Source organism: Microcebus murinus, unplaced genomic scaffold (assembly GCF_040939455.1).
Source record: "Microcebus murinus isolate Inina unplaced genomic scaffold, M.murinus_Inina_mat1.0 scaf015_hap2_Mmur4.0, whole genome shotgun sequence".
Classification (NCBI taxonomy): Eukaryota; Metazoa; Chordata; class Mammalia; order Primates; family Cheirogaleidae; genus Microcebus; species Microcebus murinus.
In genome coordinates this window covers 250,644-386,126 of record NW_027438961.1, presented here as the reverse complement: position 1 = coordinate 386,126, position 135,483 = coordinate 250,644, and the positions used below count along the sequence as shown (strand labels likewise).

The 135,483-nt window shown below is 64.4% G+C and overlaps 37 pseudogenes; all 37 read left to right on the top strand.

Moving 5' to 3' along the window:
- Positions 1 to 2,060: 2,060 nt before the first annotated feature.
- Positions 2,061 to 2,179, top strand: LOC142867438 (uncharacterized; annotated as a pseudogene).
- A 3,524-nt stretch (positions 2,180 to 5,703) lies between these two features.
- On the top strand, positions 5,704 to 5,822 carry LOC142867437 (uncharacterized; annotated as a pseudogene).
- A 3,508-nt stretch (positions 5,823 to 9,330) lies between these two features.
- Positions 9,331 to 9,449, top strand: LOC142867436 (uncharacterized; annotated as a pseudogene).
- Positions 9,450 to 12,957: 3,508 nt separating this feature from the next.
- On the top strand, positions 12,958 to 13,076 carry LOC142867378 (uncharacterized; annotated as a pseudogene).
- A 3,510-nt stretch (positions 13,077 to 16,586) lies between these two features.
- On the top strand, positions 16,587 to 16,705 carry LOC142867435 (uncharacterized; annotated as a pseudogene).
- A 3,498-nt stretch (positions 16,706 to 20,203) lies between these two features.
- LOC142867377 (uncharacterized) lies at positions 20,204 to 20,322 on the top strand (annotated as a pseudogene).
- Positions 20,323 to 23,864: 3,542 nt separating this feature from the next.
- On the top strand, positions 23,865 to 23,983 carry LOC142867433 (uncharacterized; annotated as a pseudogene).
- A 3,534-nt stretch (positions 23,984 to 27,517) lies between these two features.
- On the top strand, positions 27,518 to 27,636 carry LOC142867432 (uncharacterized; annotated as a pseudogene).
- A 3,550-nt stretch (positions 27,637 to 31,186) lies between these two features.
- Positions 31,187 to 31,305, top strand: LOC142867376 (uncharacterized; annotated as a pseudogene).
- A 3,552-nt stretch (positions 31,306 to 34,857) lies between these two features.
- LOC142867375 (uncharacterized) lies at positions 34,858 to 34,976 on the top strand (annotated as a pseudogene).
- A 3,512-nt stretch (positions 34,977 to 38,488) lies between these two features.
- On the top strand, positions 38,489 to 38,607 carry LOC142867431 (uncharacterized; annotated as a pseudogene).
- Positions 38,608 to 42,136: 3,529 nt separating this feature from the next.
- Positions 42,137 to 42,255, top strand: LOC142867374 (uncharacterized; annotated as a pseudogene).
- Positions 42,256 to 45,807: 3,552 nt separating this feature from the next.
- On the top strand, positions 45,808 to 45,926 carry LOC142867373 (uncharacterized; annotated as a pseudogene).
- Positions 45,927 to 49,439: 3,513 nt separating this feature from the next.
- On the top strand, positions 49,440 to 49,558 carry LOC142867430 (uncharacterized; annotated as a pseudogene).
- Positions 49,559 to 53,086: 3,528 nt separating this feature from the next.
- LOC142867372 (uncharacterized) lies at positions 53,087 to 53,205 on the top strand (annotated as a pseudogene).
- Positions 53,206 to 56,757: 3,552 nt separating this feature from the next.
- On the top strand, positions 56,758 to 56,876 carry LOC142867370 (uncharacterized; annotated as a pseudogene).
- Positions 56,877 to 60,428: 3,552 nt separating this feature from the next.
- On the top strand, positions 60,429 to 60,547 carry LOC142867369 (uncharacterized; annotated as a pseudogene).
- A 3,551-nt stretch (positions 60,548 to 64,098) lies between these two features.
- Positions 64,099 to 64,217, top strand: LOC142867429 (uncharacterized; annotated as a pseudogene).
- A 3,538-nt stretch (positions 64,218 to 67,755) lies between these two features.
- Positions 67,756 to 67,874, top strand: LOC142867368 (uncharacterized; annotated as a pseudogene).
- A 3,512-nt stretch (positions 67,875 to 71,386) lies between these two features.
- LOC142867428 (uncharacterized) lies at positions 71,387 to 71,505 on the top strand (annotated as a pseudogene).
- Positions 71,506 to 75,009: 3,504 nt separating this feature from the next.
- Positions 75,010 to 75,128, top strand: LOC142867367 (uncharacterized; annotated as a pseudogene).
- Positions 75,129 to 78,680: 3,552 nt separating this feature from the next.
- LOC142867366 (uncharacterized) lies at positions 78,681 to 78,799 on the top strand (annotated as a pseudogene).
- Positions 78,800 to 82,345: 3,546 nt separating this feature from the next.
- LOC142867365 (uncharacterized) lies at positions 82,346 to 82,464 on the top strand (annotated as a pseudogene).
- Positions 82,465 to 85,974: 3,510 nt separating this feature from the next.
- On the top strand, positions 85,975 to 86,093 carry LOC142867427 (uncharacterized; annotated as a pseudogene).
- Positions 86,094 to 89,591: 3,498 nt separating this feature from the next.
- LOC142867426 (uncharacterized) lies at positions 89,592 to 89,710 on the top strand (annotated as a pseudogene).
- A 3,504-nt stretch (positions 89,711 to 93,214) lies between these two features.
- Positions 93,215 to 93,333, top strand: LOC142867364 (uncharacterized; annotated as a pseudogene).
- A 3,552-nt stretch (positions 93,334 to 96,885) lies between these two features.
- LOC142867363 (uncharacterized) lies at positions 96,886 to 97,004 on the top strand (annotated as a pseudogene).
- A 3,546-nt stretch (positions 97,005 to 100,550) lies between these two features.
- Positions 100,551 to 100,669, top strand: LOC142867362 (uncharacterized; annotated as a pseudogene).
- Positions 100,670 to 104,179: 3,510 nt separating this feature from the next.
- LOC142867425 (uncharacterized) lies at positions 104,180 to 104,298 on the top strand (annotated as a pseudogene).
- Positions 104,299 to 107,796: 3,498 nt separating this feature from the next.
- LOC142867424 (uncharacterized) lies at positions 107,797 to 107,915 on the top strand (annotated as a pseudogene).
- Positions 107,916 to 111,419: 3,504 nt separating this feature from the next.
- LOC142867361 (uncharacterized) lies at positions 111,420 to 111,538 on the top strand (annotated as a pseudogene).
- Positions 111,539 to 115,090: 3,552 nt separating this feature from the next.
- Positions 115,091 to 115,209, top strand: LOC142867359 (uncharacterized; annotated as a pseudogene).
- A 3,546-nt stretch (positions 115,210 to 118,755) lies between these two features.
- On the top strand, positions 118,756 to 118,874 carry LOC142867358 (uncharacterized; annotated as a pseudogene).
- A 3,510-nt stretch (positions 118,875 to 122,384) lies between these two features.
- LOC142867422 (uncharacterized) lies at positions 122,385 to 122,503 on the top strand (annotated as a pseudogene).
- A 3,506-nt stretch (positions 122,504 to 126,009) lies between these two features.
- Positions 126,010 to 126,128, top strand: LOC142867421 (uncharacterized; annotated as a pseudogene).
- Positions 126,129 to 129,656: 3,528 nt separating this feature from the next.
- On the top strand, positions 129,657 to 129,775 carry LOC142867420 (uncharacterized; annotated as a pseudogene).
- Positions 129,776 to 133,309: 3,534 nt separating this feature from the next.
- On the top strand, positions 133,310 to 133,428 carry LOC142867357 (uncharacterized; annotated as a pseudogene).
- Positions 133,429 to 135,483: the final 2,055 nt, after the last annotated feature.

Sequence of the window (135,483 nt, the reverse complement as noted above, 5' to 3'; positions counted from 1 at the left end):
ACCCGGCAGCAGGGCGGCCGCAGCAGTCTGGCGCAGGCATCGCTAAGTCGCCTGCCGGGGACGGGGACGTGCCCCGCTGTGCCGCGGGGGCCCAGCCTGGTGTCTTCCCTGAGGCCCTGGGGCTGCCGGGACCGCCTCCTGATGGGGACGTCCACGCAGCTCTCCACGTCGGATTCCGGGGCTCTCTGTCCTGCCTGAAGGCCCAGCTGGCCTGCGGGTCCTTAGAGTGGCAGGAACATCCTCAAACTGATATTGCGAGTCCGGGGGTTGTCTGCACTTTTGTGCTGGGCACCCCAGGGAGGCCCAGGGGCTGGCTGGACAACGCGGTCTGCTCGGGTGCTTTGGAGGAGCAACCGATGCCCTTTGGACTTTGGTAGCAGCGTCTCAGGTGTCTCTGAGCCCTGCGCCATGTCGGGGAGGAGGCGGGAGGGGCCGCGACCTGCAGTCGTGTTCCCGGGGTGGCACGGCATGTGGCTTCTTCCACAGGCTGCTTGGCCTGGGCTCCCTGCACCTGGGCCTTTGGGGGACTGGCCCTGTGCTTGCCAACGCTTCCTGCAGGGACCCGGAGCTGGGAGGTGGCATCTCCCAGCCCTGGGCCGGGCAGAGCCCCAGCGGGCCATGCCCACAACCTCTCTCAGCACGGGTCCCCCAGAAGGCTCCTTTGGGACCAGGATTCTCCTGCGGGTGACTTCTTAAAGTCTGGCCCCTGGATGGAGGGGCACCGGGAGCAGAGGAGCCGGAAGCGGAAGGGGGTGCCCATGCGAGGGGACATTTTCAGGCCAAGTACCAGCTTCAGCCTGATCCTCCTGGGAACCCCGGGGTGTACGTCACACCTCCTGGTTGTCCCGCTCTGAGACAAGGAGCCGGGCTTCGCATTCCCACAGCAGCCAGTCGTGGGCTGAGGACACCTGGGGCCTTGGGAACTCCCTGGCTTCTCTTTGGATTACCATTTGGAGCTGCTTGGGAATCGTGCCGCCACACACACCCGAGTGCAGGTGTCTTCTGCACAGACTGCGGGCCTCGCGCTTCTGAATGCCACTGGCTCGCCACCCACCCACGGGTGAACCTGGTCAGGGTGCTTTCTCTAAGGAGCCGACTCTGATCCGGGCGGGCTACCGGTGTCTCTGTTTGCTCGTTTCTTTCTTCCATGTCGGGAAAGTCTGCCTTACTGGGTGTGGAAATCTCCTATGCCTTTCCTCGCCTATTCTGTCAGCTTTAAAATTCTCTTTCAGTTGCCACCCTCACAGATGGATTAGGAAACTCTTTCCGGTGCACTCATTAGTGAAATGACCTCAAGGAAGCTCGAATCCAATATCTAATCGCCGGCTTTTAGCAAGTCCACACCCGAGGGTGGTTGGGGTCCAATCCAGCCCCGGGCCAGGCCCAGGCCCCTTGGACTGGGCCACAGGAGGACACGGAGCAGGGTCCCGGCCCCCACGGGAGCGGTGCCGGCAGTTCTCCAAGGGCTTGGGGGTTTTCCAGAGGTAGGAGATGGAGGGGACTGATTTCTTCAGCGCCCCCCAAACCACCCCGCCCCACCCCAGCCATGGGACACATCCCGAGAGACGCCCCTACACTCGCTCCCCTCCCCCATGCGCTGTGCCCCAGCCCTGGCCCTGGGGAATAGGCGGCAGCCCACCCACAGGGCGGGGGCGCAGCTGACAGGGGTTGTGCGGGAGGGCGGCCCCTGGCTGGGGTCAAAGGGTGAGCGCGCGTGCGCAGTCAGCGGCGGCGCGCTGGGGGTGGGGGCGGGTAGGTGAAGGAGGCGAGGTGAGGAGAGGAGGGGGGCTGGAAGGTCTCCACCTTGGCGGGTCCAGCCGTGGAGGCGCATCGTGTCTGTGTGTGTGTGTTTGTGTGTGTGTGTGTGTGTGTGTGTGTGTGTGTGTGTGTGTGTGTGTAGACAGCCCCCACCCCACCCCGCCCCGCCCCGTCCCTCACCTCAGTCCTCCGGAGTCCGCCCGACCGGGCCGGCCAACTGCACAGGCCCGGCGCGGGTCAGCGCTATCGCGGGGAAGCGCGGTGAGGCTGGCCTCTTGAGCGGGGCAGGGGCGCCCTCCGCGGTCTAGGGCCACACCACCCCGAACGCGCCCCATCTCGTCTGATCTCCGAAGCTAAGCAGCGTCGGGCCTGGTTAGTACTTGGATGGGAGACCGCCTGGGAATCCCGGGTGCCCTAGGCTTTTTTTTTTTTTTTTTTTTTTTTTTTTTGCCTGTTGCTCTGTCCCCTTGCCGGGAGCGCGGCGGGGCGGCGGTCCGGCGGATCACCCCCACCCTCAGCGCCCGCCGCGGTGCCTGCCGCCCCAGCCCGCACCGTGGGGCCTCCTCTTGTCCCAAGCCGGGACACCGCCGCCACGGGGCAGCATGCGTGCCATCTGGACTGTCCGGTCTCAGTCCAAAGGTCTGGTCTGTGGGAAACGACACGCTGGAGGAAACCTGGAGAGTCTGAGAGGGGAGGGAGTTCCGGAAGGATTCCAGGATGTCACTTTGAGCGAGTATGTGACCAGAACTCGTCCCGTTGCTTTTGGGGTTCTATGGGCTACACGTAGGAATCTCTGGTGGTGGCACTGGAGGTTGGGGGATCCGGAGTCACACCCAGACCTGCTCGACAGGCCTCCTTTTACTTTTCTTTTCGGATTCATGTTCTTAGAAAGTGTCTCTTATCTCTATGATTGCATTTTCTTTTCTCTCTCCTTTCTAGCAGATGATGGGAGTACAAGTATTGAGGTGACATGTGTTGCCCGTGCCCCCCTCCCCCCTGTCTCCTTATTTATTTCTCATTCTCCCCCAGCGTATTGTGGGGGTACCAATGTTCAGGTCGGGTGCATTGCTCTTTCCCCGCCTCCCCCCTCGGGTCAGAGCTTCAAGTGCGCCCATCCCCCAGTCGGTGCGCACCCACCCCCTCCCTAATGGATGTGTATGCCCACCCCCTCCCCACGCCCGCCCGACACCCACCCGATGAAGGTGATTCCTCGCTGTCCACTTAGGTGTCCATCCGTTCCTACCAATTTGCCGGTGAGCGCGCGCACGTGGTGCTCGTGTGTCCGTTCTTGGGACACCTGGCCTACTGGAACGGGTTCCAGCTCTGGCCAGGAGAACACGAGAGGCGCCCCCTCACCGCTGCTCCTCACAGCCGAATGGCACTCCGTGGTGTCCACGCGCCACATGTTACTAATGCACTCCTGGATGGATGGGCACTCGGGTCGCTTCCACATCTTTGCGATTGTGAATTGTGCCCTAACTGTCACCCTACCCCTTACCCAGCCCGTCTCCTCTGCCCCTGCCTGACGCGCTCCTCCCCCGCCAGGCCCGTCACTGTCCTCGGCCCCTGCCCCTGCCTGACCGGCCCCTTCCCGCCCCGGCCCGTCACCGTCACCGTCCTCTGCCCCTGCCTGACAGGCTCCTCTCCGCCCGGCCCACCACCTGGGCCACTGCCTGACTCGCTCCTCCCCGGCCAGGCCCGTCACTGTCCTGGGCCCCCGCCTGACCGGCTCCTTCCCGCCCGGCCTGTCACCGTCCTCGGCCCCTGCCTGACACGCTCCTCCCCGCCCGTCACCGTCCTCGGCCCCTGCCTGACCGGCTCCTCCGTCGCCTGGGCCTTCCAGGGGCTTGGTGTGGACGCTGCTTCCAGGAAGCCCTCCAGGAACCCGGCAGCAGGGCGGCCGCAGCAGTCTGGCGCAGGCATCGCTAAGTCGCCTGCCGGGGACGGGGACGTGCCCCGCTGTGCCGCGGGGGCCCAGCCTGGTGTCTTCCCTGAGGCCCTGGGGCTGCCGGGACCGCCTCCTGATGGGGACGTCCACGCAGCTCTCCACGTCGGATTCCGGGGCTCTCTGTCCTGCCTGAAGGCCCAGCTGGCCTGCGGGTCCTTAGAGTGGCAGGAACATCCTCAAACTGATATTGCGAGTCCGGGGGTTGTCTGCACTTTTGTGCTGGGCACCCCAGGGAGGCCCAGGGGCTGGCTGGACAACGCGGTCTGCTCGGGTGCTTTGGAGGAGCAACCGATGCCCTTTGGACTTTGGTAGCAGCGTCTCAGGTGTCTCTGAGCCCTGCGCCATGTCGGGGAGGAGGCGGGAGGGGCCGCGACCTGCAGTCGTGTTCCCGGGGTGGCACGGCATGTGGCTTCTTCCACAGGCTGCTTGGCCTGGGCTCCCTGCACCTGGGCCTTTGGGGGACTGGCCCTGTGCTTGCCAACGCTTCCTGCAGGGACCCGGAGCTGGGAGGTGGCATCTCCCAGCCCTGGGCCGGGCAGAGCCCCAGCGGGCCATGCCCACAACCTCTCTCAGCACGGGTCCCCCAGAAGGCTCCTTTGGGACCAGGATTCTCCTGCGGGTGACTTCTTAAAGTCTGGCCCCTGGATGGAGGGGCACCGGGAGCAGAGGAGCCGGAAGCGGAAGGGGGTGCCCATGCGAGGGGACATTTTCAGGCCAAGTACCAGCTTCAGCCTGATCCTCCTGGGAACCCCGGGGTGTACGTCACACCTCCTGGTTGTCCCGCTCTGAGACAAGGAGCCGGGCTTCGCATTCCCACAGCAGCCAGTCGTGGGCTGAGGACACCTGGGGCCTTGGGAACTCCCTGGCTTCTCTTTGGATTACCATTTGGAGCTGCTTGGGAATCGTGCCGCCACACACACCCGAGTGCAGGTGTCTTCTGCACAGACTGCGGGCCTCGCGCTTCTGAATGCCACTGGCTCGCCACCCACCCACGGGTGAACCTGGTCAGGGTGCTTTCTCTAAGGAGCCGACTCTGATCCGGGCGGGCTACCGGTGTCTCTGTTTGCTCGTTTCTTTCTTCCATGTCGGGAAAGTCTGCCTTACTGGGTGTGGAAATCTCCTATGCCTTTCCTCGCCTATTCTGTCAGCTTTAAAATTCTCTTTCAGTTGCCACCCTCACAGATGGATTAGGAAACTCTTTCCGGTGCACTCATTAGTGAAATGACCTCAAGGAAGCTCGAATCCAATATCTAATCGCCGGCTTTTAGCAAGTCCACACCCGAGGGTGGTTGGGGTCCAATCCAGCCCCGGGCCAGGCCCAGGCCCCTTGGACTGGGCCACAGGAGGACACGGAGCAGGGTCCCGGCCCCCACGGGAGCGGTGCCGGCAGTTCTCCAAGGGCTTGGGGGTTTTCCAGAGGTAGGAGATGGAGGGGACTGATTTCTTCAGCGCCCCCCAAACCACCCCGCCCCACCCCAGCCATGGGACACATCCCGAGAGACGCCCCTACACTCGCTCCCCTCCCCCATGCGCTGTGCCCCAGCCCTGGCCCTGGGTAATAGGCGGCAGCCCACCCACAGGGCGGGGGCGCAGCTGACAGGGGTTGTGCGGGAGGGCGGCCCCTGGCTGGGGTCAAAGGGTGAGCGCGCGTGCGCAGTCAGCGGCGGCGCGCTGGGGGTGGGGGCGGGTAGGTGAAGGAGGCGAGGTGAGGAGAGGAGGGGGGCTGGAAGGTCTCCACCTTGGCGGGTCCAGCCGTGGAGGCGCATCGTGTCTGTGTGTGTGTGTTTGTGTGTGTGTGTGTGTGTGTGTGTGTGTGTGTGTGTGTGTGTGTGTGTAGACAGCCCCCACCCCACCCCGCCCCGCCCCGTCCCTCACCTCAGTCCTCCGGAGTCCGCCCGACCGGGCCGGCCAACTGCACAGGCCCGGCGCGGGTCAGCGCTATCGCGGGGAAGCGCGGTGAGGCTGGCCTCTTGAGCGGGGCAGGGGCGCCCTCCGCGGTCTAGGGCCACACCACCCCGAACGCGCCCCATCTCGTCTGATCTCCGAAGCTAAGCAGCGTCGGGCCTGGTTAGTACTTGGATGGGAGACCGCCTGGGAATCCCGGGTGCCCTAGGCTTTTTTTTTTTTTTTGCCTGTTGCTCTGTCCCCTTGCCGGGAGCGCGGCGGGGCGGCGGTCCGGCGGATCACCCCCACCCTCAGCGCCCGCCGCGGTGCCTGCCGCCCCAGCCCGCACCGTGGGGCCTCCTCTTGTCCCAAGCCGGGACACCGCCGCCACGGGGCAGCATGCGTGCCATCTGGACTGTCCGGTCTCAGTCCAAAGGTCTGGTCTGTGGGAAACGACACGCTGGAGGAAACCTGGAGAGTCTGAGAGGGGAGGGAGTTCCGGAAGGATTCCAGGATGTCACTTTGAGCGAGTATGTGACCAGAACTCGTCCCGTTGCTTTTGGGGTTCTATGGGCTACACGTAGGAATCTCTGGTGGTGGCACTGGAGGTTGGGGGATCCGGAGTCACACCCAGACCTGCTCGACAGGCCTCCTTTTACTTTTCTTTTCGGATTCATGTTCTTAGAAAGTGTCTCTTATCTCTATGATTGCATTTTCTTTTCTCTCTCCTTTCTAGCAGATGATGGGAGTACAAGTATTGAGGTGACATGTGTTGCCCGTGCCCCCCTCCCCCCTGTCTCCTTATTTATTTCTCATTCTCCCCCAGCGTATTGTGGGGGTACCAATGTTCAGGTCGGGTGCATTGCTCTTTCCCCGCCTCCCCCCTCGGGTCAGAGCTTCAAGTGCGCCCATCCCCCAGTCGGTGCGCACCCACCCCCTCCCTAATGGATGTGTATGCCCACCCCCTCCCCACGCCCGCCCGACACCCACCCGATGAAGGTGATTCCTCGCTGTCCACTTAGGTGTCCATCCGTTCGTACCAATTTGCCGGTGAGCGCGCGCACGTGGTGCTCGTGTGTCCGTTCTTGGGACACCTGGCCTACTGGAACGGGTTCCAGCTCTGGCCAGGAGAACACGAGAGGCGCCCCCTCACCGCTGCTCCTCACAGCCGAATGGCACTCCGTGGTGTCCACGCGCCACATGTTACTAATGCACTCCTGGATGGATGGGCACTCGGGTCGCTTCCACATCTTTGCGATTGTGAATTGTGCCCTAACTGTCACCCTACCCCTTACCCAGCCCGTCTCCTCTGCCCCTGCCTGACGCGCTCCTCCCCCGCCAGGCCCGTCACTGTCCTCGGCCCCTGCCCCTGCCTGACCGGCCCCTTCCCGCCCCGGCCCGTCACCGTCACCGTCCTCTGCCCCTGCCTGACAGGCTCCTCTCCGCCCGGCCCACCACCTGGGCCACTGCCTGACTCGCTCCTCCCCGGCCAGGCCCGTCACTGTCCTGGGCCCCCGCCTGACCGGCTCCTTCCCGCCCGGCCTGTCACCGTCCTCGGCCCCTGCCTGACACGCTCCTCCCCGCCCGTCACCGTCCTCGGCCCCTGCCTGACCGGCTCCTCCGTCGCCTGGGCCTTCCAGGGGCTTGGTGTGGACGCTGCTTCCAGGAAGCCCTCCAGGAACCCGGCAGCAGGGCGGCCGCAGCAGTCTGGCGCAGGCATCGCTAAGTCGCCTGCCGGGGACGGGGACGTGCCCCGCTGTGCCGCGGGGGCCCAGCCTGGTGTCTTCCCTGAGGCCCTGGGGCTGCCGGGACCGCCTCCTGATGGGGACGTCCACGCAGCTCTCCACGTCGGATTCCGGGGCTCTCTGTCCTGCCTGAAGGCCCAGCTGGCCTGCGGGTCCTTAGAGTGGCAGGAACATCCTCAAACTGATATTGCGAGTCCGGGGGTTGTCTGCACTTTTGTGCTGGGCACCCCAGGGAGGCCCAGGGGCTGGCTGGACAACGCGGTCTGCTCGGGTGCTTTGGAGGAGCAACCGATGCCCTTTGGACTTTGGTAGCAGCGTCTCAGGTGTCTCTGAGCCCTGCGCCATGTCGGGGAGGAGGCGGGAGGGGCCGCGACCTGCAGTCGTGTTCCCGGGGTGGCACGGCATGTGGCTTCTTCCACAGGCTGCTTGGCCTGGGCTCCCTGCACCTGGGCCTTTGGGGGACTGGCCCTGTGCTTGCCAACGCTTCCTGCAGGGACCCGGAGCTGGGAGGTGGCATCTCCCAGCCCTGGGCCGGGCAGAGCCCCAGCGGGCCATGCCCACAACCTCTCTCAGCACGGGTCCCCCAGAAGGCTCCTTTGGGACCAGGATTCTCCTGCGGGTGACTTCTTAAAGTCTGGCCCCTGGATGGAGGGGCACCGGGAGCAGAGGAGCCGGAAGCGGAAGGGGGTGCCCATGCGAGGGGACATTTTCAGGCCAAGTACCAGCTTCAGCCTGATCCTCCTGGGAACCCCGGGGTGTACGTCACACCTCCTGGTTGTCCCGCTCTGAGACAAGGAGCCGGGCTTCGCATTCCCACAGCAGCCAGTCGTGGGCTGAGGACACCTGGGGCCTTGGGAACTCCCTGGCTTCTCTTTGGATTACCATTTGGAGCTGCTTGGGAATCGTGCCGCCACACACACCCGAGTGCAGGTGTCTTCTGCACAGACTGCGGGCCTCGCGCTTCTGAATGCCACTGGCTCGCCACCCACCCACGGGTGAACCTGGTCAGGGTGCTTTCTCTAAGGAGCCGACTCTGATCCGGGCGGGCTACCGGTGTCTCTGTTTGCTCGTTTCTTTCTTCCATGTCGGGAAAGTCTGCCTTACTGGGTGTGGAAATCTCCTATGCCTTTCCTCGCCTATTCTGTCAGCTTTAAAATTCTCTTTCAGTTGCCACCCTCACAGATGGATTAGGAAACTCTTTCCGGTGCACTCATTAGTGAAATGACCTCAAGGAAGCTCGAATCCAATATCTAATCGCCGGCTTTTAGCAAGTCCACACCCGAGGGTGGTTGGGGTCCAATCCAGCCCCGGGCCAGGCCCAGGCCCCTTGGACTGGGCCACAGGAGGACACGGAGCAGGGTCCCGGCCCCCACGGGAGCGGTGCCGGCAGTTCTCCAAGGGCTTGGGGGTTTTCCAGAGGTAGGAGATGGAGGGGACTGATTTCTTCAGCGCCCCCCAAACCACCCCGCCCCACCCCAGCCATGGGACACATCCCGAGAGACGCCCCTACACTCGCTCCCCTCCCCCATGCGCTGTGCCCCAGCCCTGGCCCTGGGGAATAGGCGGCAGCCCACCCACAGGGCGGGGGCGCAGCTGACAGGGGTTGTGCGGGAGGGCGGCCCCTGGCTGGGGTCAAAGGGTGAGCGCGCGTGCGCAGTCAGCGGCGGCGCGCTGGGGGTGGGGGCGGGTAGGTGAAGGAGGCGAGGTGAGGAGAGGAGGGGGGCTGGAAGGTCTCCACCTTGGCGGGTCCAGCCGTGGAGGCGCATCGTGTCTGTGTGTGTGTGTTTGTGTGTGTGTGTGTGTGTGTGTGTGTGTGTGTGTGTGTGTGTGTGTAGACAGCCCCCACCCCACCCCGCCCCGCCCCGTCCCTCACCTCAGTCCTCCGGAGTCCGCCCGACCGGGCCGGCCAACTGCACAGGCCCGGCGCGGGTCAGCGCTATCGCGGGGAAGCGCGGTGAGGCTGGCCTCTTGAGCGGGGCAGGGGCGCCCTCCGCGGTCTAGGGCCACACCACCCCGAACGCGCCCCATCTCGTCTGATCTCCGAAGCTAAGCAGCGTCGGGCCTGGTTAGTACTTGGATGGGAGACCGCCTGGGAATCCCGGGTGCCCTAGGCTTTTTTTTTTTTTTTGCCTGTTGCTCTGTCCCCTTGCCGGGAGCGCGGCGGGGCGGCGGTCCGGCGGATCACCCCCACCCTCAGCGCCCGCCGCGGTGCCTGCCGCCCCAGCCCGCACCGTGGGGCCTCCTCTTGTCCCAAGCCGGGACACCGCCGCCACGGGGCAGCATGCGTGCCATCTGGACTGTCCGGTCTCAGTCCAAAGGTCTGGTCTGTGGGAAACGACACGCTGGAGGAAACCTGGAGAGTCTGAGAGGGGAGGGAGTTCCGGAAGGATTCCAGGATGTCACTTTGAGCGAGTATGTGACCAGAACTCGTCCCGTTGCTTTTGGGGTTCTATGGGCTACACGTAGGAATCTCTGGTGGTGGCACTGGAGGTTGGGGGATCCGGAGTCACACCCAGACCTGCTCGACAGGCCTCCTTTTACTTTTCTTTTCGGATTCATGTTCTTAGAAAGTGTCTCTTATCTCTATGATTGCATTTTCTTTTCTCTCTCCTTTCTAGCAGATGATGGGAGTACAAGTATTGAGGTGACATGTGTTGCCCGTGCCCCCCTCCCCCCTGTCTCCTTATTTATTTCTCATTCTCTCCCAGCGTATTGTGGGGGTACCAATGTTCAGGTCGGGTGCATTGCTCTTTCCCCGCCTCCCCCCTCGGGTCAGAGCTTCAAGTGCGCCCATCCCCCAGTGGGTGCGCACCCACCCCCTCCCTAATGGATGTGTATGCCCACCCCCTCCCCACGCCCGCCCGACACCCACCCGATGAAGGTGATTCCTCGCTGTCCACTTAGGTGTCCATCCGTTCCTACCAATTTGCCGGTGAGCGCGCGCACGTGGTGCTCGTGTGTCCGTTCTTGGGACACCTGGCCTACTGGAACGGGTTCCAGCTCTGGCCAGGAGAACACGAGAGGCGCCCCCTCACCGCTGCTCCTCACAGCCGAATGGCACTCCGTGGTGTCCACGCGCCACATGTTACTAATGCACTCCTGGATGGATGGGCACTCGGGTCGCTTCCACATCTTTGCGATTGTGAATTGTGCCCTAACTGTCACCCTACCCCTTACCCAGCCCGTCTCCTCTGCCCCTGCCTGACGCGCTCCTCCCCCGCCAGGCCCGTCACTGTCCTCGGCCCCTGCCCCTGCCTGACCGGCCCCTTCCCGCCCCGGCCCGTCACCGTCACCGTCCTCTGCCCCTGCCTGACAGGCTCCTCTCCGCCCGGCCCACCACCTGGGCCACTGCCTGACTCGCTCCTCCCCGGCCAGGCCCGTCACTGTCCTGGGCCCCCGCCTGACCGGCTCCTTCCCGCCCGGCCTGTCACCGTCCTCGGCCCCTGCCTGACACGCTCCTCCCCGCCCGTCACCGTCCTCGGCCCCTGCCTGACCGGCTCCTCCGTCGCCTGGGCCTTCCAGGGGCTTGGTGTGGACGCTGCTTCCAGGAAGCCCTCCAGGAACCCGGCAGCAGGGCGGCCGCAGCAGTCTGGCGCAGGCATCGCTAAGTCGCCTGCCGGGGACGGGGACGTGCCCCGCTGTGCCGCGGGGGCCCAGCCTGGTGTCTTCCCTGAGGCCCTGGGGCTGCCGGGACCGCCTCCTGATGGGGACGTCCACGCAGCTCTCCACGTCGGATTCCGGGGCTCTCTGTCCTGCCTGAAGGCCCAGCTGGCCTGCGGGTCCTTAGAGTGGCAGGAACATCCTCAAACTGATATTGCGAGTCCGGGGGTTGTCTGCACTTTTGTGCTGGGCACCCCAGGGAGGCCCAGGGGCTGGCTGGACAACGCGGTCTGCTCGGGTGCTTTGGAGGAGCAACCGATGCCCTTTGGACTTTGGTAGCAGCGTCTCAGGTGTCTCTGAGCCCTGCGCCATGTCGGGGAGGAGGCGGGAGGGGCCGCGACCTGCAGTCGTGTTCCCGGGGTGGCACGGCATGTGGCTTCTTCCACAGGCTGCTTGGCCTGGGCTCCCTGCACCTGGGCCTTTGGGGGACTGGCCCTGTGCTTGCCAACGCTTCCTGCAGGGACCCGGAGCTGGGAGGTGGCATCTCCCAGCCCTGGGCCGGGCAGAGCCCCAGCGGGCCATGCCCACAACCTCTCTCAGCACGGGTCCCCCAGAAGGCTCCTTTGGGACCAGGATTCTCCTGCGGGTGACTTCTTAAAGTCTGGCCCCTGGATGGAGGGGCACCGGGAGCAGAGGAGCCGGAAGCGGAAGGGGGTGCCCATGCGAGGGGACATTTTCAGGCCAAGTACCAGCTTCAGCCTGATCCTCCTGGGAACCCCGGGGTGTACGTCACACCTCCTGGTTGTCCCGCTCTGAGACAAGGAGCCGGGCTTCGCATTCCCACAGCAGCCAGTCGTGGGCTGAGGACACCTGGGGCCTTGGGAACTCCCTGGCTTCTCTTTGGATTACCATTTGGAGCTGCTTGGGAATCGTGCCGCCACACACACCCGAGTGCAGGTGTCTTCTGCACAGACTGCGGGCCTCGCGCTTCTGAATGCCACTGGCTCGCCACCCACCCACGGGTGAACCTGGTCAGGGTGCTTTCTCTAAGGAGCCGACTCTGATCCGGGCGGGCTACCGGTGTCTCTGTTTGCTCGTTTCTTTCTTCCATGTCGGGAAAGTCTGCCTTACTGGGTGTGGAAATCTCCTATGCCTTTCCTCGCCTATTCTGTCAGCTTTAAAATTCTCTTTCAGTTGCCACCCTCACAGATGGATTAGGAAACTCTTTCCGGTGCACTCATTAGTGAAATGACCTCAAGGAAGCTCGAATCCAATATCTAATCGCCGGCTTTTAGCAAGTCCACACCCGAGGGTGGTTGGGGTCCAATCCAGCCCCGGGCCAGGCCCAGGCCCCTTGGACTGGGCCACAGGAGGACACGGAGCAGGGTCCCGGCCCCCACGGGAGCGGTGCCGGCAGTTCTCCAAGGGCTTGGGGGTTTTCCAGAGGTAGGAGATGGAGGGGACTGATTTCTTCAGCGCCCCCCAAACCACCCCGCCCCACCCCAGCCATGGGACACATCCCGAGAGACGCCCCTACACTCGCTCCCCTCCCCCATGCGCTGTGCCCCAGCCCTGGCCCTGGGGAATAGGCGGCAGCCCACCCACAGGGCGGGGGCGCAGCTGACAGGGGTTGTGCGGGAGGGCGGCCCCTGGCTGGGGTCAAAGGGTGAGCGCGCGTGCGCAGTCAGCGGCGGCGCGCTGGGGGTGGGGGCGGGTAGGTGAAGGAGGCGAGGTGAGGAGAGGAGGGGGGCTGGAAGGTCTCCACCTTGGCGGGTCCAGCCGTGGAGGCGCATCGTGTCTGTGTGTGTGTGTTTGTGTGTGTGTGTGTGTGTGTGTGTGTGTGTGTGTGTGTGTGTGTGTAGACAGCCCCCACCCCACCCCGCCCCGCCCCGTCCCTCACCTCAGTCCTCCGGAGTCCGCCCGACCGGGCCGGCCAACTGCACAGGCCCGGCGCGGGTCAGCGCTATCGCGGGGAAGCGCGGTGAGGCTGGCCTCTTGAGCGGGGCAGGGGCGCCCTCCGCGGTCTAGGGCCACACCACCCCGAACGCGCCCCATCTCGTCTGATCTCCGAAGCTAAGCAGCGTCGGGCCTGGTTAGTACTTGGATGGGAGACCGCCTGGGAATCCCGGGTGTCCTAGGCTTTTTTTTTTTTTTTTTTTTTTTTTTTGCCTGTTGCTCTGTCCCCTTGCCGGGAGCGCGGCGGGGCGGCGGTCCGGCGGATCACCCCCACCCTCAGCGCCCGCCGCGGTGCCTGCCGCCCCAGCCCGCACCGTGGGGCCTCCTCTTGTCCCAAGCCGGGACACCGCCGCCACGGGGCAGCATGCGTGCCATCTGGACTGTCCGGTCTCAGTCCAAAGGTCTGGTCTGTGGGAAACGACACGCTGGAGGAAACCTGGAGAGTCTGAGAGGGGAGGGAGTTCCGGAAGGATTCCAGGATGTCACTTTGAGCGAGTATGTGACCAGAACTCGTCCCGTTGCTTTTGGGGTTCTATGGGCTACACGTAGGAATCTCTGGTGGTGGCACTGGAGGTTGGGGGATCCGGAGTCACACCCAGACCTGCTCGACAGGCCTCCTTTTACTTTTCTTTTCGGATTCATGTTCTTAGAAAGTGTCTCTTATCTCTATGATTGCATTTTCTTTTCTCTCTCCTTTCTAGCAGATGATGGGAGTACAAGTATTGAGGTGACATGTGTTGCCCGTGCCCCCCTCCCCCCTGTCTCCTTATTTATTTCTCATTCTCTCCCAGCGTATTGTGGGGGTACCAATGTTCAGGTCGGGTGCATTGCTCTTTCCCCGCCTCCCCCCTCGGGTCAGAGCTTCAAGTGCGCCCATCCCCCAGTGGGTGCGCACCCACCCCCTCCCTAATGGATGTGTATGCCCACCCCCTCCCCACGCCCGCCCGACACCCACCCGATGAAGGTGATTCCTCGCTGTCCACTTAGGTGTCCATCCGTTCGTACCAATTTGCCGGTGAGCGCGCGCACGTGGTGCTCGTGTGTCCGTTCTTGGGACACCTGGCCTACTGGAACGGGTTCCAGCTCTGGCCAGGAGAACACGAGAGGCGCCCCCTCACCGCTGCTCCTCACAGCCGAATGGCACTCCGTGGTGTCCACGCGCCACATGTTACTAATGCACTCCTGGATGGATGGGCACTCGGGTCGCTTCCACATCTTTGCGATTGTGAATTGTGCCCTAACTGTCACCCTACCCCTTACCCAGCCCGTCTCCTCTGCCCCTGCCTGACGCGCTCCTCCCCCGCCAGGCCCGTCACTGTCCTCGGCCCCTGCCCCTGCCTGACCGGCCCCTTCCCGCCCCGGCCCGTCACCGTCACCGTCCTCTGCCCCTGCCTGACAGGCTCCTCTCCGCCCGGCCCACCACCTGGGCCACTGCCTGACTCGCTCCTCCCCGGCCAGGCCCGTCACTGTCCTGGGCCCCCGCCTGACCGGCTCCTTCCCGCCCGGCCTGTCACCGTCCTCGGCCCCTGCCTGACACGCTCCTCCCCGCCCGTCACCGTCCTCGGCCCCTGCCTGACCGGCTCCTCCGTCGCCTGGGCCTTCCAGGGGCTTGGTGTGGACGCTGCTTCCAGGAAGCCCTCCAGGAACCCGGCAGCAGGGCGGCCGCAGCAGTCTGGCGCAGGCATCGCTAAGTCGCCTGCCGGGGACGGGGACGTGCCCCGCTGTGCCGCGGGGGCCCAGCCTGGTGTCTTCCCTGAGGCCCTGGGGCTGCCGGGACCGCCTCCTGATGGGGACGTCCACGCAGCTCTCCACGTCGGATTCCGGGGCTCTCTGTCCTGCCTGAAGGCCCAGCTGGCCTGCGGGTCCTTAGAGTGGCAGGAACATCCTCAAACTGATATTGCGAGTCCGGGGGTTGTCTGCACTTTTGTGCTGGGCACCCCAGGGAGGCCCAGGGGCTGGCTGGACAACGCGGTCTGCTCGGGTGCTTTGGAGGAGCAACCGATGCCCTTTGGACTTTGGTAGCAGCGTCTCAGGTGTCTCTGAGCCCTGCGCCATGTCGGGGAGGAGGCGGGAGGGGCCGCGACCTGCAGTCGTGTTCCCGGGGTGGCACGGCATGTGGCTTCTTCCACAGGCTGCTTGGCCTGGGCTCCCTGCACCTGGGCCTTTGGGGGACTGGCCCTGTGCTTGCCAACGCTTCCTGCAGGGACCCGGAGCTGGGAGGTGGCATCTCCCAGCCCTGGGCCGGGCAGAGCCCCAGCGGGCCATGCCCACAACCTCTCTCAGCACGGGTCCCCCAGAAGGCTCCTTTGGGACCAGGATTCTCCTGCGGGTGACTTCTTAAAGTCTGGCCCCTGGATGGAGGGGCACCGGGAGCAGAGGAGCCGGAAGCGGAAGGGGGTGCCCATGCGAGGGGACATTTTCAGGCCAAGTACCAGCTTCAGCCTGATCCTCCTGGGAACCCCGGGGTGTACGTCACACCTCCTGGTTGTCCCGCTCTGAGACAAGGAGCCGGGCTTCGCATTCCCACAGCAGCCAGTCGTGGGCTGAGGACACCTGGGGCCTTGGGAACTCCCTGGCTTCTCTTTGGATTACCATTTGGAGCTGCTTGGGAATCGTGCCGCCACACACACCCGAGTGCAGGTGTCTTCTGCACAGACTGCGGGCCTCGCGCTTCTGAATGCCACTGGCTCGCCACCCACCCACGGGTGAACCTGGTCAGGGTGCTTTCTCTAAGGAGCCGACTCTGATCCGGGCGGGCTACCGGTGTCTCTGTTTGCTCGTTTCTTTCTTCCATGTCGGGAAAGTCTGCCTTACTGGGTGTGGAAATCTCCTATGCCTTTCCTCGCCTATTCTGTCAGCTTTAAAATTCTCTTTCAGTTGCCACCCTCACAGATGGATTAGGAAACTCTTTCCGGTGCACTCATTAGTGAAATGACCTCAAGGAAGCTCGAATCCAATATCTAATCGCCGGCTTTTAGCAAGTCCACACCCGAGGGTGGTTGGGGTCCAATCCAGCCCCGGGCCAGGCCCAGGCCCCTTGGACTGGGCCACAGGAGGACACGGAGCAGGGTCCCGGCCCCCACGGGAGCGGTGCCGGCAGTTCTCCAAGGGCTTGGGGGTTTTCCAGAAGTAGGAGATGGAGGGGACTGATTTCTTCAGCGCCCCCCAAACCACCCCGCCCCACCCCAGCCATGGGACACATCCCGAGAGACGCCCCTACACTCGCTCCCCTCCCCCATGCGCTGTGCCCCAGCCCTGGCCCTGGGGAATAGGCGGCAGCCCACCCACAGGGCGGGGGCGCAGCTGACAGGGGTTGTGCGGGAGGGCGGCCCCTGGCTGGGGTCAAAGGGTGAGCGCGCGTGCGCAGTCAGCGGCGGCGCGCTGGGGGTGGGGGCGGGTAGGTGAAGGAGGCGAGGTGAGGAGAGGAGGGGGGCTGGAAGGTCTCCACCTTGGCGGGTCCAGCCGTGGAGGCGCATCGTGTCTGTGTGTGTGTGTTTGTGTGTGTGTGTGTGTGTGTGTGTGTGTGTGTGTGTAGACAGCCCCCACCCCACCCCGCCCCGCCCCGTCCCTCACCTCAGTCCTCCGGAGTCCGCCCGACCGGGCCGGCCAACTGCACAGGCCCGGCGCGGGTCAGCGCTATCGCGGGGAAGCGCGGTGAGGCTGGCCTCTTGAGCGGGGCAGGGGCGCCCTCCGCGGTCTAGGGCCACACCACCCCGAACGCGCCCCATCTCGTCTGATCTCCGAAGCTAAGCAGCGTCGGGCCTGGTTAGTACTTGGATGGGAGACCGCCTGGGAATCCCGGGTGCCCTAGGCTTTTTTTTTTTTTTTGCCTGTTGCTCTGTCCCCTTGCCGGGAGCGCGGCGGGGCGGCGGTCCGGCGGATCACCCCCACCCTCAGCGCCCGCCGCGGTGCCTGCCGCCCCAGCCCGCACCGTGGGGCCTCCTCTTGTCCCAAGCCGGGACACCGCCGCCACGGGGCAGCATGCGTGCCATCTGGACTGTCCGGTCTCAGTCCAAAGGTCTGGTCTGTGGGAAACGACACGCTGGAGGAAACCTGGAGAGTCTGAGAGGGGAGGGAGTTCCGGAAGGATTCCAGGATGTCACTTTGAGCGAGTATGTGACCAGAACTCGTCCCGTTGCTTTTGGGGTTCTATGGGCTACACGTAGGAATCTCTGGTGGTGGCACTGGAGGTTGGGGGATCCGGAGTCACACCCAGACCTGCTCGACAGGCCTCCTTTTACTTTTCTTTTCGGATTCATGTTCTTAGAAAGTGTCTCTTATCTCTATGATTGCATTTTCTTTTCTCTCTCCTTTCTAGCAGATGATGGGAGTACAAGTATTGAGGTGACATGTGTTGCCCGTGCCCCCCTCCCCCCTGTCTCCTTATTTATTTCTCATTCTCCCCCAGCGTATTGTGGGGGTACCAATGTTCAGGTCGGGTGCATTGCTCTTTCCCCGCCTCCCCCCTCGGGTCAGAGCTTCAAGTGCGCCCATCCCCCAGTGGGTGCGCACCCACCCCCTCCCTAATGGATGTGTATGCCCACCCCCTCCCCACGCCCGCCCGACACCCACCCGATGAAGGTGATTCCTCGCTGTCCACTTAGGTGTCCATCCGTTCGTACCAATTTGCCGGTGAGCGCGCGCACGTGGTGCTCGTGTGTCCGTTCTTGGGACACCTGGCCTACTGGAACGGGTTCCAGCTCTGGCCAGGAGAACACGAGAGGCGCCCCCTCACCGCTGCTCCTCACAGCCGAATGGCACTCCGTGGTGTCCACGCGCCACATGTTACTAATGCACTCCTGGATGGATGGGCACTCGGGTCGCTTCCACATCTTTGCGATTGTGAATTGTGCCCTAACTGTCACCCTACCCCTTACCCAGCCCGTCTCCTCTGCCCCTGCCTGACGCGCTCCTCCCCCGCCAGGCCCGTCACTGTCCTCGGCCCCTGCCCCTGCCTGACCGGCCCCTTCCCGCCCCGGCCCGTCACCGTCACCGTCCTCTGCCCCTGCCTGACAGGCTCCTCTCCGCCCGGCCCACCACCTGGGCCACTGCCTGACTCGCTCCTCCCCGGCCAGGCCCGTCACTGTCCTGGGCCCCCGCCTGACCGGCTCCTTCCCGCCCGGCCTGTCACCGTCCTCGGCCCCTGCCTGACACGCTCCTCCCCGCCCGTCACCGTCCTCGGCCCCTGCCTGACCGGCTCCTCCGTCGCCTGGGCCTTCCAGGGGCTTGGTGTGGACGCTGCTTCCAGGAAGCCCTCCAGGAACCCGGCAGCAGGGCGGCCGCAGCAGTCTGGCGCAGGCATCGCTAAGTCGCCTGCCGGGGACGGGGACGTGCCCCGCTGTGCCGCGGGGGCCCAGCCTGGTGTCTTCCCTGAGGCCCTGGGGCTGCCGGGACCGCCTCCTGATGGGGACGTCCACGCAGCTCTCCACGTCGGATTCCGGGGCTCTCTGTCCTGCCTGAAGGCCCAGCTGGCCTGCGGGTCCTTAGAGTGGCAGGAACATCCTCAAACTGATATTGCGAGTCCGGGGGTTGTCTGCACTTTTGTGCTGGGCACCCCAGGGAGGCCCAGGGGCTGGCTGGACAACGCGGTCTGCTCGGGTGCTTTGGAGGAGCAACCGATGCCCTTTGGACTTTGGTAGCAGCGTCTCAGGTGTCTCTGAGCCCTGCGCCATGTCGGGGAGGAGGCGGGAGGGGCCGCGACCTGCAGTCGTGTTCCCGGGGTGGCACGGCATGTGGCTTCTTCCACAGGCTGCTTGGCCTGGGCTCCCTGCACCTGGGCCTTTGGGGGACTGGCCCTGTGCTTGCCAACGCTTCCTGCAGGGACCCGGAGCTGGGAGGTGGCATCTCCCAGCCCTGGGCCGGGCAGAGCCCCAGCGGGCCATGCCCACAACCTCTCTCAGCACGGGTCCCCCAGAAGGCTCCTTTGGGACCAGGATTCTCCTGCGGGTGACTTCTTAAAGTCTGGCCCCTGGATGGAGGGGCACCGGGAGCAGAGGAGCCGGAAGCGGAAGGGGGTGCCCATGCGAGGGGACATTTTCAGGCCAAGTACCAGCTTCAGCCTGATCCTCCTGGGAACCCCGGGGTGTACGTCACACCTCCTGGTTGTCCCGCTCTGAGACAAGGAGCCGGGCTTCGCATTCCCACAGCAGCCAGTCGTGGGCTGAGGACACCTGGGGCCTTGGGAACTCCCTGGCTTCTCTTTGGATTACCATTTGGAGCTGCTTGGGAATCGTGCCGCCACACACACCCGAGTGCAGGTGTCTTCTGCACAGACTGCGGGCCTCGCGCTTCTGAATGCCACTGGCTCGCCACCCACCCACGGGTGAACCTGGTCAGGGTGCTTTCTCTAAGGAGCCGACTCTGATCCGGGCGGGCTACCGGTGTCTCTGTTTGCTCGTTTCTTTCTTCCATGTCGGGAAAGTCTGCCTTACTGGGTGTGGAAATCTCCTATGCCTTTCCTCGCCTATTCTGTCAGCTTTAAAATTCTCTTTCAGTTGCCACCCTCACAGATGGATTAGGAAACTCTTTCCGGTGCACTCATTAGTGAAATGACCTCAAGGAAGCTGGAATCCAATATCTAATCGCCGGCTTTTAGCAAGTCCACACCCGAGGGTGGTTGGGGTCCAATCCAGCCCCGGGCCAGGCCCAGGCCCCTTGGACTGGGCCACAGGAGGACACGGAGCAGGGTCCCGGCCCCCACGGGAGCGGTGCCGGCAGTTCTCCAAGGGCTTGGGGGTTTTCCAGAGGTAGGAGATGGAGGGGACTGATTTCTTCAGCGCCCCCCAAACCACCCCGCCCCACCCCAGCCATGGGACACATCCCGAGAGACGCCCCTACACTCGCTCCCCTCCCCCATGCGCTGTGCCCCAGCCCTGGCCCTGGGGAATAGGCGGCAGCCCACCCACAGGGCGGGGGCGCAGCTGACAGGGGTTGTGCGGGAGGGCGGCCCCTGGCTGGGGTCAAAGGGTGAGCGCGCGTGCGCAGTCAGCGGCGGCGCGCTGGGGGTGGGGGCGGGTAGGTGAAGGAGGCGAGGTGAGGAGAGGAGGGGGGCTGGAAGGTCTCCACCTTGGCGGGTCCAGCCGTGGAGGCGCATCGTGTCTGTGTGTGTGTGTTTGTGTGTGTGTGTGTGTGTGTGTGTGTGTGTGTGTGTAGACAGCCCCCACCCCACCCCGCCCCGCCCCGTCCCTCACCTCAGTCCTCCGGAGTCCGCCCGACCGGGCCGGCCAACTGCACAGGCCCGGCGCGGGTCAGCGCTATCGCGGGGAAGCGCGGTGAGGCTGGCCTCTTGAGCGGGGCAGGGGCGCCCTCCGCGGTCTAGGGCCACACCACCCCGAACGCGCCCCATCTCGTCTGATCTCCGAAGCTAAGCAGCGTCGGGCCTGGTTAGTACTTGGATGGGAGACCGCCTGGGAATCCCGGGTGTCCTAGGCTTTTTTTTTTTTTTTTTTTTTTTTTTTTTGCCTGTTGCTCTGTCCCCTTGCCGGGAGCGCGGCGGGGCGGCGGTCCGGCGGATCACCCCCACCCTCAGCGCCCGCCGCGGTGCCTGCCGCCCCAGCCCGCACCGTGGGGCCTCCTCTTGTCCCAAGCCGGGACACCGCCGCCACGGGGCAGCATGCGTGCCATCTGGACTGTCCGGTCTCAGTCCAAAGGTCTGGTCTGTGGGAAACGACACGCTGGAGGAAACCTGGAGAGTCTGAGAGGGGAGGGAGTTCCGGAAGGATTCCAGGATGTCACTTTGAGCGAGTATGTGACCAGAACTCGTCCCGTTGCTTTTGGGGTTCTATGGGCTACACGTAGGAATCTCTGGTGGTGGCACTGGAGGTTGGGGGATCCGGAGTCACACCCAGACCTGCTCGACAGGCCTCCTTTTACTTTTCTTTTCGGATTCATGTTCTTAGAAAGTGTCTCTTATCTCTATGATTGCATTTTCTTTTCTCTCTCCTTTCTAGCAGATGATGGGAGTACAAGTATTGAGGTGACATGTGTTGCCCGTGCCCCCCTCCCCCCTGTCTCCTTATTTATTTCTCATTCTCTCCCAGCGTATTGTGGGGGTACCAATGTTCAGGTCGGGTGCATTGCTCTTTCCCCGCCTCCCCCCTCGGGTCAGAGCTTCAAGTGCGCCCATCCCCCAGTGGGTGCGCACCCACCCCCTCCCTAATGGATGTGTATGCCCACCCCCTCCCCACGCCCGCCCGACACCCACCCGATGAAGGTGATTCCTCGCTGTCCACTTAGGTGTCCATCCGTTCCTACCAATTTGCCGGTGAGCGCGCGCACGTGGTGCTCGTGTGTCCGTTCTTGGGACACCTGGCCTACTGGAACGGGTTCCAGCTCTGGCCAGGAGAACACGAGAGGCGCCCCCTCACCGCTGCTCCTCACAGCCGAATGGCACTCCGTGGTGTCCACGCGCCACATGTTACTAATGCACTCCTGGATGGATGGGCACTCGGGTCGCTTCCACATCTTTGCGATTGTGAATTGTGCCCTAACTGTCACCCTACCCCTTACCCAGCCCGTCTCCTCTGCCCCTGCCTGACGCGCTCCTCCCCCGCCAGGCCCGTCACTGTCCTCGGCCCCTGCCCCTGCCTGACCGGCCCCTTCCCGCCCCGGCCCGTCACCGTCACCGTCCTCTGCCCCTGCCTGACAGGCTCCTCTCCGCCCGGCCCACCACCTGGGCCACTGCCTGACTCGCTCCTCCCCGGCCAGGCCCGTCACTGTCCTGGGCCCCCGCCTGACCGGCTCCTTCCCGCCCGGCCTGTCACCGTCCTCGGCCCCTGCCTGACACGCTCCTCCCCGCCCGTCACCGTCCTCGGCCCCTGCCTGACCGGCTCCTCCGTCGCCTGGGCCTTCCAGGGGCTTGGTGTGGACGCTGCTTCCAGGAAGCCCTCCAGGAACCCGGCAGCAGGGCGGCCGCAGCAGTCTGGCGCAGGCATCGCTAAGTCGCCTGCCGGGGACGGGGACGTGCCCCGCTGTGCCGCGGGGGCCCAGCCTGGTGTCTTCCCTGAGGCCCTGGGGCTGCCGCTCCCCGCAAGGGGAGAGCCTCGGAGGTGGGGACCGCCTCCTGATGGGGACGTCCACGCAGCTCTCCACGTCGGATTCCGGGGCTCTCTGTCCTGCCTGAAGGCCCAGCTGGCCTGCGGGTCCTTAGAGTGGCAGGAACATCCTCAAACTGATATTGCGAGTCCGGGGGTTGTCTGCACTTTTGTGCTGGGCACCCCAGGGAGGCCCAGGGGCTGGCTGGACAACGCGGTCTGCTCGGGTGCTTTGGAGGAGCAACCGATGCCCTTTGGACTTTGGTAGCAGCGTCTCAGGTGTCTCTGAGCCCTGCGCCATGTCGGGGAGGAGGCGGGAGGGGCCGCGACCTGCAGTCGTGTTCCCGGGGTGGCACGGCATGTGGCTTCTTCCACAGGCTGCTTGGCCTGGGCTCCCTGCACCTGGGCCTTTGGGGGACTGGCCCTGTGCTTGCCAACGCTTCCTGCAGGGACCCGGAGCTGGGAGGTGGCATCTCCCAGCCCTGGGCCGGGCAGAGCCCCAGCGGGCCATGCCCACAACCTCTCTCAGCACGGGTCCCCCAGAAGGCTCCTTTGGGACCAGGATTCTCCTGCGGGTGACTTCTTAAAGTCTGGCCCCTGGATGGAGGGGCACCGGGAGCAGAGGAGCCGGAAGCGGAAGGGGGTGCCCATGCGAGGGGACATTTTCAGGCCAAGTACCAGCTTCAGCCTGATCCTCCTGGGAACCCCGGGGTGTACGTCACACCTCCTGGTTGTCCCGCTCTGAGACAAGGAGCCGGGCTTCGCATTCCCACAGCAGCCAGTCGTGGGCTGAGGACACCTGGGGCCTTGGGAACTCCCTGGCTTCTCTTTGGATTACCATTTGGAGCTGCTTGGGAATCGTGCCGCCACACACACCCGAGTGCAGGTGTCTTCTGCACAGACTGCGGGCCTCGCGCTTCTGAATGCCACTGGCTCGCCACCCACCCACGGGTGAACCTGGTCAGGGTGCTTTCTCTAAGGAGCCGACTCTGATCCGGGCGGGCTACCGGTGTCTCTGTTTGCTCGTTTCTTTCTTCCATTTCGGGAAAGTCTGCCTTACTGGGTGTGGAAATCTCCTATGCCTTTCCTCGCCTATTCTGTCAGCTTTAAAATTCTCTTTCAGTTGCCACCCTCACAGATGGATTAGGAAACTCTTTCCGGTGCACTCATTAGTGAAATGACCTCAAGGAAGCTCGAATCCAATATCTAATCGCCGGCTTTTAGCAAGTCCACACCCGAGGGTGGTTGGGGTCCAATCCAGCCCCGGGCCAGGCCCAGGCCCCTTGGACTGGGCCACAGGAGGACACGGAGCAGGGTCCCGGCCCCCACGGGAGCGGTGCCGGCAGTTCTCCAAGGGCTTGGGGGTTTTCCAGAGGTAGGAGATGGAGGGGACTGATTTCTTCAGCGCCCCCCAAACCACCCCGCCCCACCCCAGCCATGGGACACATCCCGAGAGACGCCCCTACACTCGCTCCCCTCCCCCATGCGCTGTGCCCCAGCCCTGGCCCTGGGGAATAGGCGGCAGCCCACCCACAGGGCGGGGGCGCAGCTGACAGGGGTTGTGCGGGAGGGCGGCCCCTGGCTGGGGTCAAAGGGTGAGCGCGCGTGCGCAGTCAGCGGCGGCGCGCTGGGGGTGGGGGCGGGTAGGTGAAGGAGGCGAGGTGAGGAGAGGAGGGGGGCTGGAAGGTCTCCACCTTGGCGGGTCCAGCCGTGGAGGCGCATCGTGTCTGTGTGTGTGTGTTTGTGTGTGTGTGTGTGTGTGTGTGTGTGTGTGTGTGTAGACAGCCCCCACCCCACCCCGCCCCGCCCCGTCCCTCACCTCAGTCCTCCGGAGTCCGCCCGACCGGGCCGGCCAACTGCACAGGCCCGGCGCGGGTCAGCGCTATCGCGGGGAAGCGCGGTGAGGCTGGCCTCTTGAGCGGGGCAGGGGCGCCCTCCGCGGTCTAGGGCCACACCACCCCGAACGCGCCCCATCTCGTCTGATCTCCGAAGCTAAGCAGCGTCGGGCCTGGTTAGTACTTGGATGGGAGACCGCCTGGGAATCCCGGGTGCCCTAGGCTTTTTTTTTTTTTTTGCCTGTTGCTCTGTCCCCTTGCCGGGAGCGCGGCGGGGCGGCGGTCCGGCGGATCACCCCCACCCTCAGCGCCCGCCGCGGTGCCTGCCGCCCCAGCCCGCACCGTGGGGCCTCCTCTTGTCCCAAGCCGGGACACCGCCGCCACGGGGCAGCATGCGTGCCATCTGGACTGTCCGGTCTCAGTCCAAAGGTCTGGTCTGTGGGAAACGACACGCTGGAGGAAACCTGGAGAGTCTGAGAGGGGAGGGAGTTCCGGAAGGATTCCAGGATGTCACTTTGAGCGAGTATGTGACCAGAACTCGTCCCGTTGCTTTTGGGGTTCTATGGGCTACACGTAGGAATCTCTGGTGGTGGCACTGGAGGTTGGGGGATCCGGAGTCACACCCAGACCTGCTCGACAGGCCTCCTTTTACTTTTCTTTTCGGATTCATGTTCTTAGAAAGTGTCTCTTATCTCTATGATTGCATTTTCTTTTCTCTCTCCTTTCTAGCAGATGATGGGAGTACAAGTATTGAGGTGACATGTGTTGCCCGTGCCCCCCTCCCCCCTGTCTCCTTATTTATTTCTCATTCTCTCCCAGCGTATTGTGGGGGTACCAATGTTCAGGTCGGGTGCATTGCTCTTTCCCCGCCTCCCCCCTCGGGTCAGAGCTTCAAGTGCGCCCATCCCCCAGTCGGTGCGCACCCACCCCCTCCCTAATGGATGTGTATGCCCACCCCCTCCCCACGCCCGCCCGACACCCACCCGATGAAGGTGATTCCTCGCTGTCCACTTAGGTGTCCATCCGTTCCTACCAATTTGCCGGTGAGCGCGCGCACGTGGTGCTCGTGTGTCCGTTCTTGGGACACCTGGCCTACTGGAACGGGTTCCAGCTCTGGCCAGGAGAACACGAGAGGCGCCCCCTCACCGCTGCTCCTCACAGCCGAATGGCACTCCGTGGTGTCCACGCGCCACATGTTACTAATGCACTCCTGGATGGATGGGCACTCGGGTCGCTTCCACATCTTTGCGATTGTGAATTGTGCCCTAACTGTCACCCTACCCCTTACCCAGCCCGTCTCCTCTGCCCCTGCCTGACGCGCTCCTCCCCCGCCAGGCCCGTCACTGTCCTCGGCCCCTGCCCCTGCCTGACCGGCCCCTTCCCGCCCCGGCCCGTCACCGTCACCGTCCTCTGCCCCTGCCTGACAGGCTCCTCTCCGCCCGGCCCACCACCTGGGCCACTGCCTGACTCGCTCCTCCCCGGCCAGGCCCGTCACTGTCCTGGGCCCCCGCCTGACCGGCTCCTTCCCGCCCGGCCTGTCACCGTCCTCGGCCCCTGCCTGACACGCTCCTCCCCGCCCGTCACCGTCCTCGGCCCCTGCCTGACCGGCTCCTCCGTCGCCTGGGCCTTCCAGGGGCTTGGTGTGGACGCTGCTTCCAGGAAGCCCTCCAGGAACCCGGCAGCAGGGCGGCCGCAGCAGTCTGGCGCAGGCATCGCTAAGTCGCCTGCCGGGGACGGGGACGTGCCCCGCTGTGCCGCGGGGGCCCAGCCTGGTGTCTTCCCTGAGGCCCTGGGGCTGCCGCTCCCCGCAAGGGGAGAGCCTCGGAGGTGGGGACCGCCTCCTGATGGGGACGTCCACGCAGCTCTCCACGTCGGATTCCGGGGCTCTCTGTCCTGCCTGAAGGCCCAGCTGGCCTGCGGGTCCTTAGAGTGGCAGGAACATCCTCAAACTGATATTGCGAGTCCGGGGGTTGTCTGCACTTTTGTGCTGGGCACCCCAGGGAGGCCCAGGGGCTGGCTGGACAACGCGGTCTGCTCGGGTGCTTTGGAGGAGCAACCGATGCCCTTTGGACTTTGGTAGCAGCGTCTCAGGTGTCTCTGAGCCCTGCGCCATGTCGGGGAGGAGGCGGGAGGGGCCGCGACCTGCAGTCGTGTTCCCGGGGTGGCACGGCATGTGGCTTCTTCCACAGGCTGCTTGGCCTGGGCTCCCTGCACCTGGGCCTTTGGGGGACTGGCCCTGTGCTTGCCAACGCTTCCTGCAGGGACCCGGAGCTGGGAGGTGGCATCTCCCAGCCCTGGGCCGGGCAGAGCCCCAGCGGGCCATGCCCACAACCTCTCTCAGCACGGGTCCCCCAGAAGGCTCCTTTGGGACCAGGATTCTCCTGCGGGTGACTTCTTAAAGTCTGGCCCCTGGATGGAGGGGCACCGGGAGCAGAGGAGCCGGAAGCGGAAGGGGGTGCCCATGCGAGGGGACATTTTCAGGCCAAGTACCAGCTTCAGCCTGATCCTCCTGGGAACCCCGGGGTGTACGTCACACCTCCTGGTTGTCCCGCTCTGAGACAAGGAGCCGGGCTTCGCATTCCCACAGCAGCCAGTCGTGGGCTGAGGACACCTGGGGCCTTGGGAACTCCCTGGCTTCTCTTTGGATTACCATTTGGAGCTGCTTGGGAATCGTGCCGCCACACACACCCGAGTGCAGGTGTCTTCTGCACAGACTGCGGGCCTCGCGCTTCTGAATGCCACTGGCTCGCCACCCACCCACGGGTGAACCTGGTCAGGGTGCTTTCTCTAAGGAGCCGACTCTGATCCGGGCGGGCTACCGGTGTCTCTGTTTGCTCGTTTCTTTCTTCCATTTCGGGAAAGTCTGCCTTACTGGGTGTGGAAATCTCCTATGCCTTTCCTCGCCTATTCTGTCAGCTTTAAAATTCTCTTTCAGTTGCCACCCTCACAGATGGATTAGGAAACTCTTTCCGGTGCACTCATTAGTGAAATGACCTCAAGGAAGCTCGAATCCAATATCTAATCGCCGGCTTTTAGCAAGTCCACACCCGAGGGTGGTTGGGGTCCAATCCAGCCCCGGGCCAGGCCCAGGCCCCTTGGACTGGGCCACAGGAGGACACGGAGCAGGGTCCCGGCCCCCACGGGAGCGGTGCCGGCAGTTCTCCAAGGGCTTGGGGGTTTTCCAGAGGTAGGAGATGGAGGGGACTGATTTCTTCAGCGCCCCCCAAACCACCCCGCCCCACCCCAGCCATGGGACACATCCCGAGAGACGCCCCTACACTCGCTCCCCTCCCCCATGCGCTGTGCCCCAGCCCTGGCCCTGGGGAATAGGCGGCAGCCCACCCACAGGGCGGGGGCGCAGCTGACAGGGGTTGTGCGGGAGGGCGGCCCCTGGCTGGGGTCAAAGGGTGAGCGCGCGTGCGCAGTCAGCGGCGGCGCGCTGGGGGTGGGGGCGGGTAGGTGAAGGAGGCGAGGTGAGGAGAGGAGGGGGGCTGGAAGGTCTCCACCTTGGCGGGTCCAGCCGTGGAGGCGCATCGTGTCTGTGTGTGTGTGTTTGTGTGTGTGTGTGTGTGTGTGTGTGTGTGTGTGTGTGTGTGTAGACAGCCCCCACCCCACCCCGCCCCGCCCCGTCCCTCACCTCAGTCCTCCGGAGTCCGCCCGACCGGGCCGGCCAACTGCACAGGCCCGGCGCGGGTCAGCGCTATCGCGGGGAAGCGCGGTGAGGCTGGCCTCTTGAGCGGGGCAGGGGCGCCCTCCGCGGTCTAGGGCCACACCACCCCGAACGCGCCCCATCTCGTCTGATCTCCGAAGCTAAGCAGCGTCGGGCCTGGTTAGTACTTGGATGGGAGACCGCCTGGGAATCCCGGGTGCCCTAGGCTTTTTTTTTTTTTTTTTTTTTTTTTTTTTGCCTGTTGCTCTGTCCCCTTGCCGGGAGCGCGGCGGGGCGGCGGTCCGGCGGATCACCCCCACCCTCAGCGCCCGCCGCGGTGCCTGCCGCCCCAGCCCGCACCGTGGGGCCTCCTCTTGTCCCAAGCCGGGACACCGCCGCCACGGGGCAGCATGCGTGCCATCTGGACTGTCCGGTCTCAGTCCAAAGGTCTGGTCTGTGGGAAACGACACGCTGGAGGAAACCTGGAGAGTCTGAGAGGGGAGGGAGTTCCGGAAGGATTCCAGGATGTCACTTTGAGCGAGTATGTGACCAGAACTCGTCCCGTTGCTTTTGGGGTTCTATGGGCTACACGTAGGAATCTCTGGTGGTGGCACTGGAGGTTGGGGGATCCGGAGTCACACCCAGACCTGCTCGACAGGCCTCCTTTTACTTTTCTTTTCGGATTCATGTTCTTAGAAAGTGTCTCTTATCTCTATGATTGCATTTTCTTTTCTCTCTCCTTTCTAGCAGATGATGGGAGTACAAGTATTGAGGTGACATGTGTTGCCCGTGCCCCCCTCCCCCCTGTCTCCTTATTTATTTCTCATTCTCTCCCAGCGTATTGTGGGGGTACCAATGTTCAGGTCGGGTGCATTGCTCTTTCCCCGCCTCCCCCCTCGGGTCAGAGCTTCAAGTGCGCCCATCCCCCAGTCGGTGCGCACCCACCCCCTCCCTAATGGATGTGTATGCCCACCCCCTCCCCACGCCCGCCCGACACCCACCCGATGAAGGTGATTCCTCGCTGTCCACTTAGGTGTCCATCCGTTCCTACCAATTTGCCGGTGAGCGCGCGCACGTGGTGCTCGTGTGTCCGTTCTTGGGACACCTGGCCTACTGGAACGGGTTCCAGCTCTGGCCAGGAGAACACGAGAGGCGCCCCCTCACCGCTGCTCCTCACAGCCGAATGGCACTCCGTGGTGTCCACGCGCCACATGTTACTAATGCACTCCTGGATGGATGGGCACTCGGGTCGCTTCCACATCTTTGCGATTGTGAATTGTGCCCTAACTGTCACCCTACCCCTTACCCAGCCCGTCTCCTCTGCCCCTGCCTGACGCGCTCCTCCCCCGCCAGGCCCGTCACTGTCCTCGGCCCCTGCCCCTGCCTGACCGGCCCCTTCCCGCCCCGGCCCGTCACCGTCACCGTCCTCTGCCCCTGCCTGACAGGCTCCTCTCCGCCCGGCCCACCACCTGGGCCACTGCCTGACTCGCTCCTCCCCGGCCAGGCCCGTCACTGTCCTGGGCCCCCGCCTGACCGGCTCCTTCCCGCCCGGCCTGTCACCGTCCTCGGCCCCTGCCTGACACGCTCCTCCCCGCCCGTCACCGTCCTCGGCCCCTGCCTGACCGGCTCCTCCGTCGCCTGGGCCTTCCAGGGGCTTGGTGTGGACGCTGCTTCCAGGAAGCCCTCCAGGAACCCGGCAGCAGGGCGGCCGCAGCAGTCTGGCGCAGGCATCGCTAAGTCGCCTGCCGGGGACGGGGACGTGCCCCGCTGTGCCGCGGGGGCCCAGCCTGGTGTCTTCCCTGAGGCCCTGGGGCTGCCGCTCCCCGCAAGGGGAGAGCCTCGGAGGTGGGGACCGCCTCCTGATGGGGACGTCCACGCAGCTCTCCACGTCGGATTCCGGGGCTCTCTGTCCTGCCTGAAGGCCCAGCTGGCCTGCGGGTCCTTAGAGTGGCAGGAACATCCTCAAACTGATATTGCGAGTCCGGGGGTTGTCTGCACTTTTGTGCTGGGCACCCCAGGGAGGCCCAGGGGCTGGCTGGACAACGCGGTCTGCTCGGGTGCTTTGGAGGAGCAACCGATGCCCTTTGGACTTTGGTAGCAGCGTCTCAGGTGTCTCTGAGCCCTGCGCCATGTCGGGGAGGAGGCGGGAGGGGCCGCGACCTGCAGTCGTGTTCCCGGGGTGGCACGGCATGTGGCTTCTTCCACAGGCTGCTTGGCCTGGGCTCCCTGCACCTGGGCCTTTGGGGGACTGGCCCTGTGCTTGCCAACGCTTCCTGCAGGGACCCGGAGCTGGGAGGTGGCATCTCCCAGCCCTGGGCCGGGCAGAGCCCCAGCGGGCCATGCCCACAACCTCTCTCAGCACGGGTCCCCCAGAAGGCTCCTTTGGGACCAGGATTCTCCTGCGGGTGACTTCTTAAAGTCTGGCCCCTGGATGGAGGGGCACCGGGAGCAGAGGAGCCGGAAGCGGAAGGGGGTGCCCATGCGAGGGGACATTTTCAGGCCAAGTACCAGCTTCAGCCTGATCCTCCTGGGAACCCCGGGGTGTACGTCACACCTCCTGGTTGTCCCGCTCTGAGACAAGGAGCCGGGCTTCGCATTCCCACAGCAGCCAGTCGTGGGCTGAGGACACCTGGGGCCTTGGGAACTCCCTGGCTTCTCTTTGGATTACCATTTGGAGCTGCTTGGGAATCGTGCCGCCACACACACCCGAGTGCAGGTGTCTTCTGCACAGACTGCGGGCCTCGCGCTTCTGAATGCCACTGGCTCGCCACCCACCCACGGGTGAACCTGGTCAGGGTGCTTTCTCTAAGGAGCCGACTCTGATCCGGGCGGGCTACCGGTGTCTCTGTTTGCTCGTTTCTTTCTTCCATTTCGGGAAAGTCTGCCTTACTGGGTGTGGAAATCTCCTATGCCTTTCCTCGCCTATTCTGTCAGCTTTAAAATTCTCTTTCAGTTGCCACCCTCACAGATGGATTAGGAAACTCTTTCCGGTGCACTCATTAGTGAAATGACCTCAAGGAAGCTCGAATCCAATATCTAATCGCCGGCTTTTAGCAAGTCCACACCCGAGGGTGGTTGGGGTCCAATCCAGCCCCGGGCCAGGCCCAGGCCCCTTGGACTGGGCCACAGGAGGACACGGAGCAGGGTCCCGGCCCCCACGGGAGCGGTGCCGGCAGTTCTCCAAGGGCTTGGGGGTTTTCCAGAGGTAGGAGATGGAGGGGACTGATTTCTTCAGCGCCCCCCAAACCACCCCGCCCCACCCCAGCCATGGGACACATCCCGAGAGACGCCCCTACACTCGCTCCCCTCCCCCATGCGCTGTGCCCCAGCCCTGGCCCTGGGGAATAGGCGGCAGCCCACCCACAGGGCGGGGGCGCAGCTGACAGGGGTTGTGCGGGAGGGCGGCCCCTGGCTGGGGTCAAAGGGTGAGCGCGCGTGCGCAGTCAGCGGCGGCGCGCTGGGGGTGGGGGCGGGTAGGTGAAGGAGGCGAGGTGAGGAGAGGAGGGGGGCTGGAAGGTCTCCACCTTGGCGGGTCCAGCCGTGGAGGCGCATCGTGTCTGTGTGTGTGTGTTTGTGTGTGTGTGTGTGTGTGTGTGTGTGTGTGTGTGTGTGTGTGTAGACAGCCCCCACCCCACCCCGCCCCGCCCCGTCCCTCACCTCAGTCCTCCGGAGTCCGCCCGACCGGGCCGGCCAACTGCACAGGCCCGGCGCGGGTCAGCGCTATCGCGGGGAAGCGCGGTGAGGCTGGCCTCTTGAGCGGGGCAGGGGCGCCCTCCGCGGTCTAGGGCCACACCACCCCGAACGCGCCCCATCTCGTCTGATCTCCGAAGCTAAGCAGCGTCGGGCCTGGTTAGTACTTGGATGGGAGACCGCCTGGGAATCCCGGGTGTCCTAGGCTTTTTTTTTTTTTTTTTTTTTTTTTTTGCCTGTTGCTCTGTCCCCTTGCCGGGAGCGCGGCGGGGCGGCGGTCCGGCGGATCACCCCCACCCTCAGCGCCCGCCGCGGTGCCTGCCGCCCCAGCCCGCACCGTGGGGCCTCCTCTTGTCCCAAGCCGGGACACCGCCGCCACGGGGCAGCATGCGTGCCATCTGGACTGTCCGGTCTCAGTCCAAAGGTCTGGTCTGTGGGAAACGACACGCTGGAGGAAACCTGGAGAGTCTGAGAGGGGAGGGAGTTCCGGAAGGATTCCAGGATGTCACTTTGAGCGAGTATGTGACCAGAACTCGTCCCGTTGCTTTTGGGGTTCTATGGGCTACACGTAGGAATCTCTGGTGGTGGCACTGGAGGTTGGGGGATCCGGAGTCACACCCAGACCTGCTCGACAGGCCTCCTTTTACTTTTCTTTTCGGATTCATGTTCTTAGAAAGTGTCTCTTATCTCTATGATTGCATTTTCTTTTCTCTCTCCTTTCTAGCAGATGATGGGAGTACAAGTATTGAGGTGACATGTGTTGCCCGTGCCCCCCTCCCCCCTGTCTCCTTATTTATTTCTCATTTTCTCTCCCAGCGTATTGTGGGGGTACCAATGTTCAGGTCGGGTGCATTGCTCTTTCCCCGCCTCCCCCCTCGGGTCAGAGCTTCAAGTGCGCCCATCCCCCAGTCGGTGCGCACCCACCCCCTCCCTAATGGATGTGTATGCCCACCCCCTCCCCACGCCCGCCCGACACCCACCCGATGAAGGTGATTCCTCGCTGTCCACTTAGGTGTCCATCCGTTCCTACCAATTTGCCGGTGAGCGCGCGCACGTGGTGCTCGTGTGTCCGTTCTTGGGACACCTGGCCTACTGGAACGGGTTCCAGCTCTGGCCAGGAGAACACGAGAGGCGCCCCCTCACCGCTGCTCCTCACAGCCGAATGGCACTCCGTGGTGTCCACGCGCCACATGTTACTAATGCACTCCTGGATGGATGGGCACTCGGGTCGCTTCCACATCTTTGCGATTGTGAATTGTGCCCTAACTGTCACCCTACCCCTTACCCAGCCCGTCTCCTCTGCCCCTGCCTGACGCGCTCCTCCCCCGCCAGGCCCGTCACTGTCCTCGGCCCCTGCCCCTGCCTGACCGGCCCCTTCCCGCCCCGGCCCGTCACCGTCACCGTCCTCTGCCCCTGCCTGACAGGCTCCTCTCCGCCCGGCCCACCACCTGGGCCACTGCCTGACTCGCTCCTCCCCGGCCAGGCCCGTCACTGTCCTGGGCCCCCGCCTGACCGGCTCCTTCCCGCCCGGCCTGTCACCGTCCTCGGCCCCTGCCTGACACGCTCCTCCCCGCCCGTCACCGTCCTCGGCCCCTGCCTGACCGGCTCCTCCGTCGCCTGGGCCTTCCAGGGGCTTGGTGTGGACGCTGCTTCCAGGAAGCCCTCCAGGAACCCGGCAGCAGGGCGGCCGCAGCAGTCTGGCGCAGGCATCGCTAAGTCGCCTGCCGGGGACGGGGACGTGCCCCGCTGTGCCGCGGGGGCCCAGCCTGGTGTCTTCCCTGAGGCCCTGGGGCTGCCGCTCCCCGCAAGGGGAGAGCCTCGGAGGTGGGGACCGCCTCCTGATGGGGACGTCCACGCAGCTCTCCACGTCGGATTCCGGGGCTCTCTGTCCTGCCTGAAGGCCCAGCTGGCCTGCGGGTCCTTAGAGTGGCAGGAACATCCTCAAACTGATATTGCGAGTCCGGGGGTTGTCTGCACTTTTGTGCTGGGCACCCCAGGGAGGCCCAGGGGCTGGCTGGACAACGCGGTCTGCTCGGGTGCTTTGGAGGAGCAACCGATGCCCTTTGGACTTTGGTAGCAGCGTCTCAGGTGTCTCTGAGCCCTGCGCCATGTCGGGGAGGAGGCGGGAGGGGCCGCGACCTGCAGTCGTGTTCCCGGGGTGGCACGGCATGTGGCTTCTTCCACAGGCTGCTTGGCCTGGGCTCCCTGCACCTGGGCCTTTGGGGGACTGGCCCTGTGCTTGCCAACGCTTCCTGCAGGGACCCGGAGCTGGGAGGTGGCATCTCCCAGCCCTGGGCCGGGCAGAGCCCCAGCGGGCCATGCCCACAACCTCTCTCAGCACGGGTCCCCCAGAAGGCTCCTTTGGGACCAGGATTCTCCTGCGGGTGACTTCTTAAAGTCTGGCCCCTGGATGGAGGGGCACCGGGAGCAGAGGAGCCGGAAGCGGAAGGGGGTGCCCATGCGAGGGGACATTTTCAGGCCAAGTACCAGCTTCAGCCTGATCCTCCTGGGAACCCCGGGGTGTACGTCACACCTCCTGGTTGTCCCGCTCTGAGACAAGGAGCCGGGCTTCGCATTCCCACAGCAGCCAGTCGTGGGCTGAGGACACCTGGGGCCTTGGGAACTCCCTGGCTTCTCTTTGGATTACCATTTGGAGCTGCTTGGGAATCGTGCCGCCACACACACCCGAGTGCAGGTGTCTTCTGCACAGACTGCGGGCCTCGCGCTTCTGAATGCCACTGGCTCGCCACCCACCCACGGGTGAACCTGGTCAGGGTGCTTTCTCTAAGGAGCCGACTCTGATCCGGGCGGGCTACCGGTGTCTCTGTTTGCTCGTTTCTTTCTTCCATTTCGGGAAAGTCTGCCTTACTGGGTGTGGAAATCTCCTATGCCTTTCCTCGCCTATTCTGTCAGCTTTAAAATTCTCTTTCAGTTGCCACCCTCACAGATGGATTAGGAAACTCTTTCCGGTGCACTCATTAGTGAAATGACCTCAAGGAAGCTCGAATCCAATATCTAATCGCCGGCTTTTAGCAAGTCCACACCCGAGGGTGGTTGGGGTCCAATCCAGCCCCGGGCCAGGCCCAGGCCCCTTGGACTGGGCCACAGGAGGACACGGAGCAGGGTCCCGGCCCCCACGGGAGCGGTGCCGGCAGTTCTCCAAGGGCTTGGGGGTTTTCCAGAGGTAGGAGATGGAGGGGACTGATTTCTTCAGCGCCCCCCAAACCACCCCGCCCCACCCCAGCCATGGGACACATCCCGAGAGACGCCCCTACACTCGCTCCCCTCCCCCATGCGCTGTGCCCCAGCCCTGGCCCTGGGGAATAGGCGGCAGCCCACCCACAGGGCGGGGGCGCAGCTGACAGGGGTTGTGCGGGAGGGCGGCCCCTGGCTGGGGTCAAAGGGTGAGCGCGCGTGCGCAGTCAGCGGCGGCGCGCTGGGGGTGGGGGCGGGTAGGTGAAGGAGGCGAGGTGAGGAGAGGAGGGGGGCTGGAAGGTCTCCACCTTGGCGGGTCCAGCCGTGGAGGCGCATCGTGTCTGTGTGTGTGTGTTTGTGTGTGTGTGTGTGTGTGTGTGTGTGTGTGTGTGTGTGTGTGTGTAGACAGCCCCCACCCCACCCCGCCCCGCCCCGTCCCTCACCTCAGTCCTCCGGAGTCCGCCCGACCGGGCCGGCCAACTGCACAGGCCCGGCGCGGGTCAGCGCTATCGCGGGGAAGCGCGGTGAGGCTGGCCTCTTGAGCGGGGCAGGGGCGCCCTCCGCGGTCTAGGGCCACACCACCCCGAACGCGCCCCATCTCGTCTGATCTCCGAAGCTAAGCAGCGTCGGGCCTGGTTAGTACTTGGATGGGAGACCGCCTGGGAATCCCGGGTGTCCTAGGCTTTTTTTTTTTTTTTTTTTTTTTTTTTTTGCCTGTTGCTCTGTCCCCTTGCCGGGAGCGCGGCGGGGCGGCGGTCCGGCGGATCACCCCCACCCTCAGCGCCCGCCGCGGTGCCTGCCGCCCCAGCCCGCACCGTGGGGCCTCCTCTTGTCCCAAGCCGGGACACCGCCGCCACGGGGCAGCATGCGTGCCATCTGGACTGTCCGGTCTCAGTCCAAAGGTCTGGTCTGTGGGAAACGACACGCTGGAGGAAACCTGGAGAGTCTGAGAGGGGAGGGAGTTCCGGAAGGATTCCAGGATGTCACTTTGAGCGAGTATGTGACCAGAACTCGTCCCGTTGCTTTTGGGGTTCTATGGGCTACACGTAGGAATCTCTGGTGGTGGCACTGGAGGTTGGGGGATCCGGAGTCACACCCAGACCTGCTCGACAGGCCTCCTTTTACTTTTCTTTTCGGATTCATGTTCTTAGAAAGTGTCTCTTATCTCTATGATTGCATTTTCTTTTCTCTCTCCTTTCTAGCAGATGATGGGAGTACAAGTATTGAGGTGACATGTGTTGCCCGTGCCCCCCTCCCCCCTGTCTCCTTATTTATTTCTCATTCTCTCCCAGCGTATTGTGGGGGTACCAATGTTCAGGTCGGGTGCATTGCTCTTTCCCCGCCTCCCCCCTCGGGTCAGAGCTTCAAGTGCGCCCATCCCCCAGTCAGTGCGCACCCACCCCCTCCCTAATGGATGTGTATGCCCACCCCCTCCCCACGCCCGCCCGACACCCACCCGATGAAGGTGATTCCTCGCTGTCCACTTAGGTGTCCATCCGTTCGTACCAATTTGCCGGTGAGCGCGCGCACGTGGTGCTCGTGTGTCCGTTCTTGGGACACCTGGCCTACTGGAACGGGTTCCAGCTCTGGCCAGGAGAACACGAGAGGCGCCCCCTCACCGCTGCTCCTCACAGCCGAATGGCACTCCGTGGTGTCCACGCGCCACATGTTACTAATGCACTCCTGGATGGATGGGCACTCGGGTCGCTTCCACATCTTTGCGATTGTGAATTGTGCCCTAACTGTCACCCTACCCCTTACCCAGCCCGTCTCCTCTGCCCCTGCCTGACGCGCTCCTCCCCCGCCAGGCCCGTCACTGTCCTCGGCCCCTGCCCCTGCCTGACCGGCCCCTTCCCGCCCCGGCCCGTCACCGTCACCGTCCTCTGCCCCTGCCTGACAGGCTCCTCTCCGCCCGGCCCACCACCTGGGCCACTGCCTGACTCGCTCCTCCCCGGCCAGGCCCGTCACTGTCCTGGGCCCCCGCCTGACCGGCTCCTTCCCGCCCGGCCTGTCACCGTCCTCGGCCCCTGCCTGACACGCTCCTCCCCGCCCGTCACCGTCCTCGGCCCCTGCCTGACCGGCTCCTCCGTCGCCTGGGCCTTCCAGGGGCTTGGTGTGGACGCTGCTTCCAGGAAGCCCTCCAGGAACCCGGCAGCAGGGCGGCCGCAGCAGTCTGGCGCAGGCATCGCTAAGTCGCCTGCCGGGGACGGGGACGTGCCCCGCTGTGCCGCGGGGGCCCAGCCTGGTGTCTTCCCTGAGGCCCTGGGGCTGCCGGGACCGCCTCCTGATGGGGACGTCCACGCAGCTCTCCACGTCGGATTCCGGGGCTCTCTGTCCTGCCTGAAGGCCCAGCTGGCCTGCGGGTCCTTAGAGTGGCAGGAACATCCTCAAACTGATATTGCGAGTCCGGGGGTTGTCTGCACTTTTGTGCTGGGCACCCCAGGGAGGCCCAGGGGCTGGCTGGACAACGCGGTCTGCTCGGGTGCTTTGGAGGAGCAACCGATGCCCTTTGGACTTTGGTAGCAGCGTCTCAGGTGTCTCTGAGCCCTGCGCCATGTCGGGGAGGAGGCGGGAGGGGCCGCGACCTGCAGTCGTGTTCCCGGGGTGGCACGGCATGTGGCTTCTTCCACAGGCTGCTTGGCCTGGGCTCCCTGCACCTGGGCCTTTGGGGGACTGGCCCTGTGCTTGCCAACGCTTCCTGCAGGGACCCGGAGCTGGGAGGTGGCATCTCCCAGCCCTGGGCCGGGCAGAGCCCCAGCGGGCCATGCCCACAACCTCTCTCAGCACGGGTCCCCCAGAAGGCTCCTTTGGGACCAGGATTCTCCTGCGGGTGACTTCTTAAAGTCTGGCCCCTGGATGGAGGGGCACCGGGAGCAGAGGAGCCGGAAGCGGAAGGGGGTGCCCATGCGAGGGGACATTTTCAGGCCAAGTACCAGCTTCAGCCTGATCCTCCTGGGAACCCCGGGGTGTACGTCACACCTCCTGGTTGTCCCGCTCTGAGACAAGGAGCCGGGCTTCGCATTCCCACAGCAGCCAGTCGTGGGCTGAGGACACCTGGGGCCTTGGGAACTCCCTGGCTTCTCTTTGGATTACCATTTGGAGCTGCTTGGGAATCGTGCCGCCACACACACCCGAGTGCAGGTGTCTTCTGCACAGACTGCGGGCCTCGCGCTTCTGAATGCCACTGGCTCGCCACCCACCCACGGGTGAACCTGGTCAGGGTGCTTTCTCTAAGGAGCCGACTCTGATCCGGGCGGGCTACCGGTGTCTCTGTTTGCTCGTTTCTTTCTTCCATTTCGGGAAAGTCTGCCTTACTGGGTGTGGAAATCTCCTATGCCTTTCCTCGCCTATTCTGTCAGCTTTAAAATTCTCTTTCAGTTGCCACCCTCACAGATGGATTAGGAAACTCTTTCCGGTGCACTCATTAGTGAAATGACCTCAAGGAAGCTCGAATCCAATATCTAATCGCCGGCTTTTAGCAAGTCCACACCCGAGGGTGGTTGGGGTCCAATCCAGCCCCGGGCCAGGCCCAGGCCCCTTGGACTGGGCCACAGGAGGACACGGAGCAGGGTCCCGGCCCCCACGGGAGCGGTGCCGGCAGTTCTCCAAGGGCTTGGGGGTTTTCCAGAGGTAGGAGATGGAGGGGACTGATTTCTTCAGCGCCCCCCAAACCACCCCGCCCCACCCCAGCCATGGGACACATCCCGAGAGACGCCCCTACACTCGCTCCCCTCCCCCATGCGCTGTGCCCCAGCCCTGGCCCTGGGGAATAGGCGGCAGCCCACCCACAGGGCGGGGGCGCAGCTGACAGGGGTTGTGCGGGAGGGCGGCCCCTGGCTGGGGTCAAAGGGTGAGCGCGCGTGCGCAGTCAGCGGCGGCGCGCTGGGGGTGGGGGCGGGTAGGTGAAGGAGCCGAGGTGAGGAGAGGAGGGGGGCTGGAAGGTCTCCACCTTGGCGGGTCCAGCCGTGGAGGCGCATCGTGTCTGTGTGTGTGTGTTTGTGTGTGTGTGTGTGTGTGTGTGTGTGTGTGTGTGTAGACAGCCCCCACCCCACCCCGCCCCGCCCCGTCCCTCACCTCAGTCCTCCGGAGTCCGCCCGACCGGGCCGGCCAACTGCACAGGCCCGGCGCGGGTCAGCGCTATCGCGGGGAAGCGCGGTGAGGCTGGCCTCTTGAGCGGGGCAGGGGCGCCCTCCGCGGTCTAGGGCCACACCACCCCGAACGCGCCCCATCTCGTCTGATCTCCGAAGCTAAGCAGCGTCGGGCCTGGTTAGTACTTGGATGGGAGACCGCCTGGGAATCCCGGGTGCCCTAGGCTTTTTTTTTTTTTTTTGCCTGTTGCTCTGTCCCCTTGCCGGGAGCGCGGCGGGGCGGCGGTCCGGCGGATCACCCCCACCCTCAGCGCCCGCCGCGGTGCCTGCCGCCCCAGCCCGCACCGTGGGGCCTCCTCTTGTCCCAAGCCGGGACACCGCCGCCACGGGGCAGCATGCGTGCCATCTGGACTGTCCGGTCTCAGTCCAAAGGTCTGGTCTGTGGGAAACGACACGCTGGAGGAAACCTGGAGAGTCTGAGAGGGGAGGGAGTTCCGGAAGGATTCCAGGATGTCACTTTGAGCGAGTATGTGACCAGAACTCGTCCCGTTGCTTTTGGGGTTCTATGGGCTACACGTAGGAATCTCTGGTGGTGGCACTGGAGGTTGGGGGATCCGGAGTCACACCCAGACCTGCTCGACAGGCCTCCTTTTACTTTTCTTTTCGGATTCATGTTCTTAGAAAGTGTCTCTTATCTCTATGATTGCATTTTCTTTTCTCTCTCCTTTCTAGCAGATGATGGGAGTACAAGTATTGAGGTGACATGTGTTGCCCGTGCCCCCCTCCCCCCTGTCTCCTTATTTATTTCTCATTCTCCCCCAGCGTATTGTGGGGGTACCAATGTTCAGGTCGGGTGCATTGCTCTTTCCCCGCCTCCCCCCTCGGGTCAGAGCTTCAAGTGCGCCCATCCCCCAGTCGGTGCGCACCCACCCCCTCCCTAATGGATGTGTATGCCCACCCCCTCCCCACGCCCGCCCGACACCCACCCGATGAAGGTGATTCCTCGCTGTCCACTTAGGTGTCCATCCGTTCCTACCAATTTGCCGGTGAGCGCGCGCACGTGGTGCTCGTGTGTCCGTTCTTGGGACACCTGGCCTACTGGAACGGGTTCCAGCTCTGGCCAGGAGAACACGAGAGGCGCCCCCTCACCGCTGCTCCTCACAGCCGAATGGCACTCCGTGGTGTCCACGCGCCACATGTTACTAATGCACTCCTGGATGGATGGGCACTCGGGTCGCTTCCACATCTTTGCGATTGTGAATTGTGCCCTAACTGTCACCCTACCCCTTACCCAGCCCGTCTCCTCTGCCCCTGCCTGACGCGCTCCTCCCCCGCCAGGCCCGTCACTGTCCTCGGCCCCTGCCCCTGCCTGACCGGCCCCTTCCCGCCCCGGCCCGTCACCGTCACCGTCCTCTGCCCCTGCCTGACAGGCTCCTCTCCGCCCGGCCCACCACCTGGGCCACTGCCTGACTCGCTCCTCCCCGGCCAGGCCCGTCACTGTCCTGGGCCCCCGCCTGACCGGCTCCTTCCCGCCCGGCCTGTCACCGTCCTCGGCCCCTGCCTGACACGCTCCTCCCCGCCCGTCACCGTCCTCGGCCCCTGCCTGACCGGCTCCTCCGTCGCCTGGGCCTTCCAGGGGCTTGGTGTGGACGCTGCTTCCAGGAAGCCCTCCAGGAACCCGGCAGCAGGGCGGCCGCAGCAGTCTGGCGCAGGCATCGCTAAGTCGCCTGCCGGGGACGGGGACGTGCCCCGCTGTGCCGCGGGGGCCCAGCCTGGTGTCTTCCCTGAGGCCCTGGGGCTGCCGCTCCCCGCAAGGGGAGAGCCTCGGAGGTGGGGACCGCCTCCTGATGGGGACGTCCACGCAGCTCTCCACGTCGGATTCCGGGGCTCTCTGTCCTGCCTGAAGGCCCAGCTGGCCTGCGGGTCCTTAGAGTGGCAGGAACATCCTCAAACTGATATTGCGAGTCCGGGGGTTGTCTGCACTTTTGTGCTGGGCACCCCAGGGAGGCCCAGGGGCTGGCTGGACAACGCGGTCTGCTCGGGTGCTTTGGAGGAGCAACCGATGCCCTTTGGACTTTGGTAGCAGCGTCTCAGGTGTCTCTGAGCCCTGCGCCATGTCGGGGAGGAGGCGGGAGGGGCCGCGACCTGCAGTCGTGTTCCCGGGGTGGCACGGCATGTGGCTTCTTCCACAGGCTGCTTGGCCTGGGCTCCCTGCACCTGGGCCTTTGGGGGACTGGCCCTGTGCTTGCCAACGCTTCCTGCAGGGACCCGGAGCTGGGAGGTGGCATCTCCCAGCCCTGGGCCGGGCAGAGCCCCAGCGGGCCATGCCCACAACCTCTCTCAGCACGGGTCCCCCAGAAGGCTCCTTTGGGACCAGGATTCTCCTGCGGGTGACTTCTTAAAGTCTGGCCCCTGGATGGAGGGGCACCGGGAGCAGAGGAGCCGGAAGCGGAAGGGGGTGCCCATGCGAGGGGACATTTTCAGGCCAAGTACCAGCTTCAGCCTGATCCTCCTGGGAACCCCGGGGTGTACGTCACACCTCCTGGTTGTCCCGCTCTGAGACAAGGAGCCGGGCTTCGCATTCCCACAGCAGCCAGTCGTGGGCTGAGGACACCTGGGGCCTTGGGAACTCCCTGGCTTCTCTTTGGATTACCATTTGGAGCTGCTTGGGAATCGTGCCGCCACACACACCCGAGTGCAGGTGTCTTCTGCACAGACTGCGGGCCTCGCGCTTCTGAATGCCACTGGCTCGCCACCCACCCACGGGTGAACCTGGTCAGGGTGCTTTCTCTAAGGAGCCGACTCTGATCCGGGCGGGCTACCGGTGTCTCTGTTTGCTCGTTTCTTTCTTCCATTTCGGGAAAGTCTGCCTTACTGGGTGTGGAAATCTCCTATGCCTTTCCTCGCCTATTCTGTCAGCTTTAAAATTCTCTTTCAGTTGCCACCCTCACAGATGGATTAGGAAACTCTTTCCGGTGCACTCATTAGTGAAATGACCTCAAGGAAGCTCGAATCCAATATCTAATCGCCGGCTTTTAGCAAGTCCACACCCGAGGGTGGTTGGGGTCCAATCCAGCCCCGGGCCAGGCCCAGGCCCCTTGGACTGGGCCACAGGAGGACACGGAGCAGGGTCCCGGCCCCCACGGGAGCGGTGCCGGCAGTTCTCCAAGGGCTTGGGGGTTTTCCAGAGGTAGGAGATGGAGGGGACTGATTTCTTCAGCGCCCCCCAAACCACCCCGCCCCACCCCAGCCATGGGACACATCCCGAGAGACGCCCCTACACTCGCTCCCCTCCCCCATGCGCTGTGCCCCAGCCCTGGCCCTGGGGAATAGGCGGCAGCCCACCCACAGGGCGGGGGCGCAGCTGACAGGGGTTGTGCGGGAGGGCGGCCCCTGGCTGGGGTCAAAGGGTGAGCGCGCGTGCGCAGTCAGCGGCGGCGCGCTGGGGGTGGGGGCGGGTAGGTGAAGGAGGCGAGGTGAGGAGAGGAGGGGGGCTGGAAGGTCTCCACCTTGGCGGGTCCAGCCGTGGAGGCGCATCGTGTCTGTGTGTGTGTGTTTGTGTGTGTGTGTGTGTGTGTGTGTGTGTGTGTGTGTAGACAGCCCCCACCCCACCCCGCCCCGCCCCGTCCCTCACCTCAGTCCTCCGGAGTCCGCCCGACCGGGCCGGCCAACTGCACAGGCCCGGCGCGGGTCAGCGCTATCGCGGGGAAGCGCGGTGAGGCTGGCCTCTTGAGCGGGGCAGGGGCGCCCTCCGCGGTCTAGGGCCACACCACCCCGAACGCGCCCCATCTCGTCTGATCTCCGAAGCTAAGCAGCGTCGGGCCTGGTTAGTACTTGGATGGGAGACCGCCTGGGAATCCCGGGTGTCCTAGGCTTTTTTTTTTTTTTTTTTTTTTTTTTTTTGCCTGTTGCTCTGTCCCCTTGCCGGGAGCGCGGCGGGGCGGCGGTCCGGCGGATCACCCCCACCCTCAGCGCCCGCCGCGGTGCCTGCCGCCCCAGCCCGCACCGTGGGGCCTCCTCTTGTCCCAAGCCGGGACACCGCCGCCACGGGGCAGCATGCGTGCCATCTGGACTGTCCGGTCTCAGTCCAAAGGTCTGGTCTGTGGGAAACGACACGCTGGAGGAAACCTGGAGAGTCTGAGAGGGGAGGGAGTTCCGGAAGGATTCCAGGATGTCACTTTGAGCGAGTATGTGACCAGAACTCGTCCCGTTGCTTTTGGGGTTCTATGGGCTACACGTAGGAATCTCTGGTGGTGGCACTGGAGGTTGGGGGATCCGGAGTCACACCCAGACCTGCTCGACAGGCCTCCTTTTACTTTTCTTTTCGGATTCATGTTCTTAGAAAGTGTCTCTTATCTCTATGATTGCATTTTCTTTTCTCTCTCCTTTCTAGCAGATGATGGGAGTACAAGTATTGAGGTGACATGTGTTGCCCGTGCCCCCCTCCCCCCTGTCTCCTTATTTATTTCTCATTCTCTCCCAGCGTATTGTGGGGGTACCAATGTTCAGGTCGGGTGCATTGCTCTTTCCCCGCCTCCCCCCTCGGGTCAGAGCTTCAAGTGCGCCCATCCCCCAGTCGGTGCGCACCCACCCCCTCCCTAATGGATGTGTATGCCCACCCCCTCCCCACGCCCGCCCGACACCCACCCGATGAAGGTGATTCCTCGCTGTCCACTTAGGTGTCCATCCGTTCCTACCAATTTGCCGGTGAGCGCGCGCACGTGGTGCTCGTGTGTCCGTTCTTGGGACACCTGGCCTACTGGAACGGGTTCCAGCTCTGGCCAGGAGAACACGAGAGGCGCCCCCTCACCGCTGCTCCTCACAGCCGAATGGCACTCCGTGGTGTCCACGCGCCACATGTTACTAATGCACTCCTGGATGGATGGGCACTCGGGTCGCTTCCACATCTTTGCGATTGTGAATTGTGCCCTAACTGTCACCCTACCCCTTACCCAGCCCGTCTCCTCTGCCCCTGCCTGACGCGCTCCTCCCCCGCCAGGCCCGTCACTGTCCTCGGCCCCTGCCCCTGCCTGACCGGCCCCTTCCCGCCCCGGCCCGTCACCGTCACCGTCCTCTGCCCCTGCCTGACAGGCTCCTCTCCGCCCGGCCCACCACCTGGGCCACTGCCTGACTCGCTCCTCCCCGGCCAGGCCCGTCACTGTCCTGGGCCCCCGCCTGACCGGCTCCTTCCCGCCCGGCCTGTCACCGTCCTCGGCCCCTGCCTGACACGCTCCTCCCCGCCCGTCACCGTCCTCGGCCCCTGCCTGACCGGCTCCTCCGTCGCCTGGGCCTTCCAGGGGCTTGGTGTGGACGCTGCTTCCAGGAAGCCCTCCAGGAACCCGGCAGCAGGGCGGCCGCAGCAGTCTGGCGCAGGCATCGCTAAGTCGCCTGCCGGGGACGGGGACGTGCCCCGCTGTGCCGCGGGGGCCCAGCCTGGTGTCTTCCCTGAGGCCCTGGGGCTGCCGCTCCCCGCAAGGGGAGAGCCTCGGAGGTGGGGACCGCCTCCTGATGGGGACGTCCACGCAGCTCTCCACGTCGGATTCCGGGGCTCTCTGTCCTGCCTGAAGGCCCAGCTGGCCTGCGGGTCCTTAGAGTGGCAGGAACATCCTCAAACTGATATTGCGAGTCCGGGGGTTGTCTGCACTTTTGTGCTGGGCACCCCAGGGAGGCCCAGGGGCTGGCTGGACAACGCGGTCTGCTCGGGTGCTTTGGAGGAGCAACCGATGCCCTTTGGACTTTGGTAGCAGCGTCTCAGGTGTCTCTGAGCCCTGCGCCATGTCGGGGAGGAGGCGGGAGGGGCCGCGACCTGCAGTCGTGTTCCCGGGGTGGCACGGCATGTGGCTTCTTCCACAGGCTGCTTGGCCTGGGCTCCCTGCACCTGGGCCTTTGGGGGACTGGCCCTGTGCTTGCCAACGCTTCCTGCAGGGACCCGGAGCTGGGAGGTGGCATCTCCCAGCCCTGGGCCGGGCAGAGCCCCAGCGGGCCATGCCCACAACCTCTCTCAGCACGGGTCCCCCAGAAGGCTCCTTTGGGACCAGGATTCTCCTGCGGGTGACTTCTTAAAGTCTGGCCCCTGGATGGAGGGGCACCGGGAGCAGAGGAGCCGGAAGCGGAAGGGGGTGCCCATGCGAGGGGACATTTTCAGGCCAAGTACCAGCTTCAGCCTGATCCTCCTGGGAACCCCGGGGTGTACGTCACACCTCCTGGTTGTCCCGCTCTGAGACAAGGAGCCGGGCTTCGCATTCCCACAGCAGCCAGTCGTGGGCTGAGGACACCTGGGGCCTTGGGAACTCCCTGGCTTCTCTTTGGATTACCATTTGGAGCTGCTTGGGAATCGTGCCGCCACACACACCCGAGTGCAGGTGTCTTCTGCACAGACTGCGGGCCTCGCGCTTCTGAATGCCACTGGCTCGCCACCCACCCACGGGTGAACCTGGTCAGGGTGCTTTCTCTAAGGAGCCGACTCTGATCCGGGCGGGCTACCGGTGTCTCTGTTTGCTCGTTTCTTTCTTCCATTTCGGGAAAGTCTGCCTTACTGGGTGTGGAAATCTCCTATGCCTTTCCTCGCCTATTCTGTCAGCTTTAAAATTCTCTTTCAGTTGCCACCCTCACAGATGGATTAGGAAACTCTTTCCGGTGCACTCATTAGTGAAATGACCTCAAGGAAGCTCGAATCCAATATCTAATCGCCGGCTTTTAGCAAGTCCACACCCGAGGGTGGTTGGGGTCCAATCCAGCCCCGGGCCAGGCCCAGGCCCCTTGGACTGGGCCACAGGAGGACACGGAGCAGGGTCCCGGCCCCCACGGGAGCGGTGCCGGCAGTTCTCCAAGGGCTTGGGGGTTTTCCAGAGGTAGGAGATGGAGGGGACTGATTTCTTCAGCGCCCCCCAAACCACCCCGCCCCACCCCAGCCATGGGACACATCCCGAGAGACGCCCCTACACTCGCTCCCCTCCCCCATGCGCTGTGCCCCAGCCCTGGCCCTGGGGAATAGGCGGCAGCCCACCCACAGGGCGGGGGCGCAGCTGACAGGGGTTGTGCGGGAGGGCGGCCCCTGGCTGGGGTCAAAGGGTGAGCGCGCGTGCGCAGTCAGCGGCGGCGCGCTGGGGGTGGGGGCGGGTAGGTGAAGGAGGCGAGGTGAGGAGAGGAGGGGGGCTGGAAGGTCTCCACCTTGGCGGGTCCAGCCGTGGAGGCGCATCGTGTCTGTGTGTGTGTGTTTGTGTGTGTGTGTGTGTGTGTGTGTGTGTGTGTGTGTGTGTGTGTGTAGACAGCCCCCACCCCACCCCGCCCCGCCCCGTCCCTCACCTCAGTCCTCCGGAGTCCGCCCGACCGGGCCGGCCAACTGCACAGGCCCGGCGCGGGTCAGCGCTATCGCGGGGAAGCGCGGTGAGGCTGGCCTCTTGAGCGGGGCAGGGGCGCCCTCCGCGGTCTAGGGCCACACCACCCCGAACGCGCCCCATCTCGTCTGATCTCCGAAGCTAAGCAGCGTCGGGCCTGGTTAGTACTTGGATGGGAGACCGCCTGGGAATCCCGGGTGTCCTAGGCTTTTTTTTTTTTTTTTTTTTTTTTTTTTTTGCCTGTTGCTCTGTCCCCTTGCCGGGAGCGCGGCGGGGCGGCGGTCCGGCGGATCACCCCCACCCTCAGCGCCCGCCGCGGTGCCTGCCGCCCCAGCCCGCACCGTGGGGCCTCCTCTTGTCCCAAGCCGGGACACCGCCGCCACGGGGCAGCATGCGTGCCATCTGGACTGTCCGGTCTCAGTCCAAAGGTCTGGTCTGTGGGAAACGACACGCTGGAGGAAACCTGGAGAGTCTGAGAGGGGAGGGAGTTCCGGAAGGATTCCAGGATGTCACTTTGAGCGAGTATGTGACCAGAACTCGTCCCGTTGCTTTTGGGGTTCTATGGGCTACACGTAGGAATCTCTGGTGGTGGCACTGGAGGTTGGGGGATCCGGAGTCACACCCAGACCTGCTCGACAGGCCTCCTTTTACTTTTCTTTTCGGATTCATGTTCTTAGAAAGTGTCTCTTATCTCTATGATTGCATTTTCTTTTCTCTCTCCTTTCTAGCAGATGATGGGAGTACAAGTATTGAGGTGACATGTGTTGCCCGTGCCCCCCTCCCCCCTGTCTCCTTATTTATTTCTCATTCTCTCCCAGCGTATTGTGGGGGTACCAATGTTCAGGTCGGGTGCATTGCTCTTTCCCCGCCTCCCCCCTCGGGTCAGAGCTTCAAGTGCGCCCATCCCCCAGTCGGTGCGCACCCACCCCCTCCCTAATGGATGTGTATGCCCACCCCCTCCCCACGCCCGCCCGACACCCACCCGATGAAGGTGATTCCTCGCTGTCCACTTAGGTGTCCATCCGTTCCTACCAATTTGCCGGTGAGCGCGCGCACGTGGTGCTCGTGTGTCCGTTCTTGGGACACCTGGCCTACTGGAACGGGTTCCAGCTCTGGCCAGGAGAACACGAGAGGCGCCCCCTCACCGCTGCTCCTCACAGCCGAATGGCACTCCGTGGTGTCCACGCGCCACATGTTACTAATGCACTCCTGGATGGATGGGCACTCGGGTCGCTTCCACATCTTTGCGATTGTGAATTGTGCCCTAACTGTCACCCTACCCCTTACCCAGCCCGTCTCCTCTGCCCCTGCCTGACGCGCTCCTCCCCCGCCAGGCCCGTCACTGTCCTCGGCCCCTGCCCCTGCCTGACCGGCCCCTTCCCGCCCCGGCCCGTCACCGTCACCGTCCTCTGCCCCTGCCTGACAGGCTCCTCTCCGCCCGGCCCACCACCTGGGCCACTGCCTGACTCGCTCCTCCCCGGCCAGGCCCGTCACTGTCCTGGGCCCCCGCCTGACCGGCTCCTTCCCGCCCGGCCTGTCACCGTCCTCGGCCCCTGCCTGACACGCTCCTCCCCGCCCGTCACCGTCCTCGGCCCCTGCCTGACCGGCTCCTCCGTCGCCTGGGCCTTCCAGGGGCTTGGTGTGGACGCTGCTTCCAGGAAGCCCTCCAGGAACCCGGCAGCAGGGCGGCCGCAGCAGTCTGGCGCAGGCATCGCTAAGTCGCCTGCCGGGGACGGGGACGTGCCCCGCTGTGCCGCGGGGGCCCAGCCTGGTGTCTTCCCTGAGGCCCTGGGGCTGCCGGGACCGCCTCCTGATGGGGACGTCCACGCAGCTCTCCACGTCGGATTCCGGGGCTCTCTGTCCTGCCTGAAGGCCCAGCTGGCCTGCGGGTCCTTAGAGTGGCAGGAACATCCTCAAACTGATATTGCGAGTCCGGGGGTTGTCTGCACTTTTGTGCTGGGCACCCCAGGGAGGCCCAGGGGCTGGCTGGACAACGCGGTCTGCTCGGGTGCTTTGGAGGAGCAACCGATGCCCTTTGGACTTTGGTAGCAGCGTCTCAGGTGTCTCTGAGCCCTGCGCCATGTCGGGGAGGAGGCGGGAGGGGCCGCGACCTGCAGTCGTGTTCCCGGGGTGGCACGGCATGTGGCTTCTTCCACAGGCTGCTTGGCCTGGGCTCCCTGCACCTGGGCCTTTGGGGGACTGGCCCTGTGCTTGCCAACGCTTCCTGCAGGGACCCGGAGCTGGGAGGTGGCATCTCCCAGCCCTGGGCCGGGCAGAGCCCCAGCGGGCCATGCCCACAACCTCTCTCAGCACGGGTCCCCCAGAAGGCTCCTTTGGGACCAGGATTCTCCTGCGGGTGACTTCTTAAAGTCTGGCCCCTGGATGGAGGGGCACCGGGAGCAGAGGAGCCGGAAGCGGAAGGGGGTGCCCATGCGAGGGGACATTTTCAGGCCAAGTACCAGCTTCAGCCTGATCCTCCTGGGAACCCCGGGGTGTACGTCACACCTCCTGGTTGTCCCGCTCTGAGACAAGGAGCCGGGCTTCGCATTCCCACAGCAGCCAGTCGTGGGCTGAGGACACCTGGGGCCTTGGGAACTCCCTGGCTTCTCTTTGGATTACCATTTGGAGCTGCTTGGGAATCGTGCCGCCACACACACCCGAGTGCAGGTGTCTTCTGCACAGACTGCGGGCCTCGCGCTTCTGAATGCCACTGGCTCGCCACCCACCCACGGGTGAACCTGGTCAGGGTGCTTTCTCTAAGGAGCCGACTCTGATCCGGGCGGGCTACCGGTGTCTCTGTTTGCTCGTTTCTTTCTTCCATTTCGGGAAAGTCTGCCTTACTGGGTGTGGAAATCTCCTATGCCTTTCCTCGCCTATTCTGTCAGCTTTAAAATTCTCTTTCAGTTGCCACCCTCACAGATGGATTAGGAAACTCTTTCCGGTGCACTCATTAGTGAAATGACCTCAAGGAAGCTCGAATCCAATATCTAATCGCCGGCTTTTAGCAAGTCCACACCCGAGGGTGGTTGGGGTCCAATCCAGCCCCGGGCCAGGCCCAGGCCCCTTGGACTGGGCCACAGGAGGACACGGAGCAGGGTCCCGGCCCCCACGGGAGCGGTGCCGGCAGTTCTCCAAGGGCTTGGGGGTTTTCCAGAGGTAGGAGATGGAGGGGACTGATTTCTTCAGCGCCCCCCAAACCACCCCGCCCCACCCCAGCCATGGGACACATCCCGAGAGACGCCCCTACACTCGCTCCCCTCCCCCATGCGCTGTGCCCCAGCCCTGGCCCTGGGGAATAGGCTGCAGCCCACCCACAGGGCGGGGGCGCAGCTGACAGGGGTTGTGCGGGAGGGCGGCCCCTGGCTGGGGTCAAAGGGTGAGCGCGCGTGCGCAGTCAGCGGCGGCGCGCTGGGGGTGGGGGCGGGTAGGTGAAGGAGGCGAGGTGAGGAGAGGAGGGGGGCTGGAAGGTCTCCACCTTGGCGGGTCCAGCCGTGGAGGCGCATCGTGTCTGTGTGTGTGTGTTTGTGTGTGTGTGTGTGTGTGTGTGTGTGTGTGTGTGTAGACAGCCCCCACCCCACCCCGCCCCGCCCCGTCCCTCACCTCAGTCCTCCGGAGTCCGCCCGACCGGGCCGGCCAACTGCACAGGCCCGGCGCGGGTCAGCGCTATCGCGGGGAAGCGCGGTGAGGCTGGCCTCTTGAGCGGGGCAGGGGCGCCCTCCGCGGTCTAGGGCCACACCACCCCGAACGCGCCCCATCTCGTCTGATCTCCGAAGCTAAGCAGCGTCGGGCCTGGTTAGTACTTGGATGGGAGACCGCCTGGGAATCCCGGGTGCCCTAGGCTTTTTTTTTTTTTTTGCCTGTTGCTCTGTCCCCTTGCCGGGAGCGCGGCGGGGCGGCGGTCCGGCGGATCACCCCCACCCTCAGCGCCCGCCGCGGTGCCTGCCGCCCCAGCCCGCACCGTGGGGCCTCCTCTTGTCCCAAGCCGGGACACCGCCGCCACGGGGCAGCATGCGTGCCATCTGGACTGTCCGGTCTCAGTCCAAAGGTCTGGTCTGTGGGAAACGACACGCTGGAGGAAACCTGGAGAGTCTGAGAGGGGAGGGAGTTCCGGAAGGATTCCAGGATGTCACTTTGAGCGAGTATGTGACCAGAACTCGTCCCGTTGCTTTTGGGGTTCTATGGGCTACACGTAGGAATCTCTGGTGGTGGCACTGGAGGTTGGGGGATCCGGAGTCACACCCAGACCTGCTCGACAGGCCTCCTTTTACTTTTCTTTTCGGATTCATGTTCTTAGAAAGTGTCTCTTATCTCTATGATTGCATTTTCTTTTCTCTCTCCTTTCTAGCAGATGATGGGAGTACAAGTATTGAGGTGACATGTGTTGCCCGTGCCCCCCTCCCCCCTGTCTCCTTATTTATTTCTCATTCTCTCCCAGCGTATTGTGGGGGTACCAATGTTCAGGTCGGGTGCATTGCTCTTTCCCCGCCTCCCCCCTCGGGTCAGAGCTTCAAGTGCGCCCATCCCCCAGTCGGTGCGCACCCACCCCCTCCCTAATGGATGTGTATGCCCACCCCCTCCCCACGCCCGCCCGACACCCACCCGATGAAGGTGATTCCTCGCTGTCCACTTAGGTGTCCATCCGTTCCTACCAATTTGCCGGTGAGCGCGCGCACGTGGTGCTCGTGTGTCCGTTCTTGGGACACCTGGCCTACTGGAACGGGTTCCAGCTCTGGCCAGGAGAACACGAGAGGCGCCCCCTCACCGCTGCTCCTCACAGCCGAATGGCACTCCGTGGTGTCCACGCGCCACATGTTACTAATGCACTCCTGGATGGATGGGCACTCGGGTCGCTTCCACATCTTTGCGATTGTGAATTGTGCCCTAACTGTCACCCTACCCCTTACCCAGCCCGTCTCCTCTGCCCCTGCCTGACGCGCTCCTCCCCCGCCAGGCCCGTCACTGTCCTCGGCCCCTGCCCCTGCCTGACCGGCCCCTTCCCGCCCCGGCCCGTCACCGTCACCGTCCTCTGCCCCTGCCTGACAGGCTCCTCTCCGCCCGGCCCACCACCTGGGCCACTGCCTGACTCGCTCCTCCCCGGCCAGGCCCGTCACTGTCCTGGGCCCCCGCCTGACCGGCTCCTTCCCGCCCGGCCTGTCACCGTCCTCGGCCCCTGCCTGACACGCTCCTCCCCGCCCGTCACCGTCCTCGGCCCCTGCCTGACCGGCTCCTCCGTCGCCTGGGCCTTCCAGGGGCTTGGTGTGGACGCTGCTTCCAGGAAGCCCTCCAGGAACCCGGCAGCAGGGCGGCCGCAGCAGTCTGGCGCAGGCATCGCTAAGTCGCCTGCCGGGGACGGGGACGTGCCCCGCTGTGCCGCGGGGGCCCAGCCTGGTGTCTTCCCTGAGGCCCTGGGGCTGCCGCTCCCCGCAAGGGGAGAGCCTCGGAGGTGGGGACCGCCTCCTGATGGGGACGTCCACGCAGCTCTCCACGTCGGATTCCGGGGCTCTCTGTCCTGCCTGAAGGCCCAGCTGGCCTGCGGGTCCTTAGAGTGGCAGGAACATCCTCAAACTGATATTGCGAGTCCGGGGGTTGTCTGCACTTTTGTGCTGGGCACCCCAGGGAGGCCCAGGGGCTGGCTGGACAACGCGGTCTGCTCGGGTGCTTTGGAGGAGCAACCGATGCCCTTTGGACTTTGGTAGCAGCGTCTCAGGTGTCTCTGAGCCCTGCGCCATGTCGGGGAGGAGGCGGGAGGGGCCGCGACCTGCAGTCGTGTTCCCGGGGTGGCACGGCATGTGGCTTCTTCCACAGGCTGCTTGGCCTGGGCTCCCTGCACCTGGGCCTTTGGGGGACTGGCCCTGTGCTTGCCAACGCTTCCTGCAGGGACCCGGAGCTGGGAGGTGGCATCTCCCAGCCCTGGGCCGGGCAGAGCCCCAGCGGGCCATGCCCACAACCTCTCTCAGCACGGGTCCCCCAGAAGGCTCCTTTGGGACCAGGATTCTCCTGCGGGTGACTTCTTAAAGTCTGGCCCCTGGATGGAGGGGCACCGGGAGCAGAGGAGCCGGAAGCGGAAGGGGGTGCCCATGCGAGGGGACATTTTCAGGCCAAGTACCAGCTTCAGCCTGATCCTCCTGGGAACCCCGGGGTGTACGTCACACCTCCTGGTTGTCCCGCTCTGAGACAAGGAGCCGGGCTTCGCATTCCCACAGCAGCCAGTCGTGGGCTGAGGACACCTGGGGCCTTGGGAACTCCCTGGCTTCTCTTTGGATTACCATTTGGAGCTGCTTGGGAATCGTGCCGCCACACACACCCGAGTGCAGGTGTCTTCTGCACAGACTGCGGGCCTCGCGCTTCTGAATGCCACTGGCTCGCCACCCACCCACGGGTGAACCTGGTCAGGGTGCTTTCTCTAAGGAGCCGACTCTGATCCGGGCGGGCTACCGGTGTCTCTGTTTGCTCGTTTCTTTCTTCCATTTCGGGAAAGTCTGCCTTACTGGGTGTGGAAATCTCCTATGCCTTTCCTCGCCTATTCTGTCAGCTTTAAAATTCTCTTTCAGTTGCCACCCTCACAGATGGATTAGGAAACTCTTTCCGGTGCACTCATTAGTGAAATGACCTCAAGGAAGCTGGAATCCAATATCTAATCGCCGGCTTTTAGCAAGTCCACACCCGAGGGTGGTTGGGGTCCAATCCAGCCCCGGGCCAGGCCCAGGCCCCTTGGACTGGGCCACAGGAGGACACGGAGCAGGGTCCCGGCCCCCACGGGAGCGGTGCCGGCAGTTCTCCAAGGGCTTGGGGGTTTTCCAGAGGTAGGAGATGGAGGGGACTGATTTCTTCAGCGCCCCCCAAACCACCCCGCCCCACCCCAGCCATGGGACACATCCCGAGAGACGCCCCTACACTCGCTCCCCTCCCCCATGCGCTGTGCCCCAGCCCTGGCCCTGGGGAATAGGCGGCAGCCCACCCACAGGGCGGGGGCGCAGCTGACAGGGGTTGTGCGGGAGGGCGGCCCCTGGCTGGGGTCAAAGGGTGAGCGCGCGTGCGCAGTCAGCGGCGGCGCGCTGGGGGTGGGGGCGGGTAGGTGAAGGAGGCGAGGTGAGGAGAGGAGGGGGGCTGGAAGGTCTCCACCTTGGCGGGTCCAGCCGTGGAGGCGCATCGTGTCTGTGTGTGTGTGTTTGTGTGTGTGTGTGTGTGTGTGTGTGTGTGTGTGTGTAGACAGCCCCCACCCCACCCCGCCCCGCCCCGTCCCTCACCTCAGTCCTCCGGAGTCCGCCCGACCGGGCCGGCCAACTGCACAGGCCCGGCGCGGGTCAGCGCTATCGCGGGGAAGCGCGGTGAGGCTGGCCTCTTGAGCGGGGCAGGGGCGCCCTCCGCGGTCTAGGGCCACACCACCCCGAACGCGCCCCATCTCGTCTGATCTCCGAAGCTAAGCAGCGTCGGGCCTGGTTAGTACTTGGATGGGAGACCGCCTGGGAATCCCGGGTGTCCTAGGCTTTTTTTTTTTTTTTTTTTTTTTTTTTTTGCCTGTTGCTCTGTCCCCTTGCCGGGAGCGCGGCGGGGCGGCGGTCCGGCGGATCACCCCCACCCTCAGCGCCCGCCGCGGTGCCTGCCGCCCCAGCCCGCACCGTGGGGCCTCCTCTTGTCCCAAGCCGGGACACCGCCGCCACGGGGCAGCATGCGTGCCATCTGGACTGTCCGGTCTCAGTCCAAAGGTCTGGTCTGTGGGAAACGACACGCTGGAGGAAACCTGGAGAGTCTGAGAGGGGAGGGAGTTCCGGAAGGATTCCAGGATGTCACTTTGAGCGAGTATGTGACCAGAACTCGTCCCGTTGCTTTTGGGGTTCTATGGGCTACACGTAGGAATCTCTGGTGGTGGCACTGGAGGTTGGGGGATCCGGAGTCACACCCAGACCTGCTCGACAGGCCTCCTTTTACTTTTCTTTTCGGATTCATGTTCTTAGAAAGTGTCTCTTATCTCTATGATTGCATTTTCTTTTCTCTCTCCTTTCTAGCAGATGATGGGAGTACAAGTATTGAGGTGACATGTGTTGCCCGTGCCCCCCTCCCTCCTGTCTCCTTATTTATTTCTCATTCTCTCCCAGCGTATTGTGGGGGTACCAATGTTCAGGTCGGGTGCATTGCTCTTTCCCCGCCTCCCCCCTCGGGTCAGAGCTTCAAGTGCGCCCATCCCCCAGTCGGTGCGCACCCACCCCCTCCCTAATGGATGTGTATGCCCACCCCCTCCCCACGCCCGCCCGACACCCACCCGATGAAGGTGATTCCTCGCTGTCCACTTAGGTGTCCATCCGTTCCTACCAATTTGCCGGTGAGCGCGCGCACGTGGTGCTCGTGTGTCCGTTCTTGGGACACCTGGCCTACTGGAACGGGTTCCAGCTCTGGCCAGGAGAACACGAGAGGCGCCCCCTCACCGCTGCTCCTCACAGCCGAATGGCACTCCGTGGTGTCCACGCGCCACATGTTACTAATGCACTCCTGGATGGATGGGCACTCGGGTCGCTTCCACATCTTTGCGATTGTGAATTGTGCCCTAACTGTCACCCTACCCCTTACCCAGCCCGTCTCCTCTGCCCCTGCCTGACGCGCTCCTCCCCCGCCAGGCCCGTCACTGTCCTCGGCCCCTGCCCCTGCCTGACCGGCCCCTTCCCGCCCCGGCCCGTCACCGTCACCGTCCTCTGCCCCTGCCTGACAGGCTCCTCTCCGCCCGGCCCACCACCTGGGCCACTGCCTGACTCGCTCCTCCCCGGCCAGGCCCGTCACTGTCCTGGGCCCCCGCCTGACCGGCTCCTTCCCGCCCGGCCTGTCACCGTCCTCGGCCCCTGCCTGACACGCTCCTCCCCGCCCGTCACCGTCCTCGGCCCCTGCCTGACCGGCTCCTCCGTCGCCTGGGCCTTCCAGGGGCTTGGTGTGGACGCTGCTTCCAGGAAGCCCTCCAGGAACCCGGCAGCAGGGCGGCCGCAGCAGTCTGGCGCAGGCATCGCTAAGTCGCCTGCCGGGGACGGGGACGTGCCCCGCTGTGCCGCGGGGGCCCAGCCTGGTGTCTTCCCTGAGGCCCTGGGGCTGCCGCTCCCCGCAAGGGGAGAGCCTCGGAGGTGGGGACCGCCTCCTGATGGGGACGTCCACGCAGCTCTCCACGTCGGATTCCGGGGCTCTCTGTCCTGCCTGAAGGCCCAGCTGGCCTGCGGGTCCTTAGAGTGGCAGGAACATCCTCAAACTGATATTGCGAGTCCGGGGGTTGTCTGCACTTTTGTGCTGGGCACCCCAGGGAGGCCCAGGGGCTGGCTGGACAACGCGGTCTGCTCGGGTGCTTTGGAGGAGCAACCGATGCCCTTTGGACTTTGGTAGCAGCGTCTCAGGTGTCTCTGAGCCCTGCGCCATGTCGGGGAGGAGGCGGGAGGGGCCGCGACCTGCAGTCGTGTTCCCGGGGTGGCACGGCATGTGGCTTCTTCCACAGGCTGCTTGGCCTGGGCTCCCTGCACCTGGGCCTTTGGGGGACTGGCCCTGTGCTTGCCAACGCTTCCTGCAGGGACCCGGAGCTGGGAGGTGGCATCTCCCAGCCCTGGGCCGGGCAGAGCCCCAGCGGGCCATGCCCACAACCTCTCTCAGCACGGGTCCCCCAGAAGGCTCCTTTGGGACCAGGATTCTCCTGCGGGTGACTTCTTAAAGTCTGGCCCCTGGATGGAGGGGCACCGGGAGCAGAGGAGCCGGAAGCGGAAGGGGGTGCCCATGCGAGGGGACATTTTCAGGCCAAGTACCAGCTTCAGCCTGATCCTCCTGGGAACCCCGGGGTGTACGTCACACCTCCTGGTTGTCCCGCTCTGAGACAAGGAGCCGGGCTTCGCATTCCCACAGCAGCCAGTCGTGGGCTGAGGACACCTGGGGCCTTGGGAACTCCCTGGCTTCTCTTTGGATTACCATTTGGAGCTGCTTGGGAATCGTGCCGCCACACACACCCGAGTGCAGGTGTCTTCTGCACAGACTGCGGGCCTCGCGCTTCTGAATGCCACTGGCTCGCCACCCACCCACGGGTGAACCTGGTCAGGGTGCTTTCTCTAAGGAGCCGACTCTGATCCGGGCGGGCTACCGGTGTCTCTGTTTGCTCGTTTCTTTCTTCCATTTCGGGAAAGTCTGCCTTACTGGGTGTGGAAATCTCCTATGCCTTTCCTCGCCTATTCTGTCAGCTTTAAAATTCTCTTTCAGTTGCCACCCTCACAGATGGATTAGGAAACTCTTTCCGGTGCACTCATTAGTGAAATGACCTCAAGGAAGCTCGAATCCAATATCTAATCGCCGGCTTTTAGCAAGTCCACACCCGAGGGTGGTTGGGGTCCAATCCAGCCCCGGGCCAGGCCCAGGCCCCTTGGACTGGGCCACAGGAGGACACGGAGCAGGGTCCCGGCCCCCACGGGAGCGGTGCCGGCAGTTCTCCAAGGGCTTGGGGGTTTTCCAGAGGTAGGAGATGGAGGGGACTGATTTCTTCAGCGCCCCCCAAACCACCCCGCCCCACCCCAGCCATGGGACACATCCCGAGAGACGCCCCTACACTCGCTCCCCTCCCCCATGCGCTGTGCCCCAGCCCTGGCCCTGGGGAATAGGCGGCAGCCCACCCACAGGGCGGGGGCGCAGCTGACAGGGGTTGTGCGGGAGGGCGGCCCCTGGCTGGGGTCAAAGGGTGAGCGCGCGTGCGCAGTCAGCGGCGGCGCGCTGGGGGTGGGGGCGGGTAGGTGAAGGAGGCGAGGTGAGGAGAGGAGGGGGGCTGGAAGGTCTCCACCTTGGCGGGTCCAGCCGTGGAGGCGCATCGTGTCTGTGTGTGTGTGTTTGTGTGTGTGTGTGTGTGTGTGTGTGTGTGTGTGTGTGTGTGTGTGTAGACAGCCCCCACCCCACCCCGCCCCGCCCCGTCCCTCACCTCAGTCCTCCGGAGTCCGCCCGACCGGGCCGGCCAACTGCACAGGCCCGGCGCGGGTCAGCGCTATCGCGGGGAAGCGCGGTGAGGCTGGCCTCTTGAGCGGGGCAGGGGCGCCCTCCGCGGTCTAGGGCCACACCACCCCGAACGCGCCCCATCTCGTCTGATCTCCGAAGCTAAGCAGCGTCGGGCCTGGTTAGTACTTGGATGGGAGACCGCCTGGGAATCCCGGGTGTCCTAGGCTTTTTTTTTTTTTTTTTTTTTTTTTTTTTGCCTGTTGCTCTGTCCCCTTGCCGGGAGCGCGGCGGGGCGGCGGTCCGGCGGATCACCCCCACCCTCAGCGCCCGCCGCGGTGCCTGCCGCCCCAGCCCGCACCGTGGGGCCTCCTCTTGTCCCAAGCCGGGACACCGCCGCCACGGGGCAGCATGCGTGCCATCTGGACTGTCCGGTCTCAGTCCAAAGGTCTGGTCTGTGGGAAACGACACGCTGGAGGAAACCTGGAGAGTCTGAGAGGGGAGGGAGTTCCGGAAGGATTCCAGGATGTCACTTTGAGCGAGTATGTGACCAGAACTCGTCCCGTTGCTTTTGGGGTTCTATGGGCTACACGTAGGAATCTCTGGTGGTGGCACTGGAGGTTGGGGGATCCGGAGTCACACCCAGACCTGCTCGACAGGCCTCCTTTTACTTTTCTTTTCGGATTCATGTTCTTAGAAAGTGTCTCTTATCTCTATGATTGCATTTTCTTTTCTCTCTCCTTTCTAGCAGATGATGGGAGTACAAGTATTGAGGTGACATGTGTTGCCCGTGCCCCCCTCCCTCCTGTCTCCTTATTTATTTCTCATTCTCTCCCAGCGTATTGTGGGGGTACCAATGTTCAGGTCGGGTGCATTGCTCTTTCCCCGCCTCCCCCCTCGGGTCAGAGCTTCAAGTGCGCCCATCCCCCAGTCGGTGCGCACCCACCCCCTCCCTAATGGATGTGTATGCCCACCCCCTCCCCACGCCCGCCCGACACCCACCCGATGAAGGTGATTCCTCGCTGTCCACTTAGGTGTCCATCCGTTCCTACCAATTTGCCGGTGAGCGCGCGCACGTGGTGCTCGTGTGTCCGTTCTTGGGACACCTGGCCTACTGGAACGGGTTCCAGCTCTGGCCAGGAGAACACGAGAGGCGCCCCCTCACCGCTGCTCCTCACAGCCGAATGGCACTCCGTGGTGTCCACGCGCCACATGTTACTAATGCACTCCTGGATGGATGGGCACTCGGGTCGCTTCCACATCTTTGCGATTGTGAATTGTGCCCTAACTGTCACCCTACCCCTTACCCAGCCCGTCTCCTCTGCCCCTGCCTGACGCGCTCCTCCCCCGCCAGGCCCGTCACTGTCCTCGGCCCCTGCCCCTGCCTGACCGGCCCCTTCCCGCCCCGGCCCGTCACCGTCACCGTCCTCTGCCCCTGCCTGACAGGCTCCTCTCCGCCCGGCCCACCACCTGGGCCACTGCCTGACTCGCTCCTCCCCGGCCAGGCCCGTCACTGTCCTGGGCCCCCGCCTGACCGGCTCCTTCCCGCCCGGCCTGTCACCGTCCTCGGCCCCTGCCTGACACGCTCCTCCCCGCCCGTCACCGTCCTCGGCCCCTGCCTGACCGGCTCCTCCGTCGCCTGGGCCTTCCAGGGGCTTGGTGTGGACGCTGCTTCCAGGAAGCCCTCCAGGAACCCGGCAGCAGGGCGGCCGCAGCAGTCTGGCGCAGGCATCGCTAAGTCGCCTGCCGGGGACGGGGACGTGCCCCGCTGTGCCGCGGGGGCCCAGCCTGGTGTCTTCCCTGAGGCCCTGGGGCTGCCGCTCCCCGCAAGGGGAGAGCCTCGGAGGTGGGGACCGCCTCCTGATGGGGACGTCCACGCAGCTCTCCACGTCGGATTCCGGGGCTCTCTGTCCTGCCTGAAGGCCCAGCTGGCCTGCGGGTCCTTAGAGTGGCAGGAACATCCTCAAACTGATATTGCGAGTCCGGGGGTTGTCTGCACTTTTGTGCTGGGCACCCCAGGGAGGCCCAGGGGCTGGCTGGACAACGCGGTCTGCTCGGGTGCTTTGGAGGAGCAACCGATGCCCTTTGGACTTTGGTAGCAGCGTCTCAGGTGTCTCTGAGCCCTGCGCCATGTCGGGGAGGAGGCGGGAGGGGCCGCGACCTGCAGTCGTGTTCCCGGGGTGGCACGGCATGTGGCTTCTTCCACAGGCTGCTTGGCCTGGGCTCCCTGCACCTGGGCCTTTGGGGGACTGGCCCTGTGCTTGCCAACGCTTCCTGCAGGGACCCGGAGCTGGGAGGTGGCATCTCCCAGCCCTGGGCCGGGCAGAGCCCCAGCGGGCCATGCCCACAACCTCTCTCAGCACGGGTCCCCCAGAAGGCTCCTTTGGGACCAGGATTCTCCTGCGGGTGACTTCTTAAAGTCTGGCCCCTGGATGGAGGGGCACCGGGAGCAGAGGAGCCGGAAGCGGAAGGGGGTGCCCATGCGAGGGGACATTTTCAGGCCAAGTACCAGCTTCAGCCTGATCCTCCTGGGAACCCCGGGGTGTACGTCACACCTCCTGGTTGTCCCGCTCTGAGACAAGGAGCCGGGCTTCGCATTCCCACAGCAGCCAGTCGTGGGCTGAGGACACCTGGGGCCTTGGGAACTCCCTGGCTTCTCTTTGGATTACCATTTGGAGCTGCTTGGGAATCGTGCCGCCACACACACCCGAGTGCAGGTGTCTTCTGCACAGACTGCGGGCCTCGCGCTTCTGAATGCCACTGGCTCGCCACCCACCCACGGGTGAACCTGGTCAGGGTGCTTTCTCTAAGGAGCCGACTCTGATCCGGGCGGGCTACCGGTGTCTCTGTTTGCTCGTTTCTTTCTTCCATTTCGGGAAAGTCTGCCTTACTGGGTGTGGAAATCTCCTATGCCTTTCCTCGCCTATTCTGTCAGCTTTAAAATTCTCTTTCAGTTGCCACCCTCACAGATGGATTAGGAAACTCTTTCCGGTGCACTCATTAGTGAAATGACCTCAAGGAAGCTCGAATCCAATATCTAATCGCCGGCTTTTAGCAAGTCCACACCCGAGGGTGGTTGGGGTCCAATCCAGCCCCGGGCCAGGCCCAGGCCCCTTGGACTGGGCCACAGGAGGACACGGAGCAGGGTCCCGGCCCCCACGGGAGCGGTGCCGGCAGTTCTCCAAGGGCTTGGGGGTTTTCCAGAGGTAGGAGATGGAGGGGACTGATTTCTTCAGCGCCCCCCAAACCACCCCGCCCCACCCCAGCCATGGGACACATCCCGAGAGACGCCCCTACACTCGCTCCCCTCCCCCATGCGCTGTGCCCCAGCCCTGGCCCTGGGGAATAGGCGGCAGCCCACCCACAGGGCGGGGGCGCAGCTGACAGGGGTTGTGCGGGAGGGCGGCCCCTGGCTGGGGTCAAAGGGTGAGCGCGCGTGCGCAGTCAGCGGCGGCGCGCTGGGGGTGGGGGCGGGTAGGTGAAGGAGGCGAGGTGAGGAGAGGAGGGGGGCTGGAAGGTCTCCACCTTGGCGGGTCCAGCCGTGGAGGCGCATCGTGTCTGTGTGTGTGTGTTTGTGTGTGTGTGTGTGTGTGTGTGTGTGTGTGTGTGTGTGTGTGTGTAGACAGCCCCCACCCCACCCCGCCCCGCCCCGTCCCTCACCTCAGTCCTCCGGAGTCCGCCCGACCGGGCCGGCCAACTGCACAGGCCCGGCGCGGGTCAGCGCTATCGCGGGGAAGCGCGGTGAGGCTGGCCTCTTGAGCGGGGCAGGGGCGCCCTCCGCGGTCTAGGGCCACACCACCCCGAACGCGCCCCATCTCGTCTGATCTCCGAAGCTAAGCAGCGTCGGGCCTGGTTAGTACTTGGATGGGAGACCGCCTGGGAATCCCGGGTGTCCTAGGCTTTTTTTTTTTTTTTTTTTTTTTTTTTTTTGCCTGTTGCTCTGTCCCCTTGCCGGGAGCGCGGCGGGGCGGCGGTCCGGCGGATCACCCCCACCCTCAGCGCCCGCCGCGGTGCCTGCCGCCCCAGCCCGCACCGTGGGGCCTCCTCTTGTCCCAAGCCGGGACACCGCCGCCACGGGGCAGCATGCGTGCCATCTGGACTGTCCGGTCTCAGTCCAAAGGTCTGGTCTGTGGGAAACGACACGCTGGAGGAAACCTGGAGAGTCTGAGAGGGGAGGGAGTTCCGGAAGGATTCCAGGATGTCACTTTGAGCGAGTATGTGACCAGAACTCGTCCCGTTGCTTTTGGGGTTCTATGGGCTACACGTAGGAATCTCTGGTGGTGGCACTGGAGGTTGGGGGATCCGGAGTCACACCCAGACCTGCTCGACAGGCCTCCTTTTACTTTTCTTTTCGGATTCATGTTCTTAGAAAGTGTCTCTTATCTCTATGATTGCATTTTCTTTTCTCTCTCCTTTCTAGCAGATGATGGGAGTACAAGTATTGAGGTGACATGTGTTGCCCGTGCCCCCCTCCCCCCTGTCTCCTTATTTATTTCTCATTCTCTCCCAGCGTATTGTGGGGGTACCAATGTTCAGGTCGGGTGCATTGCTCTTTCCCCGCCTCCCCCCTCGGGTCAGAGCTTCAAGTGCGCCCATCCCCCAGTCGGTGCGCACCCACCCCCTCCCTAATGGATGTGTATGCCCACCCCCTCCCCACGCCCGCCCGACACCCACCCGATGAAGGTGATTCCTCGCTGTCCACTTAGGTGTCCATCCGTTCCTACCAATTTGCCGGTGAGCGCGCGCACGTGGTGCTCGTGTGTCCGTTCTTGGGACACCTGGCCTACTGGAACGGGTTCCAGCTCTGGCCAGGAGAACACGAGAGGCGCCCCCTCACCGCTGCTCCTCACAGCCGAATGGCACTCCGTGGTGTCCACGCACCACATGTTACTAATGCACTCCTGGATGGATGGGCACTCGGGTCGCTTCCACATCTTTGCGATTGTGAATTGTGCCCTAACTGTCACCCTACCCCTTACCCAGCCCGTCTCCTCTGCCCCTGCCTGACGCGCTCCTCCCCCGCCAGGCCCGTCACTGTCCTCGGCCCCTGCCCCTGCCTGACCGGCCCCTTCCCGCCCCGGCCCGTCACCGTCACCGTCCTCTGCCCCTGCCTGACAGGCTCCTCTCCGCCCGGCCCACCACCTGGGCCACTGCCTGACTCGCTCCTCCCCGGCCAGGCCCGTCACTGTCCTGGGCCCCCGCCTGACCGGCTCCTTCCCGCCCGGCCTGTCACCGTCCTCGGCCCCTGCCTGACACGCTCCTCCCCGCCCGTCACCGTCCTCGGCCCCTGCCTGACCGGCTCCTCCGTCGCCTGGGCCTTCCAGGGGCTTGGTGTGGACGCTGCTTCCAGGAAGCCCTCCAGGAACCCGGCAGCAGGGCGGCCGCAGCAGTCTGGCGCAGGCATCGCTAAGTCGCCTGCCGGGGACGGGGACGTGCCCCGCTGTGCCGCGGGGGCCCAGCCTGGTGTCTTCCCTGAGGCCCTGGGGCTGCCGCTCCCCGCAAGGGGAGAGCCTCGGAGGTGGGGACCGCCTCCTGATGGGGACGTCCACGCAGCTCTCCACGTCGGATTCCGGGGCTCTCTGTCCTGCCTGAAGGCCCAGCTGGCCTGCGGGTCCTTAGAGTGGCAGGAACATCCTCAAACTGATATTGCGAGTCCGGGGGTTGTCTGCACTTTTGTGCTGGGCACCCCAGGGAGGCCCAGGGGCTGGCTGGACAACGCGGTCTGCTCGGGTGCTTTGGAGGAGCAACCGATGCCCTTTGGACTTTGGTAGCAGCGTCTCAGGTGTCTCTGAGCCCTGCGCCATGTCGGGGAGGAGGCGGGAGGGGCCGCGACCTGCAGTCGTGTTCCCGGGGTGGCACGGCATGTGGCTTCTTCCACAGGCTGCTTGGCCTGGGCTCCCTGCACCTGGGCCTTTGGGGGACTGGCCCTGTGCTTGCCAACGCTTCCTGCAGGGACCCGGAGCTGGGAGGTGGCATCTCCCAGCCCTGGGCCGGGCAGAGCCCCAGCGGGCCATGCCCACAACCTCTCTCAGCACGGGTCCCCCAGAAGGCTCCTTTGGGACCAGGATTCTCCTGCGGGTGACTTCTTAAAGTCTGGCCCCTGGATGGAGGGGCACCGGGAGCAGAGGAGCCGGAAGCGGAAGGGGGTGCCCATGCGAGGGGACATTTTCAGGCCAAGTACCAGCTTCAGCCTGATCCTCCTGGGAACCCCGGGGTGTACGTCACACCTCCTGGTTGTCCCGCTCTGAGACAAGGAGCCGGGCTTCGCATTCCCACAGCAGCCAGTCGTGGGCTGAGGACACCTGGGGCCTTGGGAACTCCCTGGCTTCTCTTTGGATTACCATTTGGAGCTGCTTGGGAATCGTGCCGCCACACACACCCGAGTGCAGGTGTCTTCTGCACAGACTGCGGGCCTCGCGCTTCTGAATGCCACTGGCTCGCCACCCACCCACGGGTGAACCTGGTCAGGGTGCTTTCTCTAAGGAGCCGACTCTGATCCGGGCGGGCTACCGGTGTCTCTGTTTGCTCGTTTCTTTCTTCCATTTCGGGAAAGTCTGCCTTACTGGGTGTGGAAATCTCCTATGCCTTTCCTCGCCTATTCTGTCAGCTTTAAAATTCTCTTTCAGTTGCCACCCTCACAGATGGATTAGGAAACTCTTTCCGGTGCACTCATTAGTGAAATGACCTCAAGGAAGCTCGAATCCAATATCTAATCGCCGGCTTTTAGCAAGTCCACACCCGAGGGTGGTTGGGGTCCAATCCAGCCCCGGGCCAGGCCCAGGCCCCTTGGACTGGGCCACAGGAGGACACGGAGCAGGGTCCCGGCCCCCACGGGAGCGGTGCCGGCAGTTCTCCAAGGGCTTGGGGGTTTTCCAGAGGTAGGAGATGGAGGGGACTGATTTCTTCAGCGCCCCCCAAACCACCCCGCCCCACCCCAGCCATGGGACACATCCCGAGAGACGCCCCTACACTCGCTCCCCTCCCCCATGCGCTGTGCCCCAGCCCTGGCCCTGGGGAATAGGCGGCAGCCCACCCACAGGGCGGGGGCGCAGCTGACAGGGGTTGTGCGGGAGGGCGGCCCCTGGCTGGGGTCAAAGGGTGAGCGCGCGTGCGCAGTCAGCGGCGGCGCGCTGGGGGTGGGGGCGGGTAGGTGAAGGAGGCGAGGTGAGGAGAGGAGGGGGGCTGGAAGGTCTCCACCTTGGCGGGTCCAGCCGTGGAGGCGCATCGTGTCTGTGTGTGTGTGTTTGTGTGTGTGTGTGTGTGTGTGTGTGTGTGTGTGTGTGTGTGTGTAGACAGCCCCCACCCCACCCCGCCCCGCCCCGTCCCTCACCTCAGTCCTCCGGAGTCCGCCCGACCGGGCCGGCCAACTGCACAGGCCCGGCGCGGGTCAGCGCTATCGCGGGGAAGCGCGGTGAGGCTGGCCTCTTGAGCGGGGCAGGGGCGCCCTCCGCGGTCTAGGGCCACACCACCCCGAACGCGCCCCATCTCGTCTGATCTCCGAAGCTAAGCAGCGTCGGGCCTGGTTAGTACTTGGATGGGAGACCGCCTGGGAATCCCGGGTGCCCTAGGCTTTTTTTTTTTTTTTGCCTGTTGCTCTGTCCCCTTGCCGGGAGCGCGGCGGGGCGGCGGTCCGGCGGATCACCCCCACCCTCAGCGCCCGCCGCGGTGCCTGCCGCCCCAGCCCGCACCGTGGGGCCTCCTCTTGTCCCAAGCCGGGACACCGCCGCCACGGGGCAGCATGCGTGCCATCTGGACTGTCCGGTCTCAGTCCAAAGGTCTGGTCTGTGGGAAACGACACGCTGGAGGAAACCTGGAGAGTCTGAGAGGGGAGGGAGTTCCGGAAGGATTCCAGGATGTCACTTTGAGCGAGTATGTGACCAGAACTCGTCCCGTTGCTTTTGGGGTTCTATGGGCTACACGTAGGAATCTCTGGTGGTGGCACTGGAGGTTGGGGGATCCGGAGTCACACCCAGACCTGCTCGACAGGCCTCCTTTTACTTTTCTTTTCGGATTCATGTTCTTAGAAAGTGTCTCTTATCTCTATGATTGCATTTTCTTTTCTCTCTCCTTTCTAGCAGATGATGGGAGTACAAGTATTGAGGTGACATGTGTTGCCCGTGCCCCCCTCCCCCCTGTCTCCTTATTTATTTCTCATTCTCTCCCAGCGTATTGTGGGGGTACCAATGTTCAGGTCGGGTGCATTGCTCTTTCCCCGCCTCCCCCCTCGGGTCAGAGCTTCAAGTGCGCCCATCCCCCAGTCGGTGCGCACCCACCCCCTCCCTAATGGATGTGTATGCCCACCCCCTCCCCACGCCCGCCCGACACCCACCCGATGAAGGTGATTCCTCGCTGTCCACTTAGGTGTCCATCCGTTCCTACCAATTTGCCGGTGAGCGCGCGCACGTGGTGCTCGTGTGTCCGTTCTTGGGACACCTGGCCTACTGGAACGGGTTCCAGCTCTGGCCAGGAGAACACGAGAGGCGCCCCCTCACCGCTGCTCCTCACAGCCGAATGGCACTCCGTGGTGTCCACGCGCCACATGTTACTAATGCACTCCTGGATGGATGGGCACTCGGGTCGCTTCCACATCTTTGCGATTGTGAATTGTGCCCTAACTGTCACCCTACCCCTTACCCAGCCCGTCTCCTCTGCCCCTGCCTGACGCGCTCCTCCCCCGCCAGGCCCGTCACTGTCCTCGGCCCCTGCCCCTGCCTGACCGGCCCCTTCCCGCCCCGGCCCGTCACCGTCACCGTCCTCTGCCCCTGCCTGACAGGCTCCTCTCCGCCCGGCCCACCACCTGGGCCACTGCCTGACTCGCTCCTCCCCGGCCAGGCCCGTCACTGTCCTGGGCCCCCGCCTGACCGGCTCCTTCCCGCCCGGCCTGTCACCGTCCTCGGCCCCTGCCTGACACGCTCCTCCCCGCCCGTCACCGTCCTCGGCCCCTGCCTGACCGGCTCCTCCGTCGCCTGGGCCTTCCAGGGGCTTGGTGTGGACGCTGCTTCCAGGAAGCCCTCCAGGAACCCGGCAGCAGGGCGGCCGCAGCAGTCTGGCGCAGGCATCGCTAAGTCGCCTGCCGGGGACGGGGACGTGCCCCGCTGTGCCGCGGGGGCCCAGCCTGGTGTCTTCCCTGAGGCCCTGGGGCTGCCGCTCCCCGCAAGGGGAGAGCCTCGGAGGTGGGGACCGCCTCCTGATGGGGACGTCCACGCAGCTCTCCACGTCGGATTCCGGGGCTCTCTGTCCTGCCTGAAGGCCCAGCTGGCCTGCGGGTCCTTAGAGTGGCAGGAACATCCTCAAACTGATATTGCGAGTCCGGGGGTTGTCTGCACTTTTGTGCTGGGCACCCCAGGGAGGCCCAGGGGCTGGCTGGACAACGCGGTCTGCTCGGGTGCTTTGGAGGAGCAACCGATGCCCTTTGGACTTTGGTAGCAGCGTCTCAGGTGTCTCTGAGCCCTGCGCCATGTCGGGGAGGAGGCGGGAGGGGCCGCGACCTGCAGTCGTGTTCCCGGGGTGGCACGGCATGTGGCTTCTTCCACAGGCTGCTTGGCCTGGGCTCCCTGCACCTGGGCCTTTGGGGGACTGGCCCTGTGCTTGCCAACGCTTCCTGCAGGGACCCGGAGCTGGGAGGTGGCATCTCCCAGCCCTGGGCCGGGCAGAGCCCCAGCGGGCCATGCCCACAACCTCTCTCAGCACGGGTCCCCCAGAAGGCTCCTTTGGGACCAGGATTCTCCTGCGGGTGACTTCTTAAAGTCTGGCCCCTGGATGGAGGGGCACCGGGAGCAGAGGAGCCGGAAGCGGAAGGGGGTGCCCATGCGAGGGGACATTTTCAGGCCAAGTACCAGCTTCAGCCTGATCCTCCTGGGAACCCCGGGGTGTACGTCACACCTCCTGGTTGTCCCGCTCTGAGACAAGGAGCCGGGCTTCGCATTCCCACAGCAGCCAGTCGTGGGCTGAGGACACCTGGGGCCTTGGGAACTCCCTGGCTTCTCTTTGGATTACCATTTGGAGCTGCTTGGGAATCGTGCCGCCACACACACCCGAGTGCAGGTGTCTTCTGCACAGACTGCGGGCCTCGCGCTTCTGAATGCCACTGGCTCGCCACCCACCCACGGGTGAACCTGGTCAGGGTGCTTTCTCTAAGGAGCCGACTCTGATCCGGGCGGGCTACCGGTGTCTCTGTTTGCTCGTTTCTTTCTTCCATTTCGGGAAAGTCTGCCTTACTGGGTGTGGAAATCTCCTATGCCTTTCCTCGCCTATTCTGTCAGCTTTAAAATTCTCTTTCAGTTGCCACCCTCACAGATGGATTAGGAAACTCTTTCCGGTGCACTCATTAGTGAAATGACCTCAAGGAAGCTCGAATCCAATATCTAATCGCCGGCTTTTAGCAAGTCCACACCCGAGGGTGGTTGGGGTCCAATCCAGCCCCGGGCCAGGCCCAGGCCCCTTGGACTGGGCCACAGGAGGACACGGAGCAGGGTCCCGGCCCCCACGGGAGCGGTGCCGGCAGTTCTCCAAGGGCTTGGGGGTTTTCCAGAGGTAGGAGATGGAGGGGACTGATTTCTTCAGCGCCCCCCAAACCACCCCGCCCCACCCCAGCCATGGGACACATCCCGAGAGACGCCCCTACACTCGCTCCCCTCCCCCATGCGCTGTGCCCCAGCCCTGGCCCTGGGGAATAGGCGGCAGCCCACCCACAGGGCGGGGGCGCAGCTGACAGGGGTTGTGCGGGAGGGCGGCCCCTGGCTGGGGTCAAAGGGTGAGCGCGCGTGCGCAGTCAGCGGCGGCGCGCTGGGGGTGGGGGCGGGTAGGTGAAGGAGGCGAGGTGAGGAGAGGAGGGGGGCTGGAAGGTCTCCACCTTGGCGGGTCCAGCCGTGGAGGCGCATCGTGTCTGTGTGTGTGTGTTTGTGTGTGTGTGTGTGTGTGTGTGTGTGTGTGTGTGTGTGTGTGTGTAGACAGCCCCCACCCCACCCCGCCCCGCCCCGTCCCTCACCTCAGTCCTCCGGAGTCCGCCCGACCGGGCCGGCCAACTGCACAGGCCCGGCGCGGGTCAGCGCTATCGCGGGGAAGCGCGGTGAGGCTGGCCTCTTGAGCGGGGCAGGGGCGCCCTCCGCGGTCTAGGGCCACACCACCCCGAACGCGCCCCATCTCGTCTGATCTCCGAAGCTAAGCAGCGTCGGGCCTGGTTAGTACTTGGATGGGAGACCGCCTGGGAATCCCGGGTGTCCTAGGCTTTTTTTTTTTTTTTTTTTTTTTTTTTTTGCCTGTTGCTCTGTCCCCTTGCCAGGAGCGCGGCGGGGCGGCGGTCCGGCGGATCACCCCCACCCTCAGCGCCCGCCGCGGTGCCTGCCGCCCCAGCCCGCACCGTGGGGCCTCCTCTTGTCCCAAGCCGGGACACCGCCGCCACGGGGCAGCATGCGTGCCATCTGGACTGTCCGGTCTCAGTCCAAAGGTCTGGTCTGTGGGAAACGACACGCTGGAGGAAACCTGGAGAGTCTGAGAGGGGAGGGAGTTCCGGAAGGATTCCAGGATGTCACTTTGAGCGAGTATGTGACCAGAACTCGTCCCGTTGCTTTTGGGGTTCTATGGGCTACACGTAGGAATCTCTGGTGGTGGCACTGGAGGTTGGGGGATCCGGAGTCACACCCAGACCTGCTCGACAGGCCTCCTTTTACTTTTCTTTTCGGATTCATGTTCTTAGAAAGTGTCTCTTATCTCTATGATTGCATTTTCTTTTCTCTCTCCTTTCTAGCAGATGATGGGAGTACAAGTATTGAGGTGACATGTGTTGCCCGTGCCCCCCTCCCCCCTGTCTCCTTATTTATTTCTCATTCTCTCCCAGCGTATTGTGGGGGTACCAATGTTCAGGTCGGGTGCATTGCTCTTTCCCCGCCTCCCCCCTCGGGTCAGAGCTTCAAGTGCGCCCATCCCCCAGTCGGTGCGCACCCACCCCCTCCCTAATGGATGTGTATGCCCACCCCCTCCCCACGCCCGCCCGACACCCACCCGATGAAGGTGATTCCTCGCTGTCCACTTAGGTGTCCATCCGTTCCTACCAATTTGCCGGTGAGCGCGCGCACGTGGTGCTCGTGTGTCCGTTCTTGGGACACCTGGCCTACTGGAACGGGTTCCAGCTCTGGCCAGGAGAACACGAGAGGCGCCCCCTCACCGCTGCTCCTCACAGCCGAATGGCACTCCGTGGTGTCCACGCGCCACATGTTACTAATGCACTCCTGGATGGATGGGCACTCGGGTCGCTTCCACATCTTTGCGATTGTGAATTGTGCCCTAACTGTCACCCTACCCCTTACCCAGCCCGTCTCCTCTGCCCCTGCCTGACGCGCTCCTCCCCCGCCAGGCCCGTCACTGTCCTCGGCCCCTGCCCCTGCCTGACCGGCCCCTTCCCGCCCCGGCCCGTCACCGTCACCGTCCTCTGCCCCTGCCTGACAGGCTCCTCTCCGCCCGGCCCACCACCTGGGCCACTGCCTGACTCGCTCCTCCCCGGCCAGGCCCGTCACTGTCCTGGGCCCCCGCCTGACCGGCTCCTTCCCGCCCGGCCTGTCACCGTCCTCGGCCCCTGCCTGACACGCTCCTCCCCGCCCGTCACCGTCCTCGGCCCCTGCCTGACCGGCTCCTCCGTCGCCTGGGCCTTCCAGGGGCTTGGTGTGGACGCTGCTTCCAGGAAGCCCTCCAGGAACCCGGCAGCAGGGCGGCCGCAGCAGTCTGGCGCAGGCATCGCTAAGTCGCCTGCCGGGGACGGGGACGTGCCCCGCTGTGCCGCGGGGGCCCAGCCTGGTGTCTTCCCTGAGGCCCTGGGGCTGCCGGGACCGCCTCCTGATGGGGACGTCCACGCAGCTCTCCACGTCGGATTCCGGGGCTCTCTGTCCTGCCTGAAGGCCCAGCTGGCCTGCGGGTCCTTAGAGTGGCAGGAACATCCTCAAACTGATATTGCGAGTCCGGGGGTTGTCTGCACTTTTGTGCTGGGCACCCCAGGGAGGCCCAGGGGCTGGCTGGACAACGCGGTCTGCTCGGGTGCTTTGGAGGAGCAACCGATGCCCTTTGGACTTTGGTAGCAGCGTCTCAGGTGTCTCTGAGCCCTGCGCCATGTCGGGGAGGAGGCGGGAGGGGCCGCGACCTGCAGTCGTGTTCCCGGGGTGGCACGGCATGTGGCTTCTTCCACAGGCTGCTTGGCCTGGGCTCCCTGCACCTGGGCCTTTGGGGGACTGGCCCTGTGCTTGCCAACGCTTCCTGCAGGGACCCGGAGCTGGGAGGTGGCATCTCCCAGCCCTGGGCCGGGCAGAGCCCCAGCGGGCCATGCCCACAACCTCTCTCAGCACGGGTCCCCCAGAAGGCTCCTTTGGGACCAGGATTCTCCTGCGGGTGACTTCTTAAAGTCTGGCCCCTGGATGGAGGGGCACCGGGAGCAGAGGAGCCGGAAGCGGAAGGGGGTGCCCATGCGAGGGGACATTTTCAGGCCAAGTACCAGCTTCAGCCTGATCCTCCTGGGAACCCCGGGGTGTACGTCACACCTCCTGGTTGTCCCGCTCTGAGACAAGGAGCCGGGCTTCGCATTCCCACAGCAGCCAGTCGTGGGCTGAGGACACCTGGGGCCTTGGGAACTCCCTGGCTTCTCTTTGGATTACCATTTGGAGCTGCTTGGGAATCGTGCCGCCACACACACCCGAGTGCAGGTGTCTTCTGCACAGACTGCGGGCCTCGCGCTTCTGAATGCCACTGGCTCGCCACCCACCCACGGGTGAACCTGGTCAGGGTGCTTTCTCTAAGGAGCCGACTCTGATCCGGGCGGGCTACCGGTGTCTCTGTTTGCTCGTTTCTTTCTTCCATTTCGGGAAAGTCTGCCTTACTGGGTGTGGAAATCTCCTATGCCTTTCCTCGCCTATTCTGTCAGCTTTAAAATTCTCTTTCAGTTGCCACCCTCACAGATGGATTAGGAAACTCTTTCCGGTGCACTCATTAGTGAAATGACCTCAAGGAAGCTCGAATCCAATATCTAATCGCCGGCTTTTAGCAAGTCCACACCCGAGGGTGGTTGGGGTCCAATCCAGCCCCGGGCCAGGCCCAGGCCCCTTGGACTGGGCCACAGGAGGACACGGAGCAGGGTCCCGGCCCCCACGGGAGCGGTGCCGGCAGTTCTCCAAGGGCTTGGGGGTTTTCCAGAGGTAGGAGATGGAGGGGACTGATTTCTTCAGCGCCCCCCAAACCACCCCGCCCCACCCCAGCCATGGGACACATCCCGAGAGACGCCCCTACACTCGCTCCCCTCCCCCATGCGCTGTGCCCCAGCCCTGGCCCTGGGGAATAGGCGGCAGCCCACCCACAGGGCGGGGGCGCAGCTGACAGGGGTTGTGCGGGAGGGCGGCCCCTGGCTGGGGTCAAAGGGTGAGCGCGCGTGCGCAGTCAGCGGCGGCGCGCTGGGGGTGGGGGCGGGTAGGTGAAGGAGCCGAGGTGAGGAGAGGAGGGGGGCTGGAAGGTCTCCACCTTGGCGGGTCCAGCCGTGGAGGCGCATCGTGTCTGTGTGTGTGTGTTTGTGTGTGTGTGTGTGTGTGTGTGTGTGTGTGTGTGTAGACAGCCCCCACCCCACCCCGCCCCGCCCCGTCCCTCACCTCAGTCCTCCGGAGTCCGCCCGACCGGGCCGGCCAACTGCACAGGCCCGGCGCGGGTCAGCGCTATCGCGGGGAAGCGCGGTGAGGCTGGCCTCTTGAGCGGGGCAGGGGCGCCCTCCGCGGTCTAGGGCCACACCACCCCGAACGCGCCCCATCTCGTCTGATCTCCGAAGCTAAGCAGCGTCGGGCCTGGTTAGTACTTGGATGGGAGACCGCCTGGGAATCCCGGGTGCCCTAGGCTTTTTTTTTTTTTTTGCCTGTTGCTCTGTCCCCTTGCCGGGAGCGCGGCGGGGCGGCGGTCCGGCGGATCACCCCCACCCTCAGCGCCCGCCGCGGTGCCTGCCGCCCCAGCCCGCACCGTGGGGCCTCCTCTTGTCCCAAGCCGGGACACCGCCGCCACGGGGCAGCATGCGTGCCATCTGGACTGTCCGGTCTCAGTCCAAAGGTCTGGTCTGTGGGAAACGACACGCTGGAGGAAACCTGGAGAGTCTGAGAGGGGAGGGAGTTCCGGAAGGATTCCAGGATGTCACTTTGAGCGAGTATGTGACCAGAACTCGTCCCGTTGCTTTTGGGGTTCTATGGGCTACACGTAGGAATCTCTGGTGGTGGCACTGGAGGTTGGGGGATCCGGAGTCACACCCAGACCTGCTCGACAGGCCTCCTTTTACTTTTCTTTTCGGATTCATGTTCTTAGAAAGTGTCTCTTATCTCTATGATTGCATTTTCTTTTCTCTCTCCTTTCTAGCAGATGATGGGAGTACAAGTATTGAGGTGACATGTGTTGCCCGTGCCCCCCTCCCCCCTGTCTCCTTATTTATTTCTCATTCTCCCCCAGCGTATTGTGGGGGTACCAATGTTCAGGTCGGGTGCATTGCTCTTTCCCCGCCTCCCCCCTCGGGTCAGAGCTTCAAGTGCGCCCATCCCCCAGTCGGTGCGCACCCACCCCCTCCCTAATGGATGTGTATGCCCACCCCCTCCCCACGCCCGCCCGACACCCACCCGATGAAGGTGATTCCTCGCTGTCCACTTAGGTGTCCATCCGTTCGTACTAATTTGCCGGTGAGCGCGCGCACGTGGTGCTCGTGTGTCCGTTCTTGGGACACCTGGCCTACTGGAACGGGTTCCAGCTCTGGCCAGGAGAACACGAGAGGCGCCCCCTCACCGCTGCTCCTCACAGCCGAATGGCACTCCGTGGTGTCCACGCGCCACATGTTACTAATGCACTCCTGGATGGATGGGCACTCGGGTCGCTTCCACATCTTTGCGATTGTGAATTGTGCCCTAACTGTCACCCTACCCCTTACCCAGCCCGTCTCCTCTGCCCCTGCCTGACGCGCTCCTCCCCCGCCAGGCCCGTCACTGTCCTCGGCCCCTGCCCCTGCCTGACCGGCCCCTTCCCGCCCCGGCCCGTCACCGTCACCGTCCTCTGCCCCTGCCTGACAGGCTCCTCTCCGCCCGGCCCACCACCTGGGCCACTGCCTGACTCGCTCCTCCCCGGCCAGGCCCGTCACTGTCCTGGGCCCCCGCCTGACCGGCTCCTTCCCGCCCGGCCTGTCACCGTCCTCGGCCCCTGCCTGACACGCTCCTCCCCGCCCGTCACCGTCCTCGGCCCCTGCCTGACCGGCTCCTCCGTCGCCTGGGCCTTCCAGGGGCTTGGTGTGGACGCTGCTTCCAGGAAGCCCTCCAGGAACCCGGCAGCAGGGCGGCCGCAGCAGTCTGGCGCAGGCATCGCTAAGTCGCCTGCCGGGGACGGGGACGTGCCCCGCTGTGCCGCGGGGGCCCAGCCTGGTGTCTTCCCTGAGGCCCTGGGGCTGCCGGGACCGCCTCCTGATGGGGACGTCCACGCAGCTCTCCACGTCGGATTCCGGGGCTCTCTGTCCTGCCTGAAGGCCCAGCTGGCCTGCGGGTCCTTAGAGTGGCAGGAACATCCTCAAACTGATATTGCGAGTCCGGGGGTTGTCTGCACTTTTGTGCTGGGCACCCCAGGGAGGCCCAGGGGCTGGCTGGACAACGCGGTCTGCTCGGGTGCTTTGGAGGAGCAACCGATGCCCTTTGGACTTTGGTAGCAGCGTCTCAGGTGTCTCTGAGCCCTGCGCCATGTCGGGGAGGAGGCGGGAGGGGCCGCGACCTGCAGTCGTGTTCCCGGGGTGGCACGGCATGTGGCTTCTTCCACAGGCTGCTTGGCCTGGGCTCCCTGCACCTGGGCCTTTGGGGGACTGGCCCTGTGCTTGCCAACGCTTCCTGCAGGGACCCGGAGCTGGGAGGTGGCATCTCCCAGCCCTGGGCCGGGCAGAGCCCCAGCGGGCCATGCCCACAACCTCTCTCAGCACGGGTCCCCCAGAAGGCTCCTTTGGGACCAGGATTCTCCTGCGGGTGACTTCTTAAAGTCTGGCCCCTGGATGGAGGGGCACCGGGAGCAGAGGAGCCGGAAGCGGAAGGGGGTGCCCATGCGAGGGGACATTTTCAGGCCAAGTACCAGCTTCAGCCTGATCCTCCTGGGAACCCCGGGGTGTACGTCACACCTCCTGGTTGTCCCGCTCTGAGACAAGGAGCCGGGCTTCGCATTCCCACAGCAGCCAGTCGTGGGCTGAGGACACCTGGGGCCTTGGGAACTCCCTGGCTTCTCTTTGGATTACCATTTGGAGCTGCTTGGGAATCGTGCCGCCACACACACCCGAGTGCAGGTGTCTTCTGCACAGACTGCGGGCCTCGCGCTTCTGAATGCCACTGGCTCGCCACCCACCCACGGGTGAACCTGGTCAGGGTGCTTTCTCTAAGGAGCCGACTCTGATCCGGGCGGGCTACCGGTGTCTCTGTTTGCTCGTTTCTTTCTTCCATTTCGGGAAAGTCTGCCTTACTGGGTGTGGAAATCTCCTATGCCTTTCCTCGCCTATTCTGTCAGCTTTAAAATTCTCTTTCAGTTGCCACCCTCACAGATGGATTAGGAAACTCTTTCCGGTGCACTCATTAGTGAAATGACCTCAAGGAAGCTCGAATCCAATATCTAATCGCCGGCTTTTAGCAAGTCCACACCCGAGGGTGGTTGGGGTCCAATCCAGCCCCGGGCCAGGCCCAGGCCCCTTGGACTGGGCCACAGGAGGACACGGAGCAGGGTCCCGGCCCCCACGGGAGCGGTGCCGGCAGTTCTCCAAGGGCTTGGGGGTTTTCCAGAGGTAGGAGATGGAGGGGACTGATTTCTTCAGCGCCCCCCAAACCACCCCGCCCCACCCCAGCCATGGGACACATCCCGAGAGACGCCCCTACACTCGCTCCCCTCCCCCATGCGCTGTGCCCCAGCCCTGGCCCTGGGGAATAGGCGGCAGCCCACCCACAGGGCGGGGGCGCAGCTGACAGGGGTTGTGCGGGAGGGCGGCCCCTGGCTGGGGTCAAAGGGTGAGCGCGCGTGCGCAGTCAGCGGCGGCGCGCTGGGGGTGGGGGCGGGTAGGTGAAGGAGGCGAGGTGAGGAGAGGAGGGGGGCTGGAAGGTCTCCACCTTGGCGGGTCCAGCCGTGGAGGCGCATCGTGTCTGTGTGTGTGTGTTTGTGTGTGTGTGTGTGTGTGTGTGTGTGTGTGTGTGTGTGTGTAGACAGCCCCCACCCCACCCCGCCCCGCCCCGTCCCTCACCTCAGTCCTCCGGAGTCCGCCCGACCGGGCCGGCCAACTGCACAGGCCCGGCGCGGGTCAGCGCTATCGCGGGGAAGCGCGGTGAGGCTGGCCTCTTGAGCGGGGCAGGGGCGCCCTCCGCGGTCTAGGGCCACACCACCCCGAACGCGCCCCATCTCGTCTGATCTCCGAAGCTAAGCAGCGTCGGGCCTGGTTAGTACTTGGATGGGAGACCGCCTGGGAATCCCGGGTGTCCTAGGCTTTTTTTTTTTTTTTTTTTTTTTTTTTTTGCCTGTTGCTCTGTCCCCTTGCCGGGAGCGCGGCGGGGCGGCGGTCCGGCGGATCACCCCCACCCTCAGCGCCCGCCGCGGTGCCTGCCGCCCCAGCCCGCACCGTGGGGCCTCCTCTTGTCCCAAGCCGGGACACCGCCGCCACGGGGCAGCATGCGTGCCATCTGGACTGTCCGGTCTCAGTCCAAAGGTCTGGTCTGTGGGAAACGACACGCTGGAGGAAACCTGGAGAGTCTGAGAGGGGAGGGAGTTCCGGAAGGATTCCAGGATGTCACTTTGAGCGAGTATGTGACCAGAACTCGTCCCGTTGCTTTTGGGGTTCTATGGGCTACACGTAGGAATCTCTGGTGGTGGCACTGGAGGTTGGGGGATCCGGAGTCACACCCAGACCTGCTCGACAGGCCTCCTTTTACTTTTCTTTTCGGATTCATGTTCTTAGAAAGTGTCTCTTATCTCTATGATTGCATTTTCTTTTCTCTCTCCTTTCTAGCAGATGATGGGAGTACAAGTATTGAGGTGACATGTGTTGCCCGTGCCCCCCTCCCCCCTGTCTCCTTATTTATTTCTCATTCTCTCCCAGCGTATTGTGGGGGTACCAATGTTCAGGTCGGGTGCATTGCTCTTTCCCCGCCTCCCCCCTCGGGTCAGAGCTTCAAGTGCGCCCATCCCCCAGTCGGTGCGCACCCACCCCCTCCCTAATGGATGTGTATGCCCACCCCCTCCCCACGCCCGCCCGACACCCACCCGATGAAGGTGATTCCTCGCTGTCCACTTAGGTGTCCATCCGTTCCTACCAATTTGCCGGTGAGCGCGCGCACGTGGTGCTCGTGTGTCCGTTCTTGGGACACCTGGCCTACTGGAACGGGTTCCAGCTCTGGCCAGGAGAACACGAGAGGCGCCCCCTCACCGCTGCTCCTCACAGCCGAATGGCACTCCGTGGTGTCCACGCGCCACATGTTACTAATGCACTCCTGGATGGATGGGCACTCGGGTCGCTTCCACATCTTTGCGATTGTGAATTGTGCCCTAACTGTCACCCTACCCCTTACCCAGCCCGTCTCCTCTGCCCCTGCCTGACGCGCTCCTCCCCCGCCAGGCCCGTCACTGTCCTCGGCCCCTGCCCCTGCCTGACCGGCCCCTTCCCGCCCCGGCCCGTCACCGTCACCGTCCTCTGCCCCTGCCTGACAGGCTCCTCTCCGCCCGGCCCACCACCTGGGCCACTGCCTGACTCGCTCCTCCCCGGCCAGGCCCGTCACTGTCCTGGGCCCCCGCCTGACCGGCTCCTTCCCGCCCGGCCTGTCACCGTCCTCGGCCCCTGCCTGACACGCTCCTCCCCGCCCGTCACCGTCCTCGGCCCCTGCCTGACCGGCTCCTCCGTCGCCTGGGCCTTCCAGGGGCTTGGTGTGGACGCTGCTTCCAGGAAGCCCTCCAGGAACCCGGCAGCAGGGCGGCCGCAGCAGTCTGGCGCAGGCATCGCTAAGTCGCCTGCCGGGGACGGGGACGTGCCCCGCTGTGCCGCGGGGGCCCAGCCTGGTGTCTTCCCTGAGGCCCTGGGGCTGCCGCTCCCCGCAAGGGGAGAGCCTCGGAGGTGGGGACCGCCTCCTGATGGGGACGTCCACGCAGCTCTCCACGTCGGATTCCGGGGCTCTCTGTCCTGCCTGAAGGCCCAGCTGGCCTGCGGGTCCTTAGAGTGGCAGGAACATCCTCAAACTGATATTGCGAGTCCGGGGGTTGTCTGCACTTTTGTGCTGGGCACCCCAGGGAGGCCCAGGGGCTGGCTGGACAACGCGGTCTGCTCGGGTGCTTTGGAGGAGCAACCGATGCCCTTTGGACTTTGGTAGCAGCGTCTCAGGTGTCTCTGAGCCCTGCGCCATGTCGGGGAGGAGGCGGGAGGGGCCGCGACCTGCAGTCGTGTTCCCGGGGTGGCACGGCATGTGGCTTCTTCCACAGGCTGCTTGGCCTGGGCTCCCTGCACCTGGGCCTTTGGGGGACTGGCCCTGTGCTTGCCAACGCTTCCTGCAGGGACCCGGAGCTGGGAGGTGGCATCTCCCAGCCCTGGGCCGGGCAGAGCCCCAGCGGGCCATGCCCACAACCTCTCTCAGCACGGGTCCCCCAGAAGGCTCCTTTGGGACCAGGATTCTCCTGCGGGTGACTTCTTAAAGTCTGGCCCCTGGATGGAGGGGCACCGGGAGCAGAGGAGCCGGAAGCGGAAGGGGGTGCCCATGCGAGGGGACATTTTCAGGCCAAGTACCAGCTTCAGCCTGATCCTCCTGGGAACCCCGGGGTGTACGTCACACCTCCTGGTTGTCCCGCTCTGAGACAAGGAGCCGGGCTTCGCATTCCCACAGCAGCCAGTCGTGGGCTGAGGACACCTGGGGCCTTGGGAACTCCCTGGCTTCTCTTTGGATTACCATTTGGAGCTGCTTGGGAATCGTGCCGCCACACACACCCGAGTGCAGGTGTCTTCTGCACAGACTGCGGGCCTCGCGCTTCTGAATGCCACTGGCTCGCCACCCACCCACGGGTGAACCTGGTCAGGGTGCTTTCTCTAAGGAGCCGACTCTGATCCGGGCGGGCTACCGGTGTCTCTGTTTGCTCGTTTCTTTCTTCCATTTCGGGAAAGTCTGCCTTACTGGGTGTGGAAATCTCCTATGCCTTTCCTCGCCTATTCTGTCAGCTTTAAAATTCTCTTTCAGTTGCCACCCTCACAGATGGATTAGGAAACTCTTTCCGGTGCACTCATTAGTGAAATGACCTCAAGGAAGCTCGAATCCAATATCTAATCGCCGGCTTTTAGCAAGTCCACACCCGAGGGTGGTTGGGGTCCAATCCAGCCCCGGGCCAGGCCCAGGCCCCTTGGACTGGGCCACAGGAGGACACGGAGCAGGGTCCCGGCCCCCACGGGAGCGGTGCCGGCAGTTCTCCAAGGGCTTGGGGGTTTTCCAGAGGTAGGAGATGGAGGGGACTGATTTCTTCAGCGCCCCCCAAACCACCCCGCCCCACCCCAGCCATGGGACACATCCCGAGAGACGCCCCTACACTCGCTCCCCTCCCCCATGCGCTGTGCCCCAGCCCTGGCCCTGGGGAATAGGCGGCAGCCCACCCACAGGGCGGGGGCGCAGCTGACAGGGGTTGTGCGGGAGGGCGGCCCCTGGCTGGGGTCAAAGGGTGAGCGCGCGTGCGCAGTCAGCGGCGGCGCGCTGGGGGTGGGGGCGGGTAGGTGAAGGAGGCGAGGTGAGGAGAGGAGGGGGGCTGGAAGGTCTCCACCTTGGCGGGTCCAGCCGTGGAGGCGCATCGTGTCTGTGTGTGTGTGTTTGTGTGTGTGTGTGTGTGTGTGTGTGTGTGTGTGTGTGTGTGTGTGTAGACAGCCCCCACCCCACCCCGCCCCGCCCCGTCCCTCACCTCAGTCCTCCGGAGTCCGCCCGACCGGGCCGGCCAACTGCACAGGCCCGGCGCGGGTCAGCGCTATCGCGGGGAAGCGCGGTGAGGCTGGCCTCTTGAGCGGGGCAGGGGCGCCCTCCGCGGTCTAGGGCCACACCACCCCGAACGCGCCCCATCTCGTCTGATCTCCGAAGCTAAGCAGCGTCGGGCCTGGTTAGTACTTGGATGGGAGACCGCCTGGGAATCCCGGGTGTCCTAGGCTTTTTTTTTTTTTTTTTTTTTTTTTTTGCCTGTTGCTCTGTCCCCTTGCCGGGAGCGCGGCGGGGCGGCGGTCCGGCGGATCACCCCCACCCTCAGCGCCCGCCGCGGTGCCTGCCGCCCCAGCCCGCACCGTGGGGCCTCCTCTTGTCCCAAGCCGGGACACCGCCGCCACGGGGCAGCATGCGTGCCATCTGGACTGTCCGGTCTCAGTCCAAAGGTCTGGTCTGTGGGAAACGACACGCTGGAGGAAACCTGGAGAGTCTGAGAGGGGAGGGAGTTCCGGAAGGATTCCAGGATGTCACTTTGAGCGAGTATGTGACCAGAACTCGTCCCGTTGCTTTTGGGGTTCTATGGGCTACACGTAGGAATCTCTGGTGGTGGCACTGGAGGTTGGGGGATCCGGAGTCACACCCAGACCTGCTCGACAGGCCTCCTTTTACTTTTCTTTTCGGATTCATGTTCTTAGAAAGTGTCTCTTATCTCTATGATTGCATTTTCTTTTCTCTCTCCTTTCTAGCAGATGATGGGAGTACAAGTATTGAGGTGACATGTGTTGCCCGTGCCCCCCTCCCCCCTGTCTCCTTATTTATTTCTCATTCTCTCCCAGCGTATTGTGGGGGTACCAATGTTCAGGTCGGGTGCATTGCTCTTTCCCCGCCTCCCCCCTCGGGTCAGAGCTTCAAGTGCGCCCATCCCCCAGTCGGTGCGCACCCACCCCCTCCCTAATGGATGTGTATGCCCACCCCCTCCCCACGCCCGCCCGACACCCACCCGATGAAGGTGATTCCTCGCTGTCCACTTAGGTGTCCATCCGTTCCTACCAATTTGCCGGTGAGCGCGCGCACGTGGTGCTCGTGTGTCCGTTCTTGGGACACCTGGCCTACTGGAACGGGTTCCAGCTCTGGCCAGGAGAACACGAGAGGCGCCCCCTCACCGCTGCTCCTCACAGCCGAATGGCACTCCGTGGTGTCCACGCGCCACATGTTACTAATGCACTCCTGGATGGATGGGCACTCGGGTCGCTTCCACATCTTTGCGATTGTGAATTGTGCCCTAACTGTCACCCTACCCCTTACCCAGCCCGTCTCCTCTGCCCCTGCCTGACGCGCTCCTCCCCCGCCAGGCCCGTCACTGTCCTCGGCCCCTGCCCCTGCCTGACCGGCCCCTTCCCGCCCCGGCCCGTCACCGTCACCGTCCTCTGCCCCTGCCTGACAGGCTCCTCTCCGCCCGGCCCACCACCTGGGCCACTGCCTGACTCGCTCCTCCCCGGCCAGGCCCGTCACTGTCCTGGGCCCCCGCCTGACCGGCTCCTTCCCGCCCGGCCTGTCACCGTCCTCGGCCCCTGCCTGACACGCTCCTCCCCGCCCGTCACCGTCCTCGGCCCCTGCCTGACCGGCTCCTCCGTCGCCTGGGCCTTCCAGGGGCTTGGTGTGGACGCTGCTTCCAGGAAGCCCTCCAGGAACCCGGCAGCAGGGCGGCCGCAGCAGTCTGGCGCAGGCATCGCTAAGTCGCCTGCCGGGGACGGGGACGTGCCCCGCTGTGCCGCGGGGGCCCAGCCTGGTGTCTTCCCTGAGGCCCTGGGGCTGCCGCTCCCCGCAAGGGGAGAGCCTCGGAGGTGGGGACCGCCTCCTGATGGGGACGTCCACGCAGCTCTCCACGTCGGATTCCGGGGCTCTCTGTCCTGCCTGAAGGCCCAGCTGGCCTGCGGGTCCTTAGAGTGGCAGGAACATCCTCAAACTGATATTGCGAGTCCGGGGGTTGTCTGCACTTTTGTGCTGGGCACCCCAGGGAGGCCCAGGGGCTGGCTGGACAACGCGGTCTGCTCGGGTGCTTTGGAGGAGCAACCGATGCCCTTTGGACTTTGGTAGCAGCGTCTCAGGTGTCTCTGAGCCCTGCGCCATGTCGGGGAGGAGGCGGGAGGGGCCGCGACCTGCAGTCGTGTTCCCGGGGTGGCACGGCATGTGGCTTCTTCCACAGGCTGCTTGGCCTGGGCTCCCTGCACCTGGGCCTTTGGGGGACTGGCCCTGTGCTTGCCAACGCTTCCTGCAGGGACCCGGAGCTGGGAGGTGGCATCTCCCAGCCCTGGGCCGGGCAGAGCCCCAGCGGGCCATGCCCACAACCTCTCTCAGCACGGGTCCCCCAGAAGGCTCCTTTGGGACCAGGATTCTCCTGCGGGTGACTTCTTAAAGTCTGGCCCCTGGATGGAGGGGCACCGGGAGCAGAGGAGCCGGAAGCGGAAGGGGGTGCCCATGCGAGGGGACATTTTCAGGCCAAGTACCAGCTTCAGCCTGATCCTCCTGGGAACCCCGGGGTGTACGTCACACCTCCTGGTTGTCCCGCTCTGAGACAAGGAGCCGGGCTTCGCATTCCCACAGCAGCCAGTCGTGGGCTGAGGACACCTGGGGCCTTGGGAACTCCCTGGCTTCTCTTTGGATTACCATTTGGAGCTGCTTGGGAATCGTGCCGCCACACACACCCGAGTGCAGGTGTCTTCTGCACAGACTGCGGGCCTCGCGCTTCTGAATGCCACTGGCTCGCCACCCACCCACGGGTGAACCTGGTCAGGGTGCTTTCTCTAAGGAGCCGACTCTGATCCGGGCGGGCTACCGGTGTCTCTGTTTGCTCGTTTCTTTCTTCCATTTCGGGAAAGTCTGCCTTACTGGGTGTGGAAATCTCCTATGCCTTTCCTCGCCTATTCTGTCAGCTTTAAAATTCTCTTTCAGTTGCCACCCTCACAGATGGATTAGGAAACTCTTTCCGGTGCACTCATTAGTGAAATGACCTCAAGGAAGCTCGAATCCAATATCTAATCGCCGGCTTTTAGCAAGTCCACACCCGAGGGTGGTTGGGGTCCAATCCAGCCCCGGGCCAGGCCCAGGCCCCTTGGACTGGGCCACAGGAGGACACGGAGCAGGGTCCCGGCCCCCACGGGAGCGGTGCCGGCAGTTCTCCAAGGGCTTGGGGGTTTTCCAGAGGTAGGAGATGGAGGGGACTGATTTCTTCAGCGCCCCCCAAACCACCCCGCCCCACCCCAGCCATGGGACACATCCCGAGAGACGCCCCTACACTCGCTCCCCTCCCCCATGCGCTGTGCCCCAGCCCTGGCCCTGGGGAATAGGCGGCAGCCCACCCACAGGGCGGGGGCGCAGCTGACAGGGGTTGTGCGGGAGGGCGGCCCCTGGCTGGGGTCAAAGGGTGAGCGCGCGTGCGCAGTCAGCGGCGGCGCGCTGGGGGTGGGGGCGGGTAGGTGAAGGAGGCGAGGTGAGGAGAGGAGGGGGGCTGGAAGGTCTCCACCTTGGCGGGTCCAGCCGTGGAGGCGCATCGTGTCTGTGTGTGTGTGTTTGTGTGTGTGTGTGTGTGTGTGTGTGTGTGTGTGTGTGTGTGTAGACAGCCCCCACCCCACCCCGCCCCGCCCCGTCCCTCACCTCAGTCCTCCGGAGTCCGCCCGACCGGGCCGGCCAACTGCACAGGCCCGGCGCGGGTCAGCGCTATCGCGGGGAAGCGCGGTGAGGCTGGCCTCTTGAGCGGGGCAGGGGCGCCCTCCGCGGTCTAGGGCCACACCACCCCGAACGCGCCCCATCTCGTCTGATCTCCGAAGCTAAGCAGCGTCGGGCCTGGTTAGTACTTGGATGGGAGACCGCCTGGGAATCCCGGGTGTCCTAGGCTTTTTTTTTTTTTTTTTTTTTTTTTTTTTGCCTGTTGCTCTGTCCCCTTGCCGGGAGCGCGGCGGGGCGGCGGTCCGGCGGATCACCCCCACCCTCAGCGCCCGCCGCGGTGCCTGCCGCCCCAGCCCGCACCGTGGGGCCTCCTCTTGTCCCAAGCCGGGACACCGCCGCCACGGGGCAGCATGCGTGCCATCTGGACTGTCCGGTCTCAGTCCAAAGGTCTGGTCTGTGGGAAACGACACGCTGGAGGAAACCTGGAGAGTCTGAGAGGGGAGGGAGTTCCGGAAGGATTCCAGGATGTCACTTTGAGCGAGTATGTGACCAGAACTCGTCCCGTTGCTTTTGGGGTTCTATGGGCTACACGTAGGAATCTCTGGTGGTGGCACTGGAGGTTGGGGGATCCGGAGTCACACCCAGACCTGCTCGACAGGCCTCCTTTTACTTTTCTTTTCGGATTCATGTTCTTAGAAAGTGTCTCTTATCTCTATGATTGCATTTTCTTTTCTCTCTCCTTTCTAGCAGATGATGGGAGTACAAGTATTGAGGTGACATGTGTTGCCCGTGCCCCCCTCCCCCCTGTCTCCTTATTTATTTCTCATTCTCTCCCAGCGTATTGTGGGGGTACCAATGTTCAGGTCGGGTGCATTGCTCTTTCCCCGCCTCCCCCCTCGGGTCAGAGCTTCAAGTGCGCCCATCCCCCAGTCGGTGCGCACCCACCCCCTCCCTAATGGATGTGTATGCCCACCCCCTCCCCACGCCCGCCCGACACCCACCCGATGAAGGTGATTCCTCGCTGTCCACTTAGGTGTCCATCCGTTCGTACCAATTTGCCGGTGAGCGCGCGCACGTGGTGCTCGTGTGTCCGTTCTTGGGACACCTGGCCTACTGGAACGGGTTCCAGCTCTGGCCAGGAGAACACGAGAGGCGCCCCCTCACCGCTGCTCCTCACAGCCGAATGGCACTCCGTGGTGTCCACGCGCCACATGTTACTAATGCACTCCTGGATGGATGGGCACTCGGGTCGCTTCCACATCTTTGCGATTGTGAATTGTGCCCTAACTGTCACCCTACCCCTTACCCAGCCCGTCTCCTCTGCCCCTGCCTGACGCGCTCCTCCCCCGCCAGGCCCGTCACTGTCCTCGGCCCCTGCCCCTGCCTGACCGGCCCCTTCCCGCCCCGGCCCGTCACCGTCACCGTCCTCTGCCCCTGCCTGACAGGCTCCTCTCCGCCCGGCCCACCACCTGGGCCACTGCCTGACTCGCTCCTCCCCGGCCAGGCCCGTCACTGTCCTGGGCCCCCGCCTGACCGGCTCCTTCCCGCCCGGCCTGTCACCGTCCTCGGCCCCTGCCTGACACGCTCCTCCCCGCCCGTCACCGTCCTCGGCCCCTGCCTGACCGGCTCCTCCGTCGCCTGGGCCTTCCAGGGGCTTGGTGTGGACGCTGCTTCCAGGAAGCCCTCCAGGAACCCGGCAGCAGGGCGGCCGCAGCAGTCTGGCGCAGGCATCGCTAAGTCGCCTGCCGGGGACGGGGACGTGCCCCGCTGTGCCGCGGGGGCCCAGCCTGGTGTCTTCCCTGAGGCCCTGGGGCTGCCGGGACCGCCTCCTGATGGGGACGTCCACGCAGCTCTCCACGTCGGATTCCGGGGCTCTCTGTCCTGCCTGAAGGCCCAGCTGGCCTGCGGGTCCTTAGAGTGGCAGGAACATCCTCAAACTGATATTGCGAGTCCGGGGGTTGTCTGCACTTTTGTGCTGGGCACCCCAGGGAGGCCCAGGGGCTGGCTGGACAACGCGGTCTGCTCGGGTGCTTTGGAGGAGCAACCGATGCCCTTTGGACTTTGGTAGCAGCGTCTCAGGTGTCTCTGAGCCCTGCGCCATGTCGGGGAGGAGGCGGGAGGGGCCGCGACCTGCAGTCGTGTTCCCGGGGTGGCACGGCATGTGGCTTCTTCCACAGGCTGCTTGGCCTGGGCTCCCTGCACCTGGGCCTTTGGGGGACTGGCCCTGTGCTTGCCAACGCTTCCTGCAGGGACCCGGAGCTGGGAGGTGGCATCTCCCAGCCCTGGGCCGGGCAGAGCCCCAGCGGGCCATGCCCACAACCTCTCTCAGCACGGGTCCCCCAGAAGGCTCCTTTGGGACCAGGATTCTCCTGCGGGTGACTTCTTAAAGTCTGGCCCCTGGATGGAGGGGCACCGGGAGCAGAGGAGCCGGAAGCGGAAGGGGGTGCCCATGCGAGGGGACATTTTCAGGCCAAGTACCAGCTTCAGCCTGATCCTCCTGGGAACCCCGGGGTGTACGTCACACCTCCTGGTTGTCCCGCTCTGAGACAAGGAGCCGGGCTTCGCATTCCCACAGCAGCCAGTCGTGGGCTGAGGACACCTGGGGCCTTGGGAACTCCCTGGCTTCTCTTTGGATTACCATTTGGAGCTGCTTGGGAATCGTGCCGCCACACACACCCGAGTGCAGGTGTCTTCTGCACAGACTGCGGGCCTCGCGCTTCTGAATGCCACTGGCTCGCCACCCACCCACGGGTGAACCTGGTCAGGGTGCTTTCTCTAAGGAGCCGACTCTGATCCGGGCGGGCTACCGGTGTCTCTGTTTGCTCGTTTCTTTCTTCCATTTCGGGAAAGTCTGCCTTACTGGGTGTGGAAATCTCCTATGCCTTTCCTCGCCTATTCTGTCAGCTTTAAAATTCTCTTTCAGTTGCCACCCTCACAGATGGATTAGGAAACTCTTTCCGGTGCACTCATTAGTGAAATGACCTCAAGGAAGCTCGAATCCAATATCTAATCGCCGGCTTTTAGCAAGTCCACACCCGAGGGTGGTTGGGGTCCAATCCAGCCCCGGGCCAGGCCCAGGCCCCTTGGACTGGGCCACAGGAGGACACGGAGCAGGGTCCCGGCCCCCACGGGAGCGGTGCCGGCAGTTCTCCAAGGGCTTGGGGGTTTTCCAGAGGTAGGAGATGGAGGGGACTGATTTCTTCAGCGCCCCCCAAACCACCCCGCCCCACCCCAGCCATGGGACACATCCCGAGAGACGCCCCTACACTCGCTCCCCTCCCCCATGCGCTGTGCCCCAGCCCTGGCCCTGGGGAATAGGCGGCAGCCCACCCACAGGGCGGGGGCGCAGCTGACAGGGGTTGTGCGGGAGGGCGGCCCCTGGCTGGGGTCAAAGGGTGAGCGCGCGTGCGCAGTCAGCGGCGGCGCGCTGGGGGTGGGGGCGGGTAGGTGAAGGAGCCGAGGTGAGGAGAGGAGGGGGGCTGGAAGGTCTCCACCTTGGCGGGTCCAGCCGTGGAGGCGCATCGTGTCTGTGTGTGTGTGTTTGTGTGTGTGTGTGTGTGTGTGTGTGTGTGTGTGTAGACAGCCCCCACCCCACCCCGCCCCGCCCCGTCCCTCACCTCAGTCCTCCGGAGTCCGCCCGACCGGGCCGGCCAACTGCACAGGCCCGGCGCGGGTCAGCGCTATCGCGGGGAAGCGCGGTGAGGCTGGCCTCTTGAGCGGGGCAGGGGCGCCCTCCGCGGTCTAGGGCCACACCACCCCGAACGCGCCCCATCTCGTCTGATCTCCGAAGCTAAGCAGCGTCGGGCCTGGTTAGTACTTGGATGGGAGACCGCCTGGGAATCCCGGGTGCCCTAGGCTTTTTTTTTTTTTTTGCCTGTTGCTCTGTCCCCTTGCCGGGAGCGCGGCGGGGCGGCGGTCCGGCGGATCACCCCCACCCTCAGCGCCCGCCGCGGTGCCTGCCGCCCCAGCCCGCACCGTGGGGCCTCCTCTTGTCCCAAGCCGGGACACCGCCGCCACGGGGCAGCATGCGTGCCATCTGGACTGTCCGGTCTCAGTCCAAAGGTCTGGTCTGTGGGAAACGACACGCTGGAGGAAACCTGGAGAGTCTGAGAGGGGAGGGAGTTCCGGAAGGATTCCAGGATGTCACTTTGAGCGAGTATGTGACCAGAACTCGTCCCGTTGCTTTTGGGGTTCTATGGGCTACACGTAGGAATCTCTGGTGGTGGCACTGGAGGTTGGGGGATCCGGAGTCACACCCAGACCTGCTCGACAGGCCTCCTTTTACTTTTCTTTTCGGATTCATGTTCTTAGAAAGTGTCTCTTATCTCTATGATTGCATTTTCTTTTCTCTCTCCTTTCTAGCAGATGATGGGAGTACAAGTATTGAGGTGACATGTGTTGCCCGTGCCCCCCTCCCCCCTGTCTCCTTATTTATTTCTCATTCTCCCCCAGCGTATTGTGGGGGTACCAATGTTCAGGTCGGGTGCATTGCTCTTTCCCCGCCTCCCCCCTCGGGTCAGAGCTTCAAGTGCGCCCATCCCCCAGTCGGTGCGCACCCACCCCCTCCCTAATGGATGTGTATGCCCACCCCCTCCCCACGCCCGCCCGACACCCACCCGATGAAGGTGATTCCTCGCTGTCCACTTAGGTGTCCATCCGTTCGTACTAATTTGCCGGTGAGCGCGCGCACGTGGTGCTCGTGTGTCCGTTCTTGGGACACCTGGCCTACTGGAACGGGTTCCAGCTCTGGCCAGGAGAACACGAGAGGCGCCCCCTCACCGCTGCTCCTCACAGCCGAATGGCACTCCGTGGTGTCCACGCGCCACATGTTACTAATGCACTCCTGGATGGATGGGCACTCGGGTCGCTTCCACATCTTTGCGATTGTGAATTGTGCCCTAACTGTCACCCTACCCCTTACCCAGCCCGTCTCCTCTGCCCCTGCCTGACGCGCTCCTCCCCCGCCAGGCCCGTCACTGTCCTCGGCCCCTGCCCCTGCCTGACCGGCCCCTTCCCGCCCCGGCCCGTCACCGTCACCGTCCTCTGCCCCTGCCTGACAGGCTCCTCTCCGCCCGGCCCACCACCTGGGCCACTGCCTGACTCGCTCCTCCCCGGCCAGGCCCGTCACTGTCCTGGGCCCCCGCCTGACCGGCTCCTTCCCGCCCGGCCTGTCACCGTCCTCGGCCCCTGCCTGACACGCTCCTCCCCGCCCGTCACCGTCCTCGGCCCCTGCCTGACCGGCTCCTCCGTCGCCTGGGCCTTCCAGGGGCTTGGTGTGGACGCTGCTTCCAGGAAGCCCTCCAGGAACCCGGCAGCAGGGCGGCCGCAGCAGTCTGGCGCAGGCATCGCTAAGTCGCCTGCCGGGGACGGGGACGTGCCCCGCTGTGCCGCGGGGGCCCAGCCTGGTGTCTTCCCTGAGGCCCTGGGGCTGCCGGGACCGCCTCCTGATGGGGACGTCCACGCAGCTCTCCACGTCGGATTCCGGGGCTCTCTGTCCTGCCTGAAGGCCCAGCTGGCCTGCGGGTCCTTAGAGTGGCAGGAACATCCTCAAACTGATATTGCGAGTCCGGGGGTTGTCTGCACTTTTGTGCTGGGCACCCCAGGGAGGCCCAGGGGCTGGCTGGACAACGCGGTCTGCTCGGGTGCTTTGGAGGAGCAACCGATGCCCTTTGGACTTTGGTAGCAGCGTCTCAGGTGTCTCTGAGCCCTGCGCCATGTCGGGGAGGAGGCGGGAGGGGCCGCGACCTGCAGTCGTGTTCCCGGGGTGGCACGGCATGTGGCTTCTTCCACAGGCTGCTTGGCCTGGGCTCCCTGCACCTGGGCCTTTGGGGGACTGGCCCTGTGCTTGCCAACGCTTCCTGCAGGGACCCGGAGCTGGGAGGTGGCATCTCCCAGCCCTGGGCCGGGCAGAGCCCCAGCGGGCCATGCCCACAACCTCTCTCAGCACGGGTCCCCCAGAAGGCTCCTTTGGGACCAGGATTCTCCTGCGGGTGACTTCTTAAAGTCTGGCCCCTGGATGGAGGGGCACCGGGAGCAGAGGAGCCGGAAGCGGAAGGGGGTGCCCATGCGAGGGGACATTTTCAGGCCAAGTACCAGCTTCAGCCTGATCCTCCTGGGAACCCCGGGGTGTACGTCACACCTCCTGGTTGTCCCGCTCTGAGACAAGGAGCCGGGCTTCGCATTCCCACAGCAGCCAGTCGTGGGCTGAGGACACCTGGGGCCTTGGGAACTCCCTGGCTTCTCTTTGGATTACCATTTGGAGCTGCTTGGGAATCGTGCCGCCACACACACCCGAGTGCAGGTGTCTTCTGCACAGACTGCGGGCCTCGCGCTTCTGAATGCCACTGGCTCGCCACCCACCCACGGGTGAACCTGGTCAGGGTGCTTTCTCTAAGGAGCCGACTCTGATCCGGGCGGGCTACCGGTGTCTCTGTTTGCTCGTTTCTTTCTTCCATTTCGGGAAAGTCTGCCTTACTGGGTGTGGAAATCTCCTATGCCTTTCCTCGCCTATTCTGTCAGCTTTAAAATTCTCTTTCAGTTGCCACCCTCACAGATGGATTAGGAAACTCTTTCCGGTGCACTCATTAGTGAAATGACCTCAAGGAAGCTCGAATCCAATATCTAATCGCCGGCTTTTAGCAAGTCCACACCCGAGGGTGGTTGGGGTCCAATCCAGCCCCGGGCCAGGCCCAGGCCCCTTGGACTGGGCCACAGGAGGACACGGAGCAGGGTCCCGGCCCCCACGGGAGCGGTGCCGGCAGTTCTCCAAGGGCTTGGGGGTTTTCCAGAGGTAGGAGATGGAGGGGACTGATTTCTTCAGCGCCCCCCAAACCACCCCGCCCCACCCCAGCCATGGGACACATCCCGAGAGACGCCCCTACACTCGCTCCCCTCCCCCATGCGCTGTGCCCCAGCCCTGGCCCTGGGGAATAGGCGGCAGCCCACCCACAGGGCGGGGGCGCAGCTGACAGGGGTTGTGCGGGAGGGCGGCCCCTGGCTGGGGTCAAAGGGTGAGCGCGCGTGCGCAGTCAGCGGCGGCGCGCTGGGGGTGGGGGCGGGTAGGTGAAGGAGCCGAGGTGAGGAGAGGAGGGGGGCTGGAAGGTCTCCACCTTGGCGGGTCCAGCCGTGGAGGCGCATCGTGTCTGTGTGTGTGTGTTTGTGTGTGTGTGTGTGTGTGTGTGTGTGTGTGTGTGTAGACAGCCCCCACCCCACCCCGCCCCGCCCCGTCCCTCACCTCAGTCCTCCGGAGTCCGCCCGACCGGGCCGGCCAACTGCACAGGCCCGGCGCGGGTCAGCGCTATCGCGGGGAAGCGCGGTGAGGCTGGCCTCTTGAGCGGGGCAGGGGCGCCCTCCGCGGTCTAGGGCCACACCACCCCGAACGCGCCCCATCTCGTCTGATCTCCGAAGCTAAGCAGCGTCGGGCCTGGTTAGTACTTGGATGGGAGACCGCCTGGGAATCCCGGGTGCCCTAGGCTTTTTTTTTTTTTTTGCCTGTTGCTCTGTCCCCTTGCCGGGAGCGCGGCGGGGCGGCGGTCCGGCGGATCACCCCCACCCTCAGCGCCCGCCGCGGTGCCTGCCGCCCCAGCCCGCACCGTGGGGCCTCCTCTTGTCCCAAGCCGGGACACCGCCGCCACGGGGCAGCATGCGTGCCATCTGGACTGTCCGGTCTCAGTCCAAAGGTCTGGTCTGTGGGAAACGACACGCTGGAGGAAACCTGGAGAGTCTGAGAGGGGAGGGAGTTCCGGAAGGATTCCAGGATGTCACTTTGAGCGAGTATGTGACCAGAACTCGTCCCGTTGCTTTTGGGGTTCTATGGGCTACACGTAGGAATCTCTGGTGGTGGCACTGGAGGTTGGGGGATCCGGAGTCACACCCAGACCTGCTCGACAGGCCTCCTTTTACTTTTCTTTTCGGATTCATGTTCTTAGAAAGTGTCTCTTATCTCTATGATTGCATTTTCTTTTCTCTCTCCTTTCTAGCAGATGATGGGAGTACAAGTATTGAGGTGACATGTGTTGCCCGTGCCCCCCTCCCCCCTGTCTCCTTATTTATTTCTCATTCTCCCCCAGCGTATTGTGGGGGTACCAATGTTCAGGTCGGGTGCATTGCTCTTTCCCCGCCTCCCCCCTCGGGTCAGAGCTTCAAGTGCGCCCATCCCCCAGTCGGTGCGCACCCACCCCCTCCCTAATGGATGTGTATGCCCACCCCCTCCCCACGCCCGCCCGACACCCACCCGATGAAGGTGATTCCTCGCTGTCCACTTAGGTGTCCATCCGTTCGTACTAATTTGCCGGTGAGCGCGCGCACGTGGTGCTCGTGTGTCCGTTCTTGGGACACCTGGCCTACTGGAACGGGTTCCAGCTCTGGCCAGGAGAACACGAGAGGCGCCCCCTCACCGCTGCTCCTCACAGCCGAATGGCACTCCGTGGTGTCCACGCGCCACATGTTACTAATGCACTCCTGGATGGATGGGCACTCGGGTCGCTTCCACATCTTTGCGATTGTGAATTGTGCCCTAACTGTCACCCTACCCCTTACCCAGCCCGTCTCCTCTGCCCCTGCCTGACGCGCTCCTCCCCCGCCAGGCCCGTCACTGTCCTCGGCCCCTGCCCCTGCCTGACCGGCCCCTTCCCGCCCCGGCCCGTCACCGTCACCGTCCTCTGCCCCTGCCTGACAGGCTCCTCTCCGCCCGGCCCACCACCTGGGCCACTGCCTGACTCGCTCCTCCCCGGCCAGGCCCGTCACTGTCCTGGGCCCCCGCCTGACCGGCTCCTTCCCGCCCGGCCTGTCACCGTCCTCGGCCCCTGCCTGACACGCTCCTCCCCGCCCGTCACCGTCCTCGGCCCCTGCCTGACCGGCTCCTCCGTCGCCTGGGCCTTCCAGGGGCTTGGTGTGGACGCTGCTTCCAGGAAGCCCTCCAGGAACCCGGCAGCAGGGCGGCCGCAGCAGTCTGGCGCAGGCATCGCTAAGTCGCCTGCCGGGGACGGGGACGTGCCCCGCTGTGCCGCGGGGGCCCAGCCTGGTGTCTTCCCTGAGGCCCTGGGGCTGCCGGGACCGCCTCCTGATGGGGACGTCCACGCAGCTCTCCACGTCGGATTCCGGGGCTCTCTGTCCTGCCTGAAGGCCCAGCTGGCCTGCGGGTCCTTAGAGTGGCAGGAACATCCTCAAACTGATATTGCGAGTCCGGGGGTTGTCTGCACTTTTGTGCTGGGCACCCCAGGGAGGCCCAGGGGCTGGCTGGACAACGCGGTCTGCTCGGGTGCTTTGGAGGAGCAACCGATGCCCTTTGGACTTTGGTAGCAGCGTCTCAGGTGTCTCTGAGCCCTGCGCCATGTCGGGGAGGAGGCGGGAGGGGCCGCGACCTGCAGTCGTGTTCCCGGGGTGGCACGGCATGTGGCTTCTTCCACAGGCTGCTTGGCCTGGGCTCCCTGCACCTGGGCCTTTGGGGGACTGGCCCTGTGCTTGCCAACGCTTCCTGCAGGGACCCGGAGCTGGGAGGTGGCATCTCCCAGCCCTGGGCCGGGCAGAGCCCCAGCGGGCCATGCCCACAACCTCTCTCAGCACGGGTCCCCCAGAAGGCTCCTTTGGGACCAGGATTCTCCTGCGGGTGACTTCTTAAAGTCTGGCCCCTGGATGGAGGGGCACCGGGAGCAGAGGAGCCGGAAGCGGAAGGGGGTGCCCATGCGAGGGGACATTTTCAGGCCAAGTACCAGCTTCAGCCTGATCCTCCTGGGAACCCCGGGGTGTACGTCACACCTCCTGGTTGTCCCGCTCTGAGACAAGGAGCCGGGCTTCGCATTCCCACAGCAGCCAGTCGTGGGCTGAGGACACCTGGGGCCTTGGGAACTCCCTGGCTTCTCTTTGGATTACCATTTGGAGCTGCTTGGGAATCGTGCCGCCACACACACCCGAGTGCAGGTGTCTTCTGCACAGACTGCGGGCCTCGCGCTTCTGAATGCCACTGGCTCGCCACCCACCCACGGGTGAACCTGGTCAGGGTGCTTTCTCTAAGGAGCCGACTCTGATCCGGGCGGGCTACCGGTGTCTCTGTTTGCTCGTTTCTTTCTTCCATTTCGGGAAAGTCTGCCTTACTGGGTGTGGAAATCTCCTATGCCTTTCCTCGCCTATTCTGTCAGCTTTAAAATTCTCTTTCAGTTGCCACCCTCACAGATGGATTAGGAAACTCTTTCCGGTGCACTCATTAGTGAAATGACCTCAAGGAAGCTCGAATCCAATATCTAATCGCCGGCTTTTAGCAAGTCCACACCCGAGGGTGGTTGGGGTCCAATCCAGCCCCGGGCCAGGCCCAGGCCCCTTGGACTGGGCCACAGGAGGACACGGAGCAGGGTCCCGGCCCCCACGGGAGCGGTGCCGGCAGTTCTCCAAGGGCTTGGGGGTTTTCCAGAGGTAGGAGATGGAGGGGACTGATTTCTTCAGCGCCCCCCAAACCACCCCGCCCCACCCCAGCCATGGGACACATCCCGAGAGACGCCCCTACACTCGCTCCCCTCCCCCATGCGCTGTGCCCCAGCCCTGGCCCTGGGGAATAGGCGGCAGCCCACCCACAGGGCGGGGGCGCAGCTGACAGGGGTTGTGCGGGAGGGCGGCCCCTGGCTGGGGTCAAAGGGTGAGCGCGCGTGCGCAGTCAGCGGCGGCGCGCTGGGGGTGGGGGCGGGTAGGTGAAGGAGGCGAGGTGAGGAGAGGAGGGGGGCTGGAAGGTCTCCACCTTGGCGGGTCCAGCCGTGGAGGCGCATCGTGTCTGTGTGTGTGTGTTTGTGTGTGTGTGTGTGTGTGTGTGTGTGTGTGTGTGTGTGTGTAGACAGCCCCCACCCCACCCCGCCCCGCCCCGTCCCTCACCTCAGTCCTCCGGAGTCCGCCCGACCGGGCCGGCCAACTGCACAGGCCCGGCGCGGGTCAGCGCTATCGCGGGGAAGCGCGGTGAGGCTGGCCTCTTGAGCGGGGCAGGGGCGCCCTCCGCGGTCTAGGGCCACACCACCCCGAACGCGCCCCATCTCGTCTGATCTCCGAAGCTAAGCAGCGTCGGGCCTGGTTAGTACTTGGATGGGAGACCGCCTGGGAATCCCGGGTGTCCTAGGCTTTTTTTTTTTTTTTTTTTTTTTTTTTTTGCCTGTTGCTCTGTCCCCTTGCCGGGAGCGCGGCGGGGCGGCGGTCCGGCGGATCACCCCCACCCTCAGCGCCCGCCGCGGTGCCTGCCGCCCCAGCCCGCACCGTGGGGCCTCCTCTTGTCCCAAGCCGGGACACCGCCGCCACGGGGCAGCATGCGTGCCATCTGGACTGTCCGGTCTCAGTCCAAAGGTCTGGTCTGTGGGAAACGACACGCTGGAGGAAACCTGGAGAGTCTGAGAGGGGAGGGAGTTCCGGAAGGATTCCAGGATGTCACTTTGAGCGAGTATGTGACCAGAACTCGTCCCGTTGCTTTTGGGGTTCTATGGGCTACACGTAGGAATCTCTGGTGGTGGCACTGGAGGTTGGGGGATCCGGAGTCACACCCAGACCTGCTCGACAGGCCTCCTTTTACTTTTCTTTTCGGATTCATGTTCTTAGAAAGTGTCTCTTATCTCTATGATTGCATTTTCTTTTCTCTCTCCTTTCTAGCAGATGATGGGAGTACAAGTATTGAGGTGACATGTGTTGCCCGTGCCCCCCTCCCCCCTGTCTCCTTATTTATTTCTCATTCTCTCCCAGCGTATTGTGGGGGTACCAATGTTCAGGTCGGGTGCATTGCTCTTTCCCCGCCTCCCCCCTCGGGTCAGAGCTTCAAGTGCGCCCATCCCCCAGTCGGTGCGCACCCACCCCCTCCCTAATGGATGTGTATGCCCACCCCCTCCCCACGCCCGCCCGACACCCACCCGATGAAGGTGATTCCTCGCTGTCCACTTAGGTGTCCATCCGTTCCTACCAATTTGCCGGTGAGCGCGCGCACGTGGTGCTCGTGTGTCCGTTCTTGGGACACCTGGCCTACTGGAACGGGTTCCAGCTCTGGCCAGGAGAACACGAGAGGCGCCCCCTCACCGCTGCTCCTCACAGCCGAATGGCACTCCGTGGTGTCCACGCGCCACATGTTACTAATGCACTCCTGGATGGATGGGCACTCGGGTCGCTTCCACATCTTTGCGATTGTGAATTGTGCCCTAACTGTCACCCTACCCCTTACCCAGCCCGTCTCCTCTGCCCCTGCCTGACGCGCTCCTCCCCCGCCAGGCCCGTCACTGTCCTCGGCCCCTGCCCCTGCCTGACCGGCCCCTTCCCGCCCCGGCCCGTCACCGTCACCGTCCTCTGCCCCTGCCTGACAGGCTCCTCTCCGCCCGGCCCACCACCTGGGCCACTGCCTGACTCGCTCCTCCCCGGCCAGGCCCGTCACTGTCCTGGGCCCCCGCCTGACCGGCTCCTTCCCGCCCGGCCTGTCACCGTCCTCGGCCCCTGCCTGACACGCTCCTCCCCGCCCGTCACCGTCCTCGGCCCCTGCCTGACCGGCTCCTCCGTCGCCTGGGCCTTCCAGGGGCTTGGTGTGGACGCTGCTTCCAGGAAGCCCTCCAGGAACCCGGCAGCAGGGCGGCCGCAGCAGTCTGGCGCAGGCATCGCTAAGTCGCCTGCCGGGGACGGGGACGTGCCCCGCTGTGCCGCGGGGGCCCAGCCTGGTGTCTTCCCTGAGGCCCTGGGGCTGCCGCTCCCCGCAAGGGGAGAGCCTCGGAGGTGGGGACCGCCTCCTGATGGGGACGTCCACGCAGCTCTCCACGTCGGATTCCGGGGCTCTCTGTCCTGCCTGAAGGCCCAGCTGGCCTGCGGGTCCTTAGAGTGGCAGGAACATCCTCAAACTGATATTGCGAGTCCGGGGGTTGTCTGCACTTTTGTGCTGGGCACCCCAGGGAGGCCCAGGGGCTGGCTGGACAACGCGGTCTGCTCGGGTGCTTTGGAGGAGCAACCGATGCCCTTTGGACTTTGGTAGCAGCGTCTCAGGTGTCTCTGAGCCCTGCGCCATGTCGGGGAGGAGGCGGGAGGGGCCGCGACCTGCAGTCGTGTTCCCGGGGTGGCACGGCATGTGGCTTCTTCCACAGGCTGCTTGGCCTGGGCTCCCTGCACCTGGGCCTTTGGGGGACTGGCCCTGTGCTTGCCAACGCTTCCTGCAGGGACCCGGAGCTGGGAGGTGGCATCTCCCAGCCCTGGGCCGGGCAGAGCCCCAGCGGGCCATGCCCACAACCTCTCTCAGCACGGGTCCCCCAGAAGGCTCCTTTGGGACCAGGATTCTCCTGCGGGTGACTTCTTAAAGTCTGGCCCCTGGATGGAGGGGCACCGGGAGCAGAGGAGCCGGAAGCGGAAGGGGGTGCCCATGCGAGGGGACATTTTCAGGCCAAGTACCAGCTTCAGCCTGATCCTCCTGGGAACCCCGGGGTGTACGTCACACCTCCTGGTTGTCCCGCTCTGAGACAAGGAGCCGGGCTTCGCATTCCCACAGCAGCCAGTCGTGGGCTGAGGACACCTGGGGCCTTGGGAACTCCCTGGCTTCTCTTTGGATTACCATTTGGAGCTGCTTGGGAATCGTGCCGCCACACACACCCGAGTGCAGGTGTCTTCTGCACAGACTGCGGGCCTCGCGCTTCTGAATGCCACTGGCTCGCCACCCACCCACGGGTGAACCTGGTCAGGGTGCTTTCTCTAAGGAGCCGACTCTGATCCGGGCGGGCTACCGGTGTCTCTGTTTGCTCGTTTCTTTCTTCCATTTCGGGAAAGTCTGCCTTACTGGGTGTGGAAATCTCCTATGCCTTTCCTCGCCTATTCTGTCAGCTTTAAAATTCTCTTTCAGTTGCCACCCTCACAGATGGATTAGGAAACTCTTTCCGGTGCACTCATTAGTGAAATGACCTCAAGGAAGCTCGAATCCAATATCTAATCGCCGGCTTTTAGCAAGTCCACACCCGAGGGTGGTTGGGGTCCAATCCAGCCCCGGGCCAGGCCCAGGCCCCTTGGACTGGGCCACAGGAGGACACGGAGCAGGGTCCCGGCCCCCACGGGAGCGGTGCCGGCAGTTCTCCAAGGGCTTGGGGGTTTTCCAGAGGTAGGAGATGGAGGGGACTGATTTCTTCAGCGCCCCCCAAACCACCCCGCCCCACCCCAGCCATGGGACACATCCCGAGAGACGCCCCTACACTCGCTCCCCTCCCCCATGCGCTGTGCCCCAGCCCTGGCCCTGGGGAATAGGCGGCAGCCCACCCACAGGGCGGGGGCGCAGCTGACAGGGGTTGTGCGGGAGGGCGGCCCCTGGCTGGGGTCAAAGGGTGAGCGCGCGTGCGCAGTCAGCGGCGGCGCGCTGGGGGTGGGGGCGGGTAGGTGAAGGAGGCGAGGTGAGGAGAGGAGGGGGGCTGGAAGGTCTCCACCTTGGCGGGTCCAGCCGTGGAGGCGCATCGTGTCTGTGTGTGTGTGTTTGTGTGTGTGTGTGTGTGTGTGTGTGTGTGTGTGTGTGTGTGTGTGTAGACAGCCCCCACCCCACCCCGCCCCGCCCCGTCCCTCACCTCAGTCCTCCGGAGTCCGCCCGACCGGGCCGGCCAACTGCACAGGCCCGGCGCGGGTCAGCGCTATCGCGGGGAAGCGCGGTGAGGCTGGCCTCTTGAGCGGGGCAGGGGCGCCCTCCGCGGTCTAGGGCCACACCACCCCGAACGCGCCCCATCTCGTCTGATCTCCGAAGCTAAGCAGCGTCGGGCCTGGTTAGTACTTGGATGGGAGACCGCCTGGGAATCCCGGGTGTCCTAGGCTTTTTTTTTTTTTTTTTTTTTTTTTTTGCCTGTTGCTCTGTCCCCTTGCCGGGAGCGCGGCGGGGCGGCGGTCCGGCGGATCACCCCCACCCTCAGCGCCCGCCGCGGTGCCTGCCGCCCCAGCCCGCACCGTGGGGCCTCCTCTTGTCCCAAGCCGGGACACCGCCGCCACGGGGCAGCATGCGTGCCATCTGGACTGTCCGGTCTCAGTCCAAAGGTCTGGTCTGTGGGAAACGACACGCTGGAGGAAACCTGGAGAGTCTGAGAGGGGAGGGAGTTCCGGAAGGATTCCAGGATGTCACTTTGAGCGAGTATGTGACCAGAACTCGTCCCGTTGCTTTTGGGGTTCTATGGGCTACACGTAGGAATCTCTGGTGGTGGCACTGGAGGTTGGGGGATCCGGAGTCACACCCAGACCTGCTCGACAGGCCTCCTTTTACTTTTCTTTTCGGATTCATGTTCTTAGAAAGTGTCTCTTATCTCTATGATTGCATTTTCTTTTCTCTCTCCTTTCTAGCAGATGATGGGAGTACAAGTATTGAGGTGACATGTGTTGCCCGTGCCCCCCTCCCCCCTGTCTCCTTATTTATTTCTCATTCTCTCCCAGCGTATTGTGGGGGTACCAATGTTCAGGTCGGGTGCATTGCTCTTTCCCCGCCTCCCCCCTCGGGTCAGAGCTTCAAGTGCGCCCATCCCCCAGTCGGTGCGCACCCACCCCCTCCCTAATGGATGTGTATGCCCACCCCCTCCCCACGCCCGCCCGACACCCACCCGATGAAGGTGATTCCTCGCTGTCCACTTAGGTGTCCATCCGTTCCTACCAATTTGCCGGTGAGCGCGCGCACGTGGTGCTCGTGTGTCCGTTCTTGGGACACCTGGCCTACTGGAACGGGTTCCAGCTCTGGCCAGGAGAACACGAGAGGCGCCCCCTCACCGCTGCTCCTCACAGCCGAATGGCACTCCGTGGTGTCCACGCGCCACATGTTACTAATGCACTCCTGGATGGATGGGCACTCGGGTCGCTTCCACATCTTTGCGATTGTGAATTGTGCCCTAACTGTCACCCTACCCCTTACCCAGCCCGTCTCCTCTGCCCCTGCCTGACGCGCTCCTCCCCCGCCAGGCCCGTCACTGTCCTCGGCCCCTGCCCCTGCCTGACCGGCCCCTTCCCGCCCCGGCCCGTCACCGTCACCGTCCTCTGCCCCTGCCTGACAGGCTCCTCTCCGCCCGGCCCACCACCTGGGCCACTGCCTGACTCGCTCCTCCCCGGCCAGGCCCGTCACTGTCCTGGGCCCCCGCCTGACCGGCTCCTTCCCGCCCGGCCTGTCACCGTCCTCGGCCCCTGCCTGACACGCTCCTCCCCGCCCGTCACCGTCCTCGGCCCCTGCCTGACCGGCTCCTCCGTCGCCTGGGCCTTCCAGGGGCTTGGTGTGGACGCTGCTTCCAGGAAGCCCTCCAGGAACCCGGCAGCAGGGCGGCCGCAGCAGTCTGGCGCAGGCATCGCTAAGTCGCCTGCCGGGGACGGGGACGTGCCCCGCTGTGCCGCGGGGGCCCAGCCTGGTGTCTTCCCTGAGGCCCTGGGGCTGCCGCTCCCCGCAAGGGGAGAGCCTCGGAGGTGGGGACCGCCTCCTGATGGGGACGTCCACGCAGCTCTCCACGTCGGATTCCGGGGCTCTCTGTCCTGCCTGAAGGCCCAGCTGGCCTGCGGGTCCTTAGAGTGGCAGGAACATCCTCAAACTGATATTGCGAGTCCGGGGGTTGTCTGCACTTTTGTGCTGGGCACCCCAGGGAGGCCCAGGGGCTGGCTGGACAACGCGGTCTGCTCGGGTGCTTTGGAGGAGCAACCGATGCCCTTTGGACTTTGGTAGCAGCGTCTCAGGTGTCTCTGAGCCCTGCGCCATGTCGGGGAGGAGGCGGGAGGGGCCGCGACCTGCAGTCGTGTTCCCGGGGTGGCACGGCATGTGGCTTCTTCCACAGGCTGCTTGGCCTGGGCTCCCTGCACCTGGGCCTTTGGGGGACTGGCCCTGTGCTTGCCAACGCTTCCTGCAGGGACCCGGAGCTGGGAGGTGGCATCTCCCAGCCCTGGGCCGGGCAGAGCCCCAGCGGGCCATGCCCACAACCTCTCTCAGCACGGGTCCCCCAGAAGGCTCCTTTGGGACCAGGATTCTCCTGCGGGTGACTTCTTAAAGTCTGGCCCCTGGATGGAGGGGCACCGGGAGCAGAGGAGCCGGAAGCGGAAGGGGGTGCCCATGCGAGGGGACATTTTCAGGCCAAGTACCAGCTTCAGCCTGATCCTCCTGGGAACCCCGGGGTGTACGTCACACCTCCTGGTTGTCCCGCTCTGAGACAAGGAGCCGGGCTTCGCATTCCCACAGCAGCCAGTCGTGGGCTGAGGACACCTGGGGCCTTGGGAACTCCCTGGCTTCTCTTTGGATTACCATTTGGAGCTGCTTGGGAATCGTGCCGCCACACACACCCGAGTGCAGGTGTCTTCTGCACAGACTGCGGGCCTCGCGCTTCTGAATGCCACTGGCTCGCCACCCACCCACGGGTGAACCTGGTCAGGGTGCTTTCTCTAAGGAGCCGACTCTGATCCGGGCGGGCTACCGGTGTCTCTGTTTGCTCGTTTCTTTCTTCCATTTCGGGAAAGTCTGCCTTACTGGGTGTGGAAATCTCCTATGCCTTTCCTCGCCTATTCTGTCAGCTTTAAAATTCTCTTTCAGTTGCCACCCTCACAGATGGATTAGGAAACTCTTTCCGGTGCACTCATTAGTGAAATGACCTCAAGGAAGCTCGAATCCAATATCTAATCGCCGGCTTTTAGCAAGTCCACACCCGAGGGTGGTTGGGGTCCAATCCAGCCCCGGGCCAGGCCCAGGCCCCTTGGACTGGGCCACAGGAGGACACGGAGCAGGGTCCCGGCCCCCACGGGAGCGGTGCCGGCAGTTCTCCAAGGGCTTGGGGGTTTTCCAGAGGTAGGAGATGGAGGGGACTGATTTCTTCAGCGCCCCCCAAACCACCCCGCCCCACCCCAGCCATGGGACACATCCCGAGAGACGCCCCTACACTCGCTCCCCTCCCCCATGCGCTGTGCCCCAGCCCTGGCCCTGGGGAATAGGCGGCAGCCCACCCACAGGGCGGGGGCGCAGCTGACAGGGGTTGTGCGGGAGGGCGGCCCCTGGCTGGGGTCAAAGGGTGAGCGCGCGTGCGCAGTCAGCGGCGGCGCGCTGGGGGTGGGGGCGGGTAGGTGAAGGAGGCGAGGTGAGGAGAGGAGGGGGGCTGGAAGGTCTCCACCTTGGCGGGTCCAGCCGTGGAGGCGCATCGTGTCTGTGTGTGTGTGTTTGTGTGTGTGTGTGTGTGTGTGTGTGTGTGTGTGTGTGTGTGTAGACAGCCCCCACCCCACCCCGCCCCGCCCCGTCCCTCACCTCAGTCCTCCGGAGTCCGCCCGACCGGGCCGGCCAACTGCACAGGCCCGGCGCGGGTCAGCGCTATCGCGGGGAAGCGCGGTGAGGCTGGCCTCTTGAGCGGGGCAGGGGCGCCCTCCGCGGTCTAGGGCCACACCACCCCGAACGCGCCCCATCTCGTCTGATCTCCGAAGCTAAGCAGCGTCGGGCCTGGTTAGTACTTGGATGGGAGACCGCCTGGGAATCCCGGGTGTCCTAGGCTTTTTTTTTTTTTTTTTTTTTTTTTTTTTGCCTGTTGCTCTGTCCCCTTGCCGGGAGCGCGGCGGGGCGGCGGTCCGGCGGATCACCCCCACCCTCAGCGCCCGCCGCGGTGCCTGCCGCCCCAGCCCGCACCGTGGGGCCTCCTCTTGTCCCAAGCCGGGACACCGCCGCCACGGGGCAGCATGCGTGCCATCTGGACTGTCCGGTCTCAGTCCAAAGGTCTGGTCTGTGGGAAACGACACGCTGGAGGAAACCTGGAGAGTCTGAGAGGGGAGGGAGTTCCGGAAGGATTCCAGGATGTCACTTTGAGCGAGTATGTGACCAGAACTCGTCCCGTTGCTTTTGGGGTTCTATGGGCTACACGTAGGAATCTCTGGTGGTGGCACTGGAGGTTGGGGGATCCGGAGTCACACCCAGACCTGCTCGACAGGCCTCCTTTTACTTTTCTTTTCGGATTCATGTTCTTAGAAAGTGTCTCTTATCTCTATGATTGCATTTTCTTTTCTCTCTCCTTTCTAGCAGATGATGGGAGTACAAGTATTGAGGTGACATGTGTTGCCCGTGCCCCCCTCCCCCCTGTCTCCTTATTTATTTCTCATTCTCTCCCAGCGTATTGTGGGGGTACCAATGTTCAGGTCGGGTGCATTGCTCTTTCCCCGCCTCCCCCCTCGGGTCAGAGCTTCAAGTGCGCCCATCCCCCAGTCGGTGCGCACCCACCCCCTCCCTAATGGATGTGTATGCCCACCCCCTCCCCACGCCCGCCCGACACCCACCCGATGAAGGTGATTCCTCGCTGTCCACTTAGGTGTCCATCCGTTCGTACCAATTTGCCGGTGAGCGCGCGCACGTGGTGCTCGTGTGTCCGTTCTTGGGACACCTGGCCTACTGGAACGGGTTCCAGCTCTGGCCAGGAGAACACGAGAGGCGCCCCCTCACCGCTGCTCCTCACAGCCGAATGGCACTCCGTGGTGTCCACGCGCCACATGTTACTAATGCACTCCTGGATGGATGGGCACTCGGGTCGCTTCCACATCTTTGCGATTGTGAATTGTGCCCTAACTGTCACCCTACCCCTTACCCAGCCCGTCTCCTCTGCCCCTGCCTGACGCGCTCCTCCCCCGCCAGGCCCGTCACTGTCCTCGGCCCCTGCCCCTGCCTGACCGGCCCCTTCCCGCCCCGGCCCGTCACCGTCACCGTCCTCTGCCCCTGCCTGACAGGCTCCTCTCCGCCCGGCCCACCACCTGGGCCACTGCCTGACTCGCTCCTCCCCGGCCAGGCCCGTCACTGTCCTGGGCCCCCGCCTGACCGGCTCCTTCCCGCCCGGCCTGTCACCGTCCTCGGCCCCTGCCTGACACGCTCCTCCCCGCCCGTCACCGTCCTCGGCCCCTGCCTGACCGGCTCCTCCGTCGCCTGGGCCTTCCAGGGGCTTGGTGTGGACGCTGCTTCCAGGAAGCCCTCCAGGAACCCGGCAGCAGGGCGGCCGCAGCAGTCTGGCGCAGGCATCGCTAAGTCGCCTGCCGGGGACGGGGACGTGCCCCGCTGTGCCGCGGGGGCCCAGCCTGGTGTCTTCCCTGAGGCCCTGGGGCTGCCGGGACCGCCTCCTGATGGGGACGTCCACGCAGCTCTCCACGTCGGATTCCGGGGCTCTCTGTCCTGCCTGAAGGCCCAGCTGGCCTGCGGGTCCTTAGAGTGGCAGGAACATCCTCAAACTGATATTGCGAGTCCGGGGGTTGTCTGCACTTTTGTGCTGGGCACCCCAGGGAGGCCCAGGGGCTGGCTGGACAACGCGGTCTGCTCGGGTGCTTTGGAGGAGCAACCGATGCCCTTTGGACTTTGGTAGCAGCGTCTCAGGTGTCTCTGAGCCCTGCGCCATGTCGGGGAGGAGGCGGGAGGGGCCGCGACCTGCAGTCGTGTTCCCGGGGTGGCACGGCATGTGGCTTCTTCCACAGGCTGCTTGGCCTGGGCTCCCTGCACCTGGGCCTTTGGGGGACTGGCCCTGTGCTTGCCAACGCTTCCTGCAGGGACCCGGAGCTGGGAGGTGGCATCTCCCAGCCCTGGGCCGGGCAGAGCCCCAGCGGGCCATGCCCACAACCTCTCTCAGCACGGGTCCCCCAGAAGGCTCCTTTGGGACCAGGATTCTCCTGCGGGTGACTTCTTAAAGTCTGGCCCCTGGATGGAGGGGCACCGGGAGCAGAGGAGCCGGAAGCGGAAGGGGGTGCCCATGCGAGGGGACATTTTCAGGCCAAGTACCAGCTTCAGCCTGATCCTCCTGGGAACCCCGGGGTGTACGTCACACCTCCTGGTTGTCCCGCTCTGAGACAAGGAGCCGGGCTTCGCATTCCCACAGCAGCCAGTCGTGGGCTGAGGACACCTGGGGCCTTGGGAACTCCCTGGCTTCTCTTTGGATTACCATTTGGAGCTGCTTGGGAATCGTGCCGCCACACACACCCGAGTGCAGGTGTCTTCTGCACAGACTGCGGGCCTCGCGCTTCTGAATGCCACTGGCTCGCCACCCACCCACGGGTGAACCTGGTCAGGGTGCTTTCTCTAAGGAGCCGACTCTGATCCGGGCGGGCTACCGGTGTCTCTGTTTGCTCGTTTCTTTCTTCCATTTCGGGAAAGTCTGCCTTACTGGGTGTGGAAATCTCCTATGCCTTTCCTCGCCTATTCTGTCAGCTTTAAAATTCTCTTTCAGTTGCCACCCTCACAGATGGATTAGGAAACTCTTTCCGGTGCACTCATTAGTGAAATGACCTCAAGGAAGCTCGAATCCAATATCTAATCGCCGGCTTTTAGCAAGTCCACACCCGAGGGTGGTTGGGGTCCAATCCAGCCCCGGGCCAGGCCCAGGCCCCTTGGACTGGGCCACAGGAGGACACGGAGCAGGGTCCCGGCCCCCACGGGAGCGGTGCCGGCAGTTCTCCAAGGGCTTGGGGGTTTTCCAGAGGTAGGAGATGGAGGGGACTGATTTCTTCAGCGCCCCCCAAACCACCCCGCCCCACCCCAGCCATGGGACACATCCCGAGAGACGCCCCTACACTCGCTCCCCTCCCCCATGCGCTGTGCCCCAGCCCTGGCCCTGGGGAATAGGCGGCAGCCCACCCACAGGGCGGGGGCGCAGCTGACAGGGGTTGTGCGGGAGGGCGGCCCCTGGCTGGGGTCAAAGGGTGAGCGCGCGTGCGCAGTCAGCGGCGGCGCGCTGGGGGTGGGGGCGGGTAGGTGAAGGAGCCGAGGTGAGGAGAGGAGGGGGGCTGGAAGGTCTCCACCTTGGCGGGTCCAGCCGTGGAGGCGCATCGTGTCTGTGTGTGTGTGTTTGTGTGTGTGTGTGTGTGTGTGTGTGTGTGTGTGTAGACAGCCCCCACCCCACCCCGCCCCGCCCCGTCCCTCACCTCAGTCCTCCGGAGTCCGCCCGACCGGGCCGGCCAACTGCACAGGCCCGGCGCGGGTCAGCGCTATCGCGGGGAAGCGCGGTGAGGCTGGCCTCTTGAGCGGGGCAGGGGCGCCCTCCGCGGTCTAGGGCCACACCACCCCGAACGCGCCCCATCTCGTCTGATCTCCGAAGCTAAGCAGCGTCGGGCCTGGTTAGTACTTGGATGGGAGACCGCCTGGGAATCCCGGGTGCCCTAGGCTTTTTTTTTTTTTTTGCCTGTTGCTCTGTCCCCTTGCCGGGAGCGCGGCGGGGCGGCGGTCCGGCGGATCACCCCCACCCTCAGCGCCCGCCGCGGTGCCTGCCGCCCCAGCCCGCACCGTGGGGCCTCCTCTTGTCCCAAGCCGGGACACCGCCGCCACGGGGCAGCATGCGTGCCATCTGGACTGTCCGGTCTCAGTCCAAAGGTCTGGTCTGTGGGAAACGACACGCTGGAGGAAACCTGGAGAGTCTGAGAGGGGAGGGAGTTCCGGAAGGATTCCAGGATGTCACTTTGAGCGAGTATGTGACCAGAACTCGTCCCGTTGCTTTTGGGGTTCTATGGGCTACACGTAGGAATCTCTGGTGGTGGCACTGGAGGTTGGGGGATCCGGAGTCACACCCAGACCTGCTCGACAGGCCTCCTTTTACTTTTCTTTTCGGATTCATGTTCTTAGAAAGTGTCTCTTATCTCTATGATTGCATTTTCTTTTCTCTCTCCTTTCTAGCAGATGATGGGAGTACAAGTATTGAGGTGACATGTGTTGCCCGTGCCCCCCTCCCCCCTGTCTCCTTATTTATTTCTCATTCTCCCCCAGCGTATTGTGGGGGTACCAATGTTCAGGTCGGGTGCATTGCTCTTTCCCCGCCTCCCCCCTCGGGTCAGAGCTTCAAGTGCGCCCATCCCCCAGTCGGTGCGCACCCACCCCCTCCCTAATGGATGTGTATGCCCACCCCCTCCCCACGCCCGCCCGACACCCACCCGATGAAGGTGATTCCTCGCTGTCCACTTAGGTGTCCATCCGTTCGTACTAATTTGCCGGTGAGCGCGCGCACGTGGTGCTCGTGTGTCCGTTCTTGGGACACCTGGCCTACTGGAACGGGTTCCAGCTCTGGCCAGGAGAACACGAGAGGCGCCCCCTCACCGCTGCTCCTCACAGCCGAATGGCACTCCGTGGTGTCCACGCGCCACATGTTACTAATGCACTCCTGGATGGATGGGCACTCGGGTCGCTTCCACATCTTTGCGATTGTGAATTGTGCCCTAACTGTCACCCTACCCCTTACCCAGCCCGTCTCCTCTGCCCCTGCCTGACGCGCTCCTCCCCCGCCAGGCCCGTCACTGTCCTCGGCCCCTGCCCCTGCCTGACCGGCCCCTTCCCGCCCCGGCCCGTCACCGTCACCGTCCTCTGCCCCTGCCTGACAGGCTCCTCTCCGCCCGGCCCACCACCTGGGCCACTGCCTGACTCGCTCCTCCCCGGCCAGGCCCGTCACTGTCCTGGGCCCCCGCCTGACCGGCTCCTTCCCGCCCGGCCTGTCACCGTCCTCGGCCCCTGCCTGACACGCTCCTCCCCGCCCGTCACCGTCCTCGGCCCCTGCCTGACCGGCTCCTCCGTCGCCTGGGCCTTCCAGGGGCTTGGTGTGGACGCTGCTTCCAGGAAGCCCTCCAGGAACCCGGCAGCAGGGCGGCCGCAGCAGTCTGGCGCAGGCATCGCTAAGTCGCCTGCCGGGGACGGGGACGTGCCCCGCTGTGCCGCGGGGGCCCAGCCTGGTGTCTTCCCTGAGGCCCTGGGGCTGCCGGGACCGCCTCCTGATGGGGACGTCCACGCAGCTCTCCACGTCGGATTCCGGGGCTCTCTGTCCTGCCTGAAGGCCCAGCTGGCCTGCGGGTCCTTAGAGTGGCAGGAACATCCTCAAACTGATATTGCGAGTCCGGGGGTTGTCTGCACTTTTGTGCTGGGCACCCCAGGGAGGCCCAGGGGCTGGCTGGACAACGCGGTCTGCTCGGGTGCTTTGGAGGAGCAACCGATGCCCTTTGGACTTTGGTAGCAGCGTCTCAGGTGTCTCTGAGCCCTGCGCCATGTCGGGGAGGAGGCGGGAGGGGCCGCGACCTGCAGTCGTGTTCCCGGGGTGGCACGGCATGTGGCTTCTTCCACAGGCTGCTTGGCCTGGGCTCCCTGCACCTGGGCCTTTGGGGGACTGGCCCTGTGCTTGCCAACGCTTCCTGCAGGGACCCGGAGCTGGGAGGTGGCATCTCCCAGCCCTGGGCCGGGCAGAGCCCCAGCGGGCCATGCCCACAACCTCTCTCAGCACGGGTCCCCCAGAAGGCTCCTTTGGGACCAGGATTCTCCTGCGGGTGACTTCTTAAAGTCTGGCCCCTGGATGGAGGGGCACCGGGAGCAGAGGAGCCGGAAGCGGAAGGGGGTGCCCATGCGAGGGGACATTTTCAGGCCAAGTACCAGCTTCAGCCTGATCCTCCTGGGAACCCCGGGGTGTACGTCACACCTCCTGGTTGTCCCGCTCTGAGACAAGGAGCCGGGCTTCGCATTCCCACAGCAGCCAGTCGTGGGCTGAGGACACCTGGGGCCTTGGGAACTCCCTGGCTTCTCTTTGGATTACCATTTGGAGCTGCTTGGGAATCGTGCCGCCACACACACCCGAGTGCAGGTGTCTTCTGCACAGACTGCGGGCCTCGCGCTTCTGAATGCCACTGGCTCGCCACCCACCCACGGGTGAACCTGGTCAGGGTGCTTTCTCTAAGGAGCCGACTCTGATCCGGGCGGGCTACCGGTGTCTCTGTTTGCTCGTTTCTTTCTTCCATTTCGGGAAAGTCTGCCTTACTGGGTGTGGAAATCTCCTATGCCTTTCCTCGCCTATTCTGTCAGCTTTAAAATTCTCTTTCAGTTGCCACCCTCACAGATGGATTAGGAAACTCTTTCCGGTGCACTCATTAGTGAAATGACCTCAAGGAAGCTCGAATCCAATATCTAATCGCCGGCTTTTAGCAAGTCCACACCCGAGGGTGGTTGGGGTCCAATCCAGCCCCGGGCCAGGCCCAGGCCCCTTGGACTGGGCCACAGGAGGACACGGAGCAGGGTCCCGGCCCCCACGGGAGCGGTGCCGGCAGTTCTCCAAGGGCTTGGGGGTTTTCCAGAGGTAGGAGATGGAGGGGACTGATTTCTTCAGCGCCCCCCAAACCACCCCGCCCCACCCCAGCCATGGGACACATCCCGAGAGACGCCCCTACACTCGCTCCCCTCCCCCATGCGCTGTGCCCCAGCCCTGGCCCTGGGGAATAGGCGGCAGCCCACCCACAGGGCGGGGGCGCAGCTGACAGGGGTTGTGCGGGAGGGCGGCCCCTGGCTGGGGTCAAAGGGTGAGCGCGCGTGCGCAGTCAGCGGCGGCGCGCTGGGGGTGGGGGCGGGTAGGTGAAGGAGCCGAGGTGAGGAGAGGAGGGGGGCTGGAAGGTCTCCACCTTGGCGGGTCCAGCCGTGGAGGCGCATCGTGTCTGTGTGTGTGTGTTTGTGTGTGTGTGTGTGTGTGTGTGTGTGTGTGTGTGTAGACAGCCCCCACCCCACCCCGCCCCGCCCCGTCCCTCACCTCAGTCCTCCGGAGTCCGCCCGACCGGGCCGGCCAACTGCACAGGCCCGGCGCGGGTCAGCGCTATCGCGGGGAAGCGCGGTGAGGCTGGCCTCTTGAGCGGGGCAGGGGCGCCCTCCGCGGTCTAGGGCCACACCACCCCGAACGCGCCCCATCTCGTCTGATCTCCGAAGCTAAGCAGCGTCGGGCCTGGTTAGTACTTGGATGGGAGACCGCCTGGGAATCCCGGGTGCCCTAGGCTTTTTTTTTTTTTTTGCCTGTTGCTCTGTCCCCTTGCCGGGAGCGCGGCGGGGCGGCGGTCCGGCGGATCACCCCCACCCTCAGCGCCCGCCGCGGTGCCTGCCGCCCCAGCCCGCACCGTGGGGCCTCCTCTTGTCCCAAGCCGGGACACCGCCGCCACGGGGCAGCATGCGTGCCATCTGGACTGTCCGGTCTCAGTCCAAAGGTCTGGTCTGTGGGAAACGACACGCTGGAGGAAACCTGGAGAGTCTGAGAGGGGAGGGAGTTCCGGAAGGATTCCAGGATGTCACTTTGAGCGAGTATGTGACCAGAACTCGTCCCGTTGCTTTTGGGGTTCTATGGGCTACACGTAGGAATCTCTGGTGGTGGCACTGGAGGTTGGGGGATCCGGAGTCACACCCAGACCTGCTCGACAGGCCTCCTTTTACTTTTCTTTTCGGATTCATGTTCTTAGAAAGTGTCTCTTATCTCTATGATTGCATTTTCTTTTCTCTCTCCTTTCTAGCAGATGATGGGAGTACAAGTATTGAGGTGACATGTGTTGCCCGTGCCCCCCTCCCCCCTGTCTCCTTATTTATTTCTCATTCTCCCCCAGCGTATTGTGGGGGTACCAATGTTCAGGTCGGGTGCATTGCTCTTTCCCCGCCTCCCCCCTCGGGTCAGAGCTTCAAGTGCGCCCATCCCCCAGTCGGTGCGCACCCACCCCCTCCCTAATGGATGTGTATGCCCACCCCCTCCCCACGCCCGCCCGACACCCACCCGATGAAGGTGATTCCTCGCTGTCCACTTAGGTGTCCATCCGTTCGTACTAATTTGCCGGTGAGCGCGCGCACGTGGTGCTCGTGTGTCCGTTCTTGGGACACCTGGCCTACTGGAACGGGTTCCAGCTCTGGCCAGGAGAACACGAGAGGCGCCCCCTCACCGCTGCTCCTCACAGCCGAATGGCACTCCGTGGTGTCCACGCGCCACATGTTACTAATGCACTCCTGGATGGATGGGCACTCGGGTCGCTTCCACATCTTTGCGATTGTGAATTGTGCCCTAACTGTCACCCTACCCCTTACCCAGCCCGTCTCCTCTGCCCCTGCCTGACGCGCTCCTCCCCCGCCAGGCCCGTCACTGTCCTCGGCCCCTGCCCCTGCCTGACCGGCCCCTTCCCGCCCCGGCCCGTCACCGTCACCGTCCTCTGCCCCTGCCTGACAGGCTCCTCTCCGCCCGGCCCACCACCTGGGCCACTGCCTGACTCGCTCCTCCCCGGCCAGGCCCGTCACTGTCCTGGGCCCCCGCCTGACCGGCTCCTTCCCGCCCGGCCTGTCACCGTCCTCGGCCCCTGCCTGACACGCTCCTCCCCGCCCGTCACCGTCCTCGGCCCCTGCCTGACCGGCTCCTCCGTCGCCTGGGCCTTCCAGGGGCTTGGTGTGGACGCTGCTTCCAGGAAGCCCTCCAGGAACCCGGCAGCAGGGCGGCCGCAGCAGTCTGGCGCAGGCATCGCTAAGTCGCCTGCCGGGGACGGGGACGTGCCCCGCTGTGCCGCGGGGGCCCAGCCTGGTGTCTTCCCTGAGGCCCTGGGGCTGCCGGGACCGCCTCCTGATGGGGACGTCCACGCAGCTCTCCACGTCGGATTCCGGGGCTCTCTGTCCTGCCTGAAGGCCCAGCTGGCCTGCGGGTCCTTAGAGTGGCAGGAACATCCTCAAACTGATATTGCGAGTCCGGGGGTTGTCTGCACTTTTGTGCTGGGCACCCCAGGGAGGCCCAGGGGCTGGCTGGACAACGCGGTCTGCTCGGGTGCTTTGGAGGAGCAACCGATGCCCTTTGGACTTTGGTAGCAGCGTCTCAGGTGTCTCTGAGCCCTGCGCCATGTCGGGGAGGAGGCGGGAGGGGCCGCGACCTGCAGTCGTGTTCCCGGGGTGGCACGGCATGTGGCTTCTTCCACAGGCTGCTTGGCCTGGGCTCCCTGCACCTGGGCCTTTGGGGGACTGGCCCTGTGCTTGCCAACGCTTCCTGCAGGGACCCGGAGCTGGGAGGTGGCATCTCCCAGCCCTGGGCCGGGCAGAGCCCCAGCGGGCCATGCCCACAACCTCTCTCAGCACGGGTCCCCCAGAAGGCTCCTTTGGGACCAGGATTCTCCTGCGGGTGACTTCTTAAAGTCTGGCCCCTGGATGGAGGGGCACCGGGAGCAGAGGAGCCGGAAGCGGAAGGGGGTGCCCATGCGAGGGGACATTTTCAGGCCAAGTACCAGCTTCAGCCTGATCCTCCTGGGAACCCCGGGGTGTACGTCACACCTCCTGGTTGTCCCGCTCTGAGACAAGGAGCCGGGCTTCGCATTCCCACAGCAGCCAGTCGTGGGCTGAGGACACCTGGGGCCTTGGGAACTCCCTGGCTTCTCTTTGGATTACCATTTGGAGCTGCTTGGGAATCGTGCCGCCACACACACCCGAGTGCAGGTGTCTTCTGCACAGACTGCGGGCCTCGCGCTTCTGAATGCCACTGGCTCGCCACCCACCCACGGGTGAACCTGGTCAGGGTGCTTTCTCTAAGGAGCCGACTCTGATCCGGGCGGGCTACCGGTGTCTCTGTTTGCTCGTTTCTTTCTTCCATTTCGGGAAAGTCTGCCTTACTGGGTGTGGAAATCTCCTATGCCTTTCCTCGCCTATTCTGTCAGCTTTAAAATTCTCTTTCAGTTGCCACCCTCACAGATGGATTAGGAAACTCTTTCCGGTGCACTCATTAGTGAAATGACCTCAAGGAAGCTCGAATCCAATATCTAATCGCCGGCTTTTAGCAAGTCCACACCCGAGGGTGGTTGGGGTCCAATCCAGCCCCGGGCCAGGCCCAGGCCCCTTGGACTGGGCCACAGGAGGACACGGAGCAGGGTCCCGGCCCCCACGGGAGCGGTGCCGGCAGTTCTCCAAGGGCTTGGGGGTTTTCCAGAGGTAGGAGATGGAGGGGACTGATTTCTTCAGCGCCCCCCAAACCACCCCGCCCCACCCCAGCCATGGGACACATCCCGAGAGACGCCCCTACACTCGCTCCCCTCCCCCATGCGCTGTGCCCCAGCCCTGGCCCTGGGGAATAGGCGGCAGCCCACCCACAGGGCGGGGGCGCAGCTGACAGGGGTTGTGCGGGAGGGCGGCCCCTGGCTGGGGTCAAAGGGTGAGCGCGCGTGCGCAGTCAGCGGCGGCGCGCTGGGGGTGGGGGCGGGTAGGTGAAGGAGGCGAGGTGAGGAGAGGAGGGGGGCTGGAAGGTCTCCACCTTGGCGGGTCCAGCCGTGGAGGCGCATCGTGTCTGTGTGTGTGTGTTTGTGTGTGTGTGTGTGTGTGTGTGTGTGTGTGTGTGTGTGTGTAGACAGCCCCCACCCCACCCCGCCCCGCCCCGTCCCTCACCTCAGTCCTCCGGAGTCCGCCCGACCGGGCCGGCCAACTGCACAGGCCCGGCGCGGGTCAGCGCTATCGCGGGGAAGCGCGGTGAGGCTGGCCTCTTGAGCGGGGCAGGGGCGCCCTCCGCGGTCTAGGGCCACACCACCCCGAACGCGCCCCATCTCGTCTGATCTCCGAAGCTAAGCAGCGTCGGGCCTGGTTAGTACTTGGATGGGAGACCGCCTGGGAATCCCGGGTGTCCTAGGCTTTTTTTTTTTTTTTTTTTTTTTTTTTTTGCCTGTTGCTCTGTCCCCTTGCCGGGAGCGCGGCGGGGCGGCGGTCCGGCGGATCACCCCCACCCTCAGCGCCCGCCGCGGTGCCTGCCGCCCCAGCCCGCACCGTGGGGCCTCCTCTTGTCCCAAGCCGGGACACCGCCGCCACGGGGCAGCATGCGTGCCATCTGGACTGTCCGGTCTCAGTCCAAAGGTCTGGTCTGTGGGAAACGACACGCTGGAGGAAACCTGGAGAGTCTGAGAGGGGAGGGAGTTCCGGAAGGATTCCAGGATGTCACTTTGAGCGAGTATGTGACCAGAACTCGTCCCGTTGCTTTTGGGGTTCTATGGGCTACACGTAGGAATCTCTGGTGGTGGCACTGGAGGTTGGGGGATCCGGAGTCACACCCAGACCTGCTCGACAGGCCTCCTTTTACTTTTCTTTTCGGATTCATGTTCTTAGAAAGTGTCTCTTATCTCTATGATTGCATTTTCTTTTCTCTCTCCTTTCTAGCAGATGATGGGAGTACAAGTATTGAGGTGACATGTGTTGCCCGTGCCCCCCTCCCCCCTGTCTCCTTATTTATTTCTCATTCTCTCCCAGCGTATTGTGGGGGTACCAATGTTCAGGTCGGGTGCATTGCTCTTTCCCCGCCTCCCCCCTCGGGTCAGAGCTTCAAGTGCGCCCATCCCCCAGTCGGTGCGCACCCACCCCCTCCCTAATGGATGTGTATGCCCACCCCCTCCCCACGCCCGCCCGACACCCACCCGATGAAGGTGATTCCTCGCTGTCCACTTAGGTGTCCATCCGTTCCTACCAATTTGCCGGTGAGCGCGCGCACGTGGTGCTCGTGTGTCCGTTCTTGGGACACCTGGCCTACTGGAACGGGTTCCAGCTCTGGCCAGGAGAACACGAGAGGCGCCCCCTCACCGCTGCTCCTCACAGCCGAATGGCACTCCGTGGTGTCCACGCGCCACATGTTACTAATGCACTCCTGGATGGATGGGCACTCGGGTCGCTTCCACATCTTTGCGATTGTGAATTGTGCCCTAACTGTCACCCTACCCCTTACCCAGCCCGTCTCCTCTGCCCCTGCCTGACGCGCTCCTCCCCCGCCAGGCCCGTCACTGTCCTCGGCCCCTGCCCCTGCCTGACCGGCCCCTTCCCGCCCCGGCCCGTCACCGTCACCGTCCTCTGCCCCTGCCTGACAGGCTCCTCTCCGCCCGGCCCACCACCTGGGCCACTGCCTGACTCGCTCCTCCCCGGCCAGGCCCGTCACTGTCCTGGGCCCCCGCCTGACCGGCTCCTTCCCGCCCGGCCTGTCACCGTCCTCGGCCCCTGCCTGACACGCTCCTCCCCGCCCGTCACCGTCCTCGGCCCCTGCCTGACCGGCTCCTCCGTCGCCTGGGCCTTCCAGGGGCTTGGTGTGGACGCTGCTTCCAGGAAGCCCTCCAGGAACCCGGCAGCAGGGCGGCCGCAGCAGTCTGGCGCAGGCATCGCTAAGTCGCCTGCCGGGGACGGGGACGTGCCCCGCTGTGCCGCGGGGGCCCAGCCTGGTGTCTTCCCTGAGGCCCTGGGGCTGCCGCTCCCCGCAAGGGGAGAGCCTCGGAGGTGGGGACCGCCTCCTGATGGGGACGTCCACGCAGCTCTCCACGTCGGATTCCGGGGCTCTCTGTCCTGCCTGAAGGCCCAGCTGGCCTGCGGGTCCTTAGAGTGGCAGGAACATCCTCAAACTGATATTGCGAGTCCGGGGGTTGTCTGCACTTTTGTGCTGGGCACCCCAGGGAGGCCCAGGGGCTGGCTGGACAACGCGGTCTGCTCGGGTGCTTTGGAGGAGCAACCGATGCCCTTTGGACTTTGGTAGCAGCGTCTCAGGTGTCTCTGAGCCCTGCGCCATGTCGGGGAGGAGGCGGGAGGGGCCGCGACCTGCAGTCGTGTTCCCGGGGTGGCACGGCATGTGGCTTCTTCCACAGGCTGCTTGGCCTGGGCTCCCTGCACCTGGGCCTTTGGGGGACTGGCCCTGTGCTTGCCAACGCTTCCTGCAGGGACCCGGAGCTGGGAGGTGGCATCTCCCAGCCCTGGGCCGGGCAGAGCCCCAGCGGGCCATGCCCACAACCTCTCTCAGCACGGGTCCCCCAGAAGGCTCCTTTGGGACCAGGATTCTCCTGCGGGTGACTTCTTAAAGTCTGGCCCCTGGATGGAGGGGCACCGGGAGCAGAGGAGCCGGAAGCGGAAGGGGGTGCCCATGCGAGGGGACATTTTCAGGCCAAGTACCAGCTTCAGCCTGATCCTCCTGGGAACCCCGGGGTGTACGTCACACCTCCTGGTTGTCCCGCTCTGAGACAAGGAGCCGGGCTTCGCATTCCCACAGCAGCCAGTCGTGGGCTGAGGACACCTGGGGCCTTGGGAACTCCCTGGCTTCTCTTTGGATTACCATTTGGAGCTGCTTGGGAATCGTGCCGCCACACACACCCGAGTGCAGGTGTCTTCTGCACAGACTGCGGGCCTCGCGCTTCTGAATGCCACTGGCTCGCCACCCACCCACGGGTGAACCTGGTCAGGGTGCTTTCTCTAAGGAGCCGACTCTGATCCGGGCGGGCTACCGGTGTCTCTGTTTGCTCGTTTCTTTCTTCCATTTCGGGAAAGTCTGCCTTACTGGGTGTGGAAATCTCCTATGCCTTTCCTCGCCTATTCTGTCAGCTTTAAAATTCTCTTTCAGTTGCCACCCTCACAGATGGATTAGGAAACTCTTTCCGGTGCACTCATTAGTGAAATGACCTCAAGGAAGCTCGAATCCAATATCTAATCGCCGGCTTTTAGCAAGTCCACACCCGAGGGTGGTTGGGGTCCAATCCAGCCCCGGGCCAGGCCCAGGCCCCTTGGACTGGGCCACAGGAGGACACGGAGCAGGGTCCCGGCCCCCACGGGAGCGGTGCCGGCAGTTCTCCAAGGGCTTGGGGGTTTTCCAGAGGTAGGAGATGGAGGGGACTGATTTCTTCAGCGCCCCCCAAACCACCCCGCCCCACCCCAGCCATGGGACACATCCCGAGAGACGCCCCTACACTCGCTCCCCTCCCCCATGCGCTGTGCCCCAGCCCTGGCCCTGGGGAATAGGCGGCAGCCCACCCACAGGGCGGGGGCGCAGCTGACAGGGGTTGTGCGGGAGGGCGGCCCCTGGCTGGGGTCAAAGGGTGAGCGCGCGTGCGCAGTCAGCGGCGGCGCGCTGGGGGTGGGGGCGGGTAGGTGAAGGAGGCGAGGTGAGGAGAGGAGGGGGGCTGGAAGGTCTCCACCTTGGCGGGTCCAGCCGTGGAGGCGCATCGTGTCTGTGTGTGTGTGTTTGTGTGTGTGTGTGTGTGTGTGTGTGTGTGTGTGTGTGTGTGTGTGTAGACAGCCCCCACCCCACCCCGCCCCGCCCCGTCCCTCACCTCAGTCCTCCGGAGTCCGCCCGACCGGGCCGGCCAACTGCACAGGCCCGGCGCGGGTCAGCGCTATCGCGGGGAAGCGCGGTGAGGCTGGCCTCTTGAGCGGGGCAGGGGCGCCCTCCGCGGTCTAGGGCCACACCACCCCGAACGCGCCCCATCTCGTCTGATCTCCGAAGCTAAGCAGCGTCGGGCCTGGTTAGTACTTGGATGGGAGACCGCCTGGGAATCCCGGGTGTCCTAGGCTTTTTTTTTTTTTTTTTTTTTTTTTTTGCCTGTTGCTCTGTCCCCTTGCCGGGAGCGCGGCGGGGCGGCGGTCCGGCGGATCACCCCCACCCTCAGCGCCCGCCGCGGTGCCTGCCGCCCCAGCCCGCACCGTGGGGCCTCCTCTTGTCCCAAGCCGGGACACCGCCGCCACGGGGCAGCATGCGTGCCATCTGGACTGTCCGGTCTCAGTCCAAAGGTCTGGTCTGTGGGAAACGACACGCTGGAGGAAACCTGGAGAGTCTGAGAGGGGAGGGAGTTCCGGAAGGATTCCAGGATGTCACTTTGAGCGAGTATGTGACCAGAACTCGTCCCGTTGCTTTTGGGGTTCTATGGGCTACACGTAGGAATCTCTGGTGGTGGCACTGGAGGTTGGGGGATCCGGAGTCACACCCAGACCTGCTCGACAGGCCTCCTTTTACTTTTCTTTTCGGATTCATGTTCTTAGAAAGTGTCTCTTATCTCTATGATTGCATTTTCTTTTCTCTCTCCTTTCTAGCAGATGATGGGAGTACAAGTATTGAGGTGACATGTGTTGCCCGTGCCCCCCTCCCCCCTGTCTCCTTATTTATTTCTCATTCTCTCCCAGCGTATTGTGGGGGTACCAATGTTCAGGTCGGGTGCATTGCTCTTTCCCCGCCTCCCCCCTCGGGTCAGAGCTTCAAGTGCGCCCATCCCCCAGTCGGTGCGCACCCACCCCCTCCCTAATGGATGTGTATGCCCACCCCCTCCCCACGCCCGCCCGACACCCACCCGATGAAGGTGATTCCTCGCTGTCCACTTAGGTGTCCATCCGTTCCTACCAATTTGCCGGTGAGCGCGCGCACGTGGTGCTCGTGTGTCCGTTCTTGGGACACCTGGCCTACTGGAACGGGTTCCAGCTCTGGCCAGGAGAACACGAGAGGCGCCCCCTCACCGCTGCTCCTCACAGCCGAATGGCACTCCGTGGTGTCCACGCGCCACATGTTACTAATGCACTCCTGGATGGATGGGCACTCGGGTCGCTTCCACATCTTTGCGATTGTGAATTGTGCCCTAACTGTCACCCTACCCCTTACCCAGCCCGTCTCCTCTGCCCCTGCCTGACGCGCTCCTCCCCCGCCAGGCCCGTCACTGTCCTCGGCCCCTGCCCCTGCCTGACCGGCCCCTTCCCGCCCCGGCCCGTCACCGTCACCGTCCTCTGCCCCTGCCTGACAGGCTCCTCTCCGCCCGGCCCACCACCTGGGCCACTGCCTGACTCGCTCCTCCCCGGCCAGGCCCGTCACTGTCCTGGGCCCCCGCCTGACCGGCTCCTTCCCGCCCGGCCTGTCACCGTCCTCGGCCCCTGCCTGACACGCTCCTCCCCGCCCGTCACCGTCCTCGGCCCCTGCCTGACCGGCTCCTCCGTCGCCTGGGCCTTCCAGGGGCTTGGTGTGGACGCTGCTTCCAGGAAGCCCTCCAGGAACCCGGCAGCAGGGCGGCCGCAGCAGTCTGGCGCAGGCATCGCTAAGTCGCCTGCCGGGGACGGGGACGTGCCCCGCTGTGCCGCGGGGGCCCAGCCTGGTGTCTTCCCTGAGGCCCTGGGGCTGCCGCTCCCCGCAAGGGGAGAGCCTCGGAGGTGGGGACCGCCTCCTGATGGGGACGTCCACGCAGCTCTCCACGTCGGATTCCGGGGCTCTCTGTCCTGCCTGAAGGCCCAGCTGGCCTGCGGGTCCTTAGAGTGGCAGGAACATCCTCAAACTGATATTGCGAGTCCGGGGGTTGTCTGCACTTTTGTGCTGGGCACCCCAGGGAGGCCCAGGGGCTGGCTGGACAACGCGGTCTGCTCGGGTGCTTTGGAGGAGCAACCGATGCCCTTTGGACTTTGGTAGCAGCGTCTCAGGTGTCTCTGAGCCCTGCGCCATGTCGGGGAGGAGGCGGGAGGGGCCGCGACCTGCAGTCGTGTTCCCGGGGTGGCACGGCATGTGGCTTCTTCCACAGGCTGCTTGGCCTGGGCTCCCTGCACCTGGGCCTTTGGGGGACTGGCCCTGTGCTTGCCAACGCTTCCTGCAGGGACCCGGAGCTGGGAGGTGGCATCTCCCAGCCCTGGGCCGGGCAGAGCCCCAGCGGGCCATGCCCACAACCTCTCTCAGCACGGGTCCCCCAGAAGGCTCCTTTGGGACCAGGATTCTCCTGCGGGTGACTTCTTAAAGTCTGGCCCCTGGATGGAGGGGCACCGGGAGCAGAGGAGCCGGAAGCGGAAGGGGGTGCCCATGCGAGGGGACATTTTCAGGCCAAGTACCAGCTTCAGCCTGATCCTCCTGGGAACCCCGGGGTGTACGTCACACCTCCTGGTTGTCCCGCTCTGAGACAAGGAGCCGGGCTTCGCATTCCCACAGCAGCCAGTCGTGGGCTGAGGACACCTGGGGCCTTGGGAACTCCCTGGCTTCTCTTTGGATTACCATTTGGAGCTGCTTGGGAATCGTGCCGCCACACACACCCGAGTGCAGGTGTCTTCTGCACAGACTGCGGGCCTCGCGCTTCTGAATGCCACTGGCTCGCCACCCACCCACGGGTGAACCTGGTCAGGGTGCTTTCTCTAAGGAGCCGACTCTGATCCGGGCGGGCTACCGGTGTCTCTGTTTGCTCGTTTCTTTCTTCCATTTCGGGAAAGTCTGCCTTACTGGGTGTGGAAATCTCCTATGCCTTTCCTCGCCTATTCTGTCAGCTTTAAAATTCTCTTTCAGTTGCCACCCTCACAGATGGATTAGGAAACTCTTTCCGGTGCACTCATTAGTGAAATGACCTCAAGGAAGCTCGAATCCAATATCTAATCGCCGGCTTTTAGCAAGTCCACACCCGAGGGTGGTTGGGGTCCAATCCAGCCCCGGGCCAGGCCCAGGCCCCTTGGACTGGGCCACAGGAGGACACGGAGCAGGGTCCCGGCCCCCACGGGAGCGGTGCCGGCAGTTCTCCAAGGGCTTGGGGGTTTTCCAGAGGTAGGAGATGGAGGGGACTGATTTCTTCAGCGCCCCCCAAACCACCCCGCCCCACCCCAGCCATGGGACACATCCCGAGAGACGCCCCTACACTCGCTCCCCTCCCCCATGCGCTGTGCCCCAGCCCTGGCCCTGGGGAATAGGCGGCAGCCCACCCACAGGGCGGGGGCGCAGCTGACAGGGGTTGTGCGGGAGGGCGGCCCCTGGCTGGGGTCAAAGGGTGAGCGCGCGTGCGCAGTCAGCGGCGGCGCGCTGGGGGTGGGGGCGGGTAGGTGAAGGAGGCGAGGTGAGGAGAGGAGGGGGGCTGGAAGGTCTCCACCTTGGCGGGTCCAGCCGTGGAGGCGCATCGTGTCTGTGTGTGTGTGTTTGTGTGTGTGTGTGTGTGTGTGTGTGTGTGTGTGTGTGTGTGTAGACAGCCCCCACCCCACCCCGCCCCGCCCCGTCCCTCACCTCAGTCCTCCGGAGTCCGCCCGACCGGGCCGGCCAACTGCACAGGCCCGGCGCGGGTCAGCGCTATCGCGGGGAAGCGCGGTGAGGCTGGCCTCTTGAGCGGGGCAGGGGCGCCCTCCGCGGTCTAGGGCCACACCACCCCGAACGCGCCCCATCTCGTCTGATCTCCGAAGCTAAGCAGCGTCGGGCCTGGTTAGTACTTGGATGGGAGACCGCCTGGGAATCCCGGGTGTCCTAGGCTTTTTTTTTTTTTTTTTTTTTTTTTTTTTGCCTGTTGCTCTGTCCCCTTGCCGGGAGCGCGGCGGGGCGGCGGTCCGGCGGATCACCCCCACCCTCAGCGCCCGCCGCGGTGCCTGCCGCCCCAGCCCGCACCGTGGGGCCTCCTCTTGTCCCAAGCCGGGACACCGCCGCCACGGGGCAGCATGCGTGCCATCTGGACTGTCCGGTCTCAGTCCAAAGGTCTGGTCTGTGGGAAACGACACGCTGGAGGAAACCTGGAGAGTCTGAGAGGGGAGGGAGTTCCGGAAGGATTCCAGGATGTCACTTTGAGCGAGTATGTGACCAGAACTCGTCCCGTTGCTTTTGGGGTTCTATGGGCTACACGTAGGAATCTCTGGTGGTGGCACTGGAGGTTGGGGGATCCGGAGTCACACCCAGACCTGCTCGACAGGCCTCCTTTTACTTTTCTTTTCGGATTCATGTTCTTAGAAAGTGTCTCTTATCTCTATGATTGCATTTTCTTTTCTCTCTCCTTTCTAGCAGATGATGGGAGTACAAGTATTGAGGTGACATGTGTTGCCCGTGCCCCCCTCCCCCCTGTCTCCTTATTTATTTCTCATTCTCTCCCAGCGTATTGTGGGGGTACCAATGTTCAGGTCGGGTGCATTGCTCTTTCCCCGCCTCCCCCCTCGGGTCAGAGCTTCAAGTGCGCCCATCCCCCAGTCGGTGCGCACCCACCCCCTCCCTAATGGATGTGTATGCCCACCCCCTCCCCACGCCCGCCCGACACCCACCCGATGAAGGTGATTCCTCGCTGTCCACTTAGGTGTCCATCCGTTCGTACCAATTTGCCGGTGAGCGCGCGCACGTGGTGCTCGTGTGTCCGTTCTTGGGACACCTGGCCTACTGGAACGGGTTCCAGCTCTGGCCAGGAGAACACGAGAGGCGCCCCCTCACCGCTGCTCCTCACAGCCGAATGGCACTCCGTGGTGTCCACGCGCCACATGTTACTAATGCACTCCTGGATGGATGGGCACTCGGGTCGCTTCCACATCTTTGCGATTGTGAATTGTGCCCTAACTGTCACCCTACCCCTTACCCAGCCCGTCTCCTCTGCCCCTGCCTGACGCGCTCCTCCCCCGCCAGGCCCGTCACTGTCCTCGGCCCCTGCCCCTGCCTGACCGGCCCCTTCCCGCCCCGGCCCGTCACCGTCACCGTCCTCTGCCCCTGCCTGACAGGCTCCTCTCCGCCCGGCCCACCACCTGGGCCACTGCCTGACTCGCTCCTCCCCGGCCAGGCCCGTCACTGTCCTGGGCCCCCGCCTGACCGGCTCCTTCCCGCCCGGCCTGTCACCGTCCTCGGCCCCTGCCTGACACGCTCCTCCCCGCCCGTCACCGTCCTCGGCCCCTGCCTGACCGGCTCCTCCGTCGCCTGGGCCTTCCAGGGGCTTGGTGTGGACGCTGCTTCCAGGAAGCCCTCCAGGAACCCGGCAGCAGGGCGGCCGCAGCAGTCTGGCGCAGGCATCGCTAAGTCGCCTGCCGGGGACGGGGACGTGCCCCGCTGTGCCGCGGGGGCCCAGCCTGGTGTCTTCCCTGAGGCCCTGGGGCTGCCGGGACCGCCTCCTGATGGGGACGTCCACGCAGCTCTCCACGTCGGATTCCGGGGCTCTCTGTCCTGCCTGAAGGCCCAGCTGGCCTGCGGGTCCTTAGAGTGGCAGGAACATCCTCAAACTGATATTGCGAGTCCGGGGGTTGTCTGCACTTTTGTGCTGGGCACCCCAGGGAGGCCCAGGGGCTGGCTGGACAACGCGGTCTGCTCGGGTGCTTTGGAGGAGCAACCGATGCCCTTTGGACTTTGGTAGCAGCGTCTCAGGTGTCTCTGAGCCCTGCGCCATGTCGGGGAGGAGGCGGGAGGGGCCGCGACCTGCAGTCGTGTTCCCGGGGTGGCACGGCATGTGGCTTCTTCCACAGGCTGCTTGGCCTGGGCTCCCTGCACCTGGGCCTTTGGGGGACTGGCCCTGTGCTTGCCAACGCTTCCTGCAGGGACCCGGAGCTGGGAGGTGGCATCTCCCAGCCCTGGGCCGGGCAGAGCCCCAGCGGGCCATGCCCACAACCTCTCTCAGCACGGGTCCCCCAGAAGGCTCCTTTGGGACCAGGATTCTCCTGCGGGTGACTTCTTAAAGTCTGGCCCCTGGATGGAGGGGCACCGGGAGCAGAGGAGCCGGAAGCGGAAGGGGGTGCCCATGCGAGGGGACATTTTCAGGCCAAGTACCAGCTTCAGCCTGATCCTCCTGGGAACCCCGGGGTGTACGTCACACCTCCTGGTTGTCCCGCTCTGAGACAAGGAGCCGGGCTTCGCATTCCCACAGCAGCCAGTCGTGGGCTGAGGACACCTGGGGCCTTGGGAACTCCCTGGCTTCTCTTTGGATTACCATTTGGAGCTGCTTGGGAATCGTGCCGCCACACACACCCGAGTGCAGGTGTCTTCTGCACAGACTGCGGGCCTCGCGCTTCTGAATGCCACTGGCTCGCCACCCACCCACGGGTGAACCTGGTCAGGGTGCTTTCTCTAAGGAGCCGACTCTGATCCGGGCGGGCTACCGGTGTCTCTGTTTGCTCGTTTCTTTCTTCCATTTCGGGAAAGTCTGCCTTACTGGGTGTGGAAATCTCCTATGCCTTTCCTCGCCTATTCTGTCAGCTTTAAAATTCTCTTTCAGTTGCCACCCTCACAGATGGATTAGGAAACTCTTTCCGGTGCACTCATTAGTGAAATGACCTCAAGGAAGCTCGAATCCAATATCTAATCGCCGGCTTTTAGCAAGTCCACACCCGAGGGTGGTTGGGGTCCAATCCAGCCCCGGGCCAGGCCCAGGCCCCTTGGACTGGGCCACAGGAGGACACGGAGCAGGGTCCCGGCCCCCACGGGAGCGGTGCCGGCAGTTCTCCAAGGGCTTGGGGGTTTTCCAGAGGTAGGAGATGGAGGGGACTGATTTCTTCAGCGCCCCCCAAACCACCCCGCCCCACCCCAGCCATGGGACACATCCCGAGAGACGCCCCTACACTCGCTCCCCTCCCCCATGCGCTGTGCCCCAGCCCTGGCCCTGGGGAATAGGCGGCAGCCCACCCACAGGGCGGGGGCGCAGCTGACAGGGGTTGTGCGGGAGGGCGGCCCCTGGCTGGGGTCAAAGGGTGAGCGCGCGTGCGCAGTCAGCGGCGGCGCGCTGGGGGTGGGGGCGGGTAGGTGAAGGAGCCGAGGTGAGGAGAGGAGGGGGGCTGGAAGGTCTCCACCTTGGCGGGTCCAGCCGTGGAGGCGCATCGTGTCTGTGTGTGTGTGTTTGTGTGTGTGTGTGTGTGTGTGTGTGTGTGTGTGTAGACAGCCCCCACCCCACCCCGCCCCGCCCCGTCCCTCACCTCAGTCCTCCGGAGTCCGCCCGACCGGGCCGGCCAACTGCACAGGCCCGGCGCGGGTCAGCGCTATCGCGGGGAAGCGCGGTGAGGCTGGCCTCTTGAGCGGGGCAGGGGCGCCCTCCGCGGTCTAGGGCCACACCACCCCGAACGCGCCCCATCTCGTCTGATCTCCGAAGCTAAGCAGCGTCGGGCCTGGTTAGTACTTGGATGGGAGACCGCCTGGGAATCCCGGGTGCCCTAGGCTTTTTTTTTTTTTTTGCCTGTTGCTCTGTCCCCTTGCCGGGAGCGCGGCGGGGCGGCGGTCCGGCGGATCACCCCCACCCTCAGCGCCCGCCGCGGTGCCTGCCGCCCCAGCCCGCACCGTGGGGCCTCCTCTTGTCCCAAGCCGGGACACCGCCGCCACGGGGCAGCATGCGTGCCATCTGGACTGTCCGGTCTCAGTCCAAAGGTCTGGTCTGTGGGAAACGACACGCTGGAGGAAACCTGGAGAGTCTGAGAGGGGAGGGAGTTCCGGAAGGATTCCAGGATGTCACTTTGAGCGAGTATGTGACCAGAACTCGTCCCGTTGCTTTTGGGGTTCTATGGGCTACACGTAGGAATCTCTGGTGGTGGCACTGGAGGTTGGGGGATCCGGAGTCACACCCAGACCTGCTCGACAGGCCTCCTTTTACTTTTCTTTTCGGATTCATGTTCTTAGAAAGTGTCTCTTATCTCTATGATTGCATTTTCTTTTCTCTCTCCTTTCTAGCAGATGATGGGAGTACAAGTATTGAGGTGACATGTGTTGCCCGTGCCCCCCTCCCCCCTGTCTCCTTATTTATTTCTCATTCTCCCCCAGCGTATTGTGGGGGTACCAATGTTCAGGTCGGGTGCATTGCTCTTTCCCCGCCTCCCCCCTCGGGTCAGAGCTTCAAGTGCGCCCATCCCCCAGTCGGTGCGCACCCACCCCCTCCCTAATGGATGTGTATGCCCACCCCCTCCCCACGCCCGCCCGACACCCACCCGATGAAGGTGATTCCTCGCTGTCCACTTAGGTGTCCATCCGTTCGTACTAATTTGCCGGTGAGCGCGCGCACGTGGTGCTCGTGTGTCCGTTCTTGGGACACCTGGCCTACTGGAACGGGTTCCAGCTCTGGCCAGGAGAACACGAGAGGCGCCCCCTCACCGCTGCTCCTCACAGCCGAATGGCACTCCGTGGTGTCCACGCGCCACATGTTACTAATGCACTCCTGGATGGATGGGCACTCGGGTCGCTTCCACATCTTTGCGATTGTGAATTGTGCCCTAACTGTCACCCTACCCCTTACCCAGCCCGTCTCCTCTGCCCCTGCCTGACGCGCTCCTCCCCCGCCAGGCCCGTCACTGTCCTCGGCCCCTGCCCCTGCCTGACCGGCCCCTTCCCGCCCCGGCCCGTCACCGTCACCGTCCTCTGCCCCTGCCTGACAGGCTCCTCTCCGCCCGGCCCACCACCTGGGCCACTGCCTGACTCGCTCCTCCCCGGCCAGGCCCGTCACTGTCCTGGGCCCCCGCCTGACCGGCTCCTTCCCGCCCGGCCTGTCACCGTCCTCGGCCCCTGCCTGACACGCTCCTCCCCGCCCGTCACCGTCCTCGGCCCCTGCCTGACCGGCTCCTCCGTCGCCTGGGCCTTCCAGGGGCTTGGTGTGGACGCTGCTTCCAGGAAGCCCTCCAGGAACCCGGCAGCAGGGCGGCCGCAGCAGTCTGGCGCAGGCATCGCTAAGTCGCCTGCCGGGGACGGGGACGTGCCCCGCTGTGCCGCGGGGGCCCAGCCTGGTGTCTTCCCTGAGGCCCTGGGGCTGCCGGGACCGCCTCCTGATGGGGACGTCCACGCAGCTCTCCACGTCGGATTCCGGGGCTCTCTGTCCTGCCTGAAGGCCCAGCTGGCCTGCGGGTCCTTAGAGTGGCAGGAACATCCTCAAACTGATATTGCGAGTCCGGGGGTTGTCTGCACTTTTGTGCTGGGCACCCCAGGGAGGCCCAGGGGCTGGCTGGACAACGCGGTCTGCTCGGGTGCTTTGGAGGAGCAACCGATGCCCTTTGGACTTTGGTAGCAGCGTCTCAGGTGTCTCTGAGCCCTGCGCCATGTCGGGGAGGAGGCGGGAGGGGCCGCGACCTGCAGTCGTGTTCCCGGGGTGGCACGGCATGTGGCTTCTTCCACAGGCTGCTTGGCCTGGGCTCCCTGCACCTGGGCCTTTGGGGGACTGGCCCTGTGCTTGCCAACGCTTCCTGCAGGGACCCGGAGCTGGGAGGTGGCATCTCCCAGCCCTGGGCCGGGCAGAGCCCCAGCGGGCCATGCCCACAACCTCTCTCAGCACGGGTCCCCCAGAAGGCTCCTTTGGGACCAGGATTCTCCTGCGGGTGACTTCTTAAAGTCTGGCCCCTGGATGGAGGGGCACCGGGAGCAGAGGAGCCGGAAGCGGAAGGGGGTGCCCATGCGAGGGGACATTTTCAGGCCAAGTACCAGCTTCAGCCTGATCCTCCTGGGAACCCCGGGGTGTACGTCACACCTCCTGGTTGTCCCGCTCTGAGACAAGGAGCCGGGCTTCGCATTCCCACAGCAGCCAGTCGTGGGCTGAGGACACCTGGGGCCTTGGGAACTCCCTGGCTTCTCTTTGGATTACCATTTGGAGCTGCTTGGGAATCGTGCCGCCACACACACCCGAGTGCAGGTGTCTTCTGCACAGACTGCGGGCCTCGCGCTTCTGAATGCCACTGGCTCGCCACCCACCCACGGGTGAACCTGGTCAGGGTGCTTTCTCTAAGGAGCCGAATCTGATCCGGGCGGGCTACCGGTGTCTCTGTTTGCTCGTTTCTTTCTTCCATGTCGGGAAAGTCTGCCTTACTGGGTGTGGAAATCTCCTATGCCTTTCCTCGCCTATTCTGTCAGCTTTAAAATTCTCTTTCAGTTGCCACCCTCACAGATGGATTAGGAAACTCTTTCCGGTGCACTCATTAGTGAAATGACCTCAAGGAAGCTCGAATCCAATATCTAATCGCCGGCTTTTAGCAAGTCCACACCCGAGGGTGGTTGGGGTCCAATCCAGCCCCGGGCCAGGCCCAGGCCCCTTGGACTGGGCCACAGGAGGACACGGAGCAGGGTCCCGGCCCCCACGGGAGCGGTGCCGGCAGTTCTCCAAGGGCTTGGGGGTTTTCCAGAGGTAGGAGATGGAGGGGACTGATTTCTTCAGCGCCCCCCAAACCACCCCGCCCCACCCCAGCCATGGGACACATCCCGAGAGACGCCCCTACACTCGCTCCCCTCCCCCATGCGCTGTGCCCCAGCCCTGGCCCTGGGGAATAGGCGGCAGCCCACCCACAGGGCGGGAGCACAGCTGACAGGGGTTGTGCGGGAGGGCGGCCCCTGGCTGGGGTCAAAGGGTGAGCGCGCGTGCGCAGTCAGCGGCGGCGCGCTGGGGGTGGGGGCGGGTAGGTGAAGGAGGCGAGGTGAGGAGAGGAGGGGGGCTGGAAGGTCTCCACCTTGGCGGGTCCAGCCGTGGAGGCGCATCGTGTCTGTGTGTGTGTGTTTGTGTGTGTGTGTGTGTGTGTGTGTGTGTGTGTGTGTGTGTGTGTAGACAGCCCCCACCCCACCCCGCCCCGCCCCGTCCCTCACCTCAGTCCTCCGGAGTCCGCCCGACCGGGCCGGCCAACTGCACAGGCCCGGCGCGGGTCAGCGCTATCGCGGGGAAGCGCGGTGAGGCTGGCCTCTTGAGCGGGGCAGGGGCGCCCTCCGCGGTCTAGGGCCACACCACCCCGAACGCGCCCCATCTCGTCTGATCTCCGAAGCTAAGCAGCGTCGGGCCTGGTTAGTACTTGGATGGGAGACCGCCTGGGAATCCCGGGTGCCCTAGGCTTTTTTTTTTTTTTTGCCTGTTGCTCTGTCCCCTTGCCGGGAGCGCGGCGGGGCGGCGGTCCGGCGGATCACCCCCACCCTCAGCGCCCGCCGCGGTGCCTGCCGCCCCAGCCCGCACCGTGGGGCCTCCTCTTGTCCCAAGCCGGGACACCGCCGCCACGGGGCAGCATGCGTGCCATCTGGACTGTCCGGTCTCAGTCCAAAGGTCTGGTCTGTGGGAAACGACACGCTGGAGGAAACCTGGAGAGTCTGAGAGGGGAGGGAGTTCCGGAAGGATTCCAGGATGTCACTTTGAGCGAGTATGTGACCAGAACTCGTCCCGTTGCTTTTGGGGTTCTATGGGCTACACGTAGGAATCTCTGGTGGTGGCACTGGAGGTTGGGGGATCCGGAGTCACACCCAGACCTGCTCGACAGGCCTCCTTTTACTTTTCTTTTCGGATTCATGTTCTTAGAAAGTGTCTCTTATCTCTATGATTGCATTTTCTTTTCTCTCTCCTTTCTAGCAGATGATGGGAGTACAAGTATTGAGGTGACATGTGTTGCCCGTGCCCCCCTCCCCCCTGTCTCCTTATTTATTTCTCATTCTCCCCCAGCGTATTGTGGGGGTACCAATGTTCAGGTCGGGTGCATTGCTCTTTCCCCGCCTCCCCCCTCGGGTCAGAGCTTCAAGTGCGCCCATCCCCCAGTCGGTGCGCACCCACCCCCTCCCTAATGGATGTGTATGCCCACCCCCTCCCCACGCCCGCCCGACACCCACCCGATGAAGGTGATTCCTCGCTGTCCACTTAGGTGTCCATCCGTTCGTACCAATTTGCCGGTGAGCGCGCGCACGTGGTGCTCGTGTGTCCGTTCTTGGGACACCTGGCCTACTGGAACGGGTTCCAGCTCTGGCCAGGAGAACACGAGAGGCGCCCCCTCACCGCTGCTCCTCACAGCCGAATGGCACTCCGTGGTGTCCACGCGCCACATGTTACTAATGCACTCCTGGATGGATGGGCACTCGGGTCGCTTCCACATCTTTGCGATTGTGAATTGTGCCCTAACTGTCACCCTACCCCTTACCCAGCCCGTCTCCTCTGCCCCTGCCTGACGCGCTCCTCCCCCGCCAGGCCCGTCACTGTCCTCGGCCCCTGCCCCTGCCTGACCGGCCCCTTCCCGCCCCGGCCCGTCACCGTCACCGTCCTCTGCCCCTGCCTGACAGGCTCCTCTCCGCCCGGCCCACCACCTGGGCCACTGCCTGACTCGCTCCTCCCCGGCCAGGCCCGTCACTGTCCTGGGCCCCCGCCTGACCGGCTCCTTCCCGCCCGGCCTGTCACCGTCCTCGGCCCCTGCCTGACACGCTCCTCCCCGCCCGTCACCGTCCTCGGCCCCTGCCTGACCGGCTCCTCCGTCGCCTGGGCCTTCCAGGGGCTTGGTGTGGACGCTGCTTCCAGGAAGCCCTCCAGGAACCCGGCAGCAGGGCGGCCGCAGCAGTCTGGCGCAGGCATCGCTAAGTCGCCTGCCGGGGACGGGGACGTGCCCCGCTGTGCCGCGGGGGCCCAGCCTGGTGTCTTCCCTGAGGCCCTGGGGCTGCCGCTCCCCGCAAGGGGAGAGCCTCGGAGGTGGGGACCGCCTCCTGATGGGGACGTCCACGCAGCTCTCCACGTCGGATTCCGGGGCTCTCTGTCCTGCCTGAAGGCCCAGCTGGCCTGCGGGTCCTTAGAGTGGCAGGAACATCCTCAAACTGATATTGCGAGTCCGGGGGTTGTCTGCACTTTTGTGCTGGGCACCCCAGGGAGGCCCAGGGGCTGGCTGGACAACGCGGTCTGCTCGGGTGCTTTGGAGGAGCAACCGATGCCCTTTGGACTTTGGTAGCAGCGTCTCAGGTGTCTCTGAGCCCTGCGCCATGTCGGGGAGGAGGCGGGAGGGGCCGCGACCTGCAGTCGTGTTCCCGGGGTGGCACGGCATGTGGCTTCTTCCACAGGCTGCTTGGCCTGGGCTCCCTGCACCTGGGCCTTTGGGGGACTGGCCCTGTGCTTGCCAACGCTTCCTGCAGGGACCCGGAGCTGGGAGGTGGCATCTCCCAGCCCTGGGCCGGGCAGAGCCCCAGCGGGCCATGCCCACAACCTCTCTCAGCACGGGTCCCCCAGAAGGCTCCTTTGGGACCAGGATTCTCCTGCGGGTGACTTCTTAAAGTCTGGCCCCTGGATGGAGGGGCACCGGGAGCAGAGGAGCCGGAAGCGGAAGGGGGTGCCCATGCGAGGGGACATTTTCAGGCCAAGTACCAGCTTCAGCCTGATCCTCCTGGGAACCCCGGGGTGTACGTCACACCTCCTGGTTGTCCCGCTCTGAGACAAGGAGCCGGGCTTCGCATTCCCACAGCAGCCAGTCGTGGGCTGAGGACACCTGGGGCCTTGGGAACTCCCTGGCTTCTCTTTGGATTACCATTTGGAGCTGCTTGGGAATCGTGCCGCCACACACACCCGAGTGCAGGTGTCTTCTGCACAGACTGCGGGCCTCGCGCTTCTGAATGCCACTGGCTCGCCACCCACCCACGGGTGAACCTGGTCAGGGTGCTTTCTCTAAGGAGCCGACTCTGATCCGGGCGGGCTACCGGTGTCTCTGTTTGCTCGTTTCTTTCTTCCATGTCGGGAAAGTCTGCCTTACTGGGTGTGGAAATCTCCTATGCCTTTCCTCGCCTATTCTGTCAGCTTTAAAATTCTCTTTCAGTTGCCACCCTCACAGATGGATTAGGAAACTCTTTCCGGTGCACTCATTAGTGAAATGACCTCAAGGAAGCTCGAATCCAATATCTAATCGCCGGCTTTTAGCAAGTCCACACCCGAGGGTGGTTGGGGTCCAATCCAGCCCCGGGCCAGGCCCAGGCCCCTTGGACTGGGCCACAGGAGGACACGGAGCAGGGTCCCGGCCCCCACGGGAGCGGTGCCGGCAGTTCTCCAAGGGCTTGGGGGTTTTCCAGAGGTAGGAGATGGAGGGGACTGATTTCTTCAGCGCCCCCCAAACCACCCCGCCCCACCCCAGCCATGGGACACATCCCGAGAGACGCCCCTACACTCGCTCCCCTCCCCCATGCGCTGTGCCCCAGCCCTGGCCCTGGGGAATAGGCGGCAGCCCACCCACAGGGCGGGGGCGCAGCTGACAGGGGTTGTGCGGGAGGGCGGCCCCTGGCTGGGGTCAAAGGGTGAGCGCGCGTGCGCAGTCAGCGGCGGCGCGCTGGGGGTGGGGGCGGGTAGGTGAAGGAGCCGAGGTGAGGAGAGGAGGGGGGCTGGAAGGTCTCCACCTTGGCGGGTCCAGCCGTGGAGGCGCATCGTGTCTGTGTGTGTGTGTTTGTGTGTGTGTGTGTGTGTGTGTGTGTGTGTGTGTGTAGACAGCCCCCACCCCACCCCGCCCCGCCCCGTCCCTCACCTCAGTCCTCCGGAGTCCGCCCGACCGGGCCGGCCAACTGCACAGGCCCGGCGCGGGTCAGCGCTATCGCGGGGAAGCGCGGTGAGGCTGGCCTCTTGAGCGGGGCAGGGGCGCCCTCCGCGGTCTAGGGCCACACCACCCCGAACGCGCCCCATCTCGTCTGATCTCCGAAGCTAAGCAGCGTCGGGCCTGGTTAGTACTTGGATGGGAGACCGCCTGGGAATCCCGGGTGCCCTAGGCTTTTTTTTTTTTTTTGCCTGTTGCTCTGTCCCCTTGCCGGGAGCGCGGCGGGGCGGCGGTCCGGCGGATCACCCCCACCCTCAGCGCCCGCCGCGGTGCCTGCCGCCCCAGCCCGCACCGTGGGGCCTCCTCTTGTCCCAAGCCGGGACACCGCCGCCACGGGGCAGCATGCGTGCCATCTGGACTGTCCGGTCTCAGTCCAAAGGTCTGGTCTGTGGGAAACGACACGCTGGAGGAAACCTGGAGAGTCTGAGAGGGGAGGGAGTTCCGGAAGGATTCCAGGATGTCACTTTGAGCGAGTATGTGACCAGAACTCGTCCCGTTGCTTTTGGGGTTCTATGGGCTACACGTAGGAATCTCTGGTGGTGGCACTGGAGGTTGGGGGATCCGGAGTCACACCCAGACCTGCTCGACAGGCCTCCTTTTACTTTTCTTTTCGGATTCATGTTCTTAGAAAGTGTCTCTTATCTCTATGATTGCATTTTCTTTTCTCTCTCCTTTCTAGCAGATGATGGGAGTACAAGTATTGAGGTGACATGTGTTGCCCGTGCCCCCCTCCCCCCTGTCTCCTTATTTATTTCTCATTCTCTCCCAGCGTATTGTGGGGGTACCAATGTTCAGGTCGGGTGCATTGCTCTTTCCCCGCCTCCCCCCTCGGGTCAGAGCTTCAAGTGCGCCCATCCCCCAGTCGGTGCGCACCCACCCCCTCCCTAATGGATGTGTATGCCCACCCCCTCCCCACGCCCGCCCGACACCCACCCGATGAAGGTGATTCCTCGCTGTCCACTTAGGTGTCCATCCGTTCCTACCAATTTGCCGGTGAGCGCGCGCACGTGGTGCTCGTGTGTCCGTTCTTGGGACACCTGGCCTACTGGAACGGGTTCCAGCTCTGGCCAGGAGAACACGAGAGGCGCCCCCTCACCGCTGCTCCTCACAGCCGAATGGCACTCCGTGGTGTCCACGCGCCACATGTTACTAATGCACTCCTGGATGGATGGGCACTCGGGTCGCTTCCACATCTTTGCGATTGTGAATTGTGCCCTAACTGTCACCCTACCCCTTACCCAGCCCGTCTCCTCTGCCCCTGCCTGACGCGCTCCTCCCCCGCCAGGCCCGTCACTGTCCTCGGCCCCTGCCCCTGCCTGACCGGCCCCTTCCCGCCCCGGCCCGTCACCGTCACCGTCCTCTGCCCCTGCCTGACAGGCTCCTCTCCGCCCGGCCCACCACCTGGGCCACTGCCTGACTCGCTCCTCCCCGGCCAGGCCCGTCACTGTCCTGGGCCCCCGCCTGACTGGCTCCTTCCCGCCCGGCCTGTCACCGTCCTCGGCCCCTGCCTGACACGCTCCTCCCCGCCCGTCACCGTCCTCGGCCCCTGCCTGACCGGCTCCTCCGTCGCCTGGGCCTTCCAGGGGCTTGGTGTGGACGCTGCTTCCAGGAAGCCCTCCAGGAACCCGGCAGCAGGGCGGCCGCAGCAGTCTGGCGCAGGCATCGCTAAGTCGCCTGCCGGGGACGGGGACGTGCCCCGCTGTGCCGCGGGGGCCCAGCCTGGTGTCTTCCCTGAGGCCCTGGGGCTGCCGCTCCCCGCAAGGGGAGAGCCTCGGAGGTGGGGACCGCCTCCTGATGGGGACGTCCACGCAGCTCTCCACGTCGGATTCCGGGGCTCTCTGTCCTGCCTGAAGGCCCAGCTGGCCTGCGGGTCCTTAGAGTGGCAGGAACATCCTCAAACTGATATTGCGAGTCCGGGGGTTGTCTGCACTTTTGTGCTGGGCACCCCAGGGAGGCCCAGGGGCTGGCTGGACAACGCGGTCTGCTCGGGTGCTTTGGAGGAGCAACCGATGCCCTTTGGACTTTGGTAGCAGCGTCTCAGGTGTCTCTGAGCCCTGCGCCATGTCGGGGAGGAGGCGGGAGGGGCCGCGACCTGCAGTCGTGTTCCCGGGGTGGCACGGCATGTGGCTTCTTCCACAGGCTGCTTGGCCTGGGCTCCCTGCACCTGGGCCTTTGGGGGACTGGCCCTGTGCTTGCCAACGCTTCCTGCAGGGACCCGGAGCTGGGAGGTGGCATCTCCCAGCCCTGGGCCGGGCAGAGCCCCAGCGGGCCATGCCCACAACCTCTCTCAGCACGGGTCCCCCAGAAGGCTCCTTTGGGACCAGGATTCTCCTGCGGGTGACTTCTTAAAGTCTGGCCCCTGGATGGAGGGGCACCGGGAGCAGAGGAGCCGGAAGCGGAAGGGGGTGCCCATGCGAGGGGACATTTTCAGGCCAAGTACCAGCTTCAGCCTGATCCTCCTGGGAACCCCGGGGTGTACGTCACACCTCCTGGTTGTCCCGCTCTGAGACAAGGAGCCGGGCTTCGCATTCCCACAGCAGCCAGTCGTGGGCTGAGGACACCTGGGGCCTTGGGAACTCCCTGGCTTCTCTTTGGATTACCATTTGGAGCTGCTTGGGAATCGTGCCGCCACACACACCCGAGTGCAGGTGTCTTCTGCACAGACTGCGGGCCTCGCGCTTCTGAATGCCACTGGCTCGCCACCCACCCACGGGTGAACCTGGTCAGGGTGCTTTCTCTAAGGAGCCGACTCTGATCCGGGCGGGCTACCGGTGTCTCTGTTTGCTCGTTTCTTTCTTCCATTTCGGGAAAGTCTGCCTTACTGGGTGTGGAAATCTCCTATGCCTTTCCTCGCCTATTCTGTCAGCTTTAAAATTCTCTTTCAGTTGCCACCCTCACAGATGGATTAGGAAACTCTTTCCGGTGCACTCATTAGTGAAATGACCTCAAGGAAGCTCGAATCCAATATCTAATCGCCGGCTTTTAGCAAGTCCACACCCGAGGGTGGTTGGGGTCCAATCCAGCCCCGGGCCAGGCCCAGGCCCCTTGGACTGGGCCACAGGAGGACACGGAGCAGGGTCCCGGCCCCCACGGGAGCGGTGCCGGCAGTTCTCCAAGGGCTTGGGGGTTTTCCAGAGGTAGGAGATGGAGGGGACTGATTTCTTCAGCGCCCCCCAAACCACCCCGCCCCACCCCAGCCATGGGACACATCCCGAGAGACGCCCCTACACTCGCTCCCCTCCCCCATGCGCTGTGCCCCAGCCCTGGCCCTGGGGAATAGGCGGCAGCCCACCCACAGGGCGGGGGCGCAGCTGACAGGGGTTGTGCGGGAGGGCGGCCCCTGGCTGGGGTCAAAGGGTGAGCGCGCGTGCGCAGTCAGCGGCGGCGCGCTGGGGGTGGGGGCGGGTAGGTGAAGGAGGCGAGGTGAGGAGAGGAGGGGGGCTGGAAGGTCTCCACCTTGGCGGGTCCAGCCGTGGAGGCGCATCGTGTCTGTGTGTGTGTGTTTGTGTGTGTGTGTGTGTGTGTGTGTGTGTGTGTGTGTGTGTGTAGACAGCCCCCACCCCACCCCGCCCCGCCCCGTCCCTCACCTCAGTCCTCCGGAGTCCGCCCGACCGGGCCGGCCAACTGCACAGGCCCGGCGCGGGTCAGCGCTATCGCGGGGAAGCGCGGTGAGGCTGGCCTCTTGAGCGGGGCAGGGGCGCCCTCCGCGGTCTAGGGCCACACCACCCCGAACGCGCCCCATCTCGTCTGATCTCCGAAGCTAAGCAGCGTCGGGCCTGGTTAGTACTTGGATGGGAGACCGCCTGGGAATCCCGGGTGTCCTAGGCTTTTTTTTTTTTTTTTTTTTTTTTTTTTTGCCTGTTGCTCTGTCCCCTTGCCGGGAGCGCGGCGGGGCGGCGGTCCGGCGGATCACCCCCACCCTCAGCGCCCGCCGCGGTGCCTGCCGCCCCAGCCCGCACCGTGGGGCCTCCTCTTGTCCCAAGCCGGGACACCGCCGCCACGGGGCAGCATGCGTGCCATCTGGACTGTCCGGTCTCAGTCCAAAGGTCTGGTCTGTGGGAAACGACACGCTGGAGGAAACCTGGAGAGTCTGAGAGGGGAGGGAGTTCCGGAAGGATTCCAGGATGTCACTTTGAGCGAGTATGTGACCAGAACTCGTCCCGTTGCTTTTGGGGTTCTATGGGCTACACGTAGGAATCTCTGGTGGTGGCACTGGAGGTTGGGGGATCCGGAGTCACACCCAGACCTGCTCGACAGGCCTCCTTTTACTTTTCTTTTCGGATTCATGTTCTTAGAAAGTGTCTCTTATCTCTATGATTGCATTTTCTTTTCTCTCTCCTTTCTAGCAGATGATGGGAGTACAAGTATTGAGGTGACATGTGTTGCCCGTGCCCCCCTCCCCCCTGTCTCCTTATTTATTTCTCATTCTCTCCCAGCGTATTGTGGGGGTACCAATGTTCAGGTCGGGTGCATTGCTCTTTCCCCGCCTCCCCCCTCGGGTCAGAGCTTCAAGTGCGCCCATCCCCCAGTCGGTGCGCACCCACCCCCTCCCTAATGGATGTGTATGCCCACCCCCTCCCCACGCCCGCCCGACACCCACCCGATGAAGGTGATTCCTCGCTGTCCACTTAGGTGTCCATCCGTTCCTACCAATTTGCCGGTGAGCGCGCGCACGTGGTGCTCGTGTGTCCGTTCTTGGGACACCTGGCCTACTGGAACGGGTTCCAGCTCTGGCCAGGAGAACACGAGAGGCGCCCCCTCACCGCTGCTCCTCACAGCCGAATGGCACTCCGTGGTGTCCACGCGCCACATGTTACTAATGCACTCCTGGATGGATGGGCACTCGGGTCGCTTCCACATCTTTGCGATTGTGAATTGTGCCCTAACTGTCACCCTACCCCTTACCCAGCCCGTCTCCTCTGCCCCTGCCTGACGCGCTCCTCCCCCGCCAGGCCCGTCACTGTCCTCGGCCCCTGCCCCTGCCTGACCGGCCCCTTCCCGCCCCGGCCCGTCACCGTCACCGTCCTCTGCCCCTGCCTGACAGGCTCCTCTCCGCCCGGCCCACCACCTGGGCCACTGCCTGACTCGCTCCTCCCCGGCCAGGCCCGTCACTGTCCTGGGCCCCCGCCTGACCGGCTCCTTCCCGCCCGGCCTGTCACCGTCCTCGGCCCCTGCCTGACACGCTCCTCCCCGCCCGTCACCGTCCTCGGCCCCTGCCTGACCGGCTCCTCCGTCGCCTGGGCCTTCCAGGGGCTTGGTGTGGACGCTGCTTCCAGGAAGCCCTCCAGGAACCCGGCAGCAGGGCGGCCGCAGCAGTCTGGCGCAGGCATCGCTAAGTCGCCTGCCGGGGACGGGGACGTGCCCCGCTGTGCCGCGGGGGCCCAGCCTGGTGTCTTCCCTGAGGCCCTGGGGCTGCCGCTCCCCGCAAGGGGAGAGCCTCGGAGGTGGGGACCGCCTCCTGATGGGGACGTCCACGCAGCTCTCCACGTCGGATTCCGGGGCTCTCTGTCCTGCCTGAAGGCCCAGCTGGCCTGCGGGTCCTTAGAGTGGCAGGAACATCCTCAAACTGATATTGCGAGTCCGGGGGTTGTCTGCACTTTTGTGCTGGGCACCCCAGGGAGGCCCAGGGGCTGGCTGGACAACGCGGTCTGCTCGGGTGCTTTGGAGGAGCAACCGATGCCCTTTGGACTTTGGTAGCAGCGTCTCAGGTGTCTCTGAGCCCTGCGCCATGTCGGGGAGGAGGCGGGAGGGGCCGCGACCTGCAGTCGTGTTCCCGGGGTGGCACGGCATGTGGCTTCTTCCACAGGCTGCTTGGCCTGGGCTCCCTGCACCTGGGCCTTTGGGGGACTGGCCCTGTGCTTGCCAACGCTTCCTGCAGGGACC